General features: G+C 40.0%; 4 protein-coding genes and 1 non-coding gene across 12 annotated transcripts in view; all 5 read left to right on the top strand.

The window, feature by feature from the left end:
* The first annotated feature begins 5,543 nt into the window (after window positions 1–5,543).
* Window positions 5,544–23,819, top strand: mpz (myelin protein zero). Of its 4 annotated transcripts, XR_008602911.1 has the most exons (7): window positions 5,544–5,762; window positions 7,112–7,278; window positions 11,768–11,981; window positions 12,807–12,936; window positions 13,443–13,485; window positions 20,232–20,432; window positions 21,259–23,819. XR_008602911.1 is itself a non-coding variant. In XM_023279318.3 (6 exons), the coding sequence occupies exons 1-6, from the start codon at window positions 5,717–5,719 to the stop codon at window positions 21,268–21,270; spliced, it is 612 nt and encodes a 203-aa protein (XP_023135086.1). In that variant the 5' UTR covers window positions 5,544–5,716; the 3' UTR covers window positions 21,271–23,819. The 4 variants fall into 4 exon arrangements, 3 of the variants coding, with proteins under 3 accessions (XP_023135086.1, XP_035808309.1, XP_023135085.1); XM_023279318.3 differs by lacking the exon at window positions 20,232–20,432; XM_035952416.2 differs by having other exon boundaries at window positions 20,232–23,819.
* Window positions 23,820–30,553: 6,734 nt separating this feature from the next.
* atp1a2a (ATPase Na+/K+ transporting subunit alpha 2a) lies at window positions 30,554–84,544 on the top strand. 2 transcript variants are annotated; one of them, XM_023279313.3, is made up of 24 exons: window positions 30,554–30,642; window positions 31,520–31,594; window positions 32,932–32,991; window positions 33,772–33,975; window positions 38,664–38,777; window positions 39,225–39,359; window positions 41,124–41,241; window positions 44,495–44,763; window positions 47,363–47,561; window positions 49,660–49,769; window positions 54,820–54,954; window positions 59,978–60,057; window positions 63,212–63,321; window positions 64,537–64,712; window positions 71,008–71,144; window positions 72,632–72,782; window positions 73,437–73,605; window positions 74,406–74,560; window positions 76,482–76,605; window positions 79,028–79,173; window positions 79,266–79,396; window positions 80,957–81,058; window positions 81,266–81,357; window positions 84,093–84,544. In XM_023279313.3, exons 1-24 carry the CDS (start codon window positions 30,631–30,633, stop codon window positions 84,119–84,121), a joined length of 3,033 nt encoding a protein of 1,010 aa, XP_023135081.2. In that variant the 5' UTR covers window positions 30,554–30,630; the 3' UTR covers window positions 84,122–84,544. The 2 variants fall into 2 exon arrangements, with proteins under 2 accessions (XP_023135081.2, XP_054870439.1); XM_055014464.1 differs by lacking the exon at window positions 30,554–30,642 and adding an exon at window positions 31,381–31,424.
* A 7,412-nt stretch (window positions 84,545–91,956) lies between these two features.
* sdhc (succinate dehydrogenase complex, subunit C, integral membrane protein) lies at window positions 91,957–96,558 on the top strand. Of its 2 annotated transcripts, XM_023279326.2 has the most exons (6): window positions 91,957–92,040; window positions 93,488–93,547; window positions 93,682–93,783; window positions 94,555–94,616; window positions 95,873–96,036; window positions 96,313–96,558. In XM_023279326.2, the coding sequence occupies exons 1-6, from the start codon at window positions 92,024–92,026 to the stop codon at window positions 96,415–96,417; spliced, it is 510 nt and encodes a 169-aa protein (XP_023135094.1). In that variant the 5' UTR covers window positions 91,957–92,023; the 3' UTR covers window positions 96,418–96,558. The 2 variants fall into 2 exon arrangements, with proteins under 2 accessions (XP_023135094.1, XP_054870026.1); XM_055014051.1 differs by lacking the exon at window positions 91,957–92,040 and having other exon boundaries at window positions 93,394–93,547.
* Window positions 96,559–98,147: 1,589 nt separating this feature from the next.
* trnar-ucu (transfer RNA arginine (anticodon UCU)) lies at window positions 98,148–98,221 on the top strand. The gene has a single exon. It is a non-coding gene; the product is annotated as a tRNA-Arg (tRNA).
* Window positions 98,222–100,023: 1,802 nt separating this feature from the next.
* cadm3 (cell adhesion molecule 3) overlaps window positions 100,024–121,896 on the top strand; it is a 124,866-nt gene continuing 102,993 nt past the window's right edge. Inside the window, exons 1-2 of one of the 3 annotated variants that reach the window (XM_055014008.1) lie at window positions 100,024–100,293; window positions 101,776–101,933. In XM_055014008.1, the coding sequence (XP_054869983.1) occupies window positions 101,843–101,933 (91 nt within the window). In that variant the 5' untranslated portion in view covers window positions 100,024–100,293; window positions 101,776–101,842. The remainder of the gene's footprint in view (window positions 100,294–101,775; window positions 101,934–121,896) is intronic. The other 2 variants (XM_055014009.1, XM_023279321.3) reach the window with 2 other exon arrangements.

Raw genomic sequence — 121,896 nt, 5'->3', positions numbered from 1 at the left:
TCGGTGCTCTCTGTGACATCTCTGCCATGCCAGGCCATGAGGGAGAGAGGGAGGGACAGGCGCTGCCTTTGTCCTCGGCCGAACCCACAGAATATCAATAGTGTTTTTCTTGAGCAGGAGCGCCGAGCGTTGGCCAGTAACCTTTCGAATTTGATGATGTCAGGCCCCCTCTCTCTCTTTTTTTTGAGCCCTTTATACGATTTCCCTCGTCCTCCTCACAGGGTATCAGGTCCTTAACACAACAGACAGTGCAGGATTGTGTTCGCTGTGTGACTCATGAGGACACTCCATCAGCTCACTTTAACTGATGCCAGTTGCGTTCCACTGCCCCAACGAGCCCTGCAAATTAAACCACAAATTATTGTTTGTAATCACCTTCCAGCGCGACACAAGTGTTTTCTGATCTCATTCTCCATCACAAATGAATACATTTGATTATCTGTGTGACAAAAACTACGCGGTTAAGGAGAACCGAATCCAACATTGATGGGAAGCAAACTGTGGTGTCCCATGTCAAAGTCAGACGTTTTGTTGACGCCTCCTTCCTCCGTGGATTTTATGACTCTATAACAGCATCACACTCTGTCATCCTTCGCTCTCAGTGGACAAGAGTTATAATCTGTTCTGCTGCTGGAGATCTGTGTCACTTCAATGCAAACATATATCATTTACGGGTGACTGATGCTGTCATTTCTCCAAGGATGCTAAGATCTCAAAAGACAATTGTTACTGTGTTCACAAACAACCACATTTCTTACAACAAGCTATTAAATGTCATCAGGTCAGTGCAGATAACTGTCCTCTAAATCACTGGTTTCCAAATTAGGTAGATGTGCACCCAGCAGCCCAAAAAACAACATTTATTTTAACAATGTATCTGTTAATTTGAGCCTTTTCACCATTTATCTATCATTTATTCATTGTTTTTCACCATTATTGTTCCTTATATCTTGCTTGCTTTTTCACCTCCTCTGCTTGGTTACAAGCTGGTTTCTACACAATCACATGGTACAGATGACTAAATATGATGATAGTATTTAAAGCCACTGCAGAGATTGTTATTTTAACCTATTGTCATTCCCAGGGTAACAAATACGACCATTTTTGGCAAAATTGCTGATATCTGACAAATATGTACAAGGTGTCTTTTGGCGAAGGTCCACATGAATCAATTTTTGATACCAAAGAGTTTTTCCAGTTTAAAACAGCTTTGTAAGGATTTAGACCTAGAAGAATCATGAATCATGACTTTTTTGGACCAGTATTTTTTCAGTTTTGTTTTGTGGCTGAAGTCTCACTTTCACTTACTGTTCATTTTCATTTTCATTTGGTTAAGTTTAGACATCAAAGTCCCTGGTTAGGTTTAGGAAAAGACCATGACCATGAGTTAAAATAGACCCTTTCATAACATTATCCACATGTCAAAAGGCAAACTTCTTGTTGTTTCTCGTTTTGCACCTGTTTGTCTTTTTTTTAAATCTCATTTATGTTATTTTGTGTCTCATTTTTGCATCTCATTTCATCTTCATTTTGTCTCGTTTTTTTGTAAAATGTTTCCTTTTTTTATCTCACTTGTGTTGATGTGTTTCATTTTTGTAGTCTTGTCTCTCCTTTGACTTGCTTTGTGTTGTTAAATGTGTTGTTTGTCTAATTTTTGTTATTTTGTTCCTGGTTTGTCTCATTTTCTATCTTGCTTGTGTCGATTTGTGTCATTTTCTGTCTTGTATGTGTCATTTTTTGTCTTGTGTTGTTTTATCTCTTGCTTTTGTTGTTTTGTGTCCTGTTTTATGTTGTTTTGTTTGTCTCTCTTTGTACTCTTTCTGTTGTTTTATGTCTCATTCTTCCTCGGTGTCTAATTTTTGTCATTTAACATTTTTTGTTCAGTTCACTCAATTTTTACAGCAGACTGGTCACTCTTATTTTTAGCTTAAAAAAAACAGCAGATTTTACAGTTATTCTCCATATTTTAGAAAACCAACATACTACTCATCCAATTTGGCTGTATCAGTGTTGAATTTCAAGAGCTTTGAAAATTTCTTCTATAAAACACTGTAATGAAAAGGAAGACAAAAGTGTTCTTCTGCAGCTGAGGAGACACATCTCAACACCATCTGTAAGGAAGAGTCTGTGTTAGTCAGACCTTCGTGGTGGAATTTTTACAAGGAAATCGTTACTAAAGCGCCAAGAAACACAAGCCCAGTGGAAATCTAGGCTTTGGCTTGAGGAGTTCAAACTTGATGTTCTTGGATGTAACCGCTGTGTCTCTGTGAAATGTGGAGACAGTTAACGGATGGTGTTTACATGTGTATTTCCCACCATGAAGCACGAAGGAGGAGCCATGATGGTGACACTGCTGCAGATTTATTCCACTTAACCAGCGTTTCTACCTCAACGTCCTGCAACGACTCGCCATCCCTTCTGGTTTGAGCTCGAGTGATACCGTGAATAGTTTCTCGGCTAAACACACCTCCAGGCTCTGTGAGCGCTGTATGACCGAGAGCTGCAGTGATGGAGTGCTGCATCAGATGACCTGGCCTCCACAAATTATCCAACCTGAACCCAGCTGAGATGAGCTGGAGTGCAGAGCGAAAGGAAAAGCAGCCAAACATGTACTCGGCGTACGCTGGAACTCCTTCAGCACTGTTGGAAGCGCTGCGGGTGACGACCTCGTGAAGCTGAGGATGGGGGAGTGTGCAAAGCTGTTATCAAAGCAAAAGTTGGGTACTTTGAGGAATCTGAATCATTCTTTTCCTTTGTTTACACTTTTTCCAAAGGAACCACAGATGTACCTCCCTGGGATGCATTTATCTCAGGTTGGAAATCACTCACAGACACTTTATAGTCCCATATTTTCATGTAGGCCTGTTTTTAGTCGGTGGGCTGCTAACCTGCATCCGATTTGGAAACCTAGATGGCATAAAGCTGCTGTATTTATATTTAATCCTGCCTTCTAGCCCTAACTTTTGACAGTTTTCTGGCCAATTGCTTGCCATGGCTCATTTGCCATATTTGGTTATGGAAATGTTTCGCTTGATAATTCAGCCCCTGCAGCGAAAACCGTGAGCCGATCTAGTTGTTTTTATGAAGCCACTTTACGACGACGGTTGGTTGTTGTTCCCCCACACTGGGAGAGGCTTGTGCTCGAGATGGCAGTACACTCCATTGGATCATTGTCGACGTTCATTAGTCTTATGACCTTGGCGTGAACCATCCAGCTCTCTTTTGTCCGCTTATCTTGACCGTCGAGAAACCCTCAAGCAGCTCTCCATTCACAGAGGCTCCCCTCTTCCACAATTCAAAAAAAAAAAAAAAAGACCACATCTGCCAGCACTGCCTTGTGAGCCAGAGCTGCACTCAGCTGTGACAAACATACTCAACATTGCAGAAAAATTAGATATGGATAGAGTTGACAAGAGTCCCTAACATCTCCAGCTCGGGATGCTTTCCCAGACTCTGATTATCCCTGGTCCTTTCAAAGTGTGCTTCGCATGTTCTTTTTCTCCCTCCATTGGAAATAATTCTACGTCAAAGAAAATTACAAAAATCACAAGAAAATATGCTCCGTAAATTTCTACGGGTGTCTAATGACGTGTCCCTTCGCCGAAAACAAGCTTGATGAGTTACACGGGCAGACAGTGGAGATGGTTTCGTTCTAACGGCGGCTGCAGCCTGCGGTACTCTGCGTATTCAGTCATCTCTAATAACACCAATTGATATGAAGCCTTGTCCACCTCAATATCACTAAACTGCAGCTGAGGACTCATGTATAATTTCGCGAAAAAATTTCTAAATGGCTCTTCAGATCGAGTTTTCCTGTATCTGTTCCTCCTCTCTCCTCTACCTCTCTGTATAATTTAGCAGCAGATAAGCTCTCCCTCTCCTACATTAGTGTGCTATATCACTGCCAGCTAAAGGAATGGGGGCCTTCGCGCTATATGTGATACAGTTTCTGCCTGCCAAGCTCAGCCGCCACCACCGCTGTTGCCACCATCACTTGGTGCTGACGAGTTTGGGCGCTTGCCACGTTCTGCACCTGCCAGACTCATAAAGAATCCCCCTGTTTCTCTGGGGGCCCCGAAGGCAGGATCTGCCGTAATTGTTAAGGATGTCGCGATTTAGACATCCAAGCCAAAGCTTAGACAGTTGATGGCGCCAACAAGTTGGCAGATGGTCCATTTTGTTCAGCTGATCCGTCAGCCGGGTATTTGAGGTGCTAAGATGAATGAACGGCTGCATTTTGTGACAAGTGGCGAGAATTCGGCCTCAAAACGTAAGCACAAGTCGGATCCGTTGCTTAATGCTTTTGCTCCCGTCTCGGCCAAGAGCTACCTCGCGAAGGAGGTGCTTGATTTTTAGCCCAGAAAATCTCGGATAAGTAGGCTCGATAATATAGCTAAAAGGGAAGTGGTTGTAGTGCCACTCTCACTGTATATGCATTTCAGTGAGAGGTAGGAGGAGCCAAATTGAGATTTGTATGATTTACACTTCACATTGAGTGTAAATGCATCCCAGCTTGTGTGTTTGCAGAAGCTAGAAGGGATCTGCAGACCATTAATTTGTGCATGTATTCACTATTCCTATGCCAGCGGCTAAATGAATGCATATTTATAACGTGTGACAAAATGATGGAATGGGGCCTCCAGAAATGTGACTTTTGCAGAAATTCACTCCAGCGTATCGACTCATTCACACCGTTGCTTACTTTCTCATTTTCTCTCTAGTCTTGTGCATCTTGTCCTGTCCTCGCGTCAACTTATCTATATATAGCAGGTCTCTCCCCACTCGCTCGCCGTCTGCCTTACTGGAACGGCGAGGAGTGGGCGCCTGCACTTTGTGAATGCGCAGCTTTGTCTGTGGAAAGAAAAAGAAAAACTGAGAGGAAGAAAGCGCCATTGACAGATGGGCAAACACCAGTCAGGCCCTGTCCCCCCCTCTCCCCATTGTCTCAAAGTGCTAGACGTCAGCAAACGGCAGGAATCTGGAGATGAGGGAGGACGGAGGGCAAAGAGTCTGGGCTTTGTTCGCTGAGACCCGGTTGAAAGTGCAACGAGAGGAGAACGGAGGGGTGAGATGTGGGGATGGAGGAGAGAGGACTGGACTGACCTCGCTGCAGGATCCCCCCTCCTCCCTCACTGTAAACACAAACTACCCATGTGATAATCTACATATGTGCACACAGAGCGCTGCTGCAGATGGTCATAATTCCACATCATACATTACTGGCCTGTGCCACATGCTAAGTGCTAATTAGCATCTCCTCACAGCTCAATCACAGATTTAATCTCACATGTCGCATTCATCAGAGTGCAGCTCTGAGCATTCGCCCAGAGCTGCACGACAATGAATTCACCAGCTACTGTACAACAGGTGCCTCTTCAAAAGACAATGGGAGCTAATTTGCAAAAGTAAAGAGGGGGGGAAAAAAATGGAGAGAAGCTGCAGGAGGTGGTGTGTGGTGGGATGGAGGAGAGGAGGAATGGGCCGGGCCGGGCCTCGGTGAGGGGTGTGGTTGGGTATAAACCAGGGGACAGTGGGTTTTCTGTTGTTGTCCTGTTTTGAAGCCCCTCCGTCCTGGCATCCTGCTGCATCCCTCCACTCTCTTCTTCTTCCTTTCTTTCTTTCTTTCTCCTCCCTCCACAGCGGGACTCTTCCTCGACAGGCTCCTGTCAGGCCGGTGGCGTTCAGTCTTTTGGGAGCTCCGTAGAAGCCAGAAACCATGCTGACGTTTTTGGCGCTGGCGTCGGTTGTCCTCCTGGGAATAGGTAATACAAAAAAAACGAAAGAATAAATCTTCTTTTAACTTTCTTTTCTTTTCTTTTTTTATGGATGAGTTCTCAAAGGAAGCTCACACTGATTTGTATTTTATTGAAAATGAAGATGTAGAAATTATCTCTCCACTGATGTGAGGTTAAAAGCTAAACAAGGATTGGAAGAAGAGTGTTTTTTTTAATTCTGTTTTCTCCTTGATTGCTTACCTGAAAACTAAAGAAAAGGGTTAATAGCTTTGGCAATGAATTCATCTTGTAGTAGTAATAATATCTCCCTTCACAGTGGATTACTACCAAACCAAAGCATTTTAATTGCTATCAGGCCAGTTGCTGCATTGATTTTATCTAAAAGGCCACTACTACACCTGTAGCTCCTTTTTTTGTTGCATCTGTTACATTATAGTAAATGACCCAGCACTGTCCTTCTGTGCTGCTCTCATGAAGCAGGTGTTTCCAAGCTTGCAAAGTTAAACAGCGCTAATATTATGACTTCAAAGCAGAGTGTTGGCTGAGTTAGATGGCTCTCTCTCTCTCTCTCTCTATTTCTCTGCTCCAACCTGTCAGATATCTGCAGATTTTTTGTCAGAATTTTAATTAAAAATGTCAGACGTGATTTCATTGAGAAGTTGTTGTGTTTTTTTTTATTTGCGGGAGATGGGCTATCTCTCAAGGATGCTTGCAGTGAGAACTTTACTCTCCGGGTGTTAAAATGCTCTCAGGGGCATCGTAGCTGTGAGGATGCTGTGAGTCACGACGGTCCACCTGAAAGTGAACAATAAGGAGTGATACTGTCGACTAGCAGCAGCAGTGGCACTGTGCAGCTCTCGAGGGACTTTCTGTAGTCATTTGAGTTTCTGAGTGCATTTAGAGGGAAGTAAAATATTGATTCTGCAGCCAACACCAAATTAACATCAATCATTAAATATTATTCAAGCACAAACAGCGCACATGATTAGGCCAACGTAATCCATATTAATAGAGAAAATGATGCCCCCTTTGACTTGGAGACTCGCACCGATATTCCAGTAATAATCCAAATATTTACAGAGTGCACAAGAGTCGATGGCAGATTTCACACCACTAAATCTGCATTTTATCGGTGTCTGCATGCTTTTTGAAATTTATTTAGTGGATATTCAAGGAGAAAAGATAGAGTTGAAATGCAGCTCTTTAATGAATGTCTGTACAATGCTTTTAAATCAGATTAGTTTGTTTTTCTGCCTTCTTATAGACTTGTTTGCACACAAACATGCACTCAGCTGTGCTCAGACTTTGCTTCTTGTTGTGTAAATGCATGTGTGTGTTTGTCTGTTAAATTCCTACGCCTGATTTCTTCCTCCCAGTGCCTGAGCAGTCCCAGGCTATCGTGATTTACACCGGCTGGGAGCGCCATGCCCTGTTGGGCTCCGACATCCGGCTGTCCTGCTCCTTCTTCTCTTGGCGCTGGACCTCGGAGGACGTCACCTTCTCCTGGACGTACAGACCCGATGGCTCCCGGGACAGCATCTCTGTAATATCCAAATTCACACACACAAGACTAAAAAGCAACCAAACATTAGCCACGTCCAAGCTGCACTTCTTAAGAGTATCATGTAAGCTCTACAAAGAGTGCTAACATATTTGTATTTCTGCCTGCGGAGTTGCTGTTTTGATTTACTGTTATCGTTCTCATCAGTGCTGTTTTCAGCTGCAGCAGTAAAAAAAAAAAAACTAAACAATGCTCTGATAAACCCTCTGCACACTCCCTGTCCAGAGTCAAACAGCAGACAGTCGAAGATAGCAACTCATTGTTGAAATAATGCAGCATTTGGCAGCAAAACGGAGCCAGATATTTTTATGTAAACCACCAATGTTGGGCTGCAGCAGATTAGCCTCCTCTTCACTTTTCTCTCCACTTGCCTGAAAGACATTCTTATGTTTTGTCCTCCCACTTAAACTTAACTTTCTCTCACATTCAACAATAAACAATTAAGAAGATAATATGGACCGGACAGAAATCTAGAATCATCAACAATGGCTATGTCTCTCACTAAAAAGACTTTTTTGTTTTCGCCGCCGCTACCAGGCACGAGGACTAACAGAAATTTAGTCAGAGGGAGGAGGGTGTGGCTTTCTGATGATCACGTGCTTTGATTTCTGGACAGAGGAGCTCTTTAAACTTCCAACCAAATGGATCTTCTGGGTGTTTTTTGCACCTGTTGGCACATTTATAGTCACTGCTGGCTCAGTTTTAAGCTTCAATATAAAGTCCTGCACCTCTATAGAAACAGAACAGCCATAGCTAAAAGTCTTCAAATCAGAGAAAAGAGGAAAAAATGCAACAATTTCTTTATTTGTTTTACAAGACTTTAAAATAAAATTTAGAATCAGCATGTACAACATTTTTCCAAGTGGCTGCATGTGCTACCAATACTGGAAAAACAGTAACACTGTATAACATACATACTTTGCTGTTTTTATTTTTGATTTATTTCCATTTTTGTCTCCCATCTGCTCTGCCACGGTTCAACTGAAAACTCTCAGAATTTTTGTCACTTAACTGTTGGTCACATCAGAGCCAGTCAAAATTTTCCATTTGCACCAAGAAACACATAATTTTTAGTTTTTTTTTTCTCTTTTTTTTTTTTTAAACAGAATCTGGTTAGACCAAATTATTTATTCTTGCAATTCTTTAGATGAGATGTGTAGAAAAAGTTTTTAAATTTATTTTTATAAATATCAAACTTAATATTCGGCATGATTAGTTCAAGTGCTCTGGGAAAGCTGAAAATTCACAATTCTTTCCGTTTTCAAAGTTTCTAGCTGTGATAAATGGTGTCATGTTGATGATTTTTTTAAAAAGATTACATGCCTTTCAGACATGCCTGCAAGTTGTGGGGTTCAGCGAGTTCAATAAAAACTCACATAAACAATTACAGAACATGGGTTGTGTAGATTTAATCTCAGGATGTATTTTAAAAATGCCTGATTATTTTCAGGATGAACAAATTCATTAGGTTTTAGTGATTTGTGGAGCAATAAAGGAGCATGATTCATCCTAAAATGAATCCCGGTTTAACCAGACAAATACATGTTTAAAAGGTCAATGTGCACAAATAATGCTGGTTTACTCCAAAGCATGTATTAGGTGGAGGAAAGTTTGCCTCCTAATCTTCCCCCTGCTGCCTCACCTGCCTCATGCTCTTTAATTTCACTCTCCCAGCCCTTATCGTCCTGCCATCTCTGGAATCTCTCTATCTCACCGTCCTGACTGTGCCTCCCTCTGTCCACCTCCCTTAATCTCCTCCTCCACAGCCTCTGCCTTCTTTGTCCCTCCCCTCCTCTCTCATTATGTCCTCCCCTCACCTCCTTCGCCTTCATCTGTCTCCCGCAGTGCCCTTACTTTGAAAGTAGATTCCACTTCTCTTTTCTTTTTTTCTCCTTCACTTATCTTCTGTCACTCATTTCTCTCCCTGCCTGGACAGATTTACAGTTTCATATGTCTATCTGTTTTCATGGTGCATTTGTCCTTTTAAAATGTTGTATTTGATATGTGACACATTCACATCATGTGAAATGTCCTCTGTAACTCAGGAATGACTTGCTTGTGGCAACCGCAGGCCTCAAATCTTCATGTATGGATGTGCACTGACACATTTTAAGTAAATCTGACTTTGACCTTGTGGAGTCTTGGGCATCTCCCAAGCTTCTCCCAAAATCAATACACACCATATTAAAAAAAAAAAAAAAAAAAAAAAGAGATTCTTGATGATGGTACATTTATTGGCTGTCATTATTTTAAAAGTCAAGTCAGTAGGTGTGGTTATGGTTTGTTCAATACTAGTGTCAAATAGCAACACCAAAAATTTTTTTGGACAGCTTAGTTTGAGAAACTAAAATATCAGAAACCATTTCCCTCAGAAGTTGGTGGAGACAAAAGACAGATAAAGTAGATAAAGATGGACAAACCCCTCTGTGACTTCACTCAGGTTTTCTGAAAAAGGTGAGTTTAGTGTCTCTGGTCATTATTATCTTGTCAGTGTCTTACTCCTCCTACCTCCTAACTAATCTAAAAATGATCATGCATAACTTCATGCCTTAATATAACTTCAGCGGGTGAAATATGTAAAGATTTACCCCATGTACATCTGTTACAAAAGTAGTATTAGCTATAGAAACAAAACTGCTTTTGTTTTGGGCTGTAAACATGTTTTCTTCTACTGTAAAGTTGGCCATTTTAACATAGGAGTCTATGGTGTTGGCTCACCTTTGCCTCAAATGGCCATTCAAGGAATAATAGAGCTTTATAGGGTGGATGTATTAAAATTGCAACTCCAAATGAAGGCTCATGTTGAACCACATTCATGTGTGTTAAAAACCTTCTCTGACTATGTTAGTGTTTGCAGCTTGCTCGCAGTGCCCACAAATGTCTTTGAGGGCCTTAATTATGAATAAGTTTAGGCATTAATGCAATTTAAATGGAGGAATTATATAAAATATTACTGCCTACACAGTTGTCATAAAAGGGGAAATAAACTATAGAGACCAAAACAGTTTTTTTCTTTTAGGCTTTAAACATGTTTTCTTCTACTGTAAACTTGGCCATTTTAATGGGAGTCTATGGGGATTGACTCATTTTTGGAGTCAGCCTCAAGTGGCCATTTGAGGAGCTGCAGTTATTGGCACTTTGCATTGACCTTATTCTTTAATAAAGAGAAATGTTAGAGTTTTATGGGGTGGATTTATTAAAAATGCAGCTCCAAATGAATGCTAATGTTGCACCATGCCCATGTGTGCTAAAAACTCTCTTTACTTATGCTATAGAGTTTTTGCAGCTTGCTTGCAGTGCCCACAAATGTAAAGAAAATTAGTCACTGAGGGCCTCAATTATGCATAACTTTAGGCCTTAATGCAATGTAAAAGGAGGAATTACATAAGATTTCCCCTGTTTCACACTTGTCCAAATAGGAGAAATTAACTATAGAGACCAAAATTGTATATTGTTTAAGGATATAAACATACTTTCTTCTACTGTAAAGTTGACCATTTTAACATGAGAGTATATGGGGACTGACTAACTTTTGTAGCCAGCCTCACGTGGACATTCAAGGAACTGCAGTTTTTAGCAGTTTACACTGGCTTTATTTTTCAGTAAGGGGGAATAATACCGTTTTACAGAGTGGATATATTAAAAATGCAACTCCAAATGAACACTAATGCTGCACCACATCCATGTATGGTAAAAACTTTCTTCTACTATGTTATAGAGTATTTGCAGCTTGCTCGCAGTGTTCACAAATGTCCAAAAATTTGTGATTGAGTGCCTTAATTATGCATAACTTTAGGCATTAGTGCAATTTAAATGGAAGAATTATATAAAATATTAACCCCTGCACAGTTGTCATAAAAGGGGAAGTAAATTATAGAGACCAAAACAGTTTTTTGTTTTAGGATGTAAACATGTTCTCTTCCCCTGTAAAGTTGGCCATTTTAATGGGAGTCTATGGGGATTGACTCACTTTTTGAGCCAGTCTCAAGTGGCCATTCAAGGAACAGCAGTTTTAAATACCAAAGGGAAATAAAAGAGTTTTATGTGGTGGATTTCTTAAAATGCAGCTCCAAAGAATGCTAATGTTCCACTGCAAACTTTCATCGATTACATTCTAGAGCTTTTGCAGTTCGCTTCCGGTGCCAACAAATACAAAATAAAATTAGGTATTGAGAGTTTAAATCAGAATTTTTTTTGTGAAATAGCAAGCAAGTAAGGTTGCAAATATGCTCAGATTTTGATACTTGACAGGTTTCAGTTTTCAGTGCTAAAAAGCACCAAACCCAGCTCTACTTGTTGCACTTGACCTGAGTATCATACATGATTATGAAATATGAATGAAACTGCAGCTGCTACACAGAACGGTAGCAAAATTAGCCTTGAATGCAAAATACTGATAACCGCAGCAGCATTCATTTTTGGGAGTGAACACGTCGTCATAGTGGCATCTTTACCGCTTTCTCTTTCACAGATCTTCCACTATACCGGCGGTGTTGCCTACGTCGACAACAAGGGTCCATTCAGGGACAGGCTGGAGTTTGTGGGGAACCCTGGTCGCCGCGACGGCTCCATCCTGCTCAAAAACCTGGAGTTCACCGACAACGGCACCTTCACCTGTGATGCCAAGAACCCCCCTGACATTGTGGGAAGACCGTCCAGCGTCCGCCTGCTGGTGTTTGAGAAAGGTGGGCTGGGAGGGGACGCTTCTATTCCTGAGAATGGGGCGGGGGCTGGGGGGGCTGGGAGGTGGGGATTGGTTGGGTTTTCGACAGCAAATCAAATTCTTCTGTACGTACAGTCGTAATGCCTGCATTGTCTTACATCTGTGTCTGCTCATTAGCTTTCCACTGAGCCCATATGGCACATTTTGGTGGGTTTTTTTCCTCCATCGGAAGCCAACTGTTCTCAATTGTTGTTATAATCATTCCAAACTCTGAAATTAATCTCAATTTTCGCTGTGCATCAGACTAAAGCGAGTGCTGTATTCAGACAAGTCGTCGCACTGTCTCATTTAGAATTCCTTGCACCTCCCGTTAAATGAAATCAATTACAATTTTATCTCTTTCTCCATTTGAGATTGCTATCTCTGCCTCTTCTTTCTCCCCCACCCCATCGTCCTCTCCTCCCATTTCTTTTCCACCGTCTCCCACTTTCTCCCTCCACGACTCTTTCCCTGATCTCACCCTTCTTCTTCCTTATCTGGCCGTCTCTTCATCTCCCTCTCTACCTCTACTGCGCTCCTTCATCTTTAATTCAACCTTTATTTTACCTTTTACTTTCCTTTTTCTGCTCTAGTTTCATCTTTTATTCCCTTTCTTTCCAGCTTTGTTTTCCTTTCTCTCTCTCTCTGTCAGGCACATTTCCTCTCTCATATGACAGCATCTTTGTTGACTGTTTCTCTTTCTTTGTACTTTTCTCCGATCTCTACCTGTCACTTCCTTCCTTGTTTTCATGCTCATATTCTCTGCATTGTTCTCACTCTACCTCCTCTCCTTTTTCCCCGCCATCAGTGCCCATCCAGGCTGGCGTGATCACAGGAGCCATCATTGGAGTGGTGCTGGGCCTGCTGGTGCTCATTGTGGTCATCTACTACCTGATGAGGTTCCTGGTGGCGCGTCGCGTCTTCAGCCTCAGCGTCAGGTCAGTGCCCGGCCCGTGGTCGGCGGCTCTCTGCCAGTCGGGTCTCTGCCAGGGGCTGGAGCTGAAGCCGGAGCCCATCCCTGGCACCGACACCTGCATGGCCAAGCTGGCGTAGCTGCTGTGGCCACGATTTGATTTGGTCAGGTGCAGGGGAGGTGTAGATTTTAAGTTAGTCGGCTGGAAAGAGACAGATAATGATCCCCCCCATTTAGATGTAATCTACAAACAGCACAGCGTAGGTCCCAAGCGACATGATTAAAAGTAGGGGGAAGGTTTCTCTGAGTGGATAATCCTCCAGATCATGAAGATGATGGATCCATCGTCTCGCTCTTTCCAATCTTATGAGATCTTAACACATCTCGCACCTGGGGGCTGCATTTGAGACAGGACCAGTAGATTACGCTGATGTTCTCTTTATGATAGCTGCCAGGCAATGCTGCCCTGTGACCACTGGAGGGAGAGATAGATTCGACATCCTGACATTGTCTTTCTTTTGTCCCCTCCAGCAAACATGGCAAGAAAAAGAAAGAGGGATCACAGCAGAGACAGGCAAGTTTCCTCCTCCTCCTTCCTCCACAACCCCTCTCCTCTTCGTCCTCCTCTTCCTCCTCTTCTCCTCGCACACTCCGCCACGACAACATCAAATGCAACAGATTGTTTCACTGTCATATCCAAGGCGCTAATAGTGGAAGGGCGTCCTTTTGGAGAGACTACAATAGCATTCAGTGTTTGGAGCTCAGGAAACATGTTGTTAGAGGAAATATTCATCCACTCTGTTGCAGCGCTGCCACACAATAGCACACATCCAACATGACAGCGCAGAACGGCACAGTTTCATAATCGCATTCCCCCGATGCCAGTCCAAGCAGCTCCAGTGTGCCCTCGCACTTAGCCGGCTCCTCCTCGCAGCGACATATCAGCAGCAGAATAACATGTCATTCAAACTCTGCGCCACAAACACTAATAACAGTGTTCACACTGTTAAAATTCTGAGAGGGGCTTTCAATCCAGTCCCACCTCTTCCCTCGTGGCTCTCACTACTCCCTCGGCTCCTTCGGGGTGGCCGAACAGCACAGCGCCGGTAAACAGCCACGGGGCAAAAATCAAACCAGAGACTGTGAAATGGCCGAGGCCAGGTTAGGGCACTAATACTGTTGCTGTACTGAATGGGACTGATTTGCTCACAGTGGGAAGAGAGACAGGAGCTGCTGATTTTGCTCACTGGGAGTCTAATGAAAATCACCGGGCCTATTATGGTCTGGGCTGTTATCAGTGGTTTTTACGCTGCTGCACGCCAAGGATTTGGAGTTTTTTTTCCCACTCCCTTCTATTCCTCATGGGAGTATGATAGCCTCAAGTGGTGGATTAATCAGACATTATGGTGGCTTGTATTCTTTAGTGAATACAAGGCACTGGGGCAAGTTCTGTTTGATTACTCTGTGGGGCTGGATGGTTGCGGGGGAGTATTGTAATTGACTCTACGCTCTGCATGCCGATAATGACACAAAAAAGGCAAGTCAAAGGATTTTTTCCTGCAATCAAAAACGTAAAGATCCGAAACAGGAGATCAAAGGTGTTACTGTGCCGGCGAGTCATTTTAGCCGCAGGTGGAAGCTAACCACAATGCTCAGGAGTGCGCCATCTTGCCCCGGTGGCGTAAACCTACGAGGGCATCCTGCTATACCTCAAACAAGTGCACTCATTCTCATCTCCCCGGAGCCCCTCTTTTCCTCACTCTGTCTTCTTCTTTTCCTTTCTGCTGTTGTGTGATTGTCAGGTTATTCTTGAGCTGCAGTCAGTTGCTCTCAAGTGCCTGCGGCGGGTGACAGTGCATATATGAATAAATAACTCGCCGCCAAAAGGACACTGAAATATTTGACAACGTTGTCATTTACAGTTACTCTCCAGCAAGTGTCTGCTTTGGAGGAAAAATATATAGCCCAAAAAAAAAACAGCTATTCCATCTGATCCCACACTCACTTATTTTTATTTATTTTCGAGCTGCTTCCTTTTTCTTGTAGCTGCCTCACACACACTGAGAAGGACCCGTGGGATTTTTATTTTTATTTTTTATTTTTACAGCGCACTCATAAGTGGTTGTTTGATCAAATAGCCCTTATTAGGAGGCTGTGCTGACACAACACAATTTTGTATCAGCCTCGCCATCTTCGTTGCTCCTCTGTTTGCTGGGCTTGCACTGCAAATCTCCAAGAGGCGGCGGGTGAGGGAGGGAGCGAGACGGAGAGAGACAAAGGAACCCTGTGGTTTGTGCTATTCCCCATTAGGTGGAGTTGTGGAAGAGGACTTTACCCTGCAGCCACACACACACACACACACACACACACACACAGACACACACACATATGAGAGATCACAGCAGTTGAACACACACACACTCTGTACTGGAATGATAATTGAGTAAACTTGGTATCGATCGGTGCTCGCACACACTCACAAACCCACCCATCCTTCTTTCCACCCCCCCCCCCAGTTCGCCTCCTCCCTGACTCCACTCCACTCCCACTCTCTCCCTCTCATTCAGATTCCTCTTATCCCTCTCTTCAGTCGCATCCTCCTCCCTCCTCCCTCCTCTCCATGACTTCTTAGCTGACCATGAGAAGCATCTATCTATCTCTAACTCCCTCCTCTTCCCATCTTTTACTCCATTTCCTAAGTCTCTCTCTTTAGGTATTCTGGACTCTGATCAGCTTTGGTTCCGGACAGAAAATCACTACCTCTCACTCCTCATCTACCTCTCAATCTCCCTCCTCACCTGTCACCTACTCTCTTTAGTATGCAGCAGGTGACACAGCCACTTACCTACCTATCTGCCTCCCTGCCAGTCCCTCTTATTTTGCCACTGTACCCACATTTCCTTTTGAAGTGTGTGCAGCCCCTGTAACTAGGATTGGGTTCTGCATTCTGCCTAAGCTGGCTGGTTTGCGAAGCGAGGTCTGCCGTTAGCGTGGGAGCTCTGCAAAGCGTTGCAGCACAAACTCGAGCCCTGTCGTGGGACGCATAATGGTAAACAATGCAATGATGTATGAGGGAATGTAAGCATGATCGAAGGTAATGATGGCGGATGGCCCACACAGCTTCCCCGTTGAGCCGGGCATTAGCTGCAGCCTCACAATGCTGTCTGCCTTCTCACAGTGCATAATTAAAGATGATAAATTTTTCTAATGCAATCAGTGGGGCATTATTAGTGGAAGCTTCAGTGGGTAGAAACAGCCTCTAGTGTGCTTTCCACTGTTGACTAACCTGATGTATTATAGCTGAAGTATTTCAGTCTGCACGCCTCAGATCCAGCATGCTGTCCTGTTCACTCTGTCTGCTCTCCATAACACTACAACAGGCCTCTGGTTCAAGCTGTGCAAGAGCATTAAACATGCAAACCATTACATATGAGTGAAGTTTCATTAGGCTCCGGCAGGCCATTATCACACACTTGTGGTGCTTTTCAATAGGTTAACTCATAGGTTAATGCACTGGAATGCAGCTAGTGTAAAGTTAAGTATTGCTTTGACCTTTTCTCTACTTGCTCCAGTTCTTTCTGGTGGATTTGTTGTCCTCAACTTCACTTCTCCTCCTCTTTTTTTTTTAAATAGATTTCTTCATGGGTTTGTTGGTAGGCATTGCAAAGACAATGTACAGAATGAGTGGGAGTGAATGGCTGAATTATATAAGTAGATGTTAAATGAATATTTGATGCTGATGTTGACCTTTGTTTTAAAAAAACAACAACATTGTAAAGACTGTCAAGCAGGTCTATCCCTAACCACAGCTACAGCAAAACACTCTTAAAGATTTATTTATTTGGTTCCCTGCACACTTAAATGATTTATTTAATAGCTCAGTTATATACTTCACAAATATTTAATTACCAGTTGGCACTCTGTCCCTGAGTTGCCTTTTCTAAATGTGATATTGTGCCTTCAAGCAGCTGCTGCCACTAAGTCGAATGGTGTTCCAGATGCCCAGTGTGCATGAATTTGTTGAGTTTGCAGGTTAAATAACATGTGTCTTAAATTTGGCTGAACATAATTTAAAGTCAAGAGCCTAACCTTCAAGAGACACATGCTAATATAAATTGCATTTTCACAATTTATTCATTTGGACAATTTATGCACACATTTTAAAGAAATAAGAAAAAAAACAGACCCCACAAGCAAAACAGAATTTGAATAAGAATAGCATAATCATTAGTATGACACTAAATCTAAGGTTCAGAAATAAACTTGGGAGCGAGAGTAACTTGATTTCAAATATGAAAAAAGGTTCGTTTTGAATAATTCAAAAACAATTAAGCATTTTTTATGTAACTGCACAACCACTTTTTCAACAGTATTTAAATGACTTTATTTCATTGAGTTGCAAGTCCTAACTGAACACTGAAGTATAGTCAATAAAATTATATTTAACCGTGGCTTTTATATAAAGATGGATGTCATCCATAGGTTTCCTGAAAAGTTTTGAGGCTCCATCTGGCATGAGTCTCTATTTTTTTTTTTTTTTTTAAACAAATTAGCAAAGAGGTGGCGCGTAAGTGGAGCTGAGGTGAGACGTAAACTCCCACTTGTCACTCCAAGCAGCTATGTCCTTAATTATGCATTACTTTTAACCTTAATACAATTTAAATGGGTGAATTATATAAACGTTCATCCTCCTTACAGTAATCACAAACTCGAACATCAGCTTTTGTGACCAAAACCATTTTTATGTCACTTTATTTCAGCTGTAAAGTTGGGTATTTTAACATGAAGGTCTATGGGGATTTACTCACTTTTGGAGACAGCCTCAAGTGTCCATTCAAGGAACTACAGTTTTGACACTTAAGGATTAGTTTGATTTACTGGATGTAAATTGTGTGAATAAACCTGCACTGGGCCTTGCAGCTCACACAGCTTTTGCTTCATCTTTTGCTAGCTACAAGTCATCATTTTCAAAATCCTCTTTGCTACAGGAAACAACAACAACCTCAGCAAAGCAGGTCACCACACAAAAAAATGTCAAATTTTGCAGAGAATTTGGTTGCCCTCCTTTTTTAAAAAATGGGAACTTAGCTGCTTCAAAGAAAATGCTTTGATTCTTTCACACCCCAATTTGGAGAGGACACAACTGCTGCATCTTGGGCTTAGCTCCGCCCAATGCAATTGTGACTGGTTTAGGGATATACAAACAAACTATAGCATTTTTCTTTTTTCCTCTGGCCGAGTGATAATGAGTTGCAGCCAGACAGTACTTCAGCTATAACTTCAATTTTCAGCCACTTCAACCACAACCTGAAATACTGCACTGACGAAAAAACGTCCAACAAATTTGCTAATTTCTCTCTAAACATGGCCACATTAAAGAGATGTTGGACATCATTCCAGTATGTGTAAAATTCAAAGCCAGAATTTACTCCACTGCCAGTTATAACCCGACCAGATAGCAGATGTTTGTGTGGAGTAAGGTTGGGGTTTTTTTTTTTTTTTTTTCCAGATGAATTAGCCATTTTAACATTTTAAAGACAGCGCTCACCATGTTTCTCCGAGGCACTATTTTGAGGGGGCACAATTGCTGCATCCTGGGCTTAACTCCACCTAATGTGATTGTTCAAAAGAAATGCAAACAAGCCAGTTTTGCCCCTATAACAGAATGATTATGAGGTGCAGCCAGAGATTATTTCATTTTTCAGCTGTTCAACCGCAACCTGAAATATTACCTAGATGGATAAACTTTCAACAAATTTTAGACATTTGTTAACATTTGCCTGCAGATTTATCCACACTGGGGACCTTGTTTTTATTGTTATGAGAGCTAATTTGTCTCGAAACACAGCCAGATTTAGAGATGTTGGACATAATCCCAGCGTGTGTCAAATTCAGAGCCAAAATTTATTCCACTGCCAGTTAAAACCCAGTGTAGCAGCAGGTGTTTGTGTGGGTAAGGCAGCCCTGCTAGTTTATTCCTAGTTGATTAGCCATTTTAAAGACAATACTCACCTCTTTTCTCCAAGGTACTATTTTGAGGGGACACAGTTGCTATATCCTGGGCTTAACTCCAACTAATGTGACTGTGATTGGTTTAAAGAAATGCAAACAAGCCAGAACATGTCTCTTTTCTTCTTTAACAGAATGATGACGAGGCGCCGCCAGAGAGTTTACTTACATTTTTCAGCGAGCTGCTTAAACCACAAACTGGAATATTATCTAGTTGGTTAAACTTCCAACTAATTTTAGACATTTGTACACATTTGCCTGCAGACTCATCCACACTGGGACCTATTTTCTTTGTCATGATAAGAATGATACTGAGAGCTAATTCATCTCTAAACATAGCCAGATTTAAAGATATTGGAAATCATTCCAGTATGTGTAAAATTCAAGGACAAAATTTACTCCACTGCCAGTTAAAACCCAGTGTAGCAGCAGATGTTTGTGTGGACTAAGGCAACCCTGCTAGTTTTTCCCAGTGAATTTGCCATTTTAAAGACAGTCCTCACCTCCTTTTGCCAAGGCACCAATTTGGGGACTCGGTTTCTGCATTCTGGGCTAGACTCCCCCTAATGCGATTGTGATTGGTTTAAAGAAATACAAACAAGCCAGAGCATTTTTCTTTGGAGCCAGAGGTTATTTCAATTTTCAGGTGGCCGCTTAAGCTACAACCTGAAATATTACCTCAAAGAATAAACTTCCAACTAATTTTAGACGTGTACACATTTGCCTGCAGATTTATCCTCACTGAGGACCTTTTTTAAATTGTCACAAGACCTAATTTGTCTCTCAACATGGCCAGATTTAGAGATGTTGGACATCCTCCCAGTCTGTGTAAAATACAAAGCTATAAAACAGCCCAGTGCCAGTTAAAACCTAGTCTGGCAGCACATGTTTGAGTGTGTGCATATGTGTGTGTTTGAGTGTGTTATTGATCGATTGTCACTCAGTTGTCACAGGTGTATGGAGCCTTTCTACCACTGTGTCCCATCCTAACGCATGGTTACCTGTTTTGTCACCCCCTTACAGCTCTGGACACCGCCCCCTCTCACTTGCTACCCCCTCCCCTAAAAGGACTGTCTCGCTACCTCCTCACCCTTCTTTTTCTCTCTGCATGTTTCACCCTTTCCTCCTCCATGTCCACCTAAATGTGCTCTTTTCTCCTCTTCACACAGCTCCACCCATCCTGCTCTAACCCCATCTCATCCTCTCACCTCTAACACCAACCTCCGTCCTTCCTCCTCTTGCTGCCTTTCCTCCTGAAGTGACTCTCCTCCCCTGTTCTCCCCCCGACCCCCTCTCCCTCCTCCCCCACAGGGCCCCGTGCCTCCCGCCGACCCCTCCAAGGTGAAGGCGGCTGCCTCGGAAAAGAAGAAGCAGGAGTCACGCAAGGATAAGAAATAGGATTCGGGGAGGGGCTGGGGCGGGCTTGCCGACTGGCTGCTCCAGCCCGTTCGCCAGGCGGTGGCGACAGCCCAGCCCAAGCAGCAGCAGCAACAGCAACAGCAGCAAACCATAGTCAGGAAGACAGAGAGGGTTGGAGGAAGAGGCGGGGAGGAGGAGGGCAGGGTTCTGATGACCATTGAGCTGGAGCTGACCCGCAGAAATGGGGAAGAGGGGCCTGGCGGCGAGGGAGGAGGAGGGCCAGGGAGGTCCAAACCGCTCAGTCTCCTCTCCCGCCTTGCCAATCAGCTCACTTTAAAACAATAGGAAGGCCGGGGGTGGGTGGGGGGAGGGCATCAGGGAAGTCTGCCGAGGAGATAGTGGGAGAGTTAAAACCACAAAGCTACTTTACGCCCACCACCAACCTGAGTCCCCTGAATAAATGAGTCAAATCATATCTGCCCTTGTCACAGGCTGATGAGTGTACACGTCGCTATATGGGTCCAGATCTAAGATGTCGTGATAATCTCTTACACCAGCCGGCACCCCGAGTACTTTTGTCAGGTCATAAGATATGCCATTTGAAGCGAGACCTTAAGACGGCTGGGTTTGATAACAAAATCTAAAAAGCGGCTCCCAGGGTTTTTGCCTTTCTGGTACCCTTTTATTGTGATCCTATCCGCCGAAAAAGCCTTCTCCAAGTGCATCCGATACGCATCGCGAATCCCCAGCTGCGGGGACAAGCCAATTTGCTTTTTCTCGGCAGCGACGTGTCAAAACTTTCTTCCTTCACTCTCATCTTCATCACCCCCCCCTTCTCCTATCCTGTCTTCCTCCTTTCACTGTGAATATCCTGACTTTCTTGTTAATTCAAATTAAAGAAGTGATTTATATGCTAACTGCTCTATCCTGTTTCTCTTCCTTTCTCACTTCCCTTCCCTTTCTCTTCTTCCTCCTATAGATAAAGGTCTGACTTCTCCATGACTGCCTCCACTCCTCTAGTCTGCTCCCTCCTTTTCTGCCCAGCCTGATGCAACCCCCATTATTCCCCATTATCTCTACTCTTTCAAGACAGCACTGGCTATAAGAATAGTCCCTACTATATCAGTGGCAAGATTGTCAAATAATTTTTACAACGCCTCATCGGAGATCCTGTATGCACTCATTGGGCAAACTGTAAAACTGTTAAAGGCCTAACTATGCACATAACTTCCTTAAGAGGAACCCGACAGACATCCCTCTGTGTTTAGAGTCCCCTGAATCTTTCAACCCCGTAATGTTTATGACTCAATCACACACAGCGAGCAGAGCTGTGAGTGCACTCTGGACTTTAGATAGAGAAAAAAAGAAAGCGAGACGACAGAGAGGGAGAGTGATGGTGGGAGAGAAATATGATTCCTGCTCTCGGCCAGCGCAGATAGAGGTTCAAGCCCTCGAGCTCAGGGGTGATTCAATCCTCTCACATTTGAGCTAATGGAGGTTGTCGCCGTGTCCCTGCCCTGGCTAAAGGGTGCTATTTCTGGCCCCTATAAGAGTGTACAGGGCTTACTGTAACAGCTGCACATTTTTCTGACGGCACGGGAAGTGGGGGAAGAAGAAGAGGCGAGCAGGGGCGAGTATTGGCGGTGGTTGGTTTGTGCACGAGGCTGTTCGCTGTTGACTCGACGGCCGGCGACTGACGAACCTGGAATGACGTCACGGCCCTCCGAGGGGCTGGCGGGCGCCCTCAGGAGCCCGACATAAAGGGAGCTTACCGGGAAGAAGGTGCAGCTTCTGTGCTGTCAGAGTTATTTTAGGTCCGGTTAATCCGCTTGCACGTTTCTTCCTCGGCTAATTATTTTAGCTCGTGCTGGTAACAAGATATCTCTCCCTACATCTCCCTCACTGCCTCCTCTGCTGTCTCCACTGCTCTGTTGTTCATCTCTTCTCCTCCCATCTTGGGGAATCATCTCCTTCCCCAATTTTCACCCCCTCCGTCTCTTACGTCTCCTATTTATCTCGTCCTCTTCGTGCCGTCTAGTCACTCTGCACTGCATTATTCCCCCACAGAAAAGGCCTATACACAATCCACTCCACTCTTTAAGCCTCTCCTTATCTGACTGCCAGGCCTACAGCTCAATGCCCCTCTCTCTTTTCTGTCCTTCCTCCTTCTTCTCTTTTCTCAAAACTCGGTGGCGGACATCTCTCTCTCTCTCCCCTCCCCTCCGTCTTCTCCAATGATCGACGAACGCCCTCTGGCTTGCCCTTCAAATGCCACCTCCCCTTGAGGCATGTCCCTTTGCCAGCCTTCCTTCCTTCCGTCCGTCCGTCCGTCCTTCTCCGGCCCTTTACTGTCTAGTTTCTGCTGGTTTGAAAGCCAAAACACTCTCCTCTGCCTCCAACTGGCAGAGGAAAGAAACACATGGGCAGAAAATCCGCCTTTAGTCCTCACTGAAGACGCCAAACGGAAACTTATAATCTAGCTAGCTCTTTTCCGGTCGCAAAAAAATCCGATGCATGTTTTATGTATATGTGTGTCTTGTTAAAGAGTGATGAGATTTGATATAAAGCAAAAAAATTGAAAACAAGCAGTACGTCACCCTAAGTAAAGCAAATAATGTTTTTTTGGAAGATATTTTTTCACATGTGCGCAAAAGAGAACACATGGAGAACATGTTCATCAAGGCAGGAAAGAAATGTAATTGTATTCTATGGAATATGCTATTATATTTCTGACCTTGTGTGTTATGGAGGGTACTGTGTGGCCGTCTCTTTGGTTGTGTTTTTATCCCGAGACGAAGGGGAAATCGAGGTTGTAGCGCAGTGTCAGAGAGAAGATGAGGGGTTGGATAATGGTTTAGTTAGTCTCAGATTCAGCACAACGTGGCTGGGGAGAAAAATAAACGGGTGAGGAAGGCACTTGCTGTGGGAGAAAGCTTTGGAGGAAGAGACTTATCTGGCGTGTTAAGCCCAGCCAAAAATCCATATGTATCACTACAGATAGAGGCAGCTCTTCCCCTTGAGCTTTCTTTTAAAGGTGCTCCTTCCCTCCAACCCTGAGCCAACAATGGATTGCGATCTGCGAGCTTGATATGCAGGGTGGATAGTGTAGACTTGAATGTTCCTTTAAAATTCATAACAGGAATGGAGGTGCTAAAAAATCCACACTTTATAACTGGAGATCTGTTTCACTAGTCGCTGTTTAACTATCCAGTCAGATGGATTAGTTAGAATGTTTTCTTCTTTTTCCGCCAAAAAAAGCCACACAGACACCTGACATAAGACAAACAGCATTAAAAAGTTGCCTTTTAAAAGTGTTTTGTTTGTATGTACGGTATATTGAACTGTATTAGTCATAGTTGCACGATAACATCCCTTCATTTGAAATGACTGGAGCTTCTTACATTTTTTTACATTTATTTTAATGCTTGTGATAATTTGACATCACTAACTACTTTCGATGACTCTGTATAATATGTTGTAAAGAGAACGGAAATAAAAATAAAAGCGCAGCTGTTGTCGACAGAAGACAAGGTAAACCCAGCTGAAAATGCTTCCAGTTTCTGTTTGTTTTTCATCCATGTCCGGGTCCTAAGCATTGTGTAAATCTGTCATGGACATCTCTGCCAAGACACACTTTCATGAACGTTTCAAAAGAAGAAAGTCCCTCCAAAGTGAGATGGCCACCATTTGAAATATATGAATAGGCTGATGGCAGGCATGAGAGTAAAACTCATTATAGAATAGCATTGACCTTATTAGCCATCTGAAGGCTTTTGCATACACAATAAGAGCATTTTAAGGGATGTCATCTGGAGGTTTTAAATGCAGAACAATGACCACCAGGTGTTTTTCTTTTAAACACCAAAAGGAATTCAGTTTTGGAATTAAACTTTCTGCTCCATGGTGTCAGATTGGGACTAAAATGGTTTTCTTCTCGTCATGCCCTTTGATACTTAACTACCAAAAAGCAATGATGATGAACTGGAAATAAACGCTTGGCAATGATTTACAACCTTTTCACATTTTACAGGGTGACAAAATGAGGTATAATTTTCATAAAGGCTTAATTTTTTCTGACTGAAAGTGCAGGTGGGGTTCAGTGAGCATACATAACCTTTTCAAAAATGCTCTGCTTCATATTCAGACACAGTACAACCACAGCCTTAAGCTGATTCATCCTGACCTGCTCAGCTGCAGCACCTGACCGAACGGCTTATGGAGGAATATTGTCATGCAATGCTATTTTTTTTAAGTATACACAGATGCAAAGGTGGATTTTTTTTTTTGTTGTAAAATTTTGGGAAATAGCTTGATTTGCTTTCTTCCTGGGAGTTAAACTGTGCAGATTAAGCCAGATTTTAGCCTTAAACTAGTCGCCCGCAGCTTCTTTTTACAATCTGGCTGACTAAGTTTCTGCCAGACCAGTTGTGTGGAGTAGAGTTTGGGGAAGGAAGATCACTCTCAGCCAATCATTTAGACTGCAAGTGAGTTAGAAATGTTGGTCAACAATTTCCACATGGCTGCCATCCAAATATCCATTATGTAAGGAGCTTGTTTAAGTGTTATTGGAGTTGTTTTCTACATGTTGTGGTTAAAACATGGTTTTATCTTCACTGCAGACCAGACGGCACTTTTTGTCTGTATCTTCCAACTTTTTGCAGATTCATGTTTTGCTATTTTCTTCTTACTGGCACAAAGTTGCACCTATTTTCTTTCTGTTTGTCAAAATCACTGAGGATACAGGCGTCTTCTTGGAAATGATGAGTAACACCAGGAGACTTTTGATGGACAGCTGTGACCTGCAAGAACTGTAATCGACAACGGATGAAGTCGAGTTTACATTTCCAGTTGACAACCCAGTGTGATATGCAGTTTCTACACACATGGTTATTTACCTTCTTCACCCTATAAAATGATTGGATTTTGAAAAAAAATTCTGCAAAACCACAAACAAAAGAGCAAACACTCGACTGATCTTTCTGAAGCCATCTAAGTTTCTCTAAAAAGCCTCATAGTTTGGCACATAAGGTTTTACAAATATCACTACAGGTCATATTCGCATATGACGGGGAGTAGTTATTTAATCAGATTTACCATGCCATCATGCTATACTTGGAATGATTTTGGTTTTAAACCTCCACTGCATGTTTCTCTTAAAATATAAAATAATTGATTCTGACATTTAAATTACAGTGTGTGTATATATTTGTTGAGAAAAAAAAAATGTATATATATATTTATATATATATATATATATATATATATATATGTGTGTGTGTATGCAGTGTTTTGCCCCAACCCACACGCGACTCTTCCACATAAAATGCAGTGTTGAGTCAATTGTACTTTTTATTTGTGCAGAAAAAGGCCAACTTAAACCTGTAGTGTCAGTTAAAACAATGAACAAGGTCAATATCAAACACACACTGTGTCTCCCCAGCTTTATGTCTCTACACAAAATATGGAGCTTTGTTAGCTTGTCTTAGTATAAAGATTGCTAAAATAGCTAGCTATGTTGTGTTAAGTTTGTAGCCAACTACCCCTAAAACCACAAACCATAATTTTCCAAACAAAACCTGTCGTGTGAGTTAACACAATGCACAAGGTCAATTAAAAATATCTCCCCACCAGTATAGAATCTATAGAATACTAAATTGAATTAAAAATTCAATATACAGTATTTACACATTTCAAGGCACAGTGATTTAAAGTGAATTTGAGTGATTTAAAGTGACTTTGACAGGTAGTAGGAAAACAGTTTCATTGAACTATCTCAGGTGCATAGACATTCTATGATAATTACGTTTGTCCTAATGTGATTATGACTGTGACCCCCCCTGACCCTCAGTGATGAATTGTACAGTCTGATGGCCAGGGGGAGAAAAGAGTTCCTGACTCTGTTGGTGGAGCAGGTCAGAGACAGCAGCCTGGAGCTGAACTCACTTCTCTGCCTGATCACAGTCCTGTGCAGAGGATGCTGTGTGTCGTCCAGGATGGAGAGCATCTTCTCCAGGGTTCTTCTCTCTGCTGCTGAAACCAGAGAGACCAGCTCTGTGCCCACCACTGAGCCAGCTCTCCTCACCAGTCTGTCCAGTCATGCAGCATTCCTCTTTTTAATGCTCCCTCCCCAACAAACTACAGCATAAAAGAGAACATTGGACATGACAGACTGGTAAAACATCCGCAGCAGTTTTTTGCAGATGTTGAAGGACCCCAGTCTCCTCAGGAAGTACAGACAACTCTGTCCTTTCCTGTAAATGCTGTCAGTGTTGTCTGACCAGTCCAGTTTATTGTCCAGCTGTAGTCCCAGGTACTTGTAGGTCCTGACCACCTCCACGTCCATGCCCCTGATGGAAATGGGCTGGAGATGGGGTTTATTCCTCCTGAAATCCACCACCATCTCTTTGGTCTTGGAGGTGTTCAGCTGCAGGTGGTTTGAGCAGCATCATCCCACGAAGTCCTCCACTAGGCCCCTGTACTCCCCCTCCTGTCCACCCTCCACACATCCAACAATCACAGTATCTTCCAAGTACTTCTGCATGTGGTAGAGCTCAGACTCATACTGGAAGTCAGATGTTTAGAGCGTGAACAGTACAGGGGAGCACAGTGCTCTGTGGCGCCCCCATGCTGCTGACCAAAGTGTCTGATGTGGAGCCGCCCAGTCTGACAAATTGTGGCCTAACACCACAAACTGTAATTTTTCTGCCTGTCTGTGTACAAATCACACAATTCAGGTGTTACTAATGTGCTTTAGAGCTTATTATTACTTTTTATCCATGAACAGGGTCAGTACTCTTCTTTCATCTTTGGGCTAAGCTAGGCTAAGCTAACCTCCTTGCAAAGGCCAAATAAAATCGGCAATGTGAGTTAACACAATAAGCAATGTTGATTAAAAAAAACATACAGTGACTCCCCAACTTTATGTGTTTCCACAAAATATGGAGCTACAGCTAGATGACCTTGCTTAGCATGAAGACTGCTAGCAGGGATAAACAGCTATGTGGTCTCCAGTTTGTACACAGCTACTCCTAAAACCAACACAAACAAATTTTTCTGTTTGTGTACAAGATACACAACTCAGATAAGTTTAAAAATGAACTTTCAAGGTGGTGGTAAGTTTATTTTTCATCCTTGAACATGGTCAGGCTGGCTCCCCTCTTCTATCACCTTTGAGCTAGACTAGGCTATCCCAAGTTAGGCTAAGCTAACATTCTCCTCACTTTAGCTCCATATTTATTGCTGAGTGGGTCATTCTCCGTTAATGTAAGTTTTTGCCTGTGAAAGAAAATATGTTAAATGAGGCTCAGCACATGTTGCTTCAGGTCATATGCCTCTTCATTGTGAACCGGTCTGACACACACACACACACACACACACACACACACACACACACAGACACACACAATTTCCAGGATTCTCTTGGGTAAGTAATTGCTTGACTTTTGTCATAAAATGGCTTAAATGTTTATCTGTGACATACAAATATGTAAAAGTACAAGCAGAATAAAATAATGTCTATGAGTTTTAACATTCAATAGCCTGACTGGAATATGTATTTCAAATATCCATAATTCAGTTCTTCCTGGTCAAAAAGAACATTTTAGATTTCCACAATGACATTCCTCCTGAGGACAAATGCTATCACTTTTACCATTCCTGTGTTTGGGGTTTCTCATTACACATATCTACAGTTCAGCTGCAGATATCTGCAGTGTGAATTGCTGATATCTGCAGCTGAATTATGACTAGTATTTATTTCCAGTCTCACATATCTACATTTTAGTTCTGACTAGTCATTATTCCAGTTCAAGATATATTTAATTCCCTCAGTTCAAGGCATCAACATTGTGCTTAGATATCCTAAATTAAGTTTGAACTTGTCAGATTGATTTCGACATATTTAACTTTAATTCTGTCTGATTAAAATGTAATTACAGATATCTTGAATTAGAGTTCTGACTCGGCACAGTGACGTTGCAGATATCTGTAGTCACATCAGAAGCTACATCAAGTGGCACACGAAGGCGATTTCCATTTCAAATCTACTGAAACACGGCAACTCTAACCACACAGGACATACAGTGTGACATGGTTTTACCACCATGTCAAAGCAGCCATAGGTTGATATTCTGCTAAATTTCAGCCCCAGGCGTCTGAGGAATTAAGCTCTCATTCACCACAAACCATCACAGTACTCACTATTACTTCTGCTGACAGTGTTCAGATGCTGGCATTATGTCCAATGGAAAGCTTCACACAAGCAGCATCATGCACAATAATAACATCTGAGATATCTATCACTAATGTTTTGACTGGTCCAAACTGAATCTCTGTCGTTTTGACTAGTCAGAATGATACTACAGATACTGTGGTTGATTTCTAATCTGACTATCATACTCATTCACCACAAAGTTGCCCACAAACAAACTGAGTAAATAAGATTTAAATAAGATTTTTTAACTTCCCAAAGTGCGTCATAAGCCTGCCCAAAGTTTGGTTATCAACTGATTCTCACCTCCTGACAATAGCTTCATCACCACCTCATGTGTGATTGTCTTCACAGGCTTTCGTTTATATCCTGTACTGTCTTTGTTTTTAGTACATCTTGTGATCTAAATGTTTAAGCCGGCAGAAAAGCTCAAAGAACTTCTTTATCAAAGCTTCTTTTCAGATTTCACATCATTTATTTCACGAGCCACAGAATCTAAGTAACCAATACAGCCATTTAAGTACAGTTAATTAGTATTATTTTCACTCTTCAAAAATAATTATTATCCTTGTATTTTAGCTTCTATGATTGTATATTCAGCGTATCTATTAAATATATGTAAATACATAGTGAAAAAGGACCGCTTGGACATACATTAAATTATAATTTCTGACTCTGTGTGCAATGAAGTTTGATTACAAGCAGCCAAAATTTCCATTGTTATCTGTAATTTTTATTTCAGACTGTTAAATGCAGTTATTAAATATTAACATTGTGGCTGTAGAAGTCAGCAAAAACTTGTGCACTTGTGAACTAATAATTATTCTTTTTTATTATATATTAATATGCTGGTCATATTCTACATGATATACTTTGCTAGTTGGACAAAACTTTTTTTTTCTGACAAATGGTCCAAAATAGTTGATATTCCATAGTATAAGACAAGAAAAGCAGCAAATTCTCACATTTTAGTAGATGAAACTATCCAGTTATTTGTCTTTTTAAAAAATATTTTGCTTGAAAAATGACTTAAGTTAAAATTATTTGTCTTTCAGACAATTAAATAATGATGTAAGTCTAGAGAATAGTATTGTGTAATTTCAGCTTTTAAAAGTTGCTTAGTCTGGCTTTAGAGGCAGGAGTTTTTGCTTCACAATACTAATTTTTTGATCATTTTATGAATTTATCCACAAAATTGACATGTTGGATACTTTTTTTGTGTGAAATAAAACACTTTAATAAGAGTGTTTGCCTTTTTTAAAAGTCATATGCTGGACTCCAAGCAAGCAAGGTAACATATCCTTTAAAAAAATACCTTTACTGAGAAGAAAGCTGACTACAGGAGCTGATGCCTACACCAGAGTAATGCAGCTCATATAGGATTAGAAGCATTGCTGTGTAGAAAGAGCCAGAGCGTATCATCAACTCTAAAACTAATTGGCAACTAGTGAGGAGACATTTGGTTCTTACTTGACACAAGATCACTGGCTGCATCTGTTGTGTGGGCGTAGTGGTCATGACCTGCCTTATGTTCTAAATATGTTTGGCTTTTAACTAATTACAGTGCGGCGTTGGCTACTGGTTGCTTTGAATTCAGGCAGGAGACAAACAAAAAATGTAAATTATTTCGGCGACTGCGCAAACAGTACATCAGGGTATTTATATGCAAAGCATGCAGAGCCGAACGCTGCGTGCCTTTTTCTTTATAAATCCTGAGGGCTCGATATCAGTCTGTCATTATCACGTTAGTTATAAATACTGTATGTTGTGTAGGGAGCAAGGCTGCGTTTGTAGCGTTGACGGCGGTGATTGATGGGTTGTTGTTCTCCCAGGGACCATGTGTGAAGGGGGTGGTGGGCATGTTAAGCAGGTGCAGGTACAGAGAATGTGGTGGTGGTGGGTGAACAAACACCCTGAGAAAGGATTGGTGGTTGTTGGTGGTATGTCTGGTTCAGGTTACTCTCACAGGAAGGGGGGTGTTGGGTGTGTGTGTGTGTGTGTGTGTGTGTGTGTGTGCGTGGGGGGGGGGGCAGGCCCAAAAAAAGCTGCAAGTGTCTTCTCCATGTGGGCGAGGGAGGTCTCAGCTGTGGCCCCTGAGCTACGTCCTTCACATTATAACCTGCCGACGTCTGGACATCCAGCATGGGCAGAGGGGTAAGTTCTCTTTATTTTATTCTTTGGAAGAAACTACAAAACTCAGACAGAAACTATCCACTGTATCTCCATGAATTTTATCACACAAGAGGCTTATCTTTTCTTCCCTGAGCTGCATGAGTGAACATACAGTTTGAGTGTTCTTGGAGTTTGTACAGTAGCAGCATATGGCATGGACATGCATCACGGAAGAGGTTTCAGGAACTGATATCTGCCTTTTTTTTCTTTTTAAACAAAAACAACAGCAAGAAAAGAGACAGTAATGTGTCAGGATGATGGCTTTCCTCCTCGCTTGCTGTTTATTTGGGCAATTACGTAATTTTGTTTTTATTCTCTCCATCAGGCCCATTCAATTTAGCTTTATGGGGAGGACGGCGTGGTAATCTTCCTCACACACAGTGGGGGGAAATTGCTATGCCAGACACATTTTGAGGCACTCCGCCGGCTCTCTTTGGCTCTTTTTTTGATTACTTTTTTCACTCGTGTCACTCGCTCTTCCCCTCTTCATTCCTCCCCCATTTTCCCTTCACTGACATGCACACGTGCTGCTAAAGGGGAGGGGGGCGGGAGACTGACAGCGGCAGATGATTTCCATGATGCACCGTTCTCCCAACTGTTCATGACACACAGCCGCTTCCCGCTCTCACAAATGAGGAACTCAAGCTATGTGGAAAGAAAAGAAAAAAAAACTCAGCAAATGATTTGCCAACAGTGCCAGGAGATTGAAATGAACCAGCGAACACAAAGTCCATTGTGCTCACACTGATGCTTGTAATATGAATGTAAATAGCTAAAGCACAATATGGCCACCGAGCATGTGGCTATTCCAGCTTATATTAGGTGATACATAGTCATTTTCTTTTTTTTCTCCCAACAGTGTGGTGCTGAGACTGCAGGGAAGAGGAAGAAGAAGGGAAGGGATTTGGATGAGTTGAAGAAGGAGGTGGCCTTGGTAAGAAAAACAAGCTGTCGCTGCTGCAACCCACACTCACTCTACGCCGTGATTGATTCCGTCGCTGCTGCTCTCAAATGATCCCCAAATAGCGTTACGCCAAAGACACTAGGTTACTTAACAAGGCTGTAAATGAAAACAGTGGCCTGTAAACAAAATGGCAATCCAAACCTGTTTAACGTAGTCACTTGCAGACAGGTTCGCAGCCAGCCTGTCATCTCCTATCTGTTCAACCGCCCTTTGGCTGCTCGTCTTTGTACTCAGGAAAGATCCTGAATAATTTGTGGGCCACCAGCAGTGTAGTGCAGGCTTTTTGTCTTGTGCCGAAGCTGTAGCGCTTTGAGGTGCTGTCAAAATGCAGCCAAGCGACGTCCATGAAAACTGGGCTAAGTTTTGCAGTGCGTGCTATCTCTGATAAAGTGGCTCTTGTCAATTATCAAGTTGGCCTGTGACTGATTAAAGAAAAAGAGTCCCTTTGATACTGTCAACACTTAGAAGTTTGGTGATTAAGCGTTGGATTTTTTTTGCTTTTATCAGTCTGTCTCAAGCCCTTCTTCACTTAGTGATTTCCTACATTTTTTCTCAAGAGAAAGCCTTTAAAGCTCCATCAGACAATGGCTGATCAATACCGGGTGGAGGGGTAATATAAATAAAACCTAACTACCTGACTGTTTTGCGAACGCTGGGGTGTGTCGCCTGATTGTGGTCCAAATCACTGCTGCTGCTGCTGTTGGTGAAGAAGAAACTGATGGATTCCTCCCTGTCTTACTGTCGAGTGAAGAAAGCAGCCCTTCAGTTTATGACACCATCCTGACAGCTGAAACTTTTGTTACCATCTACAGTGAAAATGTCTGAGCATTTGTGCAGCAATAGTGAAAGTATACCACCGGTGAAGGAGTAAATGTATCTGCAAACACAATATACAATGTTCCTATAGTGTTTCAGGGTTTTTTGGTTTGCAACAGCAGCAATGTTTTGTTGGCTCACATTTTCAGAACCATCACCGTTTGACCTCTTCTGTTATGAGGAATGAATCATATGCTGTATATAAATCCCCCAGATCCCTATTAGATAGAGTGAAGTATTTTACAAGAAGATGGACTGTAATGCGTCAGTGCTGTGGCCTCATGATCGTCTTGACCATCGCCCTGGTCGCTTAATACACTTTTCTTTGCAGCTGCAGCTGCACATAAGCTCCAGATCACATTGTCTAAAATTAACTGTGTTGCTTTTAGATAGTATGTGCAGTTTCTAATACATCAAGGACAAATTCTCAGTCAATAATTAGCTGTTTTCTGTTCTATCGAGGCAAAAATAACACATTTTTCTCCCTGCAGGATGACCACAAAATCGCTCTAGATGACCTGGGGAAACGCTATGGAATGGACCTCACACGGGTAACAGTGAACACACAACTGTCTTATTTACACATGCACACAAACATACAAGAACGAGTTGCTGTAATATCTCAAATAGAGATATAATCTCTGCTGCCCGTTTTACTAGAAAGCTACATCCAAACCGAGACCAAGCTTTACTTTGGTCAACTTCGACTCGCTGCAGCGTCTCCAGCTCACCTTGAGTCTGCTTCATCTTTAATCCTTTGCACACACACAAACAAACTTGCACACTTTGGTGCAAAAAATATCCCTCCAACACACTGGCAGCTACAAAGACATCACACAAGCCTTTTTGCTGTAACCACATTTGATGCATACCTTTACTTTCATATTGCCTTATCTTTTTTTAAATGAAAAAATAGAAGCCGGGGAGAGCAAGGAATAGTACAAGCTGTAAAAATGTCAAATGCTTGCTGAGGCTAGAAAGAGAGTCAATTTGTGTGGCTGTCCAATATAGTGAAATTATAGTATTTCAGGAATTTACATAGATTTTCTGTAAATTAGACCTTGACACTACCAGGCAGAAAATCAGGGAGACAAAAATGTTCAGTAAAATTACATCCAACAGTTTAAAAGCGGAGCACCTTAGACGAGAGGAGTCACTCAGTGTATTATACTTGTGCTGTTAAATAGGCCGGGCAGGAATACTTGATGTTCTGCAACTGTAGCAGTAAAATTGCTTTTTAAGCCATGGTGAAAATTGGGCCATTGTGTTGTAATACGATCCCCCACACAGGCAGAAAAGACATTCATTCCTAAAAATTGCTCTCCCTCCAGGGTCTGACCAACGCCAGAGCCGTGGAGATTCTGGCCAGGGACGGTCCAAACGCTCTGACTCCTCCTCCCACAACCCCGGAGTGGGTCAAGTTCTGCCGTCAGCTGTTCGGTGGCTTCTCCATCCTGCTCTGGATCGGTGCCATCCTCTGTTTCCTTGCCTTCAGCATCCAGGTGGCCATGGAGGACGAGCCGCCCAATGACAACGTGAGAAACTGCTTGTAAAACATGCACGCCTGTGTAGAAGCACGCACTTTACATAATAATCACGCACTTTCCTTGTGGGAGATGCAGGAAAGCAAAGGCAGTCACAGCTTTAATACAGTTAGGATAGACACATAGTGACACACAGCCTGCAGGGACACGCATTTCATTTTTACCTGTATGCAGCTCCCATACATACGTCCATGCATAAACAAACTCAATTCAAAAATCTTATTCAGACACACGTCTGTGTCTTTGCCTAATTCTACTTCTAGTGTTGGCACTAAGCCATCTTCCAGATCAGGTATAAATGTGTTTTTCTATCTTTAGTTGTCTCAACATTGTCCAACAGCCATACTTATAGTATAATTGGGTTAATTAATTCAAAAATCACCAAATCAATGACTGAATGCAGTGCAGTATCTTCTGTTGTTCAAAGTTGCATCAGATGAAGCTCTTAATACGTTCAAAACCAGTGATTTTGTCGCTCCAGATTGCTACGTATCAATTAATATCTTTATATTCTCAGATCAAATGGAGTGACACCTGCTTAACTAGAAAAGCACTCAGAGAGTGCAACACTCCACCAAGGCTGTTCATTCCCCCATATGGCATTTTCACAAATGCAGCATTTTTTGTTTTTAGGAATGCAGTATTTGTGTATTTATTAGTTACTGATGATCAGAAATCACAGCATCATAGAATGTGGCCATTTAATATAGATGTACCCACAAACAAAATGACTTTGCGCTGAGCACAGGTGTGTGTTATGCATGTGTACGTTATGTACAGATACCGAATCGCATAACTGAAATATCTTGTGGGTGGTGGGAATTAATGGGACTCGGAAACACCCCCACAATTTAATCAATTGTTCCTTGTATCATTTCTGACTGATAAGTCCCGGTAAGTCTGCAGTGGTCAATTTGTAGTAGGATCAGAATTATGTGATCGTCAGCTGGCAGCTGACGTAGTGTTCACTTCTCATAGTTACAGTGATGCCGTGTCACTATCTCGCAGTGATACAGAAATCTCTAACAAATCCATGGATCCAGTCTATAAGCCAGATAACTGTGTCATTTCTGACCTCCCCTGAAAATTTCATCCAAATCTGTTAGTCGATTTTTGAGTGATGTTGCTAACAGATGTACAGACGGACAGACCAGCAGATTGTCACATAACTCACAATTATTAAAGAGAACTGTGATGCAAAACTATTTGCATCACAGTTCTCTTTAACTGTTTGTACCTGCTCATGTACATATGTTGGGGATAGAAACTCTAGATCTTAATCACTTTGCATGAAATTAACAGAATTTGTCAGATTGTATGTCAGATTGACCATGCCATCTGATGATAAGTCACGCCACTGAGAATCTAAAATGAAATATTAACATCCTGTAAAGTGCACAGTATATAGATGCACAAATATTCATGTTTACCTTGTACCAAACCTGAACCTTCAAGCAAGGACCAGAAGTGTCAAAACACCAAGATGCAAACCTGCATTTTATTTTTACCTGCATGCAGCTATTCATCCATCCATCCATGCAAACTAAATTCAGACACCTTATTCAGATACACACACTCCATTGACCTAACTCTACTTCTAATGTTCACACTAAACCATCTTCCAGATCAGGTATAATTTTTAAAAAAAAATCTTTGGTCGTCCCCATCATTGTTTTTGTTACAATTTGGCAAATTAATGCAAAAATCACATATGGAATGATCAAATTAAAGCTTGAATGCATTAAAACTACATCAGATGAAGCTCTACACATGTGCAAAACTAATTATTTTGTCGCTCCAGAAAGGCAATTAATGACTGATATGTATCAATTAATACCTTGATATTATCAAATTAAATGTAGTAACACCTGCTAATAATGATATTCTACTGAGGGAATGCCCTTAGGAGATTAAAAAGACAGTTTTTCTTGGTGTATATAACAATATTGGAACAGTTTTACATCACTGTTCTCTATAATTGTGTGAACCTGCTGATGTATATATGTTAAAAGAATGAAAACTCGGAAGGTCATAATTGCTTTACATGAAATCAACAGAATTTGTCAGATTATACTGTTTACACTGACTGTGTGAACAATATAATCTGATGTTGAACCGTCTTCCAGATCTCGTATGAATCTTCTTTTCTGTCTTTAGTTGTCTCAACATCACATTGCATCAATATTTACATCACAATTTGGAAGATTTATGCAAAAATCACATATGAAATGGTCAAATCAGTGTCTTATTTTTCTTAATATTACATTAGATGAAGCTCATGAGCAAAACTATTTATTTTGGGTTTTTTTCTCATCTTTTTTATTTGGAAGTCACCCCAGAAGGACCATAATGGTTGATTTGTATTGATTAATACCATGATACTATAAAACCAAATGGCTGTATATAACAACATTCAAATGGTTTTGCACCATCGTTCTCTTATATTGTGCACCTGTTTTTGTATACCAGTATGTATTGAAAGATTAGAAACTCAACAGAACTTAAATTACTTAATTTCCCCCTTATAATCTGCATGGAATGTATGTTAAATTATATGTCAGCTTGACCAGTTTGTAAGCCACTACTATGATTCCACTGATAATCTAAATGCAAATTTCAAAATACTGCATAGCACACAGCATACAAATGTACAAATATTTAAAAGACACACTGCATGTTCTACTGTGAATCAGACCTTAACCTTCAACCAGGGACCAGAAGTGTCAAAACACTTAATTTCAGTAAATATTCCTTACGTTTCCTTTTTTTTTCTTTTCTTGCGGGGGTATTTTTATATGACCTTTACTTAACAAGCATAGCCTCTTGAGATGTTAACCTCTTTTCCTGAGAAGCCCTGGCTGAAATAACAGCAAGCCCGGTCACATTAAACAACACAGAGACAGAATCCACAGAAGCGAAAATGGAATAAATAAGGAAGTGAGGAACAGAACAGAAGAAAAACTCAAATTCAAAGGCATAAAATACATTTAAACTTTACTTTTTTACAGCCACATGAGGCTTTGGGTCTGTAGAAGTACACGCTAACACAGAATCCTTTCCCTGCATTGGAGAGCGTGACGTAGAAAGAACCGCTGACACTGGCAGCAGTCCTGGCATTAGCACAGATAAATACTCAGACCAACCACTGTGCAAACAGAGCCAAGCGCCACCCATGCTGCACATTATGGCTCTAACTCATTATGCAATCATCGCTCTTCAAACTCCAGTCAGCATTAAAGCCTTACATAATATACAGTAACCTACAGTAGATAGACACATACACGTGTGCACGTGTGATAACTTTAATCTCCTTGTGATTTAATCTCCTCATTCAGTACTGGGTATGTACAGCTGGATGCTCTGCTGAGCTACTTCAAAGCCCAGACTGCCTGCAGCTTCAGCACTTTGAGCCTTTGCAGTATGTACAGGCAGTTATTTAAGATGAAAATCCGCCCGAAGAGCACGTCGCAGGCTGTCTTTGTCAGATAAAAACTTAATGTTCATTATTTTAATGTATTTATTGAGGTACAAGATTACATTAAGCATTGGGAGTGCAGCTGAAATTACACAATTTATTGCAATCTGGACACAAAGGTTTTATTCCCTTGACTTTTTTAGAAACTTTTGTAGGTCTGAATGTGTCACTTGCCTGGACAGATGTCGCTGCTGTGATTGTGTGTAGCTGCCAAATGAGAATAACTGTTGTCTGAAGCAAAAAGAGGCAACAGAGCTGCAAACTGAGCGCTGAATTGGAGGCAAATGCTGTAAACACTGACAAGTTATTTTCTGAGGGTACAGATGTATTTCCTGGTTTAGAAGATTTTGCACAGGTACAGTTTTTTTTTTTTAAAGAGAAAAAAATAACTCATTCAAATGTAAAAGAGGTAGGCACTCTGTTGTTGCTGTCAAATGAAAGCAGCACCTTCCAAAAAAGCAAACTTTTCAGGATTTAGGAATTCTATTTTCCAGGAGTCCAAAACATACAGCACAGCAGCTGGCAGATGCTTTCATCCAAAGTGCCTGGCTGTCTTGTTTGCATCAGTGAGAGCTGAACTCATAACAGCCTTTTTCTCATTTTTTTCACTGCAGAACTGAAAATAGACACCGAAAATGAAATAAAATGAATTCTGTGCTCTCACATAACCAGCAGCTGTCTACAAAGCAAGGCAGCGTTTCAGCAGGAGTCTCTCTGTGGCCTCGCAGATCACAGTCTCAGCTCTCGGTTTTCTGGGTCTGAGAGACAGATGCTCACTTGGACTAACATTGAACGGACCGTCCAAAATGACAAGAATAGAACATGAGAATTCAGCTCTTGGTTGACTGTTTCTTTTTAAATCTCCCGCTTAAACTGAAAGCTTCCCTGAGTTTTTTTTTTTTTTTGCTTGTTTTGTCTGTGTAGTTTCTCATTGATCCAGGTCATGGTTATCCAAAGTTGTTTAAGTCAATCCAACTGGACTTTAAGAAAGTTCCTTGAAGACGTTTCACCTCTCAGCTTTGCTTGTTTTGTTGGTTTTTTTTTTTTGTTTTTTTTTTACTTTCAACTCTTTTCTTGCAGGTTTTTACTGTTTTAAAACCAGTTTGAAGTCCCTGAATCAACATTCCCTTCACTTAAACGTGCTGTTACAATAAATGAATCCTACCTAAGTTGATACTGACTCAGCTTTGCTCCTGTTTTGCAGCTCTATCTGGGTGTGGTGCTGGCAGCCGTGGTGATCATCACTGGCTGCTTCTCCTACTTCCAAGAAGCCAAAAGCTCTCGAATCATGGACTCCTTCAAGAAAATGGTGCCACAGGTAAGTTGATGCATTTGGTGTTTGGTGTAGTCTCAGAGCTTTCTGAATCAATAAGCCATCCCTCAAGTAGGGCTTACACACTCACTTGAGTGGAAACCTAATAAGCTTGCACAAAGGAAGAATAAATGTTTGAGCCAACTTCGGATTGTGAGCGTGTTTGCATAAAAACTCCCCTCGCGTTATCCACCTCTAGCACTTCGATTGCCTAATTCTTTAATCTATTTAGGCTCTTGTGCCTCTTTCCCTACCTGTCTTTTCTCTCCTTTCCCTTCCTTTTCCCTCTATCACTGCCTTTCACATACCTCTATACCCTCTGGCGCCTTTTTTTAAATTTTTCTACATCTCTCTCCTCTCTCCTCATCTGACTAAATCCTCTCTGTGTTCCCAAACTGTCTCTCTCTCCTCCTCACCCTTCTCATGTCTCCCTTCCTTTTCTCTCCATGCCAGCAAGCCATGGTGATCCGGGAGGGGGAGAAGATGCAGATCAATGCAGAGCTTGTGGTGCATGGAGATCTGGTGGAGATCAAAGGGGGAGACCGCATCCCAGCTGACCTTCGAGTGATCTCCTCCAGCGGATGCAAGGTAGGAGAGGAGGTGCTGGACCGAGACCCGGGAGGCCTGGAGGTCTCTGAGGGATTACAGTGGCTCAGCTGACTGGCCTGATGCTATCGTACTGTTCTTTCTTTCTTTCTTTCTTTCTTCCTTTCTTTCTTTCTTTCTTCCTTTCTTTGTCCTATATTAAGCCCAATAACAATGACATAGTTAGCTAGTTTGCTACATTTTTTAATTAAATTCTAAATGTAGCAATTTAGCATTTAGTTAGCTGGTTAGTTAGATAGTTTCTTTCTTTCTTTCTTATGTTTAGCATTTTAAATAATCTTTAATCTTGCTATTTACTGTTTCTTTCTTTTCCTATTTTTAGCACATAGTAAGCTAGTTTGTTTGTTTGTTTCTTTTAGCCTATTAGCATTTACATTGCTAGTTTGTACTAGGTTTGTTGTTTTCTTTGTTTCCATTTTTCTAAGTGTAGTATATTTTGCATTCACTTAGATGAGGTTCTTTCTTTCTTTCTTTCTTTCTTTCTTTCTTTTCCTATATTTAGCATATTTAGCATTTAGTTAGCTAGTTTCTTTCTTTCTTTCTTTTGATTTTATGTTTAGCCTTTTAAATAATCTTTAATCTTGCTGTCTTGCTGTTTCTTTCTTTTCCTATATTTAGCATATAGTAAGCTAGTTTGTTTGTTTGTTTCTTTCTTTCTTTTAGCCTATTAGCATTTACATTGTTAGCTTGTACTAGGTTTGTTGTTTTCTTTATTCATTTTTTCTAAATGTAGTATATTTTGCATTCACTTAGATGGGGTTCTTTCTTTCTTTCTTTCTTTTTATCAGCATCTTAATGGTAGCAAGTGAAGCTGACATCTGTCAAACAGCAGTCAGAACATTTCACTTCAAATCAAACATTTCCTGTAAATCAGTCCAGTTATTAAAATATTTCAGTCTGGATTGAAATGTTGCATCAACCACCACATTCACAAAACATATAACCAGACATCCTTACTTTCAGTTCATTAATGAAAAAGCAACTGTTTACTTTTCTGGGATTCTAATTTATGTGAAGGGTCCACTTTTTCCAGTTTCTGTCAAAAGCTTTTTCTCTGACTCTCAAAAGGATAATTTCCTGAATGGGGTTCTTACTTCCTATTACAGCTTTTTTTTCTCCCTCTGCCAACAAACAACATTTAGTTTTACATACAGAAGTACTGTTTGAGTAGCATATCCCATAATCCCTTTTGACTATATTTACATGCTTTCACTCTGTGTAACATGAATATGTTTTGCCTCCAAGCTACCTTCAAACGATTTCTGAGTGGCTAGTTGTCTGCTTCCCAGATGCAGTTGAATGAAAAACTGAGTTGGATTGTTCAAGCATGATTCTGCTCATACTGATGAGCAGATGGAAGGACTTTTTGCTGCACACATTTTGTACCAGTTCTCTGAAATTTCAGTCTTTAGCCCTGATTAATTTTATTCTGTATGCTTACTGGAGGGAGAAAATTCCCTACATTTTCAGGCCATTTATGAATTTATCCTGTTGGATTTTGAACTGGCATAATAAAATACTGGCTATTAGTGCTAACGATTTGTGTTTTTATGAAGAAACCTGGGAATGAAATAGGCTGTACAAGACCAATTTTGACATGACATGGATATTTTATCACTCCACTTGTTGCTGTACTGCTTCTTTCTTTCCACTGTCGGTCTCACCTCTTCACTCTCTCCTGGTTCTGTCTCTCAGTCTCAGTGGATTAAATTCTCCTCTTTCGGTTTCTCTCTTTCCCCTGCGAAGGTGGACAACTCCTCTCTGACTGGAGAATCGGAGCCTCAGACTCGCTCCCCAGAGTTCACCCACGACAATCCTCTGGAGACTCGCAACATCTGCTTCTTTTCCACCAACTGTGTCGAGGGTCAGTAGGCCACATCTGGCCTGAGATTGTCTCTTGTCGCCTCTAAATGTCTCTCTGTAAGCCATCTGCAGAAACATCGCTTTGCTTTGCCAGCCAGCCATGAATGGTGTTTCAGTACGCAACACGTAAGACCTTCTGTCCCTCCATCCTACAACACAGTGTGCAGTTAGTCAGTGATGAATGTGTGAGGATGAATGATGAGTGTTCCCATTTAACACTGAACTGCTGGGAATTTCAGCCGGTAAGCTACTGTCAGTCATCAAACAGGGATGCAGCAGGCATTTAAATTGGTTTTCATGTAAGAATCTGCCACTTTATCAACGTCTACATCAAAATTTTACTGACAGTTCATCTTGAAATTAAAATAAATTCATTATAAACACATCTTGATCAGTAGATGAAGCTGCCAAAGCGGTATCGATTATTTTTTTTTGATATTTTTGCTTAAATTTGATAGTTACAGTGGAGACAGACAGTAAATGCAAATAAAAAGAGCGGGAAATAATTTTGGAGACTCACTGCATGGGGGCATTCCCATCCATGTGATATGTGACTAAAGCACAGTTGCTTCATTTCTATTTTTTTTTTTTTTTTGGAGCGCTTTCAGAATTTTTGTCCAAGTTGACCTCAAAGCTGAGGTTCATAATTGGATTGGATCCAGTCTTTGAACCTTTTCCACCTTAAAATCCCTTGAACCTGGTCCAGTGTGTGGCACATTCAATAAAGAGGCCACCTACTGTGATTAAAATGTTTAAAGTGCTGTTATATTTCATTTTTGTTGCATCAAATTTGGTAGGTTTGCAGGTTTGGAGGTTCAGTAGCACCAGTGTTCCTGAGTCATCATTGTGAGGCAGTTTTAGTCTCTAATTTACAGTTTGAAGTTTTTCACATTTCATTCAGACTTGGTGATGGGGATAAATAGACTCAATCTCAATATATTTTCAAAATTGCCCAAGTGTCTCTTATTCACAGAGCCTAAGGATGTGCATTTTGGACTTGCAGTTGCTGTTACTCATTAAATTTTAGCTTTTTTTCCCAGGTGGGACTTACAGGAATATGAAAAATGTGATATAAATCCTTTTAGAAATGTGTATGCTGGTTTATTTGCAATCTGTGAAAATCATTAGTAGTGAAAACTATGTGTTGGAAACTATTTTTAGTCAGCCATCTGTTCCTGAGGTATGCCTTCACCTGAACATAGTAGAGGTGAATAACCTGAGTTGATAGTGCTAGCAGCAGCAGAAACATTATCTTAGATGTTCTGTATAATCCACAGCCCCCAGTGGAACTTATTTCTACTAATTAAGTGGTTATTCTAGAAGCCTGTGATAACAAAGTCCAGCATCTGTTCAGTCGGCACAACCATCAGTCACTGGCCAACACCTGTAATTCACCTCCCATCTATCACTGCTCTGCATCCAGCCATCATCTCCCCATCAAGCCTCCCGCCTGTTTACAAAATGCAGCACTCGGGTTCTGCAGCGTCTTCCACACTGTTAACAACCATTTGTCCTTTTATATGTCTCGCCCGGCTGAAAGCTGTAGCTCACACCTTGTGATCTGGAATCTCGTGGCATGGCATTTAAAGAACTGTCTTCAGAAAGAGAACACCAACGACTTTTTCACTAACTACTGTGACAAATCAATGTATAGTGCAGCTACTGAAGTGATGAATCATCCAAACATTCCTCCTTCAACACTTTGAACTCCAAGCAGTTTCTAAGTGTTTATTTACTCATTTTGGGCTATTTTTTTTCTTCAATATAAAGTCCTGCGCTTTTATGGAAACAGTACAACCATGACTAGAAGTAGAGAGAACTCAAGTATGTCCTCAGCCCAGTAAAACACATTTATAATGCCATACATAATAAAAAAGCTAAAGTTCAACATGCACAGCATTTTTCCAAGGGCCCACAGGTGTTACTAATACTATGGAAAAAACAGTGACTCTATGTACAATAAATATTTCATCAGTCACATATTTTTTTCTTATCTACTATGTGTTAACACAGTCTGCAGTTCAGTCAAAAACTCTTCCTGTTGAAGCTGATTTGTACTTAAAAGTACACAATTTGGGATGTTTTTTTTTTTTTTTTTAAAAACAAAATCTGGGTGGAACAAACTATTTATTTTGGACAAATTTTAAACAGACACATATAGAGTAAAATGATTTTGAATACCTCAATTGTGAGCTGTTGATTTGAGTATGTTTCCCGACCAAACGGGACATCACAGATGACTAGTTTGAGGACCATTCCAAGAAATCGGCCAAAATAAATTATTTGCATTAATCAGATTCTGTGGAAATTTAGCAATTCAAAATTCCTCTGTGTAACCGAGAAGTCAGCAGTGACTCAGCGACAACCAGTGATGACAGGACAAAAATTTAGGGACTCTTCAGCTGAACTGCAGGCAGTGTACCCACACAGCAGAGAGGAGACGAGTTTAGAAACAAATTTAAAATGTACACTACCGTTCAAAAGCTTGGGGTCGCTTAGGAATGTCCTTACTTTTGAAAGAAAAGTATTTCTTTCAATGAAGATAACATTAAATTAATCAGAAATACAGTCTAGACATTATTAATGTGGTAAATGACTATTTTAGCTGGAAATGGCTGATTTTTAATGGAATACCTACATCGGGGTAAAGAGGCCCATTTCTAGCAACCATCACTCCTGTGTCCTAATAGTACATTGTGTTAGCTAATTGTGTTGAAAGGCTAATTGATGATTAGAAAACCCTTGTGCAATTCTGTTAACACATGAATAAAAGTGTGAATTTTCATGGAAAACATGAAATTGTGTGGGTGACCCCAAACTTTTGAACGGTAATGTAGTGTACATTTTTAATTTGTTTCTACACTTGTCTCCTGTCTGCTCTGTGGGTACAATGGGTAAAATAAACAAAATGTGGGTAAAATGTTTGTAGTATTTAGAGCCACATATTGCTGACAGCTGTCTGCACTTAGAAAAATATTGCACATGTTGATTCCAAGTTTTCTCAATTTTTGCAAAATAAACCCTTTTTTTCTTATGATTTATGACATTATAACTGTGTCATACTGCAAAATATATTGTTGAATTTCCTCCGCTTCAAGCCATGGTTGTTCTGTTTCCACAGAGGTGCAGGACTTTATTTGCAGTGGGGAAAAAAATAGTAAAAATATGATACGAGAAAAAAAAATACATGGAATTTAGAGGGTTTTAGATTTTAGAGGATAGAATTCTGTGCTCTAAGTCTCTCCTCTCTCCAGGTACCGCTCACGGCATCGTGATCGCCACCGGTGACCGAACTGTGATGGGTCGCATTGCCACTCTGGCATCCGAGCTGGAGGTCCGCCGGACGCCCATCAATATCGAGATTGAACATTTCATCCATATCATCACCGGCGTGGCTGTTTTCCTCGGTGTGAGCTTCTTCATCCTGTCTCTCATCCTGGGCTACACCTGGCTGGAGGCCGTCATATTCCTTATTGGCATCATCGTGGCCAACGTGCCTGAGGGGCTGCTGGCTACTGTCACTGTGAGTAGTGTGTGTGTGTGTGTGTGTGTGTGTGTGTGTGTGTGTGTGTGTGTGTGTGGGCGTCTGTTGCTTTCATTTCTCTACACAGGCCTGATCCTGTTTGTGCTGCAACATGACATTGTGCACTTCAGGTTACAATAAACTGCATCCCCATGTAGCAAAGGCAGGTCATGATATTTTTCTGGAAATGGGAGGTGAACAGCAGCATGGGGAAAAGTCCTAAATTGGCTGGTGCAGACAAACATACATAAAGAGCGTTTCAAATGATAGTTTTAACTCATTTGCATGGTTAGCATAATTTAAAGTAGATTTCTCAAAATAAACACAAAGAGTCGTTGTAATCAGTTACATAACCAGAGACAGGATTGTTGAGTGGACTGTGTGGTTTGATTTGTGTTTTGTAAATTTGGTAGATGAGTAGATTTTGGTTGTGAGCAGTGTGATTAACATGATTATTAATGCCTGCACTCCTGAGGTAGCTTATTTCATTGGTTGTTTTTGTCAGTTATAGGCACTTTAACAGGTTGAAAAAACGACATATGACATATTATCAACTTGTGAAGTTACTGGAGGACAGTATCTGGCCTTCTTTTAGCTCAGATTTTGCCTTCACCGATTCCTGAGAAACAATTATTGGACTCTTTGGTGGTTCTACGCCCTTTGCACTAGACAAGCATTAGATAGTTGAGCTAAAAGTCTTAATGCATTTGTGGTTTAGCCCAGGATCTGAACACCACTCCTCCAAGTGAGAGTCCTCCTTTTAACTCTTTGTAGCACTAAATCCTGGTCTCTTTTTGGACTTTATTGCCATTTATATTGTCTCACCTGCTGAAAATACTGTGATTGGCTAAAATCTCCTATCACTGGGTAGATTTTCTAAAGCCTGAAAATTGAGCCAAAATGAGGTGCAGAATTCTAATTTCCTCTCAGACCAACTGACTTACAATATGGTGAAAGGTTAGAGTAGGGTTTTTGTCAAATTATTGTAAAAAATTGCAGCCTACCAACTTTTAATAAATGACTTTTTTCACCAGCTAGTTACTAACTTTGTATATTAGATGTCTGGTGCTGGGTCAGGCATTAGCTCCAAGTCCAAGGCCACGGTTTCTTGATGGAAACCAGCAAAGAAGATTAAGCATCTTGGGATGTTGTTGACGGGAAAATAGAGTGCAAGAGAGTAAGACGGACATATCGGAGCAGCATCAGCAGTAATGCAGGCATTGTACCAAACCATTATGGTAAAGAGCTCTCGATTGCAGTCGGTTTATGTTCCAACCCTCACCTATGGTCCCGAGCTCTGGGTAGTGACCAAAAGAATGTGGTTGCGGATACAAGCAGCTGAAATGAGTTTCCTCTGTAGGGTGACTTGGCTCAGCCTCAGAGATAAAACATCCAGAGTAGCTTGGAGCAAAATCGCTGCTCCTTTATGTCGATAGAAGCCAGTTGAGGTAGATCTGGCATCTTATTGATTAGGAGGTTTATAGAGGTTTTCCAGGTACGTTCGACTGGGAAGATACCCCACGATAGAAATGGAGGGCAATGGCAACAACCTCCCAACCCACCACAGTTTCGCAGAGAATTTCAATTATGCAGTACGGCCTCCCTGCTATTTCTTTGCAGCAAATGATCCGTTTTAATCACAGTACTCATCTCCCTGCTTGCAAAGATCCCACCACAACATCAAATGAATGGATAGATGGTGAATAACGCCACAGTTTGGAGGCCCGAAAGCCAAAATAATTTACTAAAAGAGGCTCAAAAGCTCTGTAGAAGATAGTAGAATTTCAGAATTGTGTGTGAATTCTCTTCAGGCCTTTAGTCTGGAGCACCTGCTTTCACATTACATGTGGCCCTTTGATCCATTGTTGACATAAAAATATTGATTAGTGCAGCTTGCAGCGTGCCAGTTGCAGAGCCCTGATAGTGTGCCTGCTGGCTCTCCGTCATGGTTTACTGGCACATCTACATGGAACTGAGCCACCATCAATGTTATTAGTTACACCTGTGCTTTTCCTAACACCTAATTTACCCTCAGTGAATGTTGGGTGTAGCTCTAATGATGCTCCAGAACACAGCAAAGTGATTTATTATCAAATGTTGAAGTCGTTCAAACGCTGGAGTTTTCTGCAACAATAAACGGGACTCTGAGTCGAGGTGGATGCCAGCTGGCATTTGAAATGCCATCAGTCGACATTTCACTGGTCACAAAAAATAAATTAACTTCCAGTGGCTGGTTTCTTTCGCTTTAAATACACCATGAGTTGTGTGTGGAAGTGTTTGTGGAAGTGTGACGTGTTTGTGATCAGCTTGAATTAATGTGTGTTGACGTGCCTCATGCAACATATGGAAAATGTCTCTTCTTTGTGTTTTTATGTCCCTTTTCACCTGCTGTTAACCAGCCAAGCAAACACACACACACATGGATTCACACACACATTCACAAGGCACCTGGCCCACGCATGGCTTCACATGCACAAACACTTGAACGCACCACTGCGTACACATGCTCGATGCCGTTGTCGACTAACAATCATCCGTCCTCGCCTCTCCTCGTCCTCGTCCTCCATCTTCCTCCTCTCACCTCCTGCCGTTCTCCCAGGTGTGTCTGACTCTCACTGCCAAGCGAATGGCCAAGAAGAACTGCCTGGTGAAGAACCTGGAGGCTGTAGAGACTCTGGGCTCCACCTCCACCATCTGCTCCGACAAGACGGGCACGCTGACCCAGAACCGCATGACGGTGGCCCACATGTGGTTCGACAACCAGATCCACGAGGCGGACACCACCGAGGACCAGTCTGGTAAGACAGAGATGAAAAGAAAGGGAGGAGGGAAGGTAGAAGGAGAGAGCAGAGTTAGAAAGGGGAAATAGAGTGTGTGGGAATGCAGAGAGGGGAGTGTGACCACCTGCTGGAATTCATCTGTCCAATGTTCACGCTGCCAAACCGACGTGACTCCTCATTCTGCTGCCAGGATTAATTGCGTGGTGGTATATGGTGGGCGGCACAAACCCTCAGTAGCAAACGTGTCTTTTTCCCAGAGTTCCTCAGCAAAAGCAGCTGCCGTGGAACCAATCGGATTCCTGTCTCCTCCCAAACACAGGGAAATCAAGCCAAATTTCAAAGCAGCTTTTAACAATAACCTAAAGGTTTGGCAGAGAAAAGAAAATGCATGAATAGCAATCAGTATTGAGTCAGACAATTGTGCAATCATACAGTGAAAAGCCAGTGGTGCTGACAAAAGGCCACACAAGCGCTGAAGAAAAACATTTTATTCAATCTATTTTTGCAGTTGCTGCAGGTTTTGGAGGCTGAAAACTTTAGTTGTAAAAGAATTAACTGGAGGTGAAAAGCACAATATTTTCTTCTGAAATGTATTCAAGTAGAGATGCAGTTACAGTTAAAAAACTGTATTTTTGATGTGGATAAAATATACAGTTTGAGCCTAATTTTATATAGTTAACATGTAAATTGCAATTTTTTTTCTGTGATTTTAATTGTTATTATCTGTAGTTTAACCAAACACGGAAAATTTGTGAAATAACAGTTTGAAAATGGTTTACCATTTACAGTCCTTCATGTAAATTTTTTTCTGTCAAATAATAGGACATATCTATAATATAATTATGTTTCTTGCTAATTTAGATACAGTAAAAAAAAATAGTGTCAATTTAATTGTGTCAATTTTCATTGTAAAACAAAAAACAATTACTACTGAAAAACATAGAGGTGATGGTGAATAAAGATGATGAAGATATTATTTACAATTCTGGCCTAATTTTATATGGGTAACAAGTAAATTACTACTTTTATTCTCTGATTTTACTTATTAATATTGGTAATTTAATAAAATAGATAAAGTCTGTTAAAAACAGTTAAATAATATATTTACCATTTTCCATTCCTTATTCTACTTAGTTTTTAGCTGATTTAAATACTGTGTAATTTTACAGCCATGTGTTGTCAAAGAACAAACAGCTATTTATAGATTTTTGATGTGGATGTTCTATACAGTTTTTGGCCCAATCTTATACATTTAACATCAAAATTATTATTTTTATGCTGTGATTTAACTAGTTATTATTTGTAATTTAATAAAAACAGGTAAAATCTGTAAAATACCAGTTCTAAAATATATTTACCATTTTTCAGTCCTTAATTTAGATTTTTTTTTCTGATTTAAATACTGTAAAATTTGTAAAAATACACATTTTTAACGTGGATATTATTTAATTTGTGCAGTGAACATGTAAATTACTAGCATTTACAAGATATTATTTGTAATCTAACAACAAGTCTTCCTTGCATACCAATGAGTATTGACAGTTGTGCAATCATACAATGAGTGGTGCTGACAAAAGCTGCACTAGTGCTGGAGAAAAACACTGTATTCAATCAGAGTATTTTTGCAGCTGCTGCAGGTTTGTGGAGCCTTTTGCAACCTCGCTTTGTGGAGCTCAACAACTCGAGCCACAGTTTGCCACAGTGCACATACAGGGGCAAGCTATTCTGTTTTCACAATAACAATGACAGTGACCACTCTGGAGAAATAGGCAAATATGAAAAATGAATGGAGGCGCCGGCAGCAGAGTGAAGGTCATTTTCAGTTCGACTGGGTAGGAGGGGAGGAAATTCTGATACAAGTAATTTCCAAACATTATTTTTGAGACATTCTAGTTAAAAATGAATGACATTTTCCCAAACTGGGGAATTGAAAAATCACTTATTTTTGCGAGGGAAAAAGTGATTGCGCAACTTAGCTGACCCCTATTCTGCTATTTAGCTACAACATCCAGTGCTATTCTGTGAACTGAGAGTTAAGTCTGTAGCATAAATACTGCATGAGCCCCACTTAAAAAAACAGAAAAGTCTAACACAGCCTCCTCTGCTATTCTCTCAGGTTCGGGTTTTGACAAGAGCTCTGGTACTTGGAGTGCCCTGTCTCGCGTGGCTGGCCTGTGCAACAGAGCTGATTTCAAAGCCGGACAGGAGAGCTCCCCCATCCTGATGGTACGAACCTCCAATACTCGCTCACACCACAAAAGCAAACCTTCAGTCTCAGGAATCATCTCACCTTTGTAAAACACTGAGGTAAACTGGAACACGCTGGGTTTAATTCACTGCCATTATGAGCAGCTTTCTGCAGATTCAGATCACATAATTCATGCACATTCTTCATAAAATGGGATTTTTTCTACATGGCTCACAGCAGGACAAAGTTAACATCAGCACACTGGAAGTATTCAGATCCTTCACTTATTGGTAATAACAGCGGTAAAACAGAAATGACAAATATGCAATTACAACCAAAAGTACAAGACAAAGTCGTCAATACATTCATCCTTCAAGTATTGTCTTTGTGTCCACAGCTTCATATAGTTAATTCCTCTTTGGCAGGGAACTCACTACTGTCCATAACCAATCAAAGTGCAAAAAGAGCCACGTCTTCGCACTTCATTGGGAATTTGTTGACTGTATTAAATGCTTAAAATAATGTCAGATTTAGCCTTTAAATATAGAAAAGTACAAGAAGTACAGACTTATTAGCAACGTATTTCACAAGAGAAGAAAAAGTACCCATTGTACTGATGGTCTTAAGTATTTTAATGTGTCACTTTGTCAAAGTGGAACTAATCTGATCACATCTGTTACACGGCAATGGATTTAGATCCTGTACTCAAGTAAAGCTAGCAGTACTGCAATGTGAAAATACTTCAAGTTAAAGACTCACATTCAAAATCTTACTCAAGTAAAGTGACAATGGATTTAAAATACCAAAATGACTCATTAGGCAGAAGAATGGCCTCCATTGGTGGTGTATTGTCTAATCAGTGTTTTAATCTTGCAGCTGGTTTCCTCTGAAATGTATTCATGCAGAGATGCAGCATAAAGCATAACACTGATTGGCACTGCAGTTTAAGAAATTATACAAAGGCTCAGTACACTGTAAAAAAAAAGTGAAAAAAATGGCTGTCAGAAAAAATAAGGTAAAAAAGTTTTTTAAAAATACTGCAACATTTAAAAACTTTAAAATTGTGAAAATACCTGTAAAATTATGTTATTTTTAGATTATTTAAATGGAGTAAAACAGTGTCAGTGTCCAACCACATATTGCAAAACAACAAATTGCTATCAGTACAATTTGGATTTTTGTTTAAGGATTCAAGAAAAAAAAACAAAAAAAATTTTTTTATATTTACTATATATATATATATATATATATATATATATATATATATATATATATATATATATATATATATATATATATATATATATATATATATATGGATGATTTACATAGGGTGAAAAAAGATGATTGAAGGCCAAAAATTATATTTTTTGATGTGGACATTACTGACAGTTCTGACCTAATTTTGGACAATTTGCTAGTATATTAATACTGTTTCTGTGATTTAAAAAAAATACAAAAAAATGGGACAATCTGTTAAATGACACTTAAAAAATATATTTTCTATTTTTCAGTCTTTAATATACTTCATTTAGCCTCTGTAAAAAAAATCTGTAAAAACAGTATTGTTTGATTGTTTAAGTACAAAAAGAAAATTGTGTAATTTCATTGTTGAACATTGTAAAAATAAAAAAAAGTAAAATTACTATTTAACTGGTTATTTTCTGCAATTTAATAAAATGGAGAAAATCTGTCACATAACACTTAAAAATATATATTTACCATTTTTAAATCTTTAATATACTTAATTAAGAAGTTAAAAAAATAGAAATACTGTAACTAACTCTTTACAACTTTTCAGTTTTTCACATACCATTTCTAAAGAAATTTAAGTACAGTAAAAAAATACAATCAAAAATCTGTAAAATACCAGTAAACTGTTCAAAAATATTACAGTTAAAAACACTTTTCTTAGAGTGAACACGAGCAATTGTTGTTTGTATTCTGTTCTATGGTCGGTTCATATCCCCCCTCCCCAAAAAAACAACCACAACAACGCATAGAAATAATTTGTCAGAACCGACTGACAGGAGGCAGACCACACACACACGCATGCACGCACACACACAGACACACACACACACACACACTGAGGATAATCCAATGCACCCCTGGAAATAACTCCCCCACACAGATGCACAAACACACACACACACTGCTGGTTGTTGAGTCAATAGTATCCAGGCGTTGTACCAACTGAGATCCTCCTGCCTGTGCTACATTGACCTGAAGAAATGCTCAGCGTGGCTCGTGGGTGACGGGGATTTACGGCTCCTTGACTCCGACGGGAGCAGCCCCGGCTCCGGCAGCTTCCTCCACTGCCCCTCCAGGTGCCCCGGCTTCCTCCCTGCATTACATACCAGCAGTGTCTCCTGACAGCACTCAAACACAACAGTCAAGGCTCCGGTAGCTTTACAACGCCGAGTCCCCGCCTGCACCCTGAAAAAAAAACAAACACAGAAATGGAATTTCCTTGATCTATTTATTAATTCATGAAAAGGCACGAACAAGGACAAATCTTGCAGAGCGTGCGTCCTTGTTTTGCGTCTGTTCATGAATGAGTAAACAGAAACAAAGAGAAAATTCTTGTCTCGGTTCGGGCTCCTGCTGGTGTATTAGGCGTCGGGTCAGTCAGCTCGGCGTCGATTTTAATAAATTGGCCCAAGGGCGGATTGGATTGCGGTTATCATGGTGGAATTTTTATGAAGATGGATTTTGCAGGTTATCAAAAGGGAATTTTTCCTGCAAAATGATTCAAGTACCACACAAGCAAATTTGATGCACGAGTCAGAGCAGATAAACCGCCAAAAAATCACAAAAACAAACATCAAGCAATGTGCAGCCAAACAGGGGATGATAATATTTGGAACCTTGTAAAATTGGACTCACTACCATCTGTGTCTTTAGGTGAGTTAGTGTGTGGATGTTTACTTGAGCAGGTAGTCTACACATAATTGCTGGCCACATTTACATGCACTGAAAAACAAATTAGAATCTAAGGAACCAACCTGATATCATGGGATGGCATATTAAAGTACCTCGCCACTTTTAACGTGCCATTTGTGCACATTTTAAGCTTTTCACAAGCAATTTAAAGCCATTTAGTTCCCATAGACTTCCATTGTGAAGCGATGCTTTGTCATTTCACTACCAACATATGAAATTTATATGTTTGATGATATCAGGCCATTTTGTATTTGCCTTATAGGAAGAGTGTTGAAGAACGTGAAACAATTAACATGTAATAATCAGTTCTTTAATGCCAGCGGATTGTAACATAACTTAAACAATGAGACCTCCCGTGACTTTCTTGATCACCTGTGGGCTGATTTCTATAAAAATGACTTGGGATGATTTTTTTTCAGGAATATCTAAAGGATGTAACATTTATGATTTACTTCAGCGCCTCTCTTAAGCTTTTAAAAACTGCTTTTCTTGCAAAAATAAGGACATTTCTAAGCGACCCCAAACTTTTGAATAGTAGTGTACATCTGAGAGCAGCACAACACAAGGATCTAGTCAGGAAAAACAACCTGATAGGTGCCATAAGAAACTCCATTTTAGCATAAAAAGACCAATAAATCCTATTTGGCAGAGCGGAAATGTGACCAAAAGCTCGGACCAACATTGGAAGCATGTTAGATTCCTGAAGAGACAAATCAGGGAAGAAACATGACATCAGTCAGACAATCATCTTGCATAACCAGACTTATTTCTGTGCCTTGTTCTCCAGCATTGAGTCAAATATAGTTTATCCATCCATTATCTATACGCCACTTAATCTTCATTAGGGTCGCTGAAGTCTATCCCAGCTGACTTAGGGCGAAGGCAGAGGACACCCTGGACTAGTCTATCACAGGACTACATATAGAGACAGTCGCACTCACATTCACACCTACAGACAATTTAGAATCACCAATTAACCTCAGCATGTTTTTGGAGTCTGGGAGGAAACCAGGGTACCTGGAGAAAACCCAAGCATGCACAGGCAGAACATGCAAACTCCGTGCAGAAAGATCCCAGGAAGGCGGGGAATCGAACCAGGGATCTTCTAGCTGCATGGTGACGGTGCTAACTGCCGAGCCACTGTGCAGCCCCAGAGTAGAATTGTGACCAAAAACTAGAACCAACATTCTAAGTACATTGGATTCCTGAATATACAAATCAGGGAAGAAACATTACATCAGTCAAACAATCATCTTTCATAACCAGAATTATTTCTGCGCCTTGTTCTCCAGTGCTATTTATAAATATAGTCTTTAGTCTCAATTTAGTTTCCAGTCAAACTGTGTAATTTTAGTTCCCTCGTCTGTCACCATGATGCAGGTCAGTTTGGTTCAGTCTTGTTTATCTCACACCAGTGTTCTGGCCGATGCCCAAGATGTTTGCTGCTGCCCACCTACAGAGTGAGAACTCAAACAGCAGGATGCTGACAGGGATTCACTCAACCGTCACCAGCTTATTTACTAACAAAGATTTTCCTAATGTTTCTCTGAGACCCTTTAAACTCAGGGAGCAATTTTAACCTTTTCTGTCTCTAAAAGCATCTATTTGATTTCTACTCACCACTTTTAGAATAAGAAATCAGGAAGTTTTAATTACTTCAGGCTTTCAATTAGTGAAACTTGGTGACCCTTTTGTTATTGATTATTGTCAGTAAGCAAATTCTTCCATCAATATTTACTTCCAGCATCTTGTGAACTTCTGATCTTTAAAAACTGCCCTTTAGAAAACTGCAAACACGTACAGCTTCCAGAAGAGCTATTTTAATCAGATTATTTGTTATCCAAGTTTTACACTTTCATTACTTTTACATTAAGCTGTTGCGTAACTTTCAAAACAATCTTGCTGCAAAGTATTTGATGATGCAGATGACGCTCCGCCGCATTAATGAGACCCGTAATGGAAGTGAAGAAAGTCCTCTCAGGTATCTCAGGCGCTGCTGTAATTAATTAAATAACACATAATCCAAAAGCCTCCTCCTGCACTGCAGAGTGATAAACACAGGCAGCAAGACAGACAACACTCATTTCTTAATATGCGTGTGTGAGCGACAGTGCTAATGTGCTGCTGTGTGTGTTTCCCCAGAGGGAGACAGCGGGGGATGCATCGGAGTCTGCGCTGTTGAAATGCATCGAGCTGTGCTGCGGGAACGTTCGTGACATGAGAGCCAGAAACCCCAAAGTGGCAGAGATTCCCTTCAACTCCACCAACAAGTACCAGGTACTGCACGGGATTAACGTCACGTCGCATCCCTGCTTTGTGACGGAGCTGCACTGACAATTACAACAAGTTTGCCCTGTGCATTTACTTACAATCTCATATTTCATTTTAATTGAATTCATTGTCAATTGCGTGCTGTCAGCTACCCAGAGGTGACATTTCCCCCCTCATTTTGTCAAAAAACAGAAGAATTTACATTTAGGAAACTTACATTAGTTCTTGAAAGGACATACATTCCAAAATAGTGACTGATTCTTCTAAAACTGACATTTCTATTTGTCTTCTTCTTGTTTTATTCAATTTCATGTTAATGCAGCATTGCCATTTACACTTTTATTTAACCATTTATACTTTATTGAAATTTTTACAAACTGTTTGGCAAACAAAATTTGTCATGGACTAGCCAGAGGTGACATTCATTTCTCATTTTGTCCACGGAGAAGAATTTACAATTACATCAATTTTTAAAATAGTGACAGATTCCTCTAAAATTTCCATTTTTTTAATCTTTTTTTTTCTTTTGATTGTTGATAAATGCACCATTATTATTTATACTTTTATTGTACTTAGTGTTTTTTAAACAATTTTTTTTTCGAAATTTTTTTGTAGATGAAATTTGTCATCGACTTGCCAGAGGTAACATTAATTTCTCATTTTGTCTACAAAGAGAAGAATTTACATTTAAGAAATTTCCATTACTTGCTGAAAAAATACTGTAATTGCATACGTTTTCAAAATAGTGACAGATTCCTCTAAAATTTACATTTTTGTCTTTTTTTAAATTTGATTTCTTTAATTTTCTATTAATGCAACATTCCATTTATACTTCTTTAAAAAAAATTATAAAGCTTTTTTCCAAAAAAATAGTTGTTAATGAGCCAGAGATCACATTCATTTCACATAATGTCCAAAAACAGAGAAGAATTTACATTTAAGAAACTTAGAATAGTTGCTAAAGAATAACTGCAATTACGTATACATTTTCAAAATAGCGACTGATTCCTCTAAAATCTAAATTTTTGTCTTCTTTTTAGGGTTTCTTTTTATTTTCTATTAATGCAGCATTGTTATTTACACTTTTATTTTTCATTTTTTAAATGCTTTTGGCAACGAAATTTGTAATTTCTGGTTTTGTCCAGAAACAGAGAAACAGTTACACTTTAAAACTTACATTAGTTACTGAAAAGTCACTGAAATGACATCAACTTTCAAAATAGTGACTCATTCCTTTAAAATTCAAAAGTTTATTATCTTTTTTGTTTCTTTTAATTTTCTATTAATGAACCATGCCATTTATTCTTTTATTTTACGTTGTTTGAACAAATGTAAAACATTTTTAGCCAGAGGTGGCATTTATTTCCAATTTTGTCCAAAAAGAGAAAAGAATTTGCATTTAACAAACTTACACTTGCTACTGAAAAATAACACAAATGATAAATCCGTTATGAAAATAGGGACTCATTCATTTTCTCTCTGTCTGGTTAATCAATAACTCAACTAATTGTTTCTGTTCTAAACTTAACATTTCTATTTATCTTGTTTTTGTTCATTTTAATTTTCTATTAATGCATCATTGCCATTTATATTTTCATTTTTTTAGGTTTTTAACTAATTCATCAATCTTTACTTATTGTTTGCCATTTATATTTAGATTTTTCATGTTTTAACTTATTAATGTTTCCAATTTTTTCGCTGTCAGTATTTCTGTCAGTTTTGCACACTAATTTCCAATATCTCTGTGAAAAGCTCGTATATTTATATTGACATGCCAGTTCTGAATAATGCATGTATATTTTCTATCCTCTGTCCATCTCGGGAAGGCAGCCAGAACATCCACACTGGTGCCCTGCTCTACATTCATGCCTGGAAGCTGCGCAGTAGGCTGAAAGCACAGCATTATTGGTCACAGAAAAAAACTGCTGCAAGCATTAAAGCTCTATACAATGTGTTTTATTTATGTTCACATCTGGATTATGAACTGGCTCCCTTCGGCTGCTAAGATGATGCTGCTTTTCAGTGCACAGAAATCACATTTGTGGAGAAAAGTCCCGGCCAAGAGACTTACGTTGAAGAACTGGAAATATGTTCATCACCTTCTTTTAGCTCGTGGCTGAGCAGAATGACTTCATGTCACGAGGACAGAAATGGCTCAGATGAAATGAGATGCATGTAGGTTTAGGTGAAAAGACCTATTGTATGAAATACGTTAATTAAAACATCTTTTTAAAAGGCTCTTGGCTGGCTTACTCAACAATAGCAGAACCTGGCAGCAGGTTTGAAAAGGATGTTATCTTTTTAAAAATCAACAAAATTACAATGTTTTTTGAGCCAGAAACTGTAAATACAGAAAGAATTTGCAGATCTTCAACTTTCTGACTGCCCTTGAATGAATAATGAGTGATCATGAGATGTCTGATTCTGTTGGGAAAGCCTCATATCTTGATATCTCTTCAAAATCACTTTATTCCACCACATCATGTAAAAAAAAAAAAAAAAAAAAAAAGTCTGCACTCACAGTCGTGACAAAAATTCAGAGACTTTTAGATTGAACTACAGGCAGTGTTTGCACAAAACAGAGATGTGATGAGCATGGAAACAAAATAATCAGATTATGAAGAAAATAAAACCTATTTGAACAATAAAATGAATGCGGCATGGTTCAAAAATGGTAAACAGAGGAGCAAGTTGTTGGAGGATGCACAAACATCTTACTATAGTTGATGTGCAGAGTAGTTTGTACAGGTTTTGTAAATGGAGACAATTAAATATCTATCCTATATGTAGCCACCATTTTTTCTCCAATACTGGATGCTTTGGGCAACACCTCTGTACAACACTGTGAAAATTTAATTTAATTTTTTTGTGATACAAACAAATAAATCTAAACCTTTGCAGTGTCATACAGCACAAAAGACATTTTTAAATTCTGTCAACTTCTAGCCATAGTTTTTCTGTTTCCATAGAGGTGCAAGGTTTTATATTGCAGTAAAAAATGAGCCCACAGTGAGTAAAAATGTGACAGCAGCAAATAAAGAATGCCCAGAAACTGCTTGGAGCTCTGAGGTATGAACTGTAAACAAGCGTGTTTTGCTGGTGTTTTCACTTCATGATGCATCAGGAGATGTGAAGAACAGATATTAATTTTTTAAAATATATTCTCTTGATACTAAAACAAAAGCATCACTTTTTGTGCAGGATTTCAGTTTTGTGCCGTTGTCGTCTACATTATAGATCAGAACATCTTCGGTTAAGCTCCGTGCTTTGTTGCATCCTAAAGTCAGCTTTATTTTCATTGCACAGGGTACAGCTAATTGCAGTCTTTTTGCATATCCTGGTTTGTTAGAAGGCTGAGTGCATGGTGAGCCAGACTACAGGGCCCCTGAAGTGGAAAGGTTAAGGGCCTTGCTCAAGGGTGCAACACTTGAACCCCCGACCTTCAGATCAGGGTCTTAACCGCTGAGCTAGCCCTGTGAATGCCAAGAACTGCTTAGAACTCTTAGAACATGGGAAAAAAAACATGAACTACTTGCAGGTCATTGATGAAATACATACAGAGAGAAGAGAAAAAACAGTATGAAGTGTCTTAGTGAGATGTTGGGACACCAGAACAGCTTTAACGCTCTTTGACGTTGATTCACCAAGCCTACTGGAGAGATTAAACACCATTCTTCCAATAGATATCGCCTTATTTGGTGTTTAGATGAAGCTGATTGAGACCTGGTGAATACAAAAGTCATAGTATATTATTCAAACTTCCTCAAACTATTCAGTGACCCTATGAATGGGTGTATTTACATGCTTACATTAACTTTGCATTGATTTGCACTGAAAATTCCCTCTAAAGGGCACACATGGACCTAAAACATGCAGGAAAATGTCCTCCAAAGCTTAAAAGAGCTACAAGATTCCCTCACTGTATGGGTCAATGGTTCAAGCAGCTCCTTTAATTTGTCATTCATCTGGATATAGAGGAATATTTAACCAATCTCAAGGAAAAAACACAACTTTTATTGTAATATGCAGCACACAGAAACTAATTTCCATTGGTTAGTGTTGCACAGTCCCATAAATTAACAAGTAACCAGCATATAGCAGCTCCTAATGAGGCTTTGGACCCTCTTCGACTCCCTACATACATGTGATGTCAGTCATGCTGCAATCCTTAAATTTTAAAATAAAAATACATCAGCATCCTGATAATGAGGGAAAATATGAGCAGGCGATTATGAATAGATGACCGACACATGAATAAATGATAAACTTTAACTTAAAAGCCGAGTTTGCTCCCACAGAGTCAACATCAACACTGGCTCAAAGTTATTAAATTAATACTGAACTATGTATAAAGTCATCACCAAAGGGCTTCGACACCTCGCTAAAGGGACTCCAGCAATTAGGATGAGGGGTTGTGTATCTGCTCCACTCTCTACTCTCAGTCTTCCCCAGAACTGTCAGGAGGTTTGAGCCAGCACATGAAAAACACGACAGTGATGCTGAAGCTAACAAAGGACCTCCTGCATGCATTTTGTGCACCTGTTTCCCTGAAATAGCAATATCAGTGTTGAGAGTGGAGGGAGGGGGCAGAAGCAATTTTTGCTCTGGTTTTCTGAGATTAGATATGCTGTGACTCAGATACGAATTACTTGGGCGTGTGTGTGCCGCTATTGGTGTGTGGGTTGAGGTGGGGGAAGGGCTAATGTAAGGTGTAACGCCACAGGAATACATGCGCTCCTTCAGCAGAGGGAAGACATATGACTTCCACTTTCCTCTCAGTCTAGTCAGCTGTGATGAGACATTTATTTTGGACAAAGTGCAAAAAAACTAACTTGACAGCCAGCACAAACGTGAACATTGTTGAATATCACTAAGCAGCACGTCTGTCTTTAGCCTTTTCCTTGAAACAAAATAATTTTCAACCAACAAGAAACAACTTGCAAAAAAAAAAAGAAAAAAACTGCATGTGTGTTGTTTATTAGAACAAATCGTGTCATTTCCTTTCCTTCTCTTCTTTTCTTTTTTCAAGCTCTCTGTGCATGAAGCTGAGGACAATCCCTCTGGTCATATTCTGGTCATGAAAGGAGCGCCAGAGAGAATCTTGGACAGGTTGGTTAATCAATAACAGACTGATTATATGTCTCAGAAGGAAAGCAGCAGGAAATCAGGCTTGTCTTTCATTTACAGTTTTCTTTTCTGTGAATGCAGAAAGATACACTACTCTTCAATAAAACAGCAATATTGTAGATATTTCTTTCCTATTACCAGTGAAAACAGCAAAAGAACCAGCATTATACTAACATTTTCTATAAACATCCTTAAAGAGCTTATTAATCTGTGCTAAACTTCCAATGAAAACTGCTAAAAACATGTCAGACAGCTGAACTGTTGAACTGGATGACAGGGTCCTTCAGGAACATGGAACATGAGCACACAAGCTGTAGTTTATTTAGACTTAATCTTACATGCACCATCCAGCTGCAATCACTAGAGCACCAAATGTATATTAATCTGGTGAAAATAGTCTCCACTAAATTCAGCATGCCCTCCTGCTGCAGGAAAATGTAACCCTGTCGCTCAGAAATTATGTTCCTATACAGCTGAGTTGCTTCCCCTCTTAAAAAGGTGTTTTTTAAAAACATTGTTATTGTGTCTTTATAGTGTTCTTATATATTCTGGAGGACATATTATGAGTAAAACTTGCAGTCAGCATCGAGTCGAAGGTGAGCTGGTGTGCTTAGGCTGCAGCTATTTGAGGGAGACTTCATAGATTTGCTTTTTTTAGGGGAAGCAACAGTGTAGAGTTACATCTAAGTTATTTTAAGGCAGGAATGGATTATTTTCATGCAAGAAAAAAATCTATATATGTAGCATGAGGTGGCTTTTCACTGCAGGAACTCAGGGAAAGCATGAGGGGGTATTATTTTTTGCAGAAATACTCCCTAATCATCCCTCTTAACCTCTCTGTTTGCATGGTGATGTAAGGTTTGACAGCTTTGACTGCAATGTTAAATCTGAAAACAACAATGAAATGTAGTTACTGGGTGTAAATTAAATTTTATGAACACGGAGGAAATAGTGCAGTGGAGTGTTTGTTATGATACGTTATGATGCTATATGATACGATACAAAATGATACTATAGGATATGATATAATAATATTTGATACGATACATTACAACACAATATGATACGATACTATACGGCATGATGCGATACAACAGTATTTGATACGATATGATATGATACGTTAAGATACTAAATGATATGATACTATATGATACGATTTCATATGATGCGATGCTATACAATACAGTACTATATGATACGATATTATATGATATGATACTGCATGATACGATACTATATGATATGATACTATGTGATACGACATGATACGACATGACACTATATGATGCGATACTATATGATATGATACTACATGATACGACATGACACTATATGATGCGATACTATATGATGCGATGCGATACTATATGGTATGATACGAAAAGATGTGATACAATCCTATAATGGTACGATATTATATGATACAATATAGTATGATACTATATGATACGATATTGTATGATACGATATTATATGATGTGATACTATATGATTCGGTATGATACTATATGATACGATACTGTATGATATGATACTATACTATATGATACAATACAATATGATATGATACAATGATATCTGATACGGTACTATATGAAACGATACTATATGATAGAAGTACTAATATTGCACTGATTTTATCTATACTGCACAGATTTGTCCATAAGTAGACAAATACTGATATTGCACTGAGTTGATAATGCATTATGTCAGGCTATCTGGTAAAATTTACATTGTTGATAGTGATACTAAAGAGCACCAGATTTCTACTCTAAAAAATAATGCTTGATGTCATATCTGAGCTTAATCAGCCAGAATCAAGACCCACACAGCATTTTTTCAGGGTTGGTCAGATGTACTTCCCCTGGAGTAGGAACTTCCCTGAAAGCAGTCTTGGAAGGCGTTCTACAGTCCATAAGTTTCAGCAGTAGAAAGCAGCTTCATGATGCACACAATGAGTTTTTAGGGGTTTTATCAATGAGCCTACAGGGACTTTACACATGTTGTGTTAGGGGTAAAAGTTAGGGTTGGAGTTCAGTTTTATCCAAAAGCAATCTTTCGCTAACTCTGACCAAATGCTGCCAACGCAACAATAAAAAATGTTGTAAAAGTCCTGCTGCCACAACAAATGGATATTTAACTTAAGGTTAGATATTTTCCAGGAAAAAAAACACGTGAATGAGCATTACTGACAGCTTCTCTGTTAAAGTAATCAGATCACAATTAGGTTTTCTTCAAAATGTTTTTACTGCTGGAGTTAACTTGAACAAAACATTAATTTCTCAGACACAGGGTTGGTAAAATAACATATTAAAACATTTGTAAGACATTTTTAAAGATTTACATCTTTGGTTGGATTCAATGAACCAAACACAACAACTACCCCGTCTCCCAAAATTACATTCCAATGCAGCTGAATGCAAACTGAATTCTCATTTATATTTTGAAAGGAACATATTTTCCAGGGACTATAAAGTTTCAGGAAAAGCTTCTAGCTCAAAAGAGCAATAAACTCTGTGAAAGGAGATAGAAAAAGTCTGTAGCTACAGTTTTACTTGTGTTCTATGGCCACTATTCTGAAACTAATTTTGGTTTTCATTCATTGTTTGGTTAGGTTTAGTAAAATATCACACTTTAATTGACATTTTCACAATGATAGCTACTTGTTAGAAGCTTGGGTAAAGTTATGTACCAAAATTAAATGGGGGATTTGGGTTAAAATAACACTCTTTGACAACATGTTTGGAGCTTTTTCATCCTTCACCATCTAATATGTGGCTGGTTGGCTGCAAAGAAGCGTCAGTAAAGCAGTAAATGTCAAAGATATGTTGATTTAAAACATAATCAAACAAAATGAATAGGTTATTTAGAAAAATACAATGGAGAATGCAATTTAGCTGTGTTCTTTTGTCAGGGAAATATTGAGAGACAGAATAGCGCACAGTTGGTTTTGGTCTTTTCATGGAACTCTTTCTTTATTCACGTTAACAGCATGGGAGGTAGGATTGTGGAACAGCTGCTCATCCAGAAGGAGGTCACTTTTTATCCTTTTTATGTATCACAAATGCTGTACGGACCGAGTTATTATTTTAAGCATTCAGTCCAGCTAAATGTACTATTAAATGCTTTACAGGTGCAGCACCATTATGATCCATGGCCAGGAGCACCCACTCGATGAAAGCTGGAGAGACGCTTTCCAAAATGCCTACATGGAGCTGGGCGGACTGGGAGAACGAGTGCTCGGTACGCTCTGCTGCCACCGGTCTGTTTGGGAATAGATACAGAGGAGAGGCAGTTGGACACAGCGCTTACTTTTTATACTCTCCTTAGCAAACAGGGTAGTTTACCCAAATGTGCCCATTAAAGAGTAGAATGCTGTCACTGCAACACTGTCACTGAAAAATAAATAATAAAGAGGGAAGCTTTGGCACTGCAGTTTTACACAGAATTCCAGCTGACATGGATCCAAAGCTAGAATTACCATTGTTCCAAAAAAAATCGAAATATGGCCTTTCTTGTGGATTTATCAGCAGACATTGTAATTTAATTATGATAAAATTTTGCACAAAATGCAACATAATATATTGAAATAACATTCTCTGTCATAAAATACACATTTTGGGTTTGAAAAAATCATTACCTTAAGTTCAACTTTCAGCATCTCTAAAGTGTTCTGCATCCTGACTCTTTAAATGTCATCATTTTGACAACCGAGGAAAAAAAAAACTTACCTGGCACCTTTTAAAAAGTGCCATAGGTAATAATTATGTGCGATCATCATTTTGTAAGAGTAGGTGTCACAACAGTGGGAATTTGGATCGGTGCCATTTTTGGAATGAAATCATGTAAATTATTAAGCCTCACGTATGCCTTGGGTGATGATGATGATGGGTCGGGTGTTTCATGACAAAAAAAAAGGTTTTCTACTTTTAGACTTTTAAAGTTTTTCATCAGGCATGTTTTACTATTTTGTTTTACTCTATAGAGATTCAAGAGATACATATCTGAAAAGCTGCGGTTCATGAATTAATAAATGTACCTGGTTCGGTTTGTAATTCAAACCCGCAACCTGCAAATCTACCTCTCAAATTAAAAATGATTTGTATGTGTGCTGAGATGTAAATGCTTGGAGCTGACAGAGGGCAACGCATTTTTCTGAAGGTGGCTTTGAAAAGCCTTCATGCATCTTTCATATTTGCATTCCTTTGTAGTGTTTTACTGTAAATAGCAACATCAGAATCTACAGCAGCAGAAGTAGCAGCAGCATATTATTGGGATGTTTTGGACTTCCTCAGGGTCGCGAAAAATGTGTCCTCTCTTTGGAGTTCTAGAGAAACTGTCAGTTGATGTCAAAGCAGGAAAACATCAAGAGTTCTTTTTCCAATATCTGCAATATTCTTCGAGACGTATTTCAGTCAGTTATGAACAATCACCTAACTGATTCCTCCCCTCTTGCAGGCTTCTGCCACTTGAATCTCTCTTCATCCCAGTTCCCTCGAGGATTCACCTTCGACAGCGACGACATGAACTTCCCCACCGAGCAGCTCTGCTTCCTGGGCCTCATCTCCATGATTGATCCGCCGCGTGCCGCTGTGCCTGATGCTGTGGGTAAATGCCGCTCCGCTGGCATCAAGGTAATTGGTTCCACAGATTCAACTTTCACTGTAGTTTCCTGAAAAGCCTTTTTCCTGGGGCCTCATTTATTGAGCTTTTTAGAGACAGAGAGGGGGGATTTGCATGTCAAATGTCTTTTTTAAATCGCAGAGTTTGAGCCCAAATGACAATTGATCACCTCCGAGGGGCCCTGATAGATGATGACCGGTGGATAAATGAAGCCGAAAGCATATTTAGTGTAATCGCTCCCAGATATAAAAAGAAAGCCAGCTGAAATAACAGAAGCTTTACGAGCAGCTTCAGTGTTTGCTCAGAGCTCAACCAGGTTTGAGCTCTTCTATATAGAAGAACAGCTTTAGCCAAATTATAGTTTTCAGCCGGGAAAATACTTCATAATTGGTGCATTTAGGATTAAACCACAAAATTGAATTTCCGATTTGATTTTAAAAAAGGAAGCATGTCAAAGGCATGAACTCATAATCTTCTGATGGCAAAATTGTTAAAAAGGATCCAGTTAGCAGATTGCAGATTCAGGAGACTCATCGTAAACGTTCATTATATGTTAATCAACTGCCAAATACACACCGACCAGATGTTTTGTTAGACGAGTAATAAGCAAGGCCGCAGGAAGGTTAAACAACTTCCAGCAGAGACGAAAATGGATAATGAGCAGAATGATGCGTTCGAATTCATGGGAATGACAACAAATACAGGAAAGGGATTTTACGCATTTAATCTCAGGTAGTGTAGTTACCCTGCCTCCCTTGAGAATAGAGTTTCAGAGAGACATGCTGTAAATGGCTTATAAAACAAACTAGAGGCAAAAGTTGGTGAAGATGTCTGTTAAAAAACTGATGGCATATCTGATAAAATGTTAAAATAGCAATGTTTTTGACTGAGACATAATTACTCCATGTGTCTTTCTGGCGGAAACATTGTGTATTTACGTCAAGTTATAGCTCGGGGTTTATTTATGCTGTTTATCAATTAGCTTTGGACCCACAGGTAATATTTGTATAATTACACTGCTTATGTAACCAATGATGCACATGGGAAATTACATTATAGGGAAAAAAATGCTGTTTAGAATATTTAAAATAGCTCTTTTCTGTATTATTTCCAGTAAACAATCATACTGTACAAATCAATTCTGAACTGGCCTTAAAGTAGTTGACATGTTTGTGCAGAAAAGCTCTGAAAAGGTATTTCAGCGTCCTTCATATGACTGTCAGTGTGCAGTGTTTTGGGTCCAAAGCTGCTGTATATTCTCATAGCCAATCTCAGGAGGAAACATGAGGCTCTGTTGCTTTCATTATTTTTTACTAGATGCTAAAATTTCAATATGGTGTGCAGTGTAGTGTGCACTCATCTGCTGCTGGAGATTAAAGTGGTGATGGGGATTTTCAAGGAGAAACTCCATTTTGTTGATATTCTTGATATAAAAGGTTCAGAGGCTTTGTACCAGATAAGAAAAGATAAAATAAGATTAAATAAAAATAAGCTCGATGTAGATATGGTTCTAAATCTAAACAGGTAGGTTCTTTGTTCTTGTATATCTGTCTATATATCAAAATTACACACGTGGACAAAATTGTTGGTACCCCTCGATTAATGAAAGAAAAACCCACAATGGTCACAGAAATAACTTGAATCTGACAAAAGTAATAATAAATAAAAATTCTATCAAAATTAACCAATAAAAATCAGACATTGCTTTTGAACTGTGTTTTTAAAGAATTATTTAAAAAAATAAACTCATGTAACAGGCCTGGACAAAAATGATGGTACCCCTAGAAACGACTTAAAATAATGTGACCATAGCGACATGTTCCATCAAGGTGTGTCCTCTAATTAGCATCACAGGTGTCTACAAACTTGTAATCAGTCAGTCGGCCTATTTATAGGGTTACAGTAGTCACTGTGCTGTTTGGTGACATGGTGTGTACCACACTAAACATGGACCAGAGGAAGCCAAGGAGAGAGTTGTCTCAGGAGATTAGAAAGAAAATTATAGACAAGCATGTTAAAGGTAAAGGCTATAAGACCATCTCCAAGCAGCTTGATGTTCCTGTGACTATAGTTGCACATATTATTCAGAAATTTAAAATCCATGGGACTGTAGCCAACCTCCCTGGACGTGGCTGCAGGAGGAAAATTGATGACAAATGGAAGAGACGGATAATACGAATGGTAACAAAAGAGCCCAGAACAACCTCTAAAGACATTAAAGGTGAACTCCAAGGTCAAGGTACATCAGTGTCAGATCTCACCATCCGTCGTTGTTTGAGCCAAAGTGGACTTCATGGGAGACGACCAAGGAGGACACCACTGTTGAAAACAAATCATAAAAAAGCCAGAATGGAATTTGCCAAACTGCATGTTGACAAGCCCAAAGCTTCTGGGAGAATGTCCTATGGACAGATGAGACAAAAGGCACATCAGCTCTATGTTCACAGACGCAAAAATGAAGCATATGAAGAAAAGAACACTGTCCCTACTGTGAAACATGGAGGAGGCTCTGTTATGTTCTGGGGCTGCTTTGCTGCATCTGGCACAGGGTGTCTGGAATCTGTGCAGGTACAATGAAATCTCATGACTATCAAGGTATTCTAGAGAGAAATGTGCTGCCCAGTGTCAGAAAGCTTGGTCTCAGTCGCAGGTCATGGGTCTTGCAACAGGATAATGAGCCAAAACACACAACTAAAAACAGCCAAGAATGGCTAAGAGGAAAACATTGGACTATTCTGAAGTGGCCTCTATGAGCCCTGATCTAAATCCTATTGAACATCTGTGGAAGGAGCTGAAACATGCCGTCTGGAGAAGGAACCCTTCAAACCTGAGACAACTGGAGCAGTCTGCTCATGAGGAGTGGACCAGAATACCTGCTGAGAGGTGCAGAAGTCTCACTGACAGTTACACAAATGGTTTGATTGCAGTGATTGCCTCAAAAGGTTGTGCAACACAATATTAAGTTAAGGGTACCATCATTTTTGTCCAGGCCTGTTTCATGAGTTTATTTTTAAAATAATTCTGTTGAACCACAGTTCAAAAGCCATGTCTGATTTTCACAGGTTATATTTCATAGAATTTTTATTTATTTATTATTACTTTTGTCAGATTCAAGTTATTTCTGTGACCATTGTGGGTTTTACTTTCATTAACCAAGGAGTACCAACTATTTTATGCACGTGTGTATATGCATGTATTACTAATAACTCCTCAAACAGAACCTGTAACCGTTTATTAGGTTTATTACTTAATTTTCCCCACAGAAATGTATATTTTAAAAGTTGCATTTAGGAGTTTCTTTGCAGCCAGAAAACTCTCTCCACTGTGTGACCTTGGAGAAATTGAAAATAATAATATCCATGATACAGTGTGTTCTTTTGTTACCTCTGTGATGAAATGAAGTAAAGTCTGCTTCTGTCAGTTAATTTTAAGTGAGAGAGTACAAAACTGTATCCACTAAAGTGTCTATGAAAAGCCCTCCTTGGAAGTTTTACTGCTGTTCAAGATTAAATCAATAATATAATTTGGCTTTTTTGACACAAATACACAAAAAGAGACTCTTTCATGTCAAACTGAAAACAGATTTCTACAAAGTAATGTCAGTGAATTTAAAATACAAAATGTAAAATATGTGATTATTTGAGAATTCGCCTGCTTCAAGTCAGTATGAAGAAGCACATGCATCTTTGGCTGCAGTTATAGTGCTGATGCTGGATGGATGGTCTCAGTCAGGCTTGCCCATCTGGACACTGCTATTTCACCCCATCTATTTTTGCAACATTGCTCAAACTCTGTCAGGTTACACTGGGATGGTGAGTGAACAGCGTTTTCAAGTCCAGCCACAAATTCTCAATTGGATTAAGGCTTGGGCTCTGACTCAGCCACTAAAGAACATTCACTTTGTTGTCTTTAAGCCATTTCTGTGGAGCTTTGGCTGTGTGTTTCGATGTTGTCTTGCTGGAAAAGAAACCTCACAAGTCAGAATTCTTCTGCAGACTGCATCAGGTTGTCCTCCAGGATTTCCCGAGACTTTCCTCTACCTTTACAAGCCTTCCAGGGCCTGCTGCTTAGAAGCGTCCACATATCATGATGCCGCCACCACCATGCTTCACATCACGATGCTGCCACCACCGTGCTTTACATCACGATGCTGCCTCCACCATGCTTCTTGATGGGGAGAAGGTTTTTGTGATGATGTGCAGTGTTCTCATCTAGATGTAGCATCTACGTTGATGGCCAGTCAGCTCAATTTTGGTCTAATCAGACCAAACAACCTTCTTCCAGTTGGCTTCAGGGTCTCCCACGTCTTCTGGCAAACTCTATTTGAGATTTTTTCAACACTGGGTTTCTCTTTGCCACTCTCCCATAATGAATTGACTGGTGAAGAATAGGCAACAGTTGTTGGATGCTCTCCTATTTCAGCCTCTGCAGCTTGTAACTCCTTCAGGAGAACCATAGGTGTTCTGGTGGCCTCATTACTGATCTCTTTCTTGCACATTCAGTCAGTTTTTGAGGACGACCTGCTCTAAGCAGATTTATACATGTGCCATATTCCTTCCATTTCTTAATGATGGCTTTAACTGTCGTCCAAGGGATAGTCAGTGACATGGAAAGTGTATCTATAATATGCTTTCAATAACCTTTTCACAGAGTTGCTTAGAACATTCTTTTGTCTTCATGGTATAGTCTAGATATAATCTGAAGTACTGATTCACCAGTGAGTAGACCTTCCATATTCAGGTGTCTTTATAATACAATCACTTGAGACACTTCGACTGCACCTCAGTTGATCATTGTCTCACTAATTATGTGGATTCTAGCATGAATTGGCTGCCCCTGTGTTAAATTAGATGAGCCACTATTTATGCAATCACTTATTTTACATATTATATTTGCAAAAATATAGACTCGTCTTTGTAGAGTTTTTTTCACAGTTTTTTTTTCCAATGAAGAAATTCATAGTGAAAAGCAATAAAAGGAGAAGCCTTCCACGGGAGATGAATCCTTCTTAATAGGCACTCTATTACTTAACAGACAGAAAATTAACAAATGCTGCCCTGAAACTTGTCATATGACTTATTGTCACTTGTTGCAGTTGTATGAGCGAATAATGATGATTATTTTGGGAACTTGACATGGTTAGTTCTGCACGGGTTTGACACAAAACAACAAGGCCCCATGAGATTGTTGGGTTTGGGTAAGCTTCATTGAACCTATTTCGTGTTCAGGCAGACTGAGTCAAAAAGAGACTAAGAAACGTTCTAAGTTATAAATAACTTCTTGTTGGTTATGTAGCATGTTTTTTATTTCTCTTGTGGACAGATTTCAGAGATTCTTCCAATATTTCAATAATTTGGTTAATCTATATAGATTTGTGCTAGTTGTGACTTCTCCAGGTTGGGCAGCTGGGCCAGAAGATCATATGATGATGTTTTCAGGTAGAATCTCAATTCACGATCTGAATCACAATTCTCCTTGCTGATTTTGTAGAACTCATGCGATAACTTCATCAGCTTTGCAAATGATCTTACTGTGGCATATGATCTGCTTTTCACAAGAGTACAGGTCATGTCATCAAGGATGCCATGTGTAAGTATTTTATTTAGAAAGTTACCGGAGAGTGCATGGTGCTCTGGCTGTCAACCTGATTACCAAACTATAAAGTAACATACAGGTATAGATTTTACCATAGACCTCTGATGCAGCCTAAACTGCAACTGGAGTGTAGGAAATGCTGCTACTGTGCATTTAGAGGACCATAATCTGAAGTCAGGTAATTTAAAATGTCCCAACTTGTAGTGTGTTGTGAGAAACATGACAAAAAGGATGTCTGAATAAATATGTCTGCTGCATAAAATTTTACTTTTTAGCAACAGCTATAAAAGGACAATTGTAGAAGGGAGGGAAGGAATGATAGAGTTAGAAATGTCACAGTTGTGGTTGTTCAATGTGTATTTTTACGGAAGGATTCTCATATCAGGTCTGTTGGGTGTGAGCTATAATAAACCCATCATCTGTACATCAGTACTTAGCTGATGTATCGAACACTGACCAAACACTGTTCTTGTTTTTCCTCAATGGGAACTCACCAACCAAGATATTTTTTTTTTGGGTTATACTGTCAGATTTTAACCCTTAACCCATAATAGCCCTCTTCTTTTCCAGTGTAACTACACAACACATTTAGATGACTTATAACTGCACTGTAGCTCAAACATGCTGCGACACATGACACACAGATGAGCTACAACAGGGTTTAATGTGATAAAGCTTCTCTGATTTATGGGACCTTCTGTCTGCGGTCAGGTGATCATGGTGACTGGCGACCACCCAATCACAGCCAAGGCCATCGCTAAAGGTGTAGGCATCATCTCTGAGGGCAATGAGACGGTGGAGGACATCGCTGAGAGACTGAACATCCCTCTGAGCCAAGTTAACCCCAGGTGTGTGTGTCAGGGGAGGTTTTGTGCTGTGTGTGCTCAAGCGTCTAAAAGTGACTTTTTGTGTGATTGTGTGAGTGGTTGAGTTTAACAGCGCTGATGTCTCTGTAGGACATGTGTGCATGTGTTTAAAGGAGCAGTTAATCTGCTTAATGGAGAGTTAGATGCAAAGATGAGTACTGCTTTAATGTCTGTCCACTCAAAATAAAGCTTAAGCCAACAGCTTAGTGAAGGATAGTATCTGCCTATACTGTAGAAAGGAAATTCTGTAGAAAATGTCGAAAATCTGGCAGCAAAAGTGCTAGAAAAACACATAAAATCCTGTGAAATACTAAAAACTGTGAAAATAACAAATTCTGATTTAAATGCAGTCAACAGTGTAATTTTACAGTCACATACTATAAAGAATGAATTACCGTTTGTAAAAATGCAGATTTTTGGATGCTATATATCGTTTTAACCTGTTGTTTTCTACAGTCAGCATGGGAATTAATATATATTTTTCTGCAATTTTACTAGTTATTATTTGTAACAGGCAAAATCTGCTTGAGAACCAGTTCAAAAAACTATTCTTCAGTCCTTAATTTACAGACTTTTTCCCCCACATAACAGCAAATGTCAGTAAAATATAATAATTACTTTATTTTTTGCTGATTCAAATGCACTAAAAATAATAATTTCACAGTCAAACATGAGAGAAGAACAAGAACAAATAAACGCTTATAAAATACCGATTTTTGACGTGGACATTATTTACAGTTTTGGCTTGTTTTTTATTGGTTGATGTGTAAATTAATCGATTTTTCTGTGATTTTTACTAGTTATTATTATGCATAATTAAACATAATACATATAAATTATGTAAAATTTAACAAAATTGGAGAAATCTGTAAAATAGTAGTCTTTTATTTTTGAATATTTCTGTAAAAAAATTTTAAATAAGCATTAAAAAAAACAAAACAAAAACAACAATGCACCAGTACATCTAAAGATCATTGATGTTTCAGGAAAAACTCCTTTAATGGAGAACAAAAGAGAAGAAAAATCAGAAGTACAGTAAAGTAACTGAGGAGAGATTCCTGTTCTGTATGCAGATGAGATACAAAGTAAACTCGTGATACAGAAAATCATAATGACAGTACAAAGCAGACGCTTGATTGAGAGATTCCAGATGATCAGATTGTTTTGCTATAAAATAGTCCTGCATATAAATCACTGTAAAAAAAAATTATCACTTTTACACTTTATACACAATGAACAAATGTTAGAGTTGCTGTGAGGTAGACTTTATTACCTTTACACTAACACTTAAAATGTCACATTCTTCCCTCTCAACATAAAGCACGAAAAGGCGTATTTTCTGCTGTCGGATTTTGTATGAGAAACACAAATTTGAGGGGAAAGGAGAAAAATGTCATTGCCTCCTTTTGCATAATTGTCCCCCAGTATCACCGACTCCTTATTCATATATATGTGTGTGTGTTCTCCAGGGATGCCAAGGCCTGCGTGGTGCACGGGTCAGATCTGAAGGACATGAGCAACGAGTACCTGGACGACCTGCTGAGGAACCACACTGAGATCGTGTTCGCTCGCACGTCTCCACAGCAGAAGCTCATCATCGTAGAGGGTTGCCAGCGACAGGTCGGGGGCCAGAGGCTGGTGTTTGTCTGAATGTGGGCCTTTTGGAGAGCTGAAATGCAATGTGTGTGTTTTTGTGGTTGAATTCAAGCATTTGTGTGTTCGTGATAAAGTCTGGGTGAATGTGTCTAATTGTTGGCTGTGTGTATGTGAGTGTAGTGTGTGTCTATGCCACTTAATGCTGAATATGGCGTCTGTGTGTGTTTTTGTGTGACTGTACCTGGCGCAGGTAGCCGAATGGTCAAATGCAGGGGTTTTCCAGGGTGTGCTTCAATACGAGTGTGCATCCTATGATATATGATTAAGTGCATTTTAAACTCATATATCAAGCTCAACATAAAGAAACCACTGGGCTCTTATGTGCAAGAGGCAGAAATTAGAAGTGTGTATGCACTTGCACACGTCTCCATATATTGAGGTCATGCTACAATTCACCCCGACTCGCTCACTCTCACTCTGTGCAACTGAATGATTGCAACTCAATTCCATTTTTCATTTAATCTCCCCAGAGCTGCTTTGAAAAGACATTATTAAGACAGAAGGGGAGGGGAAAAGGGAGAGGGAAGCGGGAGAGAGGGGGAAGAAAGAACGCTTAAATCATGGCACTTATCTTTCTCCTCTTGACACTTTTTGTTCGCCGGTCCTTGCGGGTACAAGGGGGCGATCGTGGCGGTGACAGGCGACGGTGTCAATGACTCTCCAGCGCTGAAGAAAGCCGACATCGGCGTTGCCATGGGGATCGCCGGCTCCGATGTGTCCAAGCAGGCGGCTGACATGATCCTGTTGGACGATAACTTTGCCTCCATCGTCACTGGAGTGGAGGAGGGTGAGTGTGGAGACCACTGATGCTGTGGAGGGAAAAGGGGTAAAAAACTAACAAAAAGAATAAAAAATAATCTGTCAGCAAACCTTAGAGACGGCAAGAATCAACATTTTATGTATAATTCTGGTTGATTTCACACAGTTCTGAAGAAAAGCTTTAAGACTCCTCACTGGAATCAGTCACCAAAATTAGGACATCAACAAATGACTTACTGGAGACTTGGCTTCCTAAAGACTTAAAATGACTTGAAAGGGGGAAACATTCAAGGTTTAAATGGGTATTATCCAGAAGAATAAAGAAAGAAAGATAGGACTAAACAGGCCTGGCACTCAGAGGTCTCTATTAAGCAAAAAAACTGCCTTTTTTTGAACACAGCTTTAATGGAAAACCCTCATTGTAGCTGTTTGCATTCAGAGACCTGACAGACTTACATTTTGACCTACAATTTACTCAAGAAGACTTGAGTTACTCTGACAGACGGGACGTTTAACTTGCCTTAAGAGACTCTTATTTTTTATTTTAAGTATCTCTGGCTAATATGGTTGGGAAAAAAAATATTTGTAGTGTGGCTATGCTGGTGAAGCTGTCGACGTCGATCATTTTCATTCCTGGAAATCTGGAAAATGCACTTAACCTTTGACATAAACATGCACAACTATATTTAAGCAATGTATGTAAACAGTACCAAGCAGAATCTACTTACATGTGCTAGAGTTAAAGTTATCAATATTAATATATCTGCAGAACGCATGTTTCCCAGCTATACTTACAAGCTGTTTTTTTTCTGTCTTTGATCGCCGCAGGTCGCCTCATCTTCGACAACTTGAAGAAATCCATTGCCTACACATTAACCAGCAACATCCCGGAGATCTCGCCCTTCCTCCTCTTCATCATTGCCAGCGTCCCTCTTCCTCTGGGAACCGTCACCATCCTCTGCATTGACCTGGGCACCGACATGGTGGGAAAACAATACTGAGACTGTTTATGTTTTTTGATGTTATTCGCCTTTTTATCCTATTTATTTACTGCAGGAAACTCACCATGTGTGAAGCTAATTGTTGGTTCATTTTTAGTGATTCTTCTCACTAGAAAGGGGCCTAATTATTAGCACGTTGCATAGCTAGAGGCGAGCTAAAGGTGACATTAAGGAATGTAGTTTTAATTCTGGTGTCAAATATTAGTGCCCGAAGGTATAAAAAAAGAACAAATGTTTGGTTTAATTTGTTCCTCCTGTCCATCGCAGAAAAATTAGCTTTTTGGCTCGCTGCCGACGTCCGATTGTTTAAGCAGAACAAAGAGCGGGTGACACTCACATACAGATTTACATTTCACAGCGCTGCCATTTTCAGATGCCAGTCTCTCCTTTGTATTTTCCAGCAGCAACAAAAAGAGTTGCTGGCACGCTGCTTGCCTGAGGGGCGTAATCCATCATTGCAAAAGAAAGGAATCATAGGATGAATATATTCAGAAGGACTTGTTCGATTGTGTTCATTACTTTAACTTTAATTTCTCCTGCTTTCTGCCATTAGTGTGCACCTGAAACATGTTCTTGTGCAGCCAGCGAGCCGAAAGCAAAAGTTCTGCGAGTAATGAGGTGCATGTGTTATAATGGTCTCGTAGGTGACTGCGGGTTAAAGATAAAGGGGAGCAGCTTGTTCACCTCGTTAATAAAGCAGCTCCACTTCTTTTAAGTGACATCCAAATTGAACTTCTTTGGTTTCTTAGCAGCACGACAGATTTGTTCCTGTTGACAAATATTTACTTAACTGTCTGAGAATCTGCATCGGTAGGATTTCTCTTTTTGAAAAACTAGATGATTGAAGTATAAAAGCATCTAATTTGTGCACTTCTTTTGCATATAAAAAAAGCCCTACCCTTCAAAGTAACACGTCTGCATGTATTTAACAACCGCTGGTGGAGCTGAGCAGCTGGATGTTTGCTTTGAAGAATAGGACTCCAAAATGAAAAAAAATATTTAAATAATCTGAGAAAAAAAAAAACGTACCTGGGAAGCCTTTAAAGTGTTGTACACAAGCAAAAATTACAAATTTCCCCCCTTGTCTCCTGGTGAGGCTGTTAACAGCTTGTTAACAGCTTAGTTCAACTCCTGGCTACAGGCTCGAGGGCTCTGCTGAGATTTAGTAGTGACAACCGGCACTTGGAATCTGCTGTGATTATTTTTAGCGAGCATGTGGAAAAAGGGATGGCTGCAAAAGATGTTTATCAAAGCTGGATGTGGCACATTTAAGGATGCTTTAAGACTGGGATTAAAATAGTGAAAACAATGACACTTTCTTAAAAAAGCCAACACAGCACAAGCACAAACTCCAACTGGCTGTATTCACCTCCTCGTCTCTCTGCATTTCTGTGGGTCAGGGGAGTGTAACGCCAAAACAAACTGGATTCGTTCACCACAGAGCATGTGCTCAGTCTCGCACAGTGCCAAGTCCCCACCTTAAATCCCACCTAAGTCCCGGAGATTTCCTTCCCTAAGTCACACATATTGCTCTGTTGCTTACCTGCTAAAACCAGCCAATATAAGATCTTTATTACAGGGACCTTTCTACCCTCCTACTTTATGAATATCTTGAAATTTGCCATCCCTCTCTCTGCCCTCGTCTGCTTTCCCGCCCCTCTCTTTGTCACTGCCGTCGCGTCTTTTTCTTTTCCTCTTTCTCGCCTCTCTTTTTCCTTTTTCTGTCTTTCCTCCCTTCACTCGATGACTGACTGATGGCGTTTATAGCGATAGGCTTCGTCTAGCCTTTCTTGCCGTCCTGTCTTTTGGACTGATGCCACCGTGACAAATCCCTGCACCTTTATTGCACAGGCTGTTGAAAAGTGAGCTCATTTCTGTTTCTGCTGCTGCCATTTCCCTCCAGGTTCCTGCTATCTCATTGGCTTACGAGACAGCGGAGAGCGACATCATGAAGCGACAGCCGAGAAACCCCAAGACGGACAAGTTGGTCAATGAACGCCTCATCAGCATGGCATACGGACAGATAGGTCTGGCCTCTTGTGTCTCATAATCTTTCTGCTCTTAAACCAGCCAGTAACAGGCCTCTTCTGGGGAAGTTACAGTGATAACAAACCACACAAACATGAGAACATTAAATATTGACATTTATCAGAAATTCCCGCATTCCTCGCCGCCTTTGTAAATGTTTTGCGAGGTGCAGCTGAAGTAAAATAGATCTGGAGGTGAGCAGAGAGTCCCACAATTTTCCTCTAATTGTCGTGACATTTACAGCAAATTGAGAGCGGAGAGTGCAACTATTTTCTACTTAATCCTGGACATGTTTCAGTGGTTGGAGCCTCACTTGAGTGCATGCTTTTTTATCTCTATATATGGTGTGGGAATAGTGAGGAATCAAAGGCTGGCCCCATTTCATAAGCCGTTAAATAGGTCAAAATCTGACAGGGCCCTCATTTGGTGACATACAGTTTAAAAACATGCTCAAAAAACAGCCGGCAACTCACATCTACCACCATAATTCTTCTAAGTTGGTGGCGTAAAACCTCTGCAGGAAGCAACAAATCACATTCACTAAATGCTGCTCTGACATTACAGTTCCGTGTAGAAATGTAGAATGAAATCAACAAAAAGCTAAAGCATCCAGAAAACAGGTAGCCTACAACCAGCCTCTTAACAACGTAAACGGTGACCGAGTGCAAGGTTTCACTTCAACAGCGTAATGAACACGATGATAATAACCATCCTTGATCTGTACTTGTGGAGGTTTCGGTGTATATGTGAACACTTAAGCTCTGGAATAAGACGTCCATCATGCTGAAGACGTCACGCCCACTCTGACAAAACGAATTTGCCAACATGAAATTAAAACTCACTACGGGCTATTGTTGCAGTCCTCAGCTGTCTGGAGCTATTTACTTACAACAAAGCAATATCGCAGAGGGCAGAGGCAGGAAGATGTAATCACCTGTGCTGTTCAAAAAGAATATTAAGTGACAAACACCAAGTGGACTGTGTTTGGCGAGAGCGGTGAAATACACAAAATATGCACTTTTGATGGATATGAGTCAATTTGTCTGACGTTTTTTGAGTTTAAATCCCTGTTACTTTTCAAACTTGGCTTTAAAAAAATATCATCTCTAATGTGCAAAATAGTCATATAAATGATCATTTTCACACATAAATGTTGTATATTTAGGGTCTCAAATTTGCTTTGTTTATGGTTTAAGTATCCCTCATATTAGACTTTATGTTGTGGGTCTATAATTCCTTACATTTGTGTGGAATGACTTTGTGATTTAGTATTAATTCTAAGAATTATAGAAGAGATTACCTGGTTAACTTTTAAAAATCCCATAAATAGCATAATATATTATAATATTTCAAAACTGTAACAAAACAGTATAAATAATGACAAATATATGTAAAATATTGAGAATTTTAGCTGATTTAAATACATTAAGAGTTAATTTTCCAGTCATACATAATAAAAGAACAAATTACTATTCATAAGAATACCAATGTTTGATGTGAATGTTGTTTGCAGTTTCAGCCTTTTTTTATAGTCAACATGTAAATTCTTTTATTTTTTCTGTGATTTTATTAATATTATCTGCAATTTAACAAAACAGGGTATATTTGTAAAATAACAGTTAAAAATATTTACTTTTTTAATTCTTAATTTACATAAATATTCTTTCAAATAACAGCAAAAATCTGTGAAATAATATTTTACAGCTTTATATCTTGCATTAAAATATAGATTTTTAATGTGGATATTATTTTAGCCCATTTTTTCACAGTTAATGTGCAAATTAATACTTTTTTCTATAATTTTGGTAGTTATTATCTGTAATTAACGAAAACATGGGAAACCTGTCAATGTGGTAAATTGTCAAGAAAAAAATACAGTTAAAACTGATTTTTTTTAAAGTGTACAGAGACTTTCTATCAAAAAGGTAAAATTAAACTAATAAATGATTCAATGTTTTCTACACACAACTAAATATGTATGACCAATGGTGTTTGTAATGACTACTGAAGAATGAATAATATTTACTTTGGTTTTAAAAGAACCATTTATTATAAATGACAACAATTAACTTATTTCCATCTAAAATAACATAACTTATGCTCTATTTTTTAGCTTTGAAGGAAAGTTCATCATAAAAATACTAAATTATTAGAAAACTGTAAACCCAAAACATAAAACACTGACAGAAAATATTAGATTGTTTTTACATATGAGATGCTACAATAAAAGGAATATGTGTGTTTTTGCATTCATCCCTTATTAATGAGTTTGTGTGCGTGTGTGTGTGCGTGTGTGTGTGCGTGTGTGTGTGCGTGTGTGTGTGCGTGTGTGTGTGCGTGTGTGTGTGCGTGTGTGTGTGCGTGTGTGTGTGCGTGTGTGTGTGTGTGTGTGTGTGTGTGTGTGTGTTCTTTTTAAACCAGGTATGATCCAGGCTCTGGGTGGTTTCTTCACCTACTTTGTGATTTTGGCTGAGAACGGCTTTCTGCCACTAACTCTGTTGGGCATCCGCATCAACTGGGACGACCGAGAAGTCAACGACCTGGAGGACACTTATGGGCAACAGTGGGTAAGAAGACAAACAACAACAACAACAACACAACCTATGAATAGTTCCATATTCATGCAAGAGTAAACACAACGTGTGCTTCTGCTCTGCAGACCTACGAACAGAGGAAGATTGTGGAGTTCACCTGCCATACAGCCTTCTTCAGCAGCATCGTGGTAGTCCAGTGGGCTGATCTGATCATCTGCAAGACCAGGAGGAACTCGCTCTTCCAGCAGGGCATGAAGTGAGTGAATGGGATAACAACTGAGGAGGAAGAACGGCTAACAAAAATGGCTGCAAAATACTAGAAAAAAAACTGACTGTATGATGTTTTTCCTTTCAGTGACATGAAAAAATACAATAATTTTCATCAGATGGTTTGAATTAATAAGAATTGATTCCTTCTGTCACTTCTGGACTAGTTTGAAGGATTTTTTGAAGTGCATCTGCATAGAAAATTTCAGTTCAATTTTATTTATATAGCACCAATTACAGGTCAAATTGTCTCAATACGTTTTACAGAGCTCATATGCCTGAAAATAAAAAAAATAGTTTTTTAAAAAGCTGAAAAAAGAAGCTTAGAACCGTTCTCATATCACAAAATATCCACAAAGGCATCCGGAAGAAGTTTCTCACCTGGCTTTGAATTTGTCACACACAGCTTTATAGTGGCGGCTTAGTGGCAATAACTGCAAGAAACCACAGACATAGTTAATGTTTTTGATCACTGTCATTGTTTCTGCAGCTGAAATATTTCCAAACCACTGATGTTGCATTTGTTTTTGCAACCAAATCTTGCTTTTGAGTGCTCTTGTCCTGTTGTTTTACTCATTTTTCAGTGCACACGTGAAGTCTGCATGTCAAAAAATTCCGTCTGTAGCAAATAAAATGAAAGCAACTCCAAAAAAACTGAAATCACAGTCAGTTCTGCTCGACCAGACTTTATCTACAGAAGTTGGGCTGCACAATATTGAAAAAAAGTGAGTTTATGATATTTTGTTCTTCTGTGATATAAAAAAAATACAGTAATTTTCATCAGAGTGGCTTGAATGAATAAGAATTGATCATTCTGGAGTCAATTGAGTGATTTCTCAGGAGAACATCTGCATAGAAAGTCAAAAATCATTTTTAAAAAAGCAATTTGGAAACTCTCATATGGTGTAAAACTGGAAAAGGCACTGGAAATATTTTTTTGCTGTGGATGACATTCAGATCTGGCTTTGGTCTTATCATGCAGCTTTATGGTGCTAATTTAAGTGGTTCATTAAATCCATCATATTACCTTAGACAGTGGCAACAACTTCAAGAAACCAAAAACAACATGTAATTTTGGTCAGTATAATTTTTTCTGTATCCAAAATATTTCCAAACCACTGATGCGGCATTTCTTTTTGCAACCAAATCTTGCGTTTTAGTGTTTCTCTCCTGCTTTTTTACAAATTTTGCAGTTTACATGTAAAGCCTGCATGCCAACACACATCTCTCGTTGATAAAGTTAAAAAAAAAACCCTTCAAGAACCCTTAAATCAGGGTCAGTTCTGCTCCACCTAGTGATGAAAAAACAAGAACCGTGTGAGTTTATTCTTGGTATCAAGCAATTTAAAAAGTTGTAACGTGACATCTTTGAATTAATTTGCACCTCAGATGATGATGCTGATCCTGAAACAAATTATTGCGCAGTTCTAAAGTTTTTTTCATTACTTCAGGTCTTTTTTGATGTTATCTTCATTGCTACCTCATTATTCTGGACCTCGTTAACCCGTATAAACCTTTTCCCTTTTCTTTCTTATTTCCTGGCCAACAGGAACCGGATCCTGATCTTCGGCCTGTTCGTGGAGACCGCTCTGGCTGCCTTCCTGTCCTACTGCCCTGGAATGGACATCGCCCTGCGCATGTACCCCCTGAAGTAAGCTCCGTATATGCATATCTCCACTGAAGCGAAAAATAACCTCTTAAAGACCTAATAGTCTGCCATTAGACCGCCACTCTTGACTTCAAATGAAGTCCGTGATCTTCTTAAACACCCCGTTGTTATCTTTAATATTCAAAAATGGCTCCAATGAATCGACTGCGACTCACATTCGTCTCTTTTTTTTCTCCTTGCTCCTCTCAGGATCTTGTGGTGGTTCTGTGCCTTCCCATACAGCCTTCTAATCTTCATTTATGATGAGGTCCGTAAATTCATTCTGCGGAGGAACCCAGGAGGTAAGAACTTATTAAGACAAACCGAGATTAAAAGGGTGTCGGGCTTATTTGTCTTGTTAATAAGCTGGGAAAAAAATCGTCAAATGATGTCACAGTGCAGCGTCTGACAGCAGTATCTCCAGAAACACGTGCTATTTTCTATCAAGGCCTTTTCTCTCAGTCTGGCTACTATGAAAAAATAACCCCCACTAAAAGAGTAGACTGTCCACTCCTTTAAGGACAAACTGATTGACAAAGTCACCACAGCTCTGGTCTGCTGATCTGACCTGAAGCTTCCCAGCGAGCGCTTGACAGTCGGTGACGTGCAGAAGAAAAATCGAGTTGAATGTCACTCTGAACGAGCACAAAATGTTTTCTTCACTTTAAAAAAAAAAAAAAAACAAGAAACCTTGAAGTGTTGTGAAGCAAGATCAAAAAAGGAAAGAACAGGTACTAATTTTAAGCGATGATGCTGGTTGCAATTAGAGGTGATTAATTAGAGCTTTAATTTCATTCTAATGTCGGCGCCGTGGATTTGATTCCAAAAGCTTTGGTGGCAGCTGTCTTCTGGAGATCGTTCATTCTTGTGATGCAAATTTTGTGTGTGCACAATTAAAAGTACTAACATCAGAATTAGAGCAGCTAAGTTGCATCTATTGTTCCTTGGCAAGTACAGAAAAAGAGAACAACCACCAAGCAATAAATACATGAAACTATACAAAACTTATAAGTCCATCAGTATGAGATCATGAATAAAATCAGTAAGGCAATATATAAAAGGTAATCATTAGTGGTGACAGTGGGCTACACAGTGGATTGGTGGTTAGCACTGTCGCTTTGCAGCCTGGGATCTTTCTGCATGGAGTTTGCATGTTCTCCCTGTGCAGCGTGGGTTTTCTCCCACAGTCCAAAAACATGCTGAGGTTCACTGGTAACTCTAAATTAAATCCATAGATGTGAATGTGCTTGTTTGTCTCTATATGTAACGCTGGGATAGACTGGTGATCTGTCCAGAGTGTCCCCTACCTTCACTCTAAGTCAACTGGGATGGGCTCCAGCCCCCCATGACCCCAATGACAATTAAGTGGTGTATAGATAATGTATGGATGGATAGACTTTCATGTTGTTATTCCTCTTTTTTATGAAGCAGAAACTGTAGTAATTCTCATTTTAAAGCTATTATTAATACAAGCTTTAATCACAGAAGAGACTTCAGGCCCAATCCTGCAGTGCAGCTGAAAACTATCAGGCATCCAGCAGAGTGCAAGCAGCTCAATGCTGAACAATTCTACAGCTTTAGGAGCTGCAGCCTCTGCAACACTTGACTGATTGCTGTTTGTCTTCCAGGTCTGATTTCTGACAGAATAACATGTAAATGCACTGCTTTCTGGCAGTTTGTTGGGGAATTCCATTTAATAAATGGTGCATAAAATCACAGCTTATAAAACACAGAAATCACCACTGGAATCTAATTTGATCTGATACTCGGACCAAAGGCTGCATCTGCACCCGATTTCAGTCAGTTGGTTTGTTTTTATTCTACAGCATCTTTCTAATTAAATACACAGCAATGAAACATCAGGGCTTTCCTACACTGTTTAAAAAAAGAAGAGTCCCTCAAAAAAAAGTGAAAATCTGGCTGCAAGGGTTCATAAAAAATACAGTAAAAAAACCCCAGTGAAATACTTTATTGTTCGAAAAGTGTAAATAATGGTAAAAATAATAGCAAATATCTGTAAAATAATTAGATATTTTAAGTAGTTTTAAATACAGTTAAACAGTAATTTTACAGACAAATAAATTACAATTTATAAAAACACAATTTTTGATGTGGACCTTATGGACAATTTAATCAGAATATACATCATCTGTAATTTAATAAAACTGGGAAAATCTGTAAAATGATACAGAATAATGTAAATTGTAATAATTTTACAATTTTTACCAATTTATATTTTTCAGTCCTTAGTATAGATATTTTTTCCTTTCAAAAAACTGCTAATATCTGCAAAATGCAGATATATTTTTGCTGATTTACATACAGTAAAAATCAGTAATAAAAGTGCAATGTTACAGTTGAATGCTGTAAAACAACAAATGACTTTTAAAAATTGTATTTATATCTTTATTTTGTTCAATTGATGTGAAAATTGTGACTTTTTTCTTAGATTTTTACCAGTTATTGTACGTTAAAAAAAAAAAAGAAAGAAAAGGAAAAAATGAATAAAAAAGACAGAAATTCTGATTATACATTTAAATGGATTCTTCTTTTGGCCTGAAAATCCAAATCTTTATCACTTTGTTCAGCGTAAAATAAATAACATGTTGGGATCTTTACATTCTCAGCTAACAGGTGAACACATGTAAAACTTCACCTGTCCAGCCCCAATAAATGTAGCAGCAAATGATTGAAAAAGAAAATGAAAGAATCCCGATGAAGACCTCACAGATACGCTCCAAAGATCATATGTGCATTTGGAAGCTCCACAAAATCTGCTCAGTGCTGCAGTGGTTCGGCTGCTGAGGACCGAGACACGGAGAGACAAATACAATTTATCGTGACAGTTAATCATTTCTGTTAATCTGTGTGTCACGGACTGCTGATCAGAGTCTTGGAGTTGTTCGGGGATTCATCTGGAAACGTGCAGAGACAAAAGCAATGGGATGAATACAAATAGAATGACACAAAAGGATATTCTGAAAAGTGCTCGGCTGTCATTTCTGACACTTTCCCTCCTTCTCTTCATCTCTTCCAGGTTGGGTGGAGCTGGAGACATATTATTAACATTCAGCGAGCGTCAGCTGTGCGTGTGCGTACATGTGTGTTTGTTTGTACTCGTGAGGCTGAGAGAGTGTGTGTGTGTGTGTGCGTGTGTGTGTGTGTGTGTGTGTGTGTGTGTGTGTGTGTGTGTGTGTGTGTGTGTGTGTGTGTGTGTGTGTGTGTGTCTGTCACTTGTAATATTGCATGGATCAGTTCACAAATCTGATTATCATAAAAAAATATTGCTGAAAATAGGCTTTTGATTGTAGCTCTGAGTTTTTCTCTTTTTATCAGGAAACGTTACCAGCCGAGCGATAGTATTGTACACCTTTGTGCCTTGCACAAACTGTTACCAGGGTGATGTATTGTGGCCTGTTGGGCTACGAAGAAATATCAAATGTTGTTCATCATGTGAAATTTACCAAATAAAATAAATTCCAAAGTGTCCTCGGGCAGCATTCGGATTATTCTTCATTGACTGTGTTGTCATCGTCGTTCCTCACTGCTAATGGTGCTCGTCTATCTTATTCTGTTGGAGATTAGACACAAAACTAGAAGAAGATATGAAATCATTTGCCAGCTTCAATATCAGTGGCATCATGTAGACCAATAAATGTACTGTTTTACATGCAACATGTTATTTACTACTTATTTTTTATGCTAAATGTGGAATTTTCAGACATTTTCAATCATATTACTGCAATTTTAGATCACTTTGAGCTGGATTGGCACTTTAGTTGATACGGCAGAGGCTCATTTCTAGCTTAATTACTTAATTACTTTTTTAAATACTGATGTCATCACATATGCAAACCAAAAGTCACATGAATTGCAGTCCAAAATTGCCAAAGATACACTGGTTGCAATAAATGAATAAATAAATGAAAAATTCATCAAATTTTTTCCTACTCTTGAAATAGAAAAATATTCATGAAATTACAAGAAAAATATATCTATTCAATTTCTAATGTAAAAAAAAATTAATAACCTGTAACTTTAAATAACCAGAACATATCCATTATTTTAAAGAACATTTCTTTTAAACAAAGCTTTGAGTTGTGTGTCCCTTAATTTTTTTTTTATTTTTCCTGTTTGTTTTGTTTTTATCCTTCTATATATTTAATGTATCACTATGAGTTTTTCCTGAAATGAAAAATACATTACAAATAATAATTTATTATCATTGTTATCATTTTTATAAAACAAATTGAGCTGACTAGAGAGTTGAAATTCCTTTACAAATTTATCAGAATGTTTGCAAATATTTCCTTTTTATTTAATAGATTCAACTGTCAAATTCAATTCTAATATTATAAATATGTTTCTAAAATTAATTACAGTTAGTAGAAATAAACTGAAAAATAATTATTAGTTCTGTAATTTTACATTAATTTATTTGTGAAATGAGAAATATTCTGTATAATACCAGAATTTTTCACAAAAAGTGTTGAATTAATTTACATTCATGAGTGTATTATATCTATATGCATTAGTAATCAGTCAAAATACAGTTTTTATCAGTATATACATACACATTCATGCACATATTTTATTTCACTTCACTATTTTGACACATAAATAAACACATTTAAAAAAACATTTTAAAAAAATCACATGATTTCAGATAAAATTAAGGCTAGAAACTACATTGTATAGATTGAAAATCACTGCATCTTTACAAGGTTGAACATTTTGGTTATTTTGTATTTTTTTATGCTTTGGTTGTGAAATATTACCTTTTTAAAACATTTCACAGTGAATGAATGAGGTAATTAGGAAATGTCATTACATCATCCATTCACCCAACAGCACCAAGAAGTTAATTTTCCAAATGTGAAATGTTCCATTCAACACATATTTTCTTATGGTCAGAATGTTTTAATCCTCTGATCAAAAATGCATTTACATTTTTACATAAATATGTGAATATATCAGATGATTTACATCGTTTCTCAACCCTTGATTATAAATTGTTCAGGCTGTCCTGCTGCACATATTTTCCTGACCTCATCATTCATTATGTACGTCCTTGTGTCTTCTATTCACTGGACTTTCACTACCTCACTGTGAAAATAAATAAATGAATATAGCGAATATTACTGTAGAATCTATTTATTCAGACATCTTTACATCTGGAGTCAAAAGCAATGTCAAAACTGTTCTAAAACTCTAATCAGAAATATGTTTTAGCTCTAATAAAATCAGCCTGAGCCTTGTCTACTTTGAGGCTTACATGTTCTCTGCTTATATTTTATTTTAATACAGGAACCGTCAGCTGGGAGTTGCTCTATGGCTGCTGCTGGGCATCATTAACCTTCTTCCTTGTCTGTCTGTATGAGTGCAGATGCAGATTTCTGATTCTGCCCTGTTCATTTATTTCACCTGGCTATGCGAGTTTCCCTCTGTTTTCCTATTTCAGTGTCACAGTGACCGTTTTATTTTCATATTGGGTGTATGGGATCTTGGGGGCCTGCCTTTGATTGGTTGAATTTTTTTAAACCCTGCTAAAGATTTTCTTGTGATTTTCACCTTGTCTGCTCTGGGGCTCCTCCAGGCTTCTCTACATTCGATGGTACAGTTAAGATAGTTTAGGTGGGCAACAGTTTTTCTCATGTTTTTTATATTGCTATTCTCTTGTAATCCATTTTATTACATACCACAGTTAGTATTTTCGGATATACTCACCAAGAGCTGCAACTAACAATCATATTGATCATCAGTTAATCCTCCTGTTTTGTCCATGAACTGATTAATCCTGTCAGTAGGTAATCATAAATTTGACTGTCTGATCAAAAACCAAATGAAAGAAGCAAAGCAGAATAATCCTCACAACTGAGCACCAGGAAACCAATAATATCCGCTACTTTTTACTTGAAAACTGAAAGAACAATTAATGGACTATAAAAATGCTTAAAGATGCATTTTGTGGCATATTATTTCAGTTCTTGACAACTGCAACAGTAAAAGGAGAATAACACTTGATTTTATATTTTACATATGCAGATATATTTATTTTTCTTGAAATGTTTTCGCAGTATCCCTTTATGTGTTTGTCTATTTATTTACCTATTTCTAAAGAGAAAACTGGCTTTTTTCTTACTGACTCATCTGTATATTCATAACATTTGCTCCTATTTAAAGGTACACATAGGTACACATTTCAACAAAATAGATTCAACTAACAGATATTTTTTTACCTCTTATGTATTTATTTTACTTTATGCTTGTTTTTTTACATTTTGCAAATGTCGAACACATGTATTCTTATGGTTATAATGTATTAATACAGTAATCAAAAATGTATTTATAATTTCTTTTAAAATCCTGACCACATCATTCATTTTTGTATTACAGTTTTTTTTGGGGATATTTATTTAAATATATAAATTATGTGTTATATATCTAAAAATGCATTAATTTGCGTCCCTTTCCTAAACACAAATTTGAACATTGCATAAAGCCAGTTGCAAAATGATTGTTTCATTTTGTCGACATGTTAGTGTCAAAGGTTTTGCAGAGGGGATTTTGTATAATCTCCTTTTTTTTAAATCTCTCAATAAATCAGAACATACTAGTGTTCTTAGGAATAAAATGTTGTATAAACACAACTAAGAATCAACAAATCCCTCTAATAAACCTCAGAATTTAGACAGGAATTGAACTGTGAAGTATGTTGTATCTACTGACGTGGAGATTTCCTCCTTAGAGTTTATATGAAGCATAAAATACCTTTTCTTCAGTTATGCTTTGTAATTATTTTTATTAGAAGTAGTGTTATTTTTACAGCACATTTAAAACAGCAGCTGTTGAACCAGTAAAGAAATACAATTTCAAATGTACCTAACAAGTTTAAATATTAAGGTTAAGCATTATTTATTATATAAATAGACCTGATTAATTTGAATATCAAGTTTATGACTGAGAATATTATATAAAATTCAAATTGGCCTAACTAAATTAAATATTAAGGTTAAGAACCTGCAATACTATTAATTATGCAAATGTGCCTGACTAATCTATATATTAAGGTAAAGACTGTAGAATATCACATAAAATACAGATTTCACTGAGTAAATGAAATATTAAGGTTAAGACCTGACAATATAATATATAATACAAATTAACCTGATTAACTCAAATGTTAAGGTTAAGCACGTACAATATTTTACACTGACAAATTATCCACCTGACATTAAATTAAGATTAAACTCTATAAACCTGTATTCAGAAATGAAGAGAAATCAACATTAAACTTCTCCAGTTTATTACTGACGTGAAGAAATGTGTGTGTTAGGAAGCTTTACATGTAGACGTACACACCGATCAGCCTTAACATTAAAACTACCAAGAGGTGAAGTGAATAATGTTAATCATATACACTACGCTTCAAAAGTTCGGGATCACGCGGACAATTTCATGTTTTTTGCATGAAACCTCACACTTCATTCATGCGCTAACATAACTGCACAAGGGTTTTCTAATCATCAATTAGCCTTTCAACACCATTAGCTAACACAATGTAGCATTAGAACACAGGAGTGATGGTTGCTGGAAATGTTCCTCTGTACCCCTATGGAGATATTCCATTAAAAATCAGCCGTTTCCAGCTAGAATAGTCACTTACCACATGAACAGTGTCTAGACTGTATTTTGGATTGATTTAATGTTATCTTCATTGAAAAAAAATGCTTTTCTTTCCAAAATAAGGACATTTCTAAGTGACCCCAAACTTTTGAAAGGTAGCGTATTTTCAATGCAATGCACTGCTGGGAAACCTTGGGTCCTGGTATTCATCTGGATGTTACTTTCACATGTACCACCTAAACATTCTTGTTCAGGAACGGCTCAAGGAACACAACCAAGAGCCCCAAGCATTGACCCTGTCAACAAGATCCCCAGATCCCAATCCAGTCTCACATCTATGGGATGCATCAGAACAATTCCAGTCCATGGAGGCTCCAACCTGCAACCCATGACCCAAAGAATCCAGTGCTAACATCCAGACCAAAGGACACCCTCATAGGTTCTGATTTTGGCAGCACAAGGAGGATCTAAGCAATTTTCAACATGTGATTTTCATGCTGTGGCTGAACGGTGTAGATGTGTGCTCAAACACAATGAAGTAAAAAACATAATGTACACAGACATGAAAGCAACTGTTGCACACTTCCACTGCACTTTAGTTCCCCAAGGATTCATTCAGTCTTGTGGAACAGTCACTTTGCATCACATTGACAAGTAAAGACCTCAAATCTAGCTTCCTCTACAACTGCATGCTAGCTAACCCGTATCTGGAGAAAGGTGGATATTAATCACTCAGTCATTTATGTTTTTTTGTTGACTTTAATTTTACAGTTCTTGAGAATTACATGTCTCCTTCACATTGCCTTTATCTATTTGATTACAATAAATAACATACTAAAAGGACAGTAAGATTGAAAATATGTCAAAATGTGTTGTATGACTAGTTGGGATCTCTGGTTTTTCATTAAAAAACAAGTGTGATGAAATTAAAAGTAATAAAGTTAATTACTGCAAAAACATTTAGTACTGGCGACTGATTGTGTACCTATGAATTAAGGTACTGATGTTAGAAAAGTCTTGGGAAAATCAGATTTAATTGCTTACTGTGCATTTATCCGCTTTTATGTATTTGCTGTTAACTTTGTCAGCTTTATTCTCAAGTTCAGACCTGATTGGCCAGTTTGAACTGGGAAGACAAAACTCTTGTCTTATATATGTGAATGTTCAGGGAGAGACAAAGGAGGGATCAGAGGCCTGTGCTACAAAGCAAGTTCAACAAATCCAAGATGTCTTTTGACTTCACTAAACTTAACAACTCCAATCTGGTTAAATGGTCACATAAAGCTGCTTATCGACTCGGTAAGTTGACCAGGGTTTCTGAATCTAGCCAAGAGCGAGTTCACATGAAATGGATGGTGTTGACATCAAATGGCCAATCACAAACATGGACAGAACTAGAGCTGCATATTCCTCGAACAAACTGTAATCCAAGATGAGGAGTTTTAAAATATAATACAGGCTAAAAATAACACAGCTGTCTGGTTTTGCTGTTGCAGCCAAAACCATGAAGGAAAGCTGACAAAAAAAAAAATTTAGTTAATAAGTTTATCAATATCACTGCTTCATATACGACACAAAGTCTGACCTATATATACGTTACCTAGATTAGATTTTAATTTAAAATTTTATTAGATTTTCATAATGCGACACAAGATTGGATACTGAAATTCTAGAACTAGTCCCTTTGTGCTGCTCACAAAAACAACAAAATCTTAAAAGAAACATATATATATAATAAAGTAATAAAAGTATAACTATTATCATGTTGATGTGGAGGAAGAATTCAGTAATCTTGCCTTCAGTATGATATTTTTTGTCTAGTTTTATCATTATTCTTTCAGCTGCGAACTACAAAAAAAAAACATCATTCAAAGCGATGGGTAGGCTTACTGCAAATCTTCTGAATTCAACAAGTGCAAGGCGCTTCATCTTTCTTTTTGGATTATATTGCTATGTAAAGGCCTATAGAACAATAGCTTTGAAATTGCAGCTCTGAAGCCTCTTGTGACCCTCTCACAGTTTTACCTGCACGATGATCTCTGCAGGATCTTCCAGGGATGGTGACGCCTTTTTACTGAGACAATTAATTGGTCAGTTGGGGTTGTCTGTTATCGGGGACATAATCTGCTGTGGAACAAGTTAGGAGTGCAGAATAAATTACCATTGTGATGTATGTATGCGTGAAGTGAACCACTGCTGCGGTCTAGAAAAGTTAAACCTGATGTTACCTTAATAATTCCAAATCAAGCTCCGCAATTCAGACCTCAGCTCAAAGGCACCACCATATGGGACTATACCAATATTATTACTTGTTAGGACTACCTGTTTAGAAGCTTTTCCTCTGGGTTTCCCTTTTGTTGCTTTCTTTTGTCTCTTTCAAGGCCGCAAATTGTTTGGAGATGGGTTATTCATGGAGAAGCACATAACCTCAAGAACCCCCAAAGCTGAGATGGAGTGTTACATTAGTTTAAGTAGACGAGGTTTCCAAATGGAGGAGACCAAATGCAGTAGGGTAGGAGGGGTGTTCGGTGTCATTTCAGGTTGTTTATTATTAATTAAAACAACTGCTCTTAAATAAAACATGTTAAAACTGAAATAAACACATTTACAATTGAATGATTTGAATTGGATAATGGAATTTTGTGTCTTGAATAGGTGGAGCCCACTTGTATAAGGCCAGAAGGTTTGAGTGGCTGAAATAACAGACAAATTGCAAGAGAGAGACACACTACAGACCACAATTCCTGCCTCGGGTCCCGTTTTTAAAGTTAGCAATCAGCTTGTTTTTCCATTTCTCTAAAGATTTGTTAATTTTGTTCTTGTCCTATCTTTGGGGATTTTTTTCTTTCTCTTTTGTTTTGGCCAACCATTTATTCCTCCGTCTATATCTGCTGTGGACTGCTATAAATACAATTCACTCGGACTGCTAAACTTTGCCTGTGACTCCTCATCCAAGCATGTGGTTCCTCAGCTGGTCCTCAGAGGTTTTTGGTTGGCGTAATGTTTTGTGTTCTCCAGGTAATGCCATGCTACCTCACCTATGGACTGCACAAAATATTTTTTTCATGGTCTGTGCTCACACCTCTCCTTGCAGAGTGTATCTTGAATGTTTTCTTTTCATTAGCATGAAAGAAGCCTTGTTATTGAAGCAAAATAACCCCTAAAATCTTTATTCAGAATGAAAAAATATGTTTTTATGCAGTGTATCGACTTAACAGGTTGCCAAAAAGCATAAAAGCTGATGAATCTGATAGAAATTAGTTTGTAAATCAGTGTGACACTAACTTCTATAACCGCGCCAACAACATCCTCTACGTCACTTCCGCTGACTGTCCGTCAAACATGGCGCTGCTCTTAAGGTCAGTACATCTCTGCTACATAACTTTTGGGCTCGGGGAAAGCGTCTTCTGTCGTTCCTCGCGGTTATCAGGGCACATAGACACGTCATCAGCACAAATGTGTTAGAACAGACGACAACACACCCGAGTGTAGCTTCTAATATTGGCTTATTGTCCTCGTTTAGCGCTAGCTGGTCTTAGCTAGCGAGCTAATGCTAAGTGTTGTCGGGTGTGTTTGAAGGCTAACAGAAAGTGAACTTTGGCTCTTAGTGTAATTAATGTAATTGAAGCAATTAAACCGCTACGTTTGCTGCATTTAGCCTTCGTATATGTGTTTGTTCAAACTTGACTCGCCGTTGTTGTTGTGAGCTTCTTAAACCTTTTGTTTTGATTGGTTTAGCTTCGTGATAACTGACACTTAAACGTGTTGTTTACTTCACATTCCTACGGTGCCATAAATAACAATCGTGATCAGTATCAAAGAAAGATCTACCGTTTATTTGTCGCAAAATAGTGCAGTTAGTACCGACTCAAACTGAGACTACAACAGTGTAAACAACATTGTTAACCTGTCGCGACCCCACAAACGGGGTTAACTCCGTAGAAAGTCACAGCTTTCTCCACTTCATTGACCTTCACACGTGAGCACAGTGTCAATAGTGATAATCAAACCATAGTTTATCACTGTCCCCATAAGTAAGATTATTGTCCTTGAGGTTTAATTTGGGCTGAAATTATGATTTTCACTGTCGATTTTTTTCCCGATTAAACGAATGTTGCATTGGTCTTTAAAATATTAGAAAATGTTGAAAAATGTGTTTTCAAAAGCTCAAGATGCTGTCAAGATGCTGCCAAACCCATTAATTGCTTTTCAAAATAGTTATTTTTACATTGTTATGTTCAATTATTGACAAATAATCAATTAATTGTAAAACTGTTAGAGCTCTAGATTTAGTTCAACAGTCGCTCTTGTCTGTTATCTTCTCTTCTGTCATATTGACTTTGGTTTGTCTGTGTTTCTCAGGTCTGTGGTTAATACTGTTGTAATCTCAGGTTTACTCTATTGCAGTCTTTTGTAAGAGATAAACAGAATCTTCTGTTGCTATTTATTTCTGTGCTTGTTTATGGCACTAACTGGATGCTACATTTAAGTAAAACACTGTTAGGAATTCATTAATCGGTCAAAGTAACTATCAACATTCTCACATCTGCTTTTAAAAATTCCTTGGACTTTGTTCATTTCTTTCTTATTGTGTGTATGTCAAATTGTTCATTTACATAATTTATTGTGTCTTTTGTTGCATTTGTTGATTATTTAGGTCTGTCCTCTTTATTAAAAACATCCATAAAGGTCTTGCTTACAAGATATTGTATGCTTGAGTTTCTTATCTGGTATTTGAATGCAGGTACAAAGTCCTGAAGAGCCAGAACATAAATCTAACACTTCTTTCTTGTCGCTTGTTTTTAGGACGTTTGCCCGTCAGGGTGTCTGTCTCTCCAAACCACAGTACAGTTTCCTCTACAGACAGTGAGTTCTATGTTTGTGTGAAAGAAAGTTCACATAAATACACTTGCAACACTTATAATACCAATTCAGATATACAAATGATCACTCAGATGTAAATTGTGCTACTGTCAACCATTTCTCTGTCTCTCCTTCAGTGCTGCTCCAATGGGAACCACAGCTAAGGATGAGATGAACAAGTTTTGGGCCAAAAATGCCAGATTAAACCGACCCATGTCTCCCCATATCACCATCTACCAGTACGTACTGTATGCAGCCCACTGTGTGCCTTGAGTGTTGTTCAGAATATAAAGTGAGGATAAACAGAGATGACTCAATTGTTGACGCAAAATCATACGCTCTGTTTATGTACTTTAATTCCAGCTCCATGTTTTAAAAGATTCCACAAATGTACTGCGGTGCATTACCCAAGCGGAGAATAATATTACTGTAAAAGCTGGTTTTCGGATTGTGTCGGCTCTTTATTATTCCAATGCTAATAAAACAGCAGGACAAGCCACCATTACCAGAGAATTTAGTGCAATAAACACCTTGATGTACTGTCAGGCAGTTATTAGAAACCTACACCTGCAGTAAAAGCCTTTGTATTCAGTGTGGGTTCTTGTAATTTCTCTCTAGGCCTCCTTACTAGCTCAGTTTTTCACTCAGCATTTCTGACATCTGGGATCGCTCTGGCTCAGGGCGCTTATTCTTTGACACTCCAACTGCTAACCAGCAGTTGTTTCTTCCATATGTGATTTAGTGATTTAAGTCATACTCTTTCACCTGTTTTATCTCAGTGTATGCAAGAACATTAACTTAGTTTATAACTGTAAATGCGGACGCTGAAAGCTGTAACTGTCATTGGTCTGTGATTCTCAGCTACTTTTTGTTTGCTTTACAAGCTTGAATCTGAAAAACAGATAATTGATTTGATACAAAACTGTCTCAAGTGAACACCAGTGAAGGCTTAATGCTTTGGACTTGATTTCCCATTAAACTGAATGTGTTGCATTTTCTTTCCGCCTCAGATGGTCTGTCCCCATGATGATGTCCATCACACACAGAGGAACTGGAGTGGGACTCAGTGGAGGTAGCACATCTGTTCATCTGTGATTATGCAAGTGAATATTCTAGCTTTGTTCTTAACACTGTGATGCACAACATGGGTCAAAAGTGACCCAAATCCAATGGAAAATGGGTATCTCCTGACCCAAGCTGTGCATCAAAGGGTTACAGTACAGAAATTATTCCCACACAGAGAAAGAAATGCTTGTCGAGACACTAGACTCTTCCTGTTATTATTCTCACATCGAAGTGAAGCTACACTACTGCCGCTGTCAGCTTTTGATTGACCCAGAAAATCTCTTCAGGGCATTTTAGTCCATCACTATTGATTTCTGCTAAGAGCATTTACTGGAATTACAAAACAGAAGTTGTTCAATACAATTCCACCCTTGCATGTGAAAATGAGGTCTGGATGGCTAATAGCTTTTAGTCATTCGCCTGGTGGTTAAACTTGTGTCACTGTGACCTTGATGGAACATTCTGTCAAAGCCGAGTTCAGTTTTGTTTATGTGTTAATGGGTTCAACAAGGGTCAGCGCTCTCAACTGCCAGTCTGGCTCGCACGCATCGACAGTCACTGTGTCTCAGCTTTCTATCAAATTGTCACGTGCTTAATTACGTGTCTGACATCCACTTCCATTTCACAGTGCTCGTGAAATAGAACTGCCACTAGCTGAGAGTAAACTTTGAAGGCTGTGTTTTGTTTATGCATTTCATTGCGACACTTAAATATCTAACACTTTTCAAGGCAATTTTGCATGAGGAATTAAAGATTATAAAGGACATTTATTCACATATACACTGGTGTTTTATTTTTTGGGCTTTTTTTTGTTTGCAGTTCTACCTTTTATGTTTACACCTGCTGTATATTCCCCCATGGAATTTCCATTAAATTCTACAATCAGCAAGCTTTTTAATCATCCAGGCGATACAGAAATAGAAGCTTAGAGTGAACCATTATGCTCGGTGCATTGTAAAGGCAGCCAATGAGGAGCTTGTTTGATACAGAGCCATTGTTTGGCCTTCATTTAATTTAGTCAGCGGGGAGAAAAGCATTTACATAACTGAGATATTCAGATGTTTGAAAATGACTGGCTGGTAGCATCTGGTGCTGTGGTGACTCATGGAGAGTAATCTAGCAAAGACAAATGCTAGTAGCATGTGGGTTTTTAAACATTTTCATGTGTTCATTTCTCACTTCTCTCTAAAAGGTGTGTATGAAAAAACATTCACACGTACATCGTGTTCAGTGTTTGGTCTCAGTGCTTCTGTCTGTGTCCAGCTATCTCAGCCTTTGCGGTGGCAGCGCTGGTATTACCGGGAAACTACCCCTACTACCTGGACTTGATCCACTCGCTGTCCATCGGCCCCATTCTCATTGGGCTGGCCAAGTTTGGCATCGCTTTCCCTGTATCGTACCACACCTATAACGGCATCCGCCACTTGGTAAGACTTGTTTATTTGAGCTATATACCTAGCAAATATTTATCTACCCCCACAGCATTGTAGATTATTTTGTAGTGTGTCTGGACTTCTCAGCTTTTGCACTTTAAAGAGACAAATCTCTATGCAGTTTTTAATTTTTGTCATGTTTGCTACTTTTACCAATTTTTATAGGAATTAGATCACATTTGCCATCATTTATCAACTGAGGATGTGTTTATTTATGCTAAATAATCTTCTCCCCGCTCTCTTCTCTTTTACTTTATTATTTAATAAAAGTACTGGGATGTTGGCAAAGGCTTCAAAATTCCAGAAGTCTACCGCACCGGCTACACAGTTATCGGCCTGTCCATCATCACCTCCATCGCCATTGCAATGATCTAAGAGCAGAAAGGAAAGGAGCAGAGGAGCTGTAGGGGATTTGGACTGGATGCACTATGGGAGTTTTGTGTATATGTTCTGTTTCTGGCCTGCTGCAGGCCCCATTTCATCAAAGTATTAAATAAAGGATTATATTATGCTGTACGCTGAAGTGATGTCGTGATTTTTGTCCTTTGGAATTAATTACACTCTGGAAAGCTTTGGGGGTCATCAAACGCAGTGGAAGCTTCATGTGAGTGTGACCTAGTTTAATTCACACTTGTTTTTTTTTTTTTTTTTGATGTGAACAATAACCAGCAGCCGAAATTAGACCTGTCCTACATGCTATGTTCTTATGTAATTTGTCTAATTGTGGTGTGACGTCACATTCATTAATCAAACTCTCCTTTACCCTGAGTGCTCAGTCACTGCCAGTCAAACTGTGTGTGTGTCTGTGCACAGAAATGTGTGTTTGTATTGTGGCTGTTTACTGTAGGCTGTCATTCATATTTTACCTTCTCCAGGCCGCAGATGCCAGATGCATTTTTAACACCAGGAAGAGAGGGGCTGAAATTTGCAGCGGCAGCCCCTGCGGTGGAAGCCATGTTTATGAACTGGCTCCTCACCGGTGGCCCGCCTCAGGCCTTAACTCCCACTGAGCCGCACAGGAGCTCCACACTGCCCCTGAGCTGCTTTTGTCCTGCAGCGTTAATAAAAGCAAGCCGTAATGTAATGTCACATCCAACTTCATTTATGTAGGGTGGAGTAACAAGTGCAAAAAAAAGGAACACTTTGAAAGTGTGTCTACTTAGATCAACTGAGCGTTGACAGAACCAACACCAACATTTAGTCCAGTTAGCGCCAACAAAATTGGTTTATCAATTTGTTACTGGTGGCTCGAAGGGGAAATGCCTGTCATCTCAAATGTCTTTTCAGTTTGCTGTTGACAAGATTTATTTGTGAGCCACATATTGTATCAAACATCAGCTGTAAAGAACACAGCAAACTGTTTCCACAATAACTGCCAGTGTTTGTAAAACTCAAGAACTAATTTACAGCCTTTGATGGTGTGTATTCCCTGCAGAATCTGCTCAGTTACTGGACGGACATCCCTGTATTAAGTGTTGCCAACACAAAATAATTGCCACTGTACCATCGGCACTTGAAAAATTGCTCTCTGTTTGTCAGTTTTGGTCCGGTTGCTGTGAATCTGGCATGTGGATGACTCCCTACGCTGAGTCTAATCCACGTTACAGGCACATTTCCACATGAGATAGAGATCTGTCGGACAACAGCTTCTATTGTAGTGGAATGGAAAATTGCTCTGCGGGGTTTAAGACTGGATTTGCTTCTAGTCTGCTCACACCAAACACTTGAAATGATTCCAATTTTTTTGCGGGCACAACAAACACTGAGGTGATGAAAACACAGGCAGAGATGAGCACCTTGTATTGCACTTTTGGATGCATTTAGAATATGAGATGTTTTATTATTGCTCCAATAATATCGAAATGATGACACTTTGAAGAGATAACCCGCATAGAAACAGCTGGATGGAGAGCAGGTCAATTGCTTTTTCCACCCAGGAGGCACAATTGGGACTAATGATTGCGCGGCGGCAGCACCCCCTACCGGCCGGAGGATTGTCATCATCCACAGAGCTGCGGTCCTGATGCTGAGGGATGGCGAGGATGCTGCGCTGGGGTGGGAGGGGGGAGTATAAACCCGGTTTTGATCGAAAAAAATGTGCCTCAGTCTCTGTGGCGCAATGGAATAGCGCGCTGGACTTCTAATCCAGAGGCTCCGGGTTCGAGTCCCGGCAGAGATGTGGATGTGATTAAGCAGGCTTTTTAGATGATGGAGAAATGTTGCGTTTTGTGGCCTTTGCTCTTGTGTTTTATGAGGATGCTGTGTGTATTTAGACGACGGATGGATAGATACCCTACCCTGCGTGTGTTTATTCTGCAGGGCTCTAATAACGGTGCGTCTGGCCTGGAAACGTTTTTCTTTCCACCGCGGTCGAGCCTATTGAGCGCGCAAAGGTCATCGCTTTAATATGCAGATTTGAAAACGGGCAAAAAGCCTGAAACCGCATCTCTGGTTGGAGCCGCGCAGCACGGGCTCCGTTAGCAGTCTATTACCGTCCACCAGGCTGTGCGCGCTCTCTCAGGCTCCACGGTTCATCACGTGGGCACCGCAGGACAACACAACACGGCGCGCCGGTGGACACGCGCACACGGTCACGGCACCGGCACCTGAGGCTGTCCACTCATTTAGACTAGAGCGGGAGGGGGGGCTTTTTTTTTCTAAATGCAGCTCCAGCAACAAAACATTTTAAAGCCCTCGTCCTCATAACAAGTGTTTAATGATGCCAGATGCTGCGTCTCCATCCTCCCATTTGGTTCAGGCAAGAGATAAAGACTCGCGGTTTACTTTGAACATAAATGACTCACAGACCCAGAAAATGGTGCCGTCTCAAGATGTGTCTGCTGCACATTTTAGTGTTGAATTATAATGTAGCTGCTGGTGGAGAATGATTTCACTTGTCATTGTGTAATGTTTTAATTTCCAGGGGTCTGTCTGGAAACCTTTCAAGGACTGCTGAAGGCAGTTTCAGCTTTTTTTTCTTTTTTTGAGCCCAAAGCAGTAGTGTTTTTATTTTATTATTATTATTCTTGATATTTTTCAGTGTTGGAAAAAGCAGCTGCTTGCTTGGAGATCTCTCAGACGCCCTTAACCTCCCTCTCCCCCTCTCTCCTGACTCCCCGTGGCTCTTGTTATTTCGTGTTTTCCTCCAAAAACCCACCTCCCCTGGTTTTAGTTTTGTCACCACCACCACTGATTGGGAGGCTGTAGTGCCGCCATCTATGTTTAACCCCATCGTGCCTCCCCACACACAGACCTAATCCGCCAGTAAAACTAATCCTTAATCCTCTCTGGCAAGTTGAACAACCCCCCCCCCCCCTTCCTCCTCCTCCACCCCCTCCCCTCGGATCCCGAAGTTTTATACCCACATTCAAAAAATATATAAAGAAATAGTGCTGTAAACACAGCGATGGAGACGTTCAGAAGTGCTGAAAAGTCCCAGTAGTCGCTATTAAAAGGCAAGAATGGAGTGAAGCTGGAGTCTGCGTGCAGGCAGAGGACTCGGTTGTAGCCTGACATCATTACCATATAGCAAATCACCGAGCCTTACGGGGAGGAAAGCAGCGGGGTCCTATCTGGGAGATACGCGTAATGGCTCCATATCTGTAATAAGGAACACTGTACTCCGCTGAGAGCCGTGACAATCAGCTGGAGATGACCTCTTCTTCTCTGGAGATCTGTGGGCCTTATAGGAAGGATGTAAGGAGAAGAAGAAGAAGAAGAAGATAAAGCTTTAAATAACTGAGGGAACCCTACAGTGAAAAACCTCTGAAAACACTGTGGTGATTTTTCCGGCTATTGCTGAGATCACTCCTCTCTATCTGCTCCATCTCCTTCATGTTGCTCTCAGCCGGTTAGGCCCCACGTTCTGGCCCTGTTATCCCGGTGGTACGGGCCAAATCGTATTAAAATCCCCTCCCTCCCTCCCTCCCTCTCCTCCCCTCCCTTCACTCCCTTGTCCCTCCCCTCCTCCCCTCTCGTCTTTCAGACAGTCTGTTTTTGCTGCAGTGAACGGTAGCCGTGGAGAAAGCGAGCGAGAGATACAGATACAAACACACAGAGGAAGAGAGAGAGAACGCTGGGAAAGAAAAGCAAGAAAAACAAACAGAAAAGGAGATACAAGAAGGGGGGAAAAAGTCGATGAAAGCAGATTGAGAGAAGGATCCCGACGAGCTGCGCATCTAAAGGAGGGACCTTACTGGGGGACCTTACTGGAGACCAACAAAACCCCGACTCCGGAGGCTTAATATAACGGTGTGTGCATGTGTGGCTGTTGTCCGGTGCAGTGCTTTGGCAGTGTTGTGTTGTGCTGTAATACAGGGTTGTGTTCGGAGCCTGTGGAGCGGACAGTGAGACACCTGTCACCGCTGACGCTCCGTCTCCAGGAATGTGTGTGTGCGCGCACTCCGAGTGTGTGTTTGGGACTAATCCGCGTCCAGAGATGTGGACAGAGAGATACGCGTAATCCCTTCGTGTTTTTATAATTTACCCTACTCTGAATATGTTGTTGTTGTTGGGCTGCCTCTTTTCTCCAAGCTCCCTTTTCCCCCCTTTTTTTTCTGGCTGTTACGCTCAATCGCAACTGCGCAGCGGAGTCTGTTAAAGCTCATCCCATCAGCGGCAGATATCTGTGCAAGTAGACGGTGTTGGAGGAATACAACTCCCGCGGTCCGTCGCAGCGATGCAGGTAGCAGCCAGCGTCGCCGCCACGAGCTCTTGTTGTTGTCTGTTACTGTTCGGACTCTCCGCGTTAAAGGAGCGAACTTGTTTTAAAAATCACGCCCCCAGTGCGCGGCTCGTTTCCACCTACCCGTCTCCCCCAACCTCAGCGGATGCACTTGCTCTAGTTTTTTTTGTTTTGTTTTCATTTCTCGCCATCACTCAGCAAGGAAGGAGCGACAATAAACATAACCCACCTCCCTCCACCTCTCCCAGTCACCACATCCCATCCCATGCCCACCACCACCACCACCTCCATCCCCGCCCCTCTGTCCCCGCCCTATCCGCCCGCCCGTCCCGCAGGCAGCACCTTGCATCTCGCTATCTCTCTTTCTCCCTCTCTCTCTTTCTCTCTCGGTGACAATGCGTGAAGCAGATGGACCAAAAGGGGCTTCACCTCTACGCAGACTGCTGCTGCTATTTTAAGGAATGTGCATGGGAAAAAAACAGAAAGAGAGAGAGAAAGAGTGTGTGACAGAAAGATGGAAAGAACGAGCGCCAGAGCGGCTATTCTGCTCGTCTGTCCGTCTCCAGTCTCGTTGCAAAGCGCTCCGTTGTATTCTCAGCGGGCGGCAGGTGCATCTCTCCGCCGCTGTTGTGTCTTTCATGCTTCTCTTTCTTCTTTGTGGTTATTATTTTTTTCATTTTTTCCAACTCGGGGAATGTTTCCTGTACGTTATTTTTTTTAATTAGTTAGTTGGACCTGTCCAAAAAAAGCGTTGCGCACAGCTTGTTAAAGTGGAGATGAATAAATCCCTCTTCTTCTCCCCCCACCCATTACCACCTCAGCACCATCTCTGCTCCATCACCCCCCCTTCCACACACTCCCTCCCTCCCCCCAATCCTCTCAGTATGGAATGACACAAGCAGATCGATGAATACCCATGGAGCAACGCGTGAGTAACGGGTGGGCCAAGCGTTTATTCAGCGGCAGCCAACCAATGGCAGGGGACGCAATTAGTGGCCATTTGGCTCTCCCTGCTTGTTTTCTTTATCTCTCCATTGCTCTCCCTGCAGGTGACACTCCAGAGCTCCTCTGCCCTCCTGAGGATTCAGTGAGACAGGCGGATCTGTGTGCCCGACCATGGCCTTCCCATCAGCCCCCTCTGCATTATGGAGTGTCAGCTTATTGACGGTACTATTCGCAGCTGCGGTTCACAGCAACATTGTCTATGGTAAGCACTTCTCTCCTCCCTCGTTATCTCTCTGCCTCCTATTCTCTCCATCTCACCGGGCCCCCTGACCTCCCCGACCCTCTGCTTTTCTGTCTCCGGCAGCGCCCGCTTATCTGTTGACTTGAGGCCTTTTTTTGTTGTTTCCTGTATTATGACAAGGGAATCAGAGAGCCGTTAATAAGCACATGGGACACTCCCACCTCCCCCTGGACCCACTGAGGAATTTCTGCCGTTGTTTTTGAGGAATGTGTGTGACTTGCACGTGGAAACGGTTCTCAAATGCATAACAGCTTGTCCATGTGGGTTCCTCCTAGAAGCAAAAAAACACTCACATTCTCCCTCTCATGTCCACCTGCTCAGCATCTCCTTGTCCTCCTCACACATTTCACCTCCAGGTTGCATGAACCTCTCGGAAAGTGATCACCCTCCCCGAATAGCAACACATACACCTACATACAGTGCAGACGCATGACACTTGTAATGACTCAAACTATGATGAGCTGGGTGCGGCTGACAGCGGACGCTAAGAGAGGATTTGATGAGAGAAGCACTTTGTAATGATATCATCTTCCTGCTGTGAGCTCCAAGTGAACAGGAATATACTGTCCGATGTGCTTTCTAATTACATAACGCTAAAGGCTGCTGGTAATGCAACCTTTGCGGGGCAAACTGTGCCAGAGGCGAAATGGCACATCATGATTCGCTCTCAATCCGTAGAAAATTGATTGAAATAGGTGGAGTTTTGTTGGCATTTTCTCATTACAGTTGGGATTTAATTGCCCAGAGTGTTTGGCAAAGAAACTGTAAGGCGATACAGCAAGCGAGGAGGCCTCTAATAGAACTTCCCTGATTTGCATTTGCAATATACAGTCTCAGAGGCTCCTCACTTTCACTAGGGCACACCCACACCCTTTCACAAATCTACGTGAATGCGCAGTGCATACATATGCATGGGCACACACACGGTGTACATGTGTAAGTCCACGGATATGTGAGCTCATGCACCCCATCTACTGTACTTGGAATCTGTTTATCCACATCAGCTGTTTTTAACTTTCTATTGAAATTAGCTACGCTTGAGTTCCTGTGAGTTCATGATATGAAATATGGGAAAGTCAAGAATTATCTGTGTGAACTCACAGCGGTCAGTGTAGCAAAAACTGAGAAACAATCTAGCTGTGCCAAGAGGCTAGGATGAGGCCACTGCTAAACAAATGCAAATGGGAGCCTGTCAGGACCCTGAAATCTATTTAAGGTGAGAAATGCACCAACAATCTGCAGACTGGAGGAACTGATGATGAAACATCAATCTCTCGTCAGAGTTCTGACCCCAACCGTGTAGCTTGTCATTGAAACCCAGGCGGTGGTTCGTTATTTGGGTTCAAAAACGATTTTGGCTCACGTTCAGCCGCACGTCACGTTTGATTAAGGTGTACCTAGAGGGAAGCCTGACCATGCATGACCAATTCTTGCTTTGGTTTCACCTAAGCACTGTTTTACATTATCATGTCAGTCAAGGAGAGTAATTAAGCCTGGAAAGTCTGACAGCATTTAGGAGATGAGAGTGAATCTGAGAGGAGGGAAGCATGAACAGAGTGCTGACTTAACAGGAGCACAATGTCCACTAAGTTGTAGGTGTTTTTGTCGTTAATTTTTGCTGTCAAACACATAAAGAAATACCTGTTTTGACTTGACCGAAACATAACTAATAACCTTCCTGGAAGGAAAGCCACCCAGAATCACTTGTCAGAAAGTTTGGAAATCAATTTTTTTGTTACACAGAAAGAAATTAATCAGAATATGACTTTTTAACATTCTCCATGTCCTAAATGCAAGAAATAACAACTTATAAGCTTCCCCACTGGCACACAACAGCTCCTACATGACCTTGCATGCTGCATATATATTTATATGAATTTTGTTTGCTGTTGTGTCACTGACATTTGAGTAATGTGACAAACAGTGGCGTTGCAGTTTGAGAGGGAAATGCTGTGTGTAAGCTGCAGAGCTCTTGGTCCATCGCTCACATCTGCTCCCATCTGATTGGTGGTGTTGTGAGGCAGCGGCAGGGCTGTTAAGTAGAAGATGGAGCAGGGCGGGGCGGGTAGTCAGATAATGCCGTCATAATGGAGATCTCCATGCTAAGAGGGCCCTGGAACAGAAAGGTCTACTTAGCATAAATAATTCAATGTTATGTATCAGAGAGGAGAAAAAAAAAACGATTAGCTCAGCAAATCAATGTGAGAGCAGATGAGCCATCAGAGAACAGAGCTGCCCATTACCACTACCACTCGGACTCCACTGTGAATTAAAAATATGTTGACTGTTTGTCTCTTTTCATCATTCAACGAGAGGAAAAAAAACTTCCCCCTTGAGTTTTTGGGTGTGACTATTATACAGCAACCAGCAGGCTGCGTGTCGTGAGCGTTTAAGCTCTTGAACAACTCTCCCACTTGATGTCAGTGACAGAAGGGACGACTCTGACTGTGTTTTTACTGGATTTATCTGTGACGAGGCTTCCTTTAGAGCTAGCGAATGAATCGGGGAGACGCTAATTGCGCGCCATTTGACATATCCATTTCCACAGCTGGATGTGCAGCCATGCGCCGCAGATGGAAAGTGCCTCTCAGAAGGGCACAGATTAGGCATGCAATTGGCCGGCGATGCCCTGGTTCTGTACTTGCTTGACCCAGTTACCTCGGGGCTGTTTGTGAGTGTGGAGGGTCTGTGCCGTGGCCTTCCTTCAGCCGCCTGGCCTTCAACTCCGCGGCAGCCCCCGGTCAGGTGTTTGCCTTCACGACAAGAAACATGCTAATAGTTTATTTACCTCAGCGAGTTCTGCTAGTCGGAAACCGCTGAATGAATCCCGATGCTTCCAGCTGCGGCCGGTAATGAATAAGGATTAAAGGATGGGAGCAGTGTGGACCAGTTGTTAGTGTGGTAAGATTTACAGGCGGGAGGGCTCTGCATGTGTGAGCCTCTGCCAGCGGTTCACTTTATCCTGCCACAAAATGGGTTCCTTTCCCCCTCTAGACCGGCTCTTTCTCATTGGCCCAGAGCCCACTTCCTGTGTGTGCTGCTGTTGTTTACTGTTGACTTCCTGTGTGCCAAGATGGGAGAACATTTGGCTAATACACAGTATGGCTAACACACAATAGCAGTAGGCGGTTTGGATGGGAGGCCTCTGCCTGTTAACAAGGCTGACTGATAAGCAGTGACTCATTAACAAGCCGAGGTACACAGAGCCTGAGGGAATTACCGCCTAGCCACTGTGACATTAATAAGAGGGACTAAGCTATTTTTCCATGTGGTTCCACTGGCAGACACCTAAACCGGTGGTTTCCAATCTTGGTGCTGGCTATTTACTGGCTCCACTGCTCCACTGGTTTACCTGGTCTGGCTGGGCAGCTCAGAATGTGGGCTGCAGTTAATGACATCTGATGCATCAATGGAAAATAAGCCACCCCTCATTAGTTTTCTTTAGATTCATTCAGAAACATCTGGGGAGGAGCCCAATTAATTCCTCTCATACCGATCATGCCAATTAATTAGCAACGTGTTTGTTTTTCAAAAGAAGTTAGACAATGACACATTCCACAACACATATCCTAGATTTCAATCAGCAAGGCAGCTGCTGGTGCTGACACTATATAGATCCAATTAAGCATCGAAAACACACTCGGCGCAATATTCAGAGGAGCTCCAAGCAACTGTCTCCTATCAGAATTTAAAATCCAAAGCCATATTACTTTCATTCTCTTGTGTGTTTGTTCTTCTCTGATCCTTTAAGTGTTTTGCCGTCCAGATCAGTTGTGTGATTATAAATTGGTTTCTGATTGGCTGGCATTAGTTTGCTACAGATTCACATCTGGCAGAAAACCAATTATTTCTCCTGTTCATCATGCCGATTAATTAAGGCGCTGTGGCTGATTGATTAAACTCCCAACAAAGCTCTAACCAAGAGAACTACAGCCCCGGGGATGATTTGCATCACACATTATGCACATTGCTGTGTCTTCATGTTATCCTCATATATCTCCAGACATGCTGGAACATTATATATTCGACAGGAAGGGAAACTCGCAGCTCAACAAGGCACAAGTGTTGATAAGTAATTTGTGGCTAAATTAAGCAGAATTAAAATGCGGTGGAAATCCAGTGTCGTCGGATCTTAGCAGTATCAGGAAGCCCCAAAACAAGACTCCATTAGACCTCATCAATCTAAAGCAGGTCTCATCCACAGAGCCCCACTCAGGCAATGTGATATTACATCAGAACAGATCAATCTCGCCTGCTACCATCATAATAACAGCAAATGCCATTTAGAGACTGAAAGGGAGAAGGGCTCTTGAGATTTTGCAAAGCGGCGACGCACTCAGCTTCCTCTCAGGTGCTCTTAGAAGACACATCGCTCTGCGGCAACTCAGGGTCGGGAAAATTAGGGGTCCTGCATTTACAGAGCTGTCAGCTTTAGGCCATCATTCACAAAGACACTACCGATTAACACAAACCAAACAACAACAACAACGCCAGCCTTGGAATAAATTAATTCACCTCATTTTCAGCAACAAGAGCCCTTATTATTGTGCTCAGCACTTTCCTTTGATCAGGCCCCTCACTCTCCCACCGTCCTTACTCCCCTTTTTTCTCACTTTATCTGCCGGAATTCTCTGTCTGGTGTTTTAATTGATTGCTGCGGGGGTGGAAATCACCCATCCTGTCACTGACACATGGCTGCTCAGACCAAGGGCTTCCTGGAAAGGTGTATTTGTTTGTTGAGGTGCATCACTGTGCTGCGCGACCGTCCCCGACTAAGGCGGGATGCTGGAAGACGCGAGTGCACGGCTGTAAAGCTCAGCATTTTCTATTGATTGAGTCTGAGTGCCGAGGGTTCCCCCCGGAGCACAGCAGCTCCACCCATGAAAGAGCAGAGGTTGCTCTTGTTTATTGCCTCTTTTTGATGATGCCATCACTTTCGCTTGTGGTAGGGAGTGTGTCTGTGGGGGGATCTCATCACGGATACCACAACCATAAAGCCAATTTAATTCACCTGTGTGTTGTCGAGGGACTGTCCCTGGTATGGTTTCTGCTGAGGATATGACTGTCCATTCGCTGGATGGCGAGTCTAATCGAGCCTTTAATACAACTGTCACCGGTGGTGGAAAAGTGTTGTGAAGCAGTTCTCCGGAGTGATGCTTTTCATGTAGTATAAACACTTGCACATGCTGTCTCCAAAATCAGCAGCCTCCCCACTCCCAGCTTGTCAGATATAAATAGTAAATGACTCTGATCACCCCCTGTGTCGGTTTTCCACAGTGCTAACATGCGGTTGCAGATATGAGACTTTAAGATAGAAAAAAGCTTGTTTTGGCTGATCCTTGGTCCCATCTGCCAATCTAACTCTGAGCAACATAACTCAATAGCACTTGTTATATATATTTATGCGCATGGGTTGGTGCGGTATCTGAATGTTTTTGCGTAGGCAGACAATAAAGCAATGTAAAGACCATCTGTCAACTCTTATGGCAAGAATACATTTTTGTTTGTACATACTATTGTATCCGCTCTTTAAGGACTTGCTGTTCTACTGCAAGCATGTCTGCAAACCCGACACACTTGCTCATTTCCGTTTCCCCCTTTATAGCCTAAGCAACATAACTGTTAGATTGAAGCAATTTCTGATAAATTTTCCAGTTTCGCACAGCGTGAAGCAGAGTCTGACACTTTGTCAGAGCGAATCAGCAGCCGGACTGACAGGGTCCTTTAGGCTGTGTCCTGTCTTGGCACATACAACAAAGTTTCTGATAGTTTCAGCATTGATTGGCTGATTACCAGTCACAGCAGCTGCAGCTCAGGCCTTGGAGCCCCAGCTGTTTCGATTTTTGTTGATGATGCATTTTTACTCACGGTGGGTTCATTTTTTCACTACAGTATAAAGTCTTGCACCTCTATGGAAACAGCACGACTGTAGTTAAAAGCAATAGGGACTCAAAAATATGTTTTTGCACTATATGAAACATTGATAAAACCCTGAATTATAAAAAAAACAAAGCGAAAAATGATTATTTACATTACAGAATTGAAGAAAAATGATTTTACATACTATAGATATTTTTCTAATCACATTTTTTTATTTGTTTCCATACTTGTCTATAGATTCTGTGCAAACACTGCCTGCAGTTCAGCCTAAACATCCATCAATTTTTGTCACGCAACTGTTGGTTCCAGCCGATTTACTAATGGTATCTCAGTTGCATAGAGAAGCACAATTTTTTTTTCCTTTAAAAAAAAAAAAAAAAAAAGTGGTTCATGAAAACGATTTTTTTCTAATTTTTTAACAAAACACATAAAATAAAATGATTTTAATGACATATCACAGCTTTTAATTAATTTTCCAGACACATAAACAAGATTTGTTCAAGTACCATCATAAAAGTTGGAAATTTGTCATTTTTTTCCTGTTATACCAGTTTCTGACTGATAAATGGCATAATTTTTAAGAAATATAATGCCTTTCAAACTCGACAGCAAGTTTTGGAGTTAAGAAGGTTAAAATATAAAACAAATTTATTCTAAAAGTATATGATTATAATGAAGCAGAGTTGAATGTTGTTCGCAATTCGTAACTTTTTTATTGTTTTAGCTGCAAGTTTGTTGTTTACTGAGATACAGTTTTGGCACTGAAACTGTTGGATGCTATCATTATAAAAGTTTCTGTATTGTTACACAGCTACTGCTTGGTGGAATTCATTTATGGTCCCACTGCACTGCTGCACTCCTTATGCCTCACAATCACATTGTACCACACCGCTTGAATGCTCAAAGCTCCCATATACATTTGCTATTAAAATGCAGCCTGTATTATTTAAATGCCCTTTGCATTAATGCAGTACCTGGCATTTAAGTGTATGTGTTTTCATCATCATTTATAGCTGCATTGTAATTGGACCGCATGTTTTATGCAGCCAATGCAAAGTGTGGGAGCTGGTTGGGAGGTTGCATTGTCAACAAGAACAGCAATGACGGGTTTAGGATCATTAGACTTGATGCTATAGAGCCTGGATTTACTTTTCATTGAAGTGGAAAAGGTCATCTTTTATGAGTCTTTCCTGGAAGGCAACAAAAATGATGACGTGTGTGGTTTTTTTTTTTGCAAGTACTGTAAATGCTATGAAAGAGCAGGATAAGACTGAGGAGCTGATGGGAAAGAGTGCGGTACACTTCTGGAGGAGTCTTTTGAGAAGTTGAGTGGATTGCAAACTTTGGAGAAAGTTCCAACTTTTATGCACCGTGTGCAAGATCCTCACTGTGTCCACAGTATTTACTCCTGGCTTAGGTTTGATCACCTTCACAGGCGGCCTAAAAGACCCAAATGTTCTCAGATTGCGATGTGCACTCACTCACTGTACAGACATGTTTTTCTCCTCCAAGGTTTCCATTGAAATAGCATCTTAATACAAGGTGTCAGACTGATGAACATTTAACAAATGGAGTATATTGTCTGGTATCTAGTTTGCAGTGCCCCCTTGCACCACATTTCAGCTTTTCTTCCAGTGTGTTTGTATGTTTAGTTGATTATGCTTCTCCATGGATGCCACAGCCTTAGATAGCTGCTTACTCACCTAATACAATGAATATCTTCATACTAATACTTAATGATTACAGTGGTTGTGACCCACAGTGTGTATCATTCCCTCTTCAATGAAATCTGCTGCTCCCATCTCCTCTTGTCTTAAGTGGACAAATTGAAGTCATCACTGTTCAAAGATCCCAAAACAGCAGTCTGTTGATGAATACAAAACTAATCTTGTCGGCTTCATTCTGTTCGAGTGATGCATCCAGCGACAACTGGTGCAAGGAAAGTATTGCCTTCCATTAAACATTAAGGCCAGCCGATCAATCAGTCGGTCACCGTGATGCAAGTGGAAGCAAACTCTCTCATGGAGAAGGTGCAAGCATGGCTTTGGCTCTGGATGTGGCCCCTTGACACTGATCAAGGTATGATGAGCACATGATGAGTGGATGCGGCTTTCGACGATGAGGCCATCGCCACACGGTGTAACTCAGCACTGCTGCGCCGGTTGAAGACAAAGGCACCAAATAGGCATCTCTAATCTCCCTGCTGAATGAATCCGAAACAAAGAGAGGAGGAACGCAGACATAGAGGCTTGGACACACATAGGATAAGCTGATTACCCAGGAGAGGAGGGGAGGGTGAGGGGAAGAAAGACAGAGGCATGCACGTGAACCAGAGGGGAAAACAGCATACAGTAAGGGTGCACGAGGGCAGGGAAATGGAGGAGGAGGGGTAGGGGGAAAAAAGCGAGCACACTGTAATGATGGGGTGCACAGAGCGGAGAGAAAATGAAAAGAAAAGGCATCGGGAAGAGAACTTACAAGAGAAAAAAGGTGAACATTTATAAGGACGATCCATGGCACGCTACATAGAGCATGCGATAAGAAAATGAAGGAAATGCGTATTTGCCTCTGATATCCTCCTTAGGCAAGTGGCACAATCAAAAAAAAACAGGACATTATGCAAATGTGTGGCAGCCACAGCAATATAATCGCTACCTGAGTCATTTCACCTGCTCTGCTCACTAGTTGCTATATATACAAACGGAATTACACCCGATCCAGGTGTACGGGCTAAATATACAGCTAATTAAAATTAATGAGATTTACTTGGAAAAGAATATGCTCCTTCCCTAAGCTGCTTATCCCTGCATGAGAATCTACTACACACACCTTTGCCAGTGCATTCGAAAAATACACACACCTCATTTTGATTCACTCTCCTTCACTCAGTTTCCTCACACCCTGCTAGACAGACTATTAAGAAGCCTCGGTACACTCACACCAACACACAAACAGTCTATCTGTCCGTCTTTCAGCCGGCTTCCTTCTCACGCAGGCTTGAACACACTCACTGCTCGGTGAACATTTCTTGCGCACAAACACACATGTAGAGATTCTTAGGGATGCACAAACGTGCAAACAGATGCTTACACACTCTGGAAACGATTTAAGAAAAACCCACACGTGTGCATTATGCATGAAGACATGAACAAGAGCTCACACACATATATTGAAAAGCAGCTTTGAAGGCCCCTCCAGTCTTTACTTAAACAAAATACCCTGGTGAGCCAAGCTGTTTACTAGCAGGCGAAAAACTGTGTTTAGCAGGCCAGCTACTGCATACATACAGACACATACTCCCTACACAGCGAGCCACTTTTGTATATACACAGTGTAAGCATTTGATATGTAACATTTTCCAAATTGCTTATGGATATATTTTTTTCCCATAAGGTGGTGTCCAACCGGCAGCCACTTTGCTAGCGAGCAAAGAAGTGCTGAGTAATTAAAGGCTCTTCAAGCCCTCTCTGAAGGAGTGGTGGAGAAGAGGTGGGGGACCCTGGGAAAATGACACAGTGCGAATGAATCACACACTTTATTAACAGACTTAGGTTTCAGTGGAACATTACTGTCTCCACCGCAGCAACAGCCTGCACCGCTTGGCATCCGACCAGCTCCCGCTCTCACCTGACCGTCCACACATGCTGGTAACTCCACGCACGAGCATCATGCTGGCGCACACTTGTCTTTTTTCAGACTCTATCTCACCCCTTCTGTCGCGGCTTCATTTCTCAGCCTGGTGAGTACTTGAATGTCATTATGACTTTTGCTATCAAAAGCAAACAGCGGGGCAGGATTGAGGAGTGCGAGCCAGACCTCCCGTTTTCCCATGCTGAGAGTGCCGTAGCATGTCGGGTGCTATTTTGATTGTTCATGCCTCCTTTTTGACAAACGGATAGGCTTCTTTTAAGACAGATTTATTGACAAAGCTCTTGCTGTGAGGCCCGTGTTGGTTTGTGAATGGAAAACCCCCCGCTTTTTTTACATTTACAGTACAATCACTGCACCTCGGCCTGCATGTCAGTGAAGATGACTTCATATCTGCCAGCAAATTCGATCCAATTTGTGTAATGTATTGACAGACGGCAGAAGTGAACAATGTAATTGAGTTAATGAGCTACACGCCCTTATCTGCTGTTCATTCATACGGGCAGCTCGAGGCGTGACGACTATCAGCCTCTTACACAGGCTACTGTATGTTTGATGAGTCCCTTGAAGGGAGAATTTGATAATGTAGTCAAACTTCCCTGAGGCAAACTGTTTTGATGTGTGAACCAAAGAAGAAGGAGTTTATCCTTTGCATTTCTGTCTTTTTTTCCTTCCACCCCCTCTTGTTCTCTTATCCTACGATGAATATTTAAATATTATTGTGATTTATTTATTGTGGCTCAGTGTTCAGCTTCACTGAGCTATTTTCAGGTTGATATCCTCACAGGCGGGAGGGAGGGGAGGTTTATAGACTTGTACAAGGGAGGTGTCACGCTTGACTTTGTGACAGCACTCAGTGGTGTGTCTGGAGGAGCATCTCTTTCTTTTTTTTTTTGTCGATGTTGCCGTTTGAAGAGTTTGGTGACATTTCTGCCTCTTCCCATCAGGGGCTGAAAGAGTTGGAGCTGGCCCGGTTTTCTTCAACCTTCTGGTATGATTTGCCCAGATTCTGTTTGAACGGACGCCGGAGGGTCAGTTGCGATGGGAAGATGGCGACATGTTGACATTTCTTTGTACTGTTGTGTGTCACACCTCCATGGAGCAAGTGTGAAAACCATGGCATCCTCACATGACCCGACATCCCATAGTGCACTATTTTAAAGTTAGCTGTTGAACTGAAACCAATTTATCAATATACCTTCACATGCTGACGACCCAGCTGGTCATTTTATAAACCAGAAGCACCTGCAGTCCTTTAAAAGTATTATTTGCAACCATATGAAGCAACCTTACCTTCATTTAAAATGTTTTGTTTTTGGAGTATTTTTTATATCACACTCTCCGATCAAGGATGATTGCTAACGATGCAAAAAAGTTTGATTTAATTGGAAGGATTCAAGTCAAGGATCGTCAGGCTAAGTGCCAAGGTAAGTCTCAAGAGAGCTGAAAATGAAAAGACAAGTTGTTAAAATTTGAAGGCTGACCTTTTTCTTCACCATTCGTGTAAGAGTTCTGATAATAGTATTCAATACCTAGCTGACATGACGTCTTACAGAATATATAGGGCAGACAAGATATCCATGCTGTGCGGCTATCCTTAGCCTGCCTGCCATTTAATTAGACAGCTGAAACAAGTAAGTTGATCAGCAGATAATTATTTTGCAACTATTTTGCTTTTCAAGTAATTAAGCTATTTTTCAAGCAAAATGGAAAATGTTTGTGAGGATTTTCTTTAATTTTCTCTTATGTGATAGTAAATTAAACATCTTTAAACCTTTGAGTGTTGCGTGAATAAGAAAAAAATAAACTCAATACATGATATTTTGGGAAAGTGTGAAAGATATTTTTCACAAACAAAACAATTAGTAATTTAATCAAGAAAATAACTGTCGGATTAATCTGTACTACCAATAACAAATTGCAGAAGCCCCAATTAATATTTTACTGTTCCAGTATTTTAACACGTCAGAACTTGAGATATTGTTTTTCCTTTTTCAAATTTCAAGTCAAATCAATTCTTAAGACGATTAATGATCATTATTTAGTCCAAGTCAAATCTGAAGTCCTCGTTTTAAGAGCTCACGGTCTTGATTAGACTTTGTTATTATTCTCAACTTTTTACGGCCAAGCATGAGCACTACTGCCCTTGTAGTGAAGGTTACTTGTGGACATGTGCAGACAGTTCTGCTCGGACTCTCACAGGCATCAGCAGATGATAAAATTTACATCATGGGAACCCTAGTGGACCTTTGCATACTCAGAATAAGGATTGTTTAGGATTACTTGTTGATCAGTTAATTTCCGCTAATCATCTAGTCCAATAAAATATAAAAATTAACCAATATGGCAGAATAAAAAGGCCATACATGTCAGAAGATGCATTATAGATTAGCAGCTATATAGAACAAAAGGTAGCGCATTGTGGGAGTTTTGCTAGTAAAGTGCCACCATGAGAGAGTCTCCTGTGAAGCTTAATGCCCACCGGCTCTCATTTTGGATGCGAGCTCAACTGTGCCATGACAGTGTCCCAATGCAGTTTCAATCTAAGCATTTATATTAGGTTAGAGAATGATTCATTTTGTGTTATTGATTAATCCACTATTGATCGATAAGGCTGCTGACAATTAAGAAAAAAATGACTTGAGTCCAAGTCTCACATATCACTTGAACAGCTGTGGGTGAGACAACACAATAAGCTAAATGTGACATGTTGGTGCCCCAGTATAACCATTTGTCTTGTAAATGAGGCCCTGGCCAGTAACTTCCCAGTGGTATCTGCTCAGTCATTGTGTTTGGCTCTGGCTTAGAATATCAGCTAAATGACAGACATGTCAAGATGCGCAGTAATTCCGTCTTCAAAAATCCAATCATTTTTACTGGCACTTTCAGATTACCCTCAGCCAGCATGTCATAAATTGACTGGCACATAGTCCCTAAACAACAGACGTCTGTCACAGCATATGTAGATGCAACTAGCTGTGGTTACAGGGGGCATGTTACCAAAGTGAGTGAGTGACAACAGAAAGGGAGGAGGCGACATTGGTCTTTTGCTTAATTGTCAGTCTTTCAATTTGGTTTGTCCTCCGTAAACTTTTGCCATCAAATTTACTGTCAGTCAAGCCGCTTAGCTCCCTCCAATCAACTGATGTTGTGAAATGAAAAGTGAAAGCTTCACCTGAATCGCGTTTGGCATTTTCAATTTAAATCAAGACCTACCAGATAAAGAACATTTATCATTTCGTATGAACAAATTACTGTGTGTGACTTCATGTGGTTATGCATAGATGTCAACAAAACAAACATCCCATTAGCTACTCATGTATACACCATTAAATATTCTTATTAACTTCTTATTATATGGAAGAACACATGCTGAGACGTGCAAATGCTCACACAAATATCCAATTCACGCAGCCACAGTACGTATTTGCAGAGTGGTGCACTGTACACAGGAGTGAAACAGAAAAGCATGCACCCATTTTGACAAACATCATGCATATTATTCTTTCTGTTTTTGAGCAAGCACTGAAATGGGACCTTTAAAGCTCCACTTGGATACTACTAAGATAAATATTAATAATTCAGAGTGCCAGACATGATAGACAGCCTGATAAAATAGCTATTTATACAGCAGTTTCAAAGTAAAGTCGCAAACATCCTCCCTGTCAGAAAAGTAAATCCATTAAAAACAAGAAATAAAACAGTGATGCAACACCTGCTGCTTGCCAGATGATTTTCCTCCCAACGCGCTGCCATGACTGCATACATTTTTGAGCACTGGTGGCCCGAGGGGGAATCCCGAACCATGACAGTGTTGGAGCAGAGATTTATCCTCAGAGAGATATAGCAAAGCGGCAGATTATATGCAAGATTTTTAGTTGTAAAGACCAGTGGAGGATGACAGTTTGGGAAACGTTCTTAGTTGCTCACTGGAATGACGATAATCGAGTAGATTGTCAACGGTATTTGAGATGTTCCACGTGCCATATATAGGCTTCTATAGCTCAGATCCAACTCAAAGTCTGGTTGTCTTTCATTTGTGGTACTGAGATGTTGATGTGTAAAATTTATCAGAGTAGTGATTCAGTTTGACTTCAAAATACATCTCTCACTTGATTTGGTGGTAAAATTTCTGCAGGGTTTTCTATGACATGGACAAAAATCTGGTTTTAATGGCGGAACAAGGCAAAGACTCTGTAGGCCATCGCAGCAGCCGCTCTGAGACCGTACTTATGTAGTATTAAGGGCAGTTAAGTGCTAATTTTAGCCCGATAACGTGCTCTCAAAGACATGCTGACAATGCCAATTTGCAGCAGGTGCTTAGCAGACATTGGTGTTGAGATTACCATGGTAGCATGCTAACATTTCCCCATTAGCTAGAGCTGAGGCAGGTGGGAACACGATTACCTCTGCAGCTATTTGTGAGGAACCAAACAAGCAGAGAACATGAGATTTTGACCTGATGATGGCGCTAGAGGAGAAGTCATGGGATCCCCAAAGTTGATGCAGTTCATACTGAGGCCAACATGAACATCTGTACCAAATTACATGGTAATTTATCCAATGATTGTTGAGACATTTGACTGAAAACCTCAACTATAAACATCATATTTGAGGGAACGACTCTCAAGAATCTCAAGGAAGCAATTAGGACTCATCCCCTGGGGAGTCTGTGACAACATTGCATATCCAGTAGTCATTGGGATATTTCAGTCTGGACTAACAGAGAAAAAAACATCTAACTGTGAAAAGTTGAATTTACAAAGGACAGTTTGGACAGTGGCTGTAATTCTGGCTATAAATATAGAAATAAAGCAAATAATTGTGCAAAATTATAATAATCTCTGCAATATGTCTACATCCCCTCTTTCTGCAATTCTTCATTCAGCTGTGTTGTCGTCAGAGTGTCAGTCACAGCCCAAACCAATAGACGGTCGACAAATTACCATTTGGAGCGGAACCCGGCAATAAATGCGATTGGGTTGGATTTGAGTCTGCTCTCCCGGCTTTGGATTTGAATAGAATAGAGTCTGTCCTCTTTTTTTTTCCGGCCTCCGTGACTTCAGAAAGCAAGATTAGATAGAGGTAGGGAGACACATAGAAAGGGAGAGAGGCAGAGTCAAAGGAGACAGAGGGAAAATAAGAAGCACAGAGAGAGTGTACACGGGTCTTTAAAATTGCAAAAGCCTTAAAATAAATTTAAATTTAAGGCCGTGAGAAGTGTGGAAATGTGTGAAACGCATGTATTAGTGGTCTTATTTTTCTACCACTCCCTGATAAGTTTCTTTGTCCTGCATATCTCCTCTCAGATTTTTTTCAGAACAGGGCCACGGTTGGCCGTACAATAGTCCATGTCATGTTTTATTCATTTTTTTTGCTTTGGTAAACAAAATTGGACTTCATGTTCCTTAACAAATAATTCCATGTTGTCCTTTTTATTACCACTGCCCAATCGTAATTTCAGAATTTTTATTAGCCGCGCTGAATTGCAAATAAGTTGCTTTTGGCAGCTTGATGGCGTTCTATTTGTTGCATTGTAAGATCTGTAAACCCGAGCCACATTTTCACAATAAAGTAATTACCCTAAACAAATGACACTATTACTAGGAAGATTGTCAACCTCTGAGGGGTTCTGTGCTTTTGCAGTGTCCTATCAAGCAAGATTTTCGGGGAAATCTTCCAGGTTGCTAACGAGAATTTGCATTTTGGTAATAAAACAGGTGCCACATTTGCTTCGGCAGGGACACTAAATATTTGTGGTCCTACTTGTTACAAGTACGAAATGGTTTAGAAAAGTAATGCTGAGAATTTTTTTTTTTTTACACATATATTGGTTTATTTACATAGTGTTTATGTTCTCTTTGTTTAAAAATATATCACATATATATCTACATAACAGCTGTGAATAGAAACGGGTGCATTACAGTTCAAACCATGCAATTTTTTACCATGTTAATAGCACAAAAGCAATGATCTATAGTCCTTATGGTGTGTTTCTTATTATAATTTTTTATTTTTTTTCCCTCCTTTCTCAATGTGTGACTCATATCCTGTTTAAAAACAACATTCTTGCCTCCTTTTCAGTCTTTCTCTTTGATTGACCACCAGAACCCTTATCTTGTTCAAATTACACGCAAGGTTAGTGGAAATTTGAGATAACTGACAGGACAAACCTGCAATAACAGATTTTTCCAAGCCAAACATTAACATATCCGCACTTTTTAAGATGATATGGCCGCCTTGTTATTCACACATCCAGCAGTTACAGATCAACATTAACATGTTATTGTCATTCAGTTGGAGTTTTTTCTGGCCATCTGGCGAGTGTAAGTCCAATATTTACCCTCTTTTAGCTCTGTTTTTGGCCCCTACCAGCTCCCGGGGGAAATATCTGGCTCTTTAACTGCTAAATGCCTGCCTGTCTGGCTTTTGGTGCTGACTAGGTAGTGGGCTTCTCGAGCCATTTTACTGAAAATAGCCCCTGCAACCGAAACAGTGAATTTGCAGGCCGGACTGTAAAGCTCTGTAAAGCCGAGGGAAGCTGCAGCTTTCGATGATAACTTGCTGTAGTTTTATCACTATCACAGGAGACCACACTGTCATGTTGTTCATTAGGTTGTTATAAGATTGTCACTGTACGGTTTGCTATCGGAGTGAGAGCATTTACTTGGCATTTTCTGAGCCTTTTTTCTCTCTAGGTTTACTTAAACATTTACATGCACTCATTGGACTGATGCTTTCATCCAAAGCAGGATGCAAATAAGCTGCAAACCACAGTTGTTAAAGGAAACACCTTTAAGCACAAGTGCTACAGTGTTCAGTTACATGTTTTATGTGGAATAAGTGACACAATGCTGCAGGTGCATGAGCTATGTTGTAGGTGAATGGCAAATGAGATACTTTTTGAACGAGAGCAAGACAAAGAGAGAGAAATTAAGCATTTAAGGGCCGCAGCTAACGATTATTTTCATTATCAATTAATCTGTTGATTGTTTTCTTGCTTTAAAGATTAGTTGTTGATCTATAAAATATCAGAAAATGGTGAAAACTATTGATCAGTGTCCCAAAGTCTAAGATAACCTCCTCAAATGTTTATTACTGTAAAAAATCCAAAGATACTCAGTTTAATGTCAGAGAGAAAGAACTGAGAAAAAAAAAATAATTCAAGAAGCATTTTCTTCTTTTCAAAAATACTCTAATTATTTGATCATCTAAATAGCAGCTCAGTAAAGTAACAGTAGACAACTAATTGATGGTTTCATCTAGAGGTGCATTACATTGTAAAATAGATGAAATTGCAATATATAGTTTTTCTCTGATGTATATTGCAATATGGAAAATTGCAGGAATTTTCTCTAGATGGCTTGAAAACCTCTACTTTGAAATAAAATTATAATTCAAGAGAGATTGGAGTGGATTTGTCAGAGAGTGTTTCTGCATCGAAAATAAAAAATATTTAAAAACACCTTAGAAAACTCATTTGGAACTTCTTTTCATATGGTGTATAACTGGCAAAGAAATCCAACATAGTTAGGGTCCGAGCACCGAGTGGTGCGAAGACCCTATGGGAAACAAGGAATTATTTATTAGTCTTTGGCGAACTTTTGAACTGCACTTTTGGCGGCCTTAACATACCCCAAAAAGCATGAAACTTTGCACACACATCAGGACCAGCGAAAAATTTGATATTTTATGGGACTTGTGCATGTGTGTGGCAAAATGGCTCCATAGCGCCCCCTACAAAGTTGCAAAATGTAGTCATTAGGCCAACTGGGAGAGTCTTTCATCTACAGCTACAAAATTTTGTGTGTATATGCAGCACACAAGGACACACGAAAAAGTCAATCACGGCCATGCCCTAAACCCAACAGGAAGTTGGCCATCTTGAATTAGCTGTGATATTTTTTGAGATTAATAACTCATCGGGGGTAAGTCCGAGAGACCTCAAATTTGGCCAGCATATGCAACAGTCCATTCTGATGAAAAGTTATCAAAATGCCCTGCAAATGTCAAAGGGCGTGGCCATGGCGGCTTCTATAAATATTGATCCTTCACCATGAAACAGGAAGTGGTGTCTAACTCTGCTGCACATGCTCTAATCTGCCTGAAATTTTACATGTGTGATCAGAGTCCTGCTCTGACATCATCCATGTGGATATATCCATTCACAATCATAGCGCCACCTTGTGGTGTCAGGAAATATACATTTTTTTTACATTTTGATGTACTATTCTTAGCCAATTGATCCACCTCAAATTTGGTGACATAAGCCTGAACACGTTGATGATGATTCCCAGAGAAAATGTGACTCGTTATCAAAGGGCGTGTCCGTGGCGACGCGGCGAATTTCAATGTTTCGCCATGAAAATTGAACAATTTATATCTCAGCTGCACAAGATCCAATCTGGACCAAACTTCATGTGATGGACACCAGTCCAGGTCTGAACGCATCCACACTCATAAATTTAGAAATACTAATAGCGCCACCTATTGGCAATAAGAAGTTATTTTCAATACATTTGCATGTGCCATTGCCCGATACTTTGTCATATCATTCTATAAATTGGACAGCTCAATCTTCACACGCTGATGATGCCACATTGTGAAGATTTTGATGATTCATAACACGCTGTTGCCACGACAACAAATTGTTGCTGTGACCAACAGAGTACTTTTTGACAGGTTAAAAATGCTCAAAAGCTCGCCAAAATTTCCACACACATCTGGACTGGTGGAGCATTTGATATTTTAGGGGAACTGCACATGACTGTGGCAAAATGGCTCCATATCGCCACCTGGAAAATTTCAAACAGTTACTACGGCCAGGACGCACAAAAAAGTAATCGACACCCATGCCCAAAACCCAACAGGAAGTCGGCCATTTTGAATTATCTGTCACATTTTTGATGATTTTGGCTCATTTTTAGACATTTTCAAAAGCTATAAACTCAAACAGGGAATCTCCGAGAGAGCTGAAATTTGGGCAGGATGTACAGCAGGCATGGGTGATCAAAAGCTATCAAAATGCTCTGCAAAAGTCTGAGGGCGTGGAAACGGCGGCCCCTGGATTTTGACGATTCGCCATGACACAGGAAATGCTGTGTAACTGCCCTGTACATGCTCCAATCTGCCTCAAAATTGACATGTATGATCAGAGCCCTGATCACATCCATATGCTGATATACAGTCACAGTCATAGCGTCATGTGGTGGATAGGCAGGAAGTGGTGTATAAATAGCCTATACAAGCTCCAATCTGCCTGAAATTTTACATGTATGATTAGAGTCCAGTCCTGATGACATCCATAGACCAATATACAGTCAGAGTGATAGCGCCACCTGGTGGATGGACAGGAAATGCTCTATAACTAGCCTGTACATGCTACAATCTGCCTGAAATTTTACACGTGTGATCAGAGTCTAACCCTCATCACATCCATAGTCCGAAATACACTCTCGGTCGCAGTGCAACCTGGTGGACATGCGTGGATTCGCTGACCAGCAAGGATGGAGGACCCGTCCAACGCTGCTTGCAGCTTTAATTTTATTTGCTTTGGATGACATTTAAATCTGGCTTTGCAGTTGTCGTAGAGCTCTGTGGTTAAATGGTCAAACAAGACACTGCCGAGTTGTTTCTGTAGCCGAAAAATTCACAGTATGTAATGTTCTGTTTCTTTTTGCGACCGCATTTCATTTTATTGTGCACACGTGGAGCTTACACGTCAATAAACTGTGTTGTCTGAATAAAGTAACGAAATAACCCATCAGATTGGCAGATTAGACATGGAAAATAAGAGCTATACAGTTTTTCTTTTTGCAAGAAGCAGCAAAAAAAGTTGGTGCACAATATGTTTTATCAATTTGCACAAAATTGTGACTTCACGTTGAATTTCTTGCAATAGAACCGTTGCAAATTGCAGTGTTGATAGTGAAATGATACACCATTTGGCCATAATTCAAACTGAGCAGCCAATTGTCAGCCTTTGTCATGTTGTTTTGACAGACATTTGTCTTTGTTTTCAATATTTTGTTCCCCGCACTCCACAAAGAACAATAAATGATGAATTAGTAATGAAAACAAAGGTTAGCCGCAGCTCTACATCTGTCACAAATTTTCCACTGTGCAAGGTAACATTTCATTTCTGCAACCCTGAGCATCAGCGGGAGATTCATTAGCTCATTAGTGAGAAACTCATTAGCCACAGAAGTCGTGATGTTGTAATCTTTGGTAACGCAACTACAGTACTGTCAGTAATCTCTACACTCCTTCGACCTGCTTTTTCTGCCAAATGAGCGTCTGGCATTGAGGCAGGTAGTAGGTCGGCTCACTTCCTCTGGACGGGTCACCCGGTGGCCTCTTGCTGCTGTTTGCTTCTTGAAGTTGACTTTTGATGAAT

Source organism: Amphiprion ocellaris, chromosome 10 (assembly GCF_022539595.1).
Source record: "Amphiprion ocellaris isolate individual 3 ecotype Okinawa chromosome 10, ASM2253959v1, whole genome shotgun sequence".
In the NCBI taxonomy this organism is placed as follows: Eukaryota; Metazoa; Chordata; class Actinopteri; family Pomacentridae; genus Amphiprion; species Amphiprion ocellaris.
This window is presented reverse-complemented; position numbering and strand designations above follow the sequence as displayed.

Bases quoted from the DNA above. Each gene is read 5' to 3' on its own strand.
- mpz (XM_035952416.2), top strand. From the start codon at position 5,717: ATGCTGACGTTTTTGGCGCTGGCGTCGGTTGTCCTCCTGGGAATAG. The intron at 5,763-7,111 runs GTAATACAAAAA...TCTTCCTCCCAG, and splicing joins GGTTGTCCTCCTGGGAATAG to TGCCTGAGCAGTCCCAGGCT. The intron at 11,982-12,806 runs GTGGGCTGGGAG...CCCCGCCATCAG, and splicing joins CCTGCTGGTGTTTGAGAAAG to TGCCCATCCAGGCTGGCGTG.
- atp1a2a (XM_023279313.3), top strand. The intron at 54,955-59,977 runs GTACTGCACGGG...TCTTTTTTCAAG, and splicing joins ACTCCACCAACAAGTACCAG to CTCTCTGTGCATGAAGCTGA. The intron at 73,606-74,405 runs GTGAGTGTGGAG...TGATCGCCGCAG, and splicing joins CGTCACTGGAGTGGAGGAGG to GTCGCCTCATCTTCGACAAC.
- sdhc (XM_055014051.1), top strand. From the start codon at position 93,420: ATGCAGGTACAAAGTCCTGAAGAGCCAGAACATAAATCTAACACTTCT. The intron at 93,548-93,681 runs GTGAGTTCTATG...TCTCTCCTTCAG, and splicing joins TACAGTTTCCTCTACAGACA to TGCTGCTCCAATGGGAACCA. The intron at 93,784-94,554 runs GTACGTACTGTA...TTTCCGCCTCAG, and splicing joins CCCCATATCACCATCTACCA to ATGGTCTGTCCCCATGATGA.